We start from the raw sequence: 141321 nt of genomic DNA, 5'->3' as shown, positions 1-141321 counted from the left end.
ACCGCATTCTATGTGCATACATTATAGAAATGTGCATCTGTATGTAAACGTCGGGAGTTTCAAAATCAAACCATTTTCTTTCAAAAAAGTTGGCTGTCTGACATTTTCTATACTTGCGCATTTGGCAAATTTAAAACACCAATTTCAAGTCTTGCCTATAAAGTAATTATTTGAAAGAATACATTTTTTTCATTTTATATAAAATTACGCTCTTACTCCAGAGCTTATCTCATAACAGACTCTTACCAAAATTCACAAACGTCAACTAGCTGGAAACAAAAGAAATATTTACTGTTTTCTATTTACAACTTCCCTGCTCGCCAAGTTGGGGAATATATGAAAGCAACAACAATTTAGCGAAAAACGCGAAACCAGATCGATCATGTTGTGATAGATGGAAGACACGCTTCTAGTGTATTAGATGTACGCACGATCCGAGGACCCAACATCGACTAGGATCATTACCTTGTTGCAGCCAAGCTGCGCACCCGCCTCTGTGCAGCAAAAAACGTACATCTACCTACGCAAAGAATGTTCGACATCGAAAAGCTGCAATCACAACAGACAGCCAGAAGATTCGCCACTCGACTCTCACTCCTGCTCTCGGAGAGCACTGCCCAACAAACCGGCATGCGCGAGCAATGGAGCAACATTTCTCGTTCCCTACGTACCGCCGCCGAAGAAGAAATCGGATTCCGGCGAGCCCGAAAAAACAATTGGTACGACGAGGAATGTCATGCTGCCGCAGAAAGAAAGGATGTCGCCTATAGAGCCACGCTGCGATCGGGCGCAACGCGAGCCATGTGGGATCGCTACAGAGAGCTGAAAAAGGAAGAGAGACGTATTATCCGACAGAAGAAACGAGAGGCCGAAATACGTGAGTGCGAGGAGCTTGAGATGCTGGCCAATAGGAACAACGCCCGAAAATTTTACCAGAAAGTTCGGCGGCTTACGGAAGGTTTTAAGACCGGGGCGTTGTCCTGTAAGAACAAAGACGGCGATCTGGTGACTGACGTACAGAGCAATCTTAAATTATGGAGGGAACACTTCTCGAACCTGTTAAACGGTGACAGCTGCGCATGTCATAGAGAATGTGAAGATCCCGATACCCCAATCGTTGACGACGGAATTGTCGTTCCGTTACCCGACCATGACGAGGTGAGAATAGCAATATCACGGCTAAAGAACAACAAAGCCGCGGGCGCCGACGGACTGCCGGCTGAGCTATTCAAACATGGCGGCGAGGAGCTGGTAAGGTGCATGCATCAGCTCCTATGCAGAATATGGTCGGATGAAAGCATGCCTGCCGATTGGAATTTAAGCGTGCTCTGCCCAATCCATAAGAAGGGCGATCCTGCAATTTGTGCCAATTACCGCGGGATTAGTCTTCTAAATATCGCCTATAAGGTTCTAGCGAGCGTATTGTGTGAAAGGCTGAAGCCCACCGTCAACCAACTGATTGGACCTTATCAGTGTGGCTTCAGACCTGGAAAGTCTACCATCGACCAAATATTCACAATACGCCAAATCTTGGAAAAGACCCATGAAAGGAGAATCGACACACACCATCTTTTCGTCGACTTCAAAGCTGCATTCGACAGTACGGAAAGGAGTTACCTGTATGCCGCTATGTCTGAATTTGGTATCCCCGCAAAACTAATACGGCTATGTAAGATGACGTTGCTCAACACCAGCAGCGCCGTCAGAATTGGGAAGGACCTCTCCGAGCCGTTTGATACCAAACGAGGTTTCAGACAGGGTGACTCGCTGTCGTGTGACTTCTTTAACCTGATGTTGGAGAGCATCGTACGATCCGCAGAACTTAATCGCTCAGGCACAATTTTTTATAAGAGCGTACAATTGCTGGCGTATGCCGATGATATTGACATCATCGGCCTTAACAACCGCGCTGTTAGTTCTGCCTTCTCCAAACTGGATAAAGAGGCAAAGCGAATGGGTTTGGTGGTGAACGAGGACAAAACGAAGTACCTCCTGTCTTCAAACAAACAGTCGGCGCACTCGCGTATCGGCACCCACGTCACTGTTGACAGTTATAATTTTGAGGTTGTAAAAGACTTCGTGTATTTAGGAACCAGCATTAACACCGATAACAATGTCAGCCTTGAAATCCAACGTAGAATCTCTCTTGCTAACAAGTGCTACTTTGGACTAAGTAGGCAATTGAGCAGTAAAGTCCTCTCTCGTCGAACAAAACTAACACTCTACAAGACTCTCATCATGCCCGTCCTAACGTATGGCGCAGAAGCTTGGACGATGACAACATCCGATGAAGCGACGCTTGGAGTGTTCGAGAGAAAGATTCTGCGTAAGATTTTTGGACCTTTGCACGTTGGCAACGGCGAGTATCGTAGACGATGGAACGATGAGCTGTATGAGCTTTACGACGACATAGACATAGCGCAGCGAATAAAGATCCAGCGGCTTCGTTGGCTGGGTCATGTCGTCCGAATGGATACAAAGTATTCGATGCGGTACCAGCTGGTGGTAGCAGAGGAAGAGGAAGGCCTCCTCTGCGTTGGAAAGATCAGGTGGAGAAGGACTTGGCTTCACTTGGTGTGTCCAATTGGCGCCGGTTAGCACGACAAAGAAACGACTGGCGCGCTTTGTTAATCTCGGCCAAAATCGCGTAAGCGGTTATCGCGCCAATTAAGAAGAAGAAGAACAACAATTTAGCAATGATCAAGCGACCTTGTTTATAGCCGCTTAGCACACAAGCGACAAGTATAAGTAGAGATATTTTTTTATTATATAATATTTTGAATACTTCAGGCGCAATGGTTTGAAAAACAATGGAATTACAGTTTGAGCAATTTGTGATGAGAAGCAGGACGACCGTCGTACGGCGGCATCAAACCATTTTGCCCACTTGAAGACGAGACGCTCTGAAAACGTATGCTATTACACAACAGTTCGTCAAAATCATTTTGATTGCAGTGAAAGTTTACTGAGGTGCCGGTAGTGTTCCCCAATAATCCTTTCAACCGGTTTTAGCAATTTATATGTATTACATCGATCACACAAAATTCAAAGCGTGACTAGGATGGATATCGAAGTCAGTGTTACGGGTTGGCTGGATTTCACATATGATTTTCTACTTTCATAAGAAGTCCATTTTTCGCCAGTAACAATACAATACAAAAAAGTATTCCGTTTCAATGTCTTCCGTGAATGAGGTTCTGTAAATACAAATGTTGATATAGTTCGAGCTAAAAATTTTTTTTTACACTTCGAAAGAATACACAAGACGAGTACATACAAGGTGATAGCAGCAGTAGAAACCAAAGTTTTATAGTTTTCTTTTTGCAATATTGTGAGAGTAACTTTGACTGTTCCGTTATGGGGGTTTGGCCAGGCTTGGCCAAGGATAACAGATTTCCAGGTTTGCTATTTAGCTATGGTGAAAAAAAGGAACTTTCGCTACACGTCACTTGGGAGATTCTGCAGCCAAATTCTGCACTATCATTTCACTTGTATTCACACACTCGTCAAATCAGATGTGTTTTTGACGGCAACGAAGTGTCATTGGTTGATTTATTCCGTATATCATCCCAAGTGCCGCCAGTCCATCAGCTTATTCAGTCAAATTCGCTCAAAGCCGAAAAACGGTCTGTTGTGGAGCTCACCTTCTCAATTATTTTCACCGTGCTCACACGTATTCACACACTCGACCAATCAGTCGTTGTTCAGATAGCAATGAACCGACATAAGACCATTTCCGTCTCAGTTTTTCCGTAAGGAAACCTTTGTCCTGACCCCGGTTACACCAGTACATCAGTTGATTCTTTCAAATTCGCTGAGAGTCGGTTAACGCTTTGATCTTGGAAGCCTGCTCCTTTCTCTTCTTACGCTCATCCATTCTTACTCTCATCGGTGGAGAGAATGCGTGTATCATCATTTTGTCGTATATCACCAACACAATCTACGTAAACAAACAGCTGTGATGACCCCGGTTACCTCAGCCAATCAATTGATTATTTCAAGTTCGTTGAGAACAGGTCACACCTTTTGATTTTTTTTCATCATGCAATATTTATTAGTAAAAACACACCTTGTCACACAATAAATAATTATATATAATACATAAATTATTTTTATTTTCAGATCATAGTACATCATCGAATAATGTATCTGCGGCGAAAACACATCGAGTACATGGTAGCGCAGTTTCGGATTTGAGCAATGATTCTAGTCCAGAGCAGGGCTATCCTGACTTTCCACCAAGTCCTGACTCCTGGCTGGGCGACTCAGGGAACACTTCGAATCCGAATTCGCAAACACCGGGCGTTCATTACTGATACTCGTACACACGCATATTGCTTAAGTATTTGCAAATGCGCAATTACTCTTATTGGCGCGCCAAACAGAATGATCATCAATTCAAATTCACACACAAAATCCTATAACATTAAATAATACTTGCTATTACATTAATTAAAATATTGTATGTATTTGAATTATCAAATTTTGCGGCGCAAACTGAAAATTATTAATTTAAAGATTTTTAAAATTTATATTTATAAATATAGACGTTTTTGTATGTACATACATAAATAATGAATCAAAAATATATAAATTGCTCAAAACGCCGTACTTAATTTAAAAATATTTGATGTTAATTTGTTTTTGATAAAATATCAATAGAATACCATTTATTTATAAATTCCAAGGAAAATGTGTTACAATTTGTTCGAAACAATAAAAAAAACCCAATTGATATATGTAAATATTGTATATATAAGTAAACATTAGGTATTCATGTAAAATAGAAAGCATTTAAACATAATGAGAATAGACAAATTATTTATTAAACATATGCTTTATACAAACTAGTAAATATCATTTACGAGAAAGTGATGTCATGTTTATATCTACATGATTACCTAAAAACTATTTGACACACAAAAATAAAAAATAAAAACTGTTAAGAATAATAATTTCTTTTTTGTTTCTTGCCTTAAAGGGAGAATAATGGAGGAAGATTTGTTTATATGTTACATAAGTAGTCATAGGTTTTTCTATGGTTACTAGAAGTAAAACATTACTGAAAGTCATACAGCAAACTTGGTTGGGCAATATTTTTTATGAAATAATAGTACAAGGTTCTGACAATGCTAAATAAGGGTGGAGTTAAGATAGTAGCATACGCCGATGACGTGGTCCTAATGATATCGGGATCGTTTCTCTTAATCATGGCCGAGATTTTGTAAAGGTCACTGTTTGCATTCAGTCGCTGAAAATCGTGTAAAGAAGGCCAGTATAGCTTTCTACTCCTGCAAATCTATCTTGAGCAAAAAATGGGGACTCAAGTCACAAGTCGTGCTTTGGGTGTACATAGTAATAGTTCTGCTATACATTGAAAATCGGGTAAAGAGGCCAGTATAGCTTTCTACTCCTGCAAATCTATGTTCTGGCTTTGGGTGTACATAGTAGTGGTTCTGCCAATTTCAACGTATGTATTCCTGGTTTGGTGGGAAATTCTATAATATCACTAAGCTGGGGAGGGTGCAAAGGGCTGCATGTATGAGCATCACTTGCCCTAGTGCTGTCCTGAATGCTGTTTTGCACTTACTTCCATATGACTTTACCGTTACTTTCATCGCTGCTCAAAGTCTGATTGCATTAAAGGAGGTTGGTTTCTGCAGACAATCTCCCAAAAGACATGACATCGTTTTTGGGCAATTAACACCGTATTTCTCCGAACTTCAGACATATCTCTCTATCAACAAACTAGAGTTTGGAGGTCGCGCCGAGGGCAATGTTTCCATGTAGACAGGATTAGAACGAGGGAAAAATCTGCACCGAAGCTGGTACCTCTTCATTGATGCTCTCCATCGAGAGCAGGAGCAGAGGTTTTCTCTAAATCAGCCAATTTATCTATGTATCTCCTTTAAACTGCCAAATACTGCTAATATTTTTCCAGCAGAAGTCTTTGCGATCCTGCAGGCATGAAAAATGCTTAGGGAACGTGGGAGCGAGTAAGATATTAACATTTTCTCCGATAGTCAAGCCGCGATCAAGGCTCTGACGACGCCTTGGAGCAGATCCAAACTAGTCAACTCCTGTAAGAAGGGCATTTCTTTGATCTGAGTTCTAGTGTATAGAAATTGATGATGAGCTTGTCAGTAAGGGGACTTAATTTGCCTCAAAGATCATCTACCCGGCCATTGCTATACTCCTGACTGTTGTTAGAGGGGAATTGTATAACTTATTTATCAGGAAAGCGCAGAAAAGATGCGTGTGCTATTTCGAAAACCCATTGGCGCCAGTACGTATATGTATGTTTAGTTAGTAGCATCTCTTTGAAGAACACATACCAAGATTCAGCCAGATCCGTATATTCCTTTGTGTTTGGCATACGTTTGAATCGAGGAAGTCGAATGATTTCCCTTTTCCCTCACGGCAACACACCAGCTCCCGCCCCCGCAAAATTAATGGAAATAGGGTTCCAACTTGTTTCACATCCCTCCGTTTCACCAGATCTGGCTCCCTCAGATCCCACGGACTACTATTTGATCCCCAATTTGAACAAATGGCTGGCGGCAAAAATGCTTTATTTAAACGAGGAGAAGATTGCAGAAACGATTGGCTATTTTCCATGCTCGGACAAATCCTGAAATCCTATTATTTGAAGGAGATGAACAAACTAGAACAGCGTTGAAAGAAGAGTGTAAGCCTAAAAGGAGACTATGTCGAAAAATAAAAAAGATTTACGCCAAAGAATTTAGTAGTTTTTATTTTTGCACGCACTTTTCAAATGACCCTGATAAAAATATTTATAAATTTTTCATAAAGCCAACTTTCCTTTACCTCATCCATTTCGATTACTAGCACCCCTCAACATTTTTCCACTTCAGATGTCAGGAATGCCTATAAGACCCGTTTTATTTCCAATTATGAAATTAAAATTCACAACACAAAATCAAAGGTTTAGCATTGCAGTGTATCAAAAAAATTGATGTTGTTCCACAAATGGCGTTTTATAACACCTCCGAACGGCAGATACTTTTTCGTGAGGAGCTTGTTCATGACTGAAAGGAGGCTTGCCATAGACTGCCGAGGGGCAACCGCTATAAGAAAACACTGTTTCTATCACTTTGGTGTTTCATGTGCGGAGTTTCGAACCCGAATGTAGTCCATTCGACATCAGTAATCGAACTAATTGAGACCTCAACAAAGCCAATAATGGCATCCCTACCTATTATTCATAGAGTTTTATTTGTTGTCCCGCTTTTGCCAATATTTTCACAATTTCTTTTATGGCAAACGTGTTTATTTTCATTTTTTTCAAAAACCCATTTTTCGAACAACACGAAAGTTGAATAATAGATAACTTCTTTGTAACTGAATACGTTCTCGCTACTTTCAAAATAAAAAGACGACTTTCAAAATTTATATACACATACGAGGTGTGTTCAAGAAATAAGGTGAATTTTCAAATTTCACGAGCTACATACATATATTCGTCTTTCGATAATTTTTTTTTATGTTGGTACACTCGACTCGAATATATTATATGTTCACGGTGTTAGCAATATGGCATGTTTAGTTTGTGTGTGAGAGGCATAAATAACAGAAGAGTTTTGCGTATTCGGCGATGTTCTGCTATCGAAAAAATGGATCAAAAAAGTTGCATAAAATTTCGTGTAAAAAATGGAATTAAGTGCTCAAAAACACTTGAAATGTTGGCAGTGGCATGCGGTGAGAGTACTCTGAGTCAAAAAATGTTTACAACTGCTTATTCATCTCTGCTTCTGAGAGATTATTTGGCCAAAAACAACACCGTTTTCATGCCTCAGCCACTGTAATGACCAGATTTGGCCCACTGGGGCTTTTTCCTGTTCCCAAGATTGAGGAGACCCATGAAAGGACGGCGTTTTGCAACGATTGAGGAGATAAAAAAAAATGCTTTTTAATTCATTGTGATTGTAATTCATTACTTTTCCAATTTTCAAATAAAAAAAAAAAAAAAAAACCGCATCGCTGAGAGAGCTCAAGGATATACCAAAAATATGCATTTTCTGAACTGCTTCGAGGATTGGAAAAAACGCTGGCACAAGTGCATTATATCTGAGGGGGACTACTTTGAAGGAGATAAAATAGAAATTGATGCATAAAAAAATATTTTTGGAGAAAAATTAAAATTCACCTTATTTTTTGAACACATCTCGTATAAGTATTTCTACTGCATGTTTACAGTTCTGTAGTTGCTATACCCCAATATTTTTTCATCCGATCCTCTTGTTCATTAAAATCGTCATCTTCTTCGTTCAGGGCTGAGCGATCCTGTGTTACCGTGAAATCGTACTCCAAATTGTATGGCATCAAGCGTTGTAACGAACCAAAATAGGCTGCATTTGGGCCACCACTCCATTTCGAAGACAATCCAACATTTACCGCATTTTGGCTCTTCGACTCAAAAAGGTTATATCGAGATTGGGTTTGAAATGAACGGCAGCTACCAAAGTGCTTTGATAAGAAAGAAATTTGTTGTTGTTTTTGTTGTTGTTGTTGTCGCTGAAAGCTTTTTTCCTGATGTTTATGGGTAAATGTTGTGAGAGGTTTCTTAATTTCACTATATAACAGCTGTGGCGAGCTGTGCGATATGAAACGATTTCCAATATTTTTAATTAAATTGTTTTCTTTGTATTCACTTTTATCCAGTTCAATATTGAGCTCGACACCCACTTCATTTTTTGGATATTTCGTAATCGATTTCGATATTGTATTGAGTTCTTTATCGAACAGCAGTTGAGTGTTTTGCTCCAACATATATTCCCAACACTTAAATTGTTCTTCTGAAAGCACAGAATCGGTTTCATGCAGAATTTCCATATCATCATCTTCTTCTATAACATGCTCTGTCGCAAAAGCATATTCTTCATTATTAACACCTTTATTAAGATAGCTATGTACATGATCGCTTTGTCCACTCGGTGAGGAGCGATCACTTTTCATTATGCCTCCCATTAAGTTTTGGCGTGGCGAACAACGTCCAATGAGGCGATGGCTACCTAACGAAAGTTTGTCATCGGTATTCATGTTTTGTGTTATAGGATTCTTGCGTACTGTTTGTTTCAGCTCTTTCAATAAATCATCTACATCCGTGCCAATGTATCTGAACCGTATGACAATAATGCTGAGGTTATGATCTGCACCGAAGCTTTGAGCAAGATCTTGTAACCGCTTTGCGGCTAAAACTATATTTTCTTCCTTTCGTATCTCTTTAGTAACGAGTTCAATGTCCATAACTCCCCAGATATGAGCGTTGCATATTACTAAGAATTCATCATCGTTACTCAAAAACGTTTCATGTATCGAGGGATCAGTGATACGACAAATTTTGCCGTCAGTGCACGTATCGCTGTTAGAAATTTTCGTACTATGGGTAGCACCTGTCAAACATATTGTTGATGTTCTACGCACTAGATATGCCCCTATATTACCAATGCTTGCAACACGCAGTACGTACCGCCTGGTTCTCTTTGGGCGCATATAGTCTTTGAAGCCTGCGCTTTCTTTCGAAATATGACATAGGGCAATATGCATATCTTCGCATCCTCTCTCTCTAGCCAAACGCTGATATACTGACAGCAATGTATATTTCATATATTCCTTTGCTGTTTCTTTTACACTCCGCTCATGTATCAATATTTGTGGCACCAGATTCACTAACGCTGTGGTGACTGCACCCAAAGTCCCGGTTTCAAGAATACCGAAGAGTCCTTCATCTTCTGCGAAGTTGCATAAGCGTATTTGATTTACCAGCAGTTTTCGGCATTTTCCAGTTGTTTCAGCGAATCCTACAGTCCATGGCTGTCGTAAACTATTGCTATCTTTCAATTCTTCCAATTGCGTTGTCGGCAAGCTTGCCCGATTCTTACCAGATACATCAACTAAACTCATTTTCTTCAAACTTTGGCACATCTGTACTTGCTTCTCATCGAATTGTAATTGCAAGTTACACGACAAATCTAAATATTTTATATTCTTTGGCATAATATTCAAAAGATTTACATGATCCAAATGGTTGTGTGCTAAATCTAAGACTTTCAAATTCGATAATTTCGAAAGACTTGGCGTTTTATATAATAGATTTGAATGCAAACGCAAAACTTCTAATTTTGTAAGCACGCAAATATTGTCTGGTAGATTTTGTAATTTATTTCCCGATAAAACCAACACTTCTAAATCACCCCAGCTTCGTATAATATTTTCGGGCAATTCGCGTATCGAATTATACGCTGCGTAAATTATGCGTAATTTCCTTGCTTCCGCAAAAGTTGGAAATATACTCTCGTTGAGATTATTATTCGAAAGATATAACTCTTCCAAACACCAGACGCCATTCAGCGCATGGCATTGCTCAATCGCGCACAGATTGTTACTCGAGACATTCAATACCTTTAAGGTTTTATAAGTTATCGCAAAGAAGCTCTCTGGAAGTTTTTGCAACATATTGCATTGCAAATATAAATGCGACACAGTAGCGAAAATTAATGGTGAACTGTTCAAAGAAGCCAGTTGATTATAGGCAACGCTGAATGTGGACAACTCTTGAAAACTGTCTTTAGTGAATATATTGTCAATAGTCCACAGTCGGTTGTGATCGCCGTATAAGCTGTTTAATTTGTTGCAAGCACCTATCCAATCCGGTAGTTCTTCGAAATCATTGTATGATATGTCAATATTCACCAGCTTAGTTGGAGGTGATAATGCTGTTATTGTAGTGAGATCTGCGGAAGAAGAATACATATTAACGTATGGTAAGTTAAAAGCATTTGCAGTTGGGTATATGTGCGTCTTATGACCAAGGGTCGATTTTTTAATGCCAGTAGAGAACGTCTAAAATGGAGAAGGTACAACTCACGGTTGACAGATTACCAGGTTTGGCCTTCAGCTAAAAAAACCAAATTATGAGAGTAACTTCTGTGGCCACGTCACCGGGAACTCAGCAGCAGAGTTTTGCCCGCTCATTTCACACGTATTCACACACTCGTCAAATCAGTCGTTATTCAGACGACAACAGAGTGTTATTGGTTGATTTTTTTCGAATATCAATTTTGTAAACTCATCCCAAGTGACGCCAGCCAATCAGCTAATTGTATCAAATTCGCTCAGAGCCGAATAATGGCCTATAAAAATCTTTTCACCTGCCCGAATACCGTGACCGTACAAAAAATAAGCAAACAAAACCGATAGGAAAGCAAAAGTGAGTCGAAAGCCAAGAATCCCAACCAACATTTCTTATCAAGAAGTTGCGAAAACGTAACTTCAAGAGTCTTGTCGAGGCCCTATGCTCCCGAGAAGAGTGAACAAGGAAAAAAAAGTAGACATAAAGATACTATAATTTTTGATACACTTTCGTTTGTTCTATATACAAGTTTCAAATTGAATTTTGACTAAGGGTTGGTTTTCATTATGCCATTTTTTTATTACATATTTTGACACGAAGTGATGACACGTTGGAATTTTAACATTTTGCCATGGCTTCAAATCGAAATGATTTGATGATGAATGATTTTTTTTTTCATAAAAAATACATTAAGGGGGGAAGCTGGTCTAGAGCGCAAAAAATGGGCATATTTTATGAATTTATTTTGACTCAACAAAGGAATCAATCGAAAATCTGTGAAATAGGTTTAATAATATAGCTTTCATGGTACAAATACAAAATTTTTCGTCTGAATTAATTTCAAAATGGCCGCTGTCCAGCAGTTCTCCTAAGGCGCCTTTTTTTCTAGTGGGTCCATTGCCGAAGACGTAAACTCCTTAATTTTTGTCCTGGATCAAAAAATAAAATTTTTTTAGTTTCTATATAACAACAGAAAGAGACGTACGTAGGATTTTTTCGATATTTTGTTTTTTCGCGAAATGGTGCACGTTTGAACAAAAAGTTACAATTTTCACTATAAAGAACGACATAAAATTGTTGATTAAAAAAAAACTATGTAATATAAATAAAAAATCCTACGTACGTCTCCGGAGAAAGGTATTTCGAATGTATTGTCAAAATTTCGTAAGAATCGGTAAAGATTTGTTCGAGTTATGTCTTCGGCCAGTTTAAAAAAAGTGATTTCGAGAAAAACGCGTTTAAAGTTGTAAGTAGCGTTCGGGGCATACCTGCGAAGCACTGCCGTCGAATGAAAAATTTGGGCATTTAGACATTTTTGCTGGCATCCCTCATTTGGTATATTATTTCTAAGACCCTAAAGCACCTTTTAAGACAAAAAAAAATTTTTCGATTTTTTCAAAATTCTAGACCAGCTTCCCCCCTTAATGAAAACCAGGCATAAGAGCTCCACTGGCCCTTCTGCTCAATTGCACACATACTCACTATTGTGTTTCGCCGTTAGAGTTTTCAAATTTTTCCCGTTAATAATCAACTCCTTCAATTTATTGTGATTACATATCAAAATCTCAAGTTGCGCTAAAGAGCTCAAATCCAAGATATCCATGCCATTTTCGGTGATCTCCAATTCTTTCAAAAACTGAAAAGATATACAAGTTTATTTTTTAAAGATGTGACAGTGAATTTTTTTTACTAATCCCTGCTGCTTAACAATTATTTCAATATTTCTTGCAAATACTGCAAGAGGACTCAGGTATTGTTTTAAGTAAGAAACTGAATTAGAAAAACCAGATAAGTTACCCGGATCTGCACAGGAGTTGTTATACTTATATTCCTACACGGGTTGATTATATTGTATTTCTGAGCCTTTCTAGATTTCAAGATCCACTACGATTTGCATTAGCAGGGCGTTCAAAAATACACCACATAAAGATAGAGGATCAATTTTGCATATTCTACACATGTTGTAGAATAAAAGTCAGCAGCTCGTATTATCGTATACCCTTATTACCCTATACTATCAAGGCTCATATCTGTGCTATCTAATCCATAACTTGAAAAATGGGTGAACAATTACCACGCTACACGTAGAAGTGTCAATGGATGTCTCTCAGTTTGACACAAGATAAAGGGTGGTGACTTCTAATGAACCATTCCTTTCGCTCACCTGACTACTAAAGCGCCCGAACTAAAATATCAACCAAGGCGTTGAAGTGGTGATTCACCCATAATCCATTTTGTTGGCACATCCTCCCTGCCAACAATTTATGCGGTTATTTCTTCACGACTATATTCTGTCAGAGCGATAGAGAAACCTATTTATGTCTGTACCGGCCAGCTCTTCGAGGTTTTCAAAAAGCGATTTCCAAGGGTTAACATCCGCGCCTTCCATAGAGCAGGGTATTCTTACACACTTTCATTTTTCCTTCCTCGCTTATTAAAAACTATGGCCGAATATTTTGAAAAGGATACCCATTTTGGGTGTCTGCTCTCCTATGGACCAGAAGCCAGTTATCACTATCGTGAGTCTCCATGCATCGCTCCGTTTCATATTTGTCAATCTTGACGTTTATTTGTGGTTGTAGCTGGGCCAAAATGATCTGATAACTTTGCACGTGGTCTAATCTCTCCAACTACAATCCATGATTCGTAGATATTTTGAGGCGTTGCATTCTTGATTGCACCCGTGGTGTCAATACCGATTCCGCAAGAATAGTATTCATGACAGATCAATTCTATTTCTGCTTTTTTCCACCAGTTTAGATTTTGTTGTAGCCGAATCAGTACCTGGGTTGCAGCTTATCTATCCGAAAGAATAGCGATATTGCCCTTAAAAGAGAAGCCTATGATTAGATGTAGGCCACTAAGCTTTCCCTATTGCCAATACTTCCGCCTGAAAGACACTTCAAGTATCAGGAAGACGCACAGATTTTTCAATTCTAAGTCTGTGAGAATATATACTCGCTCCAACACAACAATCCATTTTTAAACCATCTGTGTAGACTGTATTGGTGAAGTGATTTGTAAAACTCCTTAACTCTATTCCTCCCGAGATGGAAAGAGAGTGGCAAAATTCCTAGCTGCAATAAGGGCCCTGGGCTCCTTTACCATCAATTCTAAACTTTCAGTGGAGGAAGAGGCTAATGAACTCTCAAGTTAAGATACGGCATATTATTTCTGAAAAAAAACTCATTGGTGCACCCCACGTCACCTCCAATCTAATATTGAGGGAACTAGGCTTTATGCAAATTAAGACAAGAAGAAACCAAACACAGGATTTCAAGATGAATAAAGCCGAAATAAGACTGGAAACGAACGTAAGATGTGTACTCCTAAAAACAGGAAAATACAATAATATCAAAAGAATTTTCACGGACAAATGCCGTAAGGAAGCATGCGAAAAAACTAGGAACATCCTTACAAGATTGTTGCAGAACGACGAGGGGCTAAAAAGAATTTCACATCACATAGCTTGGACGATGACAATATCCGATGCAGCGTCGCTTGGACTGTTTGAGAGAAAAATTCTGCGGAAGATTTTTGGACCTTTGCACGTTGTCGTCGGCGAGTATCGCAGGCGATGGAACGATGAGCTGTATGAGCTTTACGACGACATAGCCATATATACCTATATATAATTGGCGTACACCCTGTTTTGGGTGTTTTGCCGAGTTTCTCCTCCTATATGTGGCGTGCGTTTTGACGTTGTTCCACAAATGAAGGGACTACAGTTTCAAGCCGACTCCGAACGGCAGATATTTTTTTTTTTTTTATGAGGAGCTTTTTTATGGTTTGCATTGCCTGCCGAGGGGCGACCGCTTTTAGAAAACAAATTTTCTTAATTTTGGTGTTTCACCGAGATTCGAACCTACGTTCTCTCAGAATTCCGAATGGTAGTCACGCACCAACCTATTCGGCTACGGCGGCCATAGACATAGCGCAGCGAATAAAGATCCAGCGGCTACGTTGGCTGGGTCATGTCGTCCAAATGGATACAAACGCTCCGGCTCTGAAAGTATTCGATGCGGTACCAGCTGGTGGTAGCAGAGTAAGAGGAAGACCTCCTCTGCGTTCGAAAGATCAGGAGGAGAGGACTTAGCTTCACTTGGTGTGTCCAACTAGCGCCGGTTAGCACGGGAAGCAAACGACTGGGGTGCGTTTTATTAAACTCGGCCGAAATCACTTAAGTGGTTATCGGCCAATTACGAAGAAGAAGCTTAAGAGCAATTTTTCAAATTTTAGAACAGAATATTTAATTTAAAATTGAAAAGAAAATATCTACAATACTAAAAATTAATTGGTTTATTCCTATTACCTCGGTCATTTAGAAATCAAACAAAAAATCTATGAGTTGGGCAATAGTTCAGTAAAGCAACTTTGTTTTAAAACTAAAAAAAAAAATTACTAAGACAGCAGATGCAGTAAGCCGTGATTGATTGAGTACTCGTAATTTTGAAAATGTTTTGATACTTACATCATAATTTCCTATTAATATATTTCCTCCTAGTGTATTTTGATTTTCATCTGATCCTAGCTCTTTATCACTTGTCATCGCTCCTTTAATATCGGACTGTTCCAGTGTATTTGTTCTTATTTTCAGCGTGCATCCAGACATTTCAATACATGCTTTTTGCTTAGTAGATTTATTCATTTTCTACGAGGCACTTTACTGTTTTCGCAACAATTTGGTCATGCATCAGTGATTTACGAAATTACACACTTCACTTTTTCTTAGATTATTTTTGAAATGCATGCGATTTTAAACTAAAACAATACGAGTATTATTCACATTAAATGTTTTAGATCTATACACAATCTTAATACAATAAATATTTGTATTGTTTTTTGCTATTCTCGAATTTGTTTGCTTCCTTTTGAATTTTGTGTTTTCATCTAAGTCTTTCAGCTGTTCATGCTATAATGAAAATTTTAAGTGGTAAATAGTTACGCCTGAGAGAACACACTTTTCCACCTGTCTTGCTAAACTGAGTCCGATAAGCACTTTGTGGTGGAAATCAACAGGTGCAAGATATTTAAAGAAAAGAAGTAAGTACACTGAAAAAATTTAAATAAAATATATTTTATGTTTTCTTCTTTGATAGTATATAAATGATATAAGTTTTACTATTTATAAGTTTCGAAAATGGAGTTTATTCGAGATTAGATTTTTATAAAATGGTTTCAAACTTTCAATTTCGTTTACTAATTTAAAAATTGTATTTTTATTTGTTGAACGCCAGCACATTGTGACATAAAAAATGTATTTCTGGCCATTGTTTATTGGACTTAATCCATCCCTGCATGCCTATTTTCAAAAATTGGCCAGAGTTAAATTAAAAAGCACTTAGTTCTTTTATTTACTGGATGAAGAAGCGAAGCGAATGGATATGGTGATGAACGAGGTAGTTGGCGCACGCGCATATCGACATCCATATCACTGTTGACAGAAATGATTTCGAGGTTGTTAGAGAATTCGTTTATCTAGGGTCCAGTATTAGCACCGATAACAATGTCAGATAAAGTAGGAAATTGAGTAGTAAAATCCTCTCTCGACGAACAACGCCGTCCTAACGTATGGCGCAGAAGCTTGAACGATGGCAACATCCGATAAGGATGTCTCTTGGAGTGTTTGAGAGAAAGATTCTGCGGATAATTTTTGGACCTTTGCACGTTGGCGACGCCGAGTATCGCAGGCAATGGAGCAATGAGCTTTACGACGAAATAGACATATCGCAGCAAATAAAGACCCAGCAGCTTCGTTGGCTGGATTATGGTTATAAAAGCTCCGGCTCAGAAAGTATTCAATACAGTATCTGCTGGTGGTAGCAGAGGATGTGGAAGGTCTCCTCTGCGTTGGAAAGATCAGGTGGAGAAGAACTTGGTTTCTCTTGGTGTGTCCAACCGGCGCGGGTTAGCACGAGAAAAAACACAACTGGCAGGTTTCGTTAAACTTTTGTTAAGACGAAGAAAAGAGGAATTCCATATTTTATATTTTTTATTTATTTACTAGCCGACCTGGCGAAATGCATACCATCTGAGAATCAGAAAATATTGCCTTAACTAAGTAATTGAGTTAATTTTTTTTTTATTATGATAAATAAGTCATTCCGAATAAATTAAACTCAATAAATGAACAAAAATCAAAATGGCTGGATAGATTGCACTCGGGCTCGTTATTCTTCATTGGAGCACATTTCGTTTCGTGAATGTGAAAAGGAATATTTCACAATTAAGGCCTCACCATATTCTGTAAATTGAGTGATAATAATACGTATTATATGTATAAACATAATACTATATACGAATATAAGAAATCTCTTAGAATTTGCATGAATCTATGCTGTGCATCTTCAAGCGGTTGCAATGCCAATTCGATGGTATAGTTTTTACTCTCCCGAGCCAATCCACCTGGATGTATGGAGGACGTTTTTATATATAGGGCATTTGTATTTATAACATCGTGCGTTATACACCTTGGTAGTGTGTTTTACTTCTTATAGATGGCATATTTAACACTTTCTTGAAGATGTTTTCGATAGTCTAGTCTTTGATATGACCCAGAAGAACGTGGGGAAATAACTGAACCCTCTTCATGTTCCGTTATTACCTCACGTTCTTCTGGGTCATATCATTTTACCCCATAGATCTTATAGTGAGAAGATTATTATTATTATTATTATTTTGCAAAGCCTACAAAGGTTCACTATATTTTAAGACTTTTTAAAAAACTATTTGGCCAATTCGATTCTAATAAACTGTTTGAAGTCTTCTACACGTAAACGTCTTCGAGTCGTGTCTTTGGATACCTCTACACGACTTTTCTTTCAAACTAATTCAGCTTCACGCAACGGTAAGTTCGACTTTGTCACAAACAAATCACTGATCTTCTTATCATGTTTTGGAGATTTTTCTCCCTCGTTCGGGGAAGTCGGCAACTTCGGTATACCGCTCCACCCATTTACAGGGTTTGATTGAAAAGTAATGAGCCTTATTTTTTTAAGCAGTTTTATTATACCTTTTGGCTTATACAACTAATATTCTCCAAAATAGGACCCTTGAGCGTCAATACACCGCCGGAATCGCGTTCAATTCGGTTGTCACAGTTTTTTGGATCGCCTCGATGGAGTCGAAACGCCTCCCCTTCAGCTTTCTTTTCAGGCGCGGGAACAAGAAGAAGTCCGTAGGGGACAGGTCTGGGCTGTAGGGAGGGTGGGGAAGCACCGGAACCCCCATCTTGGCCAATGCAGAGGTGCAGAGGAAGGCGTGTGCGCCGCCGCATTGTCGTGATGAAGGGTCCAATTGTTGACGAGGTCGGGCCGAACCCGGGCGACGCCGTTTTTCAGCTGAAGAAGCACTTCTTTGTAAAATGCCGCGTTTATAGTGCTTCCTGGAGGTAAAAACTGTTTAGCCTTACGAAAAATTTCATCGAGTAACGTTGCTCCAACGATCGCTGCATTTTCGCCACTGCAAAATCCTAACACACTTTTAAAACAGCTTTCACGCGCACCGCTGTTTCCAGCGAACTGGGACCGGTTTCTAGTGGAAGAGGAAGGTCCAACGATCATTAATTTACCCCACTAGCCGATTCGGTTGATCGCTTGGCAGATGCTCCGCGCGGGAAGGCTCATTACTTTTCAATCAAACCCTGTATTTATGAACATCAACTTCTTCCAATATTTTTCTGCAGATGTACGTGACATTTTTGAACCTGTATGCCATTTGTATGCATAGAAACACTGCTTCAAGTCGGACTAAGACAAAGTGGTCGTGTTGCAGAATAAACATTTGAATACTTCACAGTATGTTTTGATGTCATATTCATTTTTCAAAAATTTCTTTCTTTGATTTACATACAATTTTTTTAGTCTAAAGTTACACGAAAATTTCAAAAAAGGCCTGTAGAAAAGCATCAAAGACACTTTTTTCACACGTTGTCTCGCGGCAGCTAATGCCAAACGTCCTAGTGTATTTCCGCCGTGAAAACAGCTTCTCATAAAAGCTTATCTGCTGTTCGGATGCATCATAAAACTGTAGGCCCCTCCATTATGAAGGCCAATTATATTATATTTATTTATTTAATATATGGAAAATAACAATAAATTATTATTTTACAATAAAATAAAAAGGAGCACTAGCTGCCAGGGCTTACGGCTCATTATATTATATATATGTATGTATATACATATGTTTCTTATATTTTAGCATCGAAAGCCTTTATCCCCTCATTGTTGGACTGTAACCCAAACTAAGCCTCCTACATATGTTTAAATACCGAACCCCTCCCGGTACTACAGTAAAGTAAATAGTCGGGAAGCTGTTTCAGCACTAGGCTTTACATCAGCTTAGCTGCCCCTCATGGTGGTTCATTCGCAGAGAGCTACTACCTTTTGGATTATCATACAGGACCTAGTTTTCATCTGCGGTGATCAAGCAATCTGAAAACGGTTCTGTAATGTATCGGCGAAGCAACTCTGTTTTCTTCAGACAGATTTTGCGGAACCCAAACACCTGTTCTGTTTGTTTCACCAATTTGTTGCAAATGTTCTTGGATGGTCGACCAAGGTTGGTTAAAAGTATTTGACAGCTCCTCGATTGTCCGACACGCAATCGCTTCCACTTGGAGCCTTAACACGTCATTGTCTAAAGTTGTTGGTCTTTCTGATCGATGGGCTAGAATTTAGTATAATGCCGATCGCTTTGGAAAAAACGGTAAAAAGGGGGTGATAGAGGGGTGTATCCCCATCTTAAAACTGAAAACAGAACCTGCCGGAGGCTTATAGTTTTTAAGTAATTTAATGTTAAAGTTCTATAATTTAGCGAAAAGTTGGTGTTGCCATACACCTGAAATGAAAACGAAGTTCGCACGCAGGGATGTTCAGTGGAAGGTTCATTGTAAAACTGCAGTATTTTTTGCTGTAATTTAAAGTTGAGAAATGAATTTGAAAATAAAAACATACAACTCATTTAAACTTAAAAACAATGATATTAAGCGTATCACAAAAAATAATAAAGTAATTAAAATTAAATTAAATTAATTAACACAGTATTTTTGCGTGGAACTCTTTATCGCGTAGGCGGCCTTCGGCCGCGCTTCATAAAAATAACCCTCATCAGTCCTACTCCGGCTACGCAATCCACAGTATTTTTGCGTAGAACTCCTTTTCGCGTGGGCGGCCTTCGGCCGCACTTCAAAAAAATAACCCTCATCAGTCCAACTCCGGCTACGCAATCCACAGTATTTTTGCGTAGAACTCCTTTTCAGGTGGGCGGCCTTCGGCCGCGCTTCAAAAAAATAACCCTCATCAGTCCAACTCCGGCTACGCAATCCACAGTATTTTTGCGTAGAACTCCTTTCGCGTGGGCGGCCTTCGGCCGCGCTTCAAAAAAATAACCCTCATCAGTCCAATTCCGGCTACGCAATCCACAGTATTTTTGCGTAGAACTCCTTTTCGCGTGGGCGGCCTTCGGCCGCACTTCAAAAAAATAACCCTCATCAGTCCAACTCCGGCTACGCAATCCACAGTATTTTTGCGTAGAACTCCTTTTCGCGTGGGCGGCCTTCGGCCGCACTTCAAAAAAATAACCCTCATCAGTCCAACTCCGGCTACGCAATGCACAGTATTTTTGCGTAAAACTCCTTTCCGTGTTAAAACCATTGAACCCAAAATTAAAACGTCATATGCGTGTATGTAGTAAGCAGGCACAATAACCCCCATTCCCATCATTAACACTAAACTCAAGTACTTAATTTTTGTTTTCATTTGCAGGCATCCGGCAACACCATACTGTTGTAACTCCAATCTTCTTCTTGTTCGCGCTTAAAATTGGAATGTGATTGCATAGGCAAATGAATTTGCATTTAATTTTAATAGATATAATTAGAATATTAGCATAAAAATCGGTACAAACACGCGTGTGAGTGTATATTTGGTGATTTATAGTGAAATGTTAAAAAATATAGAGTGTAATGTGGCAAATTATACTGATGTTCCCAAGGGCATTTTGAATGTAAATAATTAAAAAATTATTATTTCCCGATTAATTTAAAGTTATAAAGAGTGTTCCTTAACACCTCACTAACATCTCCACCAAGTGTCATTAAAAAAAACATTATAGTTTGCCAGAAATTCCAAGATCGGCATTGTTCTAAATTCCAGCCGATCGATGTAAGTCAGAAAGATCAAAATTACCGGATCTGAAGTTTGAAAATCACTTTTGGGATTTACGAACATCTAAGGCACTTGGGGACACATCGCACATGTTGTTGGTAGCAACTTTTGCATTACTTCCATTGTGAAACTCCAAAAGCATCCGTAGGCGGATATGAATCTCTTCTGGTATTTCTTGTGAATCTCAAATGGCAAAAGAAAATTTAAGGTTTAAGTTTTCACAACTAAACAAGTCAATTTTACTTTGAAACGTCTCCGGCATAAGTTTCAACTGCGCAGAAACGACGATACTTTTCGGTCCCCCTTATACATTCACACACATTTATATATTCGTTTTGCTCAAAAGAAATCCATTATTTTCACGGTAGGATGGCTGTAGTGATCAGTATCTCGTAAAATATCGATCAAACAATCTAAAGTTTGCCTGTTTGCCAAGGTCACATTTCACACTAAAAAATTCTTTTGCTGTTTGCTTGTTCCATTCAGTTATGAGTTACAGGGTGTTAAAAATGGAAGTGAACAAATATAAAACTCGGTACATTTCAGTTTTTCTTTAAAAAAGGCAAAAATGCAATCCAGGCTGAAGGCACTGAAATTGTGAATGATATTTATGGTACCGATACTGTATCAGCTAATTACGTGCAATTTTGGTTTCGTCGATGCCATTCAGGCATTTTTGATATTAAAGAAAATATCGATATGTCGATAAAATCACAGAAATAATCGAAGTTGACCGACATGTTAGTAGTCGTAGCATCGCCCAGGACCTAAAGATTGGCCATAAAACAGTTTTCAACCATTTGCGCAAAAATTTTACGCAAAAATAATGGATTTCTTTTCCCCCAAACTAATACTTTGTATGTCTGCACACACTTTTAAGAGAGTTTCTGAGGAATGTGATTTTACCGATCGCGTCCAGATATAGCGATATTCAGTGTCTCCCTAGTTCACATCGAAGATAATTACATCAAAATTAATAATCTTTTTTTTTTTGTTTTCAGATGAAAATTGCAAGTTGTATCTTGTACAAAAGTTGGATACAGGCGCTCTGGGAATCTATTGATAACTCGGCTTACAATATATTGTTGGAGATTGTACAAATTTTTTTTTTTAGTTCAAATATATATTAAACTATCCCCAAAACTTCATTTGGCTAATTGTTTTTTTTTTTCATCCTACAACGCTTCGCGAAAACTACTGAATTTAGGACATCTAATTGGCCCGCCGGCCTTAAACGTACTAAACCGGAAATTTTGCGTCAATATGTGACAATAGAATAAATATGGATCCATCACTTCACTCCGGAATCAAAACGATCGTCATCTGAGTGGACAGAAACTGGTGAAACTCGTCCAAAGCGTCCGAAAGCACAACAATCGGCTGGAAAAAGGTTATGCCCAGTAAATATTATATAGCGTTAATGGAACTTTTAAAGGCCGAAATTGCAAAGAAACGTCCGTATATGGCAAAGAAAGAAAATTTGTTTTATCAAGACAACGCACAAGCCAATCAAAACAATGGCAAAACTACATGAATTGAACTTCGAATTCCTTCCACATCCACCGTATTCGCCAGATTTGGCCAAATTGCTGTTCGCAGACCTAAAAAAAATGCTCACCGGTAAGAAATTTCGTTCGAATGGAGAGGTTCATGAATTTAAGCGATATTGAGGCCTACTATATTTTGAGGCAAAAGATAAATCCTTCTACAAAAGTGGTATTTAAATGTTAGAGCGGCGCTGGAATGATTGCGTTGTTCTTGATGGAAATTACGTTGATGAATAAAGTTAAATTTGACCAAAAAAACGTGTTTTCTTTGTTAGGTCCGGGACTTTTCAGCCCATGTGTTATGTATGTACTTATAAACAATTTTACTTTTTTCCGTTTTACAGGGGTTTAAGAAACAATTTATTTCAATAAAACATAATACATGTTTAGTTCATTGTCCATTATATTTAATCTTATATATGTATGTACATACAATTTAATAATTAAATTAATTAACCAAGTAATTTACGAATATAAAGTAGACGGCTTAAAATTTCGAAAGTAGGATATTAATAACATTTGTTAAAAGAAGTAATCAAGAATAATTAGCTTTGTTCAAGTTGAAGCAGCAGAGTGATTTACATTTACAGATTAAACATATTTGTATATAGTAATAATTTACCCGACTGCTAAATCTGTGCGAATGTAAGTATGAGTATATATACTTTTATGTAGATGCAAATGCAGTTGATCCTTGTTAATCTGATCCGTGTCGTGCTTGACTATTGACTTGACTTTCCTATAGAAATACTACAGCGTCATAGTGCCAATAATTATAACAACTTGATCACAATTTTGATCTTGCTACTTCAAAACGCACATACATATGCACTAAGAATCGTTTGCTGTCGTATTTGCTCAATTTCGGCTCCAGTATTTCCGTTTTACCATTTTCTACGATTATTCATATATGTATGTAAGTATGTATATAGATATCTCTATCTCTATCCAGCAATGTGTACATATTTAGAAATATCTATAATTAATAATGTATTTGATTATATATATACTCATATATGCATATTTAATATAAAGGGTTCTCATTACTCTCCTGCATCTACTTTTTTTATATCCTATTTTTATTTCTTTTTCATATCCTTCAGTTAACAATAATTATTTTTTACTTAAATATATATTTATATATACTACATAGAAGAATGTGACTACTGTAAACACAAATTATTAACTCCTAATTTGATTCATCTCCAAATTCATCCGAATCCCATCCGATCGAGATGTCATATTCATCGCCGAAAGTTGCCCGATGCATGGCACAGAGTGCATATACTAATTGCGACATAGCGCCATAGTATGTGTACTCTTCATTTTATACAGTTATAGTAATGCGAACGAAGTATTTGAATGCAGTCATTTTACGAACATTTGACTAATAAGTTTTGTCACATGCTGAGCTAACCGCAAGCATTTTACACAATAAGCAAATGAAAATTACAAATGAATTTTGAATATGGCAAGCTATATAAACTCAAGTTTACTACCTGCATAATTCGGATGCTTACTGGCGCAAAATAAATAAATATAGAACCAGCTCTATATTATTTTTAAAATTATACATTTGTTTCTGAACTTACTTGCGCTGCAAATATTCTAGGAATAAATATTAATTCGTAATCAAATATACTAAAAGCAATGCAATTCGGGAAGTACACAGACCGCGGCAAACAATAGCACATAAATATTTTCCGCAGATTTGACTACTACTTTTTCCTTTTATGCTCATTATTTTCTAACCAGATATCGACAATACGTAAAATCTTTGTAAGGACCCATGAAAGGAAAATCAACGCACACCATTTTTTCGTCTATTTTAAAGCCACATTTGACAGCACGAAAAACAGTATAGGCTATAAGCGGCGATGTCTTAAGCTGGTATCCCCGCAAAACAAATACGGTTGTGCAAAATGGCGTTGAGTAATACCAGCAACTCCTTCGTAATGGGGAAAGACCTCTCCGGTCCATTTGCTACCAAACGAGGTTTCAGACAAAGTGACTCTCTGTCGTGTGACTTCTTTAACCTGTTGCTAGAAAATATTATATTATATTCACGTCATTGGCCTTTAAAACCGTACTGTTAAGTCTGCGTTTTCTAAGATGGAAAAAGAAGTAAAGGGAATGGATCTGGTACTGAGCGAGGGCAAAACAAAGTAGCTCCTGTCATCAAACAAGCCTTCGACGCACTCGGCACCCACTTCACTGTTGGCACTTATAGTTTTGAAGTAGTAAAAGACTTCGCTTAATTAAAATTAAAGTAAATAATTGGCGCGTACACTTCTGTTAGGTATTTCTTCGAGCTCCTCCTCCTATTTGTGGTGTGCATCTTGATGTTGTTTCACAAATGGAGGGACTTACAGTTTTAGGCCGACTCCGAACGGCAAACGGTTTTCATCAGGAGCTTTTTCATGACAGAAATACACTCGGAGGCTTGACATTGCCTGTTGAGGGCCGACCGCTATTGGAAAGAGCGTTTTATATTATTTGATGTTAATCCACGGAGAGTCAAACATGCGCACTCCCGAATGGAAGTCACGCACCAACCCATTCGGCTACGACGGGCGTCTTCGTTTATTTATGAACCAGTATTAACGCCGTTAAAAATGTCAGGCCTGAAATCTAACGGGGAATCTCTCTCTTGACAACAAGTGCTTCTCTGGACTAAGTAGGCAATTTAAAGTCCTCTCTCGACGAACAGAACTAATGGTTGATAAATCCCTTGTATGGCGCAGAAACTTGGACAACGGTGTCCCTTGGAGTGTTTGAGAGAAAGATTTTGTCTAAAATGTTTGAACCTTTGCATGTTGGCGACGGTGAATTTTTCTACTTTGTGTATAAAATTTGATAATTGGATTAATATGATTTTTGTTTGTCAGCTACACTTTTATAAAAATCCATTCATGGCGATTATATTCAAAACAAGCAAAAAATAATCAAAACTGGTCAAAATGTTAATGTGCTATCGTTTTGTAGGGGGGTGCAGTTCCCCTGGTATATTGCAGGCTAGATTACTTTCACGTGGACATTTAGCCGAGTATTTTACTACATTTTGTTCGCATTTCTATATCCGTATATTTAGCTTGCTATAAAGTTACCACATTTAAATAGCAAACATTTTGAGTTGTATATCTCGGTTTCGGATGTTTTTTGTTACTTGATAATTAATTAAGTCTTATTTAACATTCAAATATGTATATATTAATCATTTGTTATTAAAAAGTTTCACTAATTTTAAACCTTATTCGCTAAAAAAAGCGTGAAATTTGATTTCCGCCAATCATAACTGTATAAATCTCTATACTGCAAGCTCAGCAAAGAGCTGGCAAGTCTCAACTACCATTACTCTATATATTTTCAGTTTGTCTTCCAGCCCGCCGTCATATCACTTTACTAACCGATTTCGAGTGAGAATAGTTAAGCTTGCGTAACACATACAGACATTTATACCGAGTATACGTTTTCAGTTTTTAAACACCGCACTCAAAAATTGCTGCTATCTTCACTTTGTATTTACTGCACTGACGGCGGGTGTGGACGAATGTAATGTAGTCGCACTGGACTGTGATCCGACTATACTGGAACCACTTACTTCCACTGCGTGTTGCTTTTGATGGTGCTGTTGTTGTTGCGGGTGATGTTGAATTTGCAGTGAGTCCGTTATAACAACACCACCGCCACCACCACCACCAACACTTCCTACGGCAACACTGTTTGCACCGGTTGAAACAGTTGGTGATGCACTCGATGAGCCGGAATAGTCCAATTTGTAAATTGCGCTGCGGGTTACATCCTCCATGGACGCTTCTTGACAATCAGGCCCGCTATGACTTTGCGAACCACAATTGTAACAAGATAAGTGTTTATTATTAGCAATCGGTGCTGCCTGCGTACTGTACGGCGTTCCAGTCAGTATCGTTGGACCTGGCACAACAGCTGCATTAGTCTGCAACGCCTGCGTAGCCGGCTGTTGCTGTTGCACTTGCAGTACTCCCGTAACACACGACGTAACATTTGTATTGGGCGGCACGGGGTTAGTGGGGCGCAATGTTACTGGTGGCGCCCCCGGTGGTGCGCCACCTGGGATGGGATAATATGAATATATATGCTCATTCGGCATTAGACGAAGAGGAGGTGGCGCAGGACCGCCGGTATGGCTCATCAATCGTTGATGTTGTGCAGTAGGCGCTGCATGATATGGGTAGGTAGTGTTGTATTGCTGATGCGGTGACGGCAGGATAACGGGGTTCGGTGTTATATTAGTAATGATGCCACCTCCACCACCACCAGCTATACCCGCCGAAGGCGAACTCATTAATACAGGATTATTTGCTATGTTATTGTTGCTGGAACCCATATTTGAAGTCGTATTCACAACTGCAATACTATTTCCAACACCACTGTTATTATTATTGGCCAATGAAGTTTGCATTAGTCCAATACCGGCACCAGCATTACCGCCAGGTGCCAAAATTATTTCAGTACCATACATCGGCTGTGACTGTGGCGTCAGCGCTGGATGCGTATTCAGCATAGGTGATGTATACATTCCACTAGTAGCCGTGCTAACCGTATTTATGACAACATTCGCCGAAATTAATTTGTCCGAGCGGCCATTAAGCCTTGTATTCCCCGCCTGTTTGTTATAACCATGCTGCTGATGCTTCTGAAGCTGAGTTTCACCACCTAATCGGAGGCCCGGCACATTTGATGCACTAGAAAGCGTTGGCGTTTCTGGTGGTGAAACATCACCACATGAACCATTAGAACTACCAGTATCACTGCCAGCACTTTTATTCGAATTCATTGATCCCGGAACCAATGTGGTATCCAACCCGCTACCAGATCCATCCGACATTGACATATTTTGCATTGAATAAGCCAGAGCGGAAAAATTTGTAACCGGCTGAAAGTGTGGATTAACTGATAGTTGTTGCTGCTGCTGATGAATCAAAGGCGTATAACTTCCCGCCTTATGCCTACGTGGATAGCCATTACGAATTAGCGTCTGTAGAGGATTTCCCGTGCCGTCGTTACTTATAATGCTCTGAAATAAAAACAAACTTTTTACTCTTCAGTTTTTAAACAATTATGATATTACAAATGATTAGATGGAAGCAATGGGTATAACTTAATGGGATTTCATCTTAAAAAAACTTAGCAATATAGTTAACACATAGCATAAGGTGATATAACTGTATTAAAGAGAAGTGTTTTTGTAACAGGCAAAACGTAGTCCGGGAGGCCGTTTGTTATCCGCATTTGTGTTCGACTTCCGGCACGTGGATAAGATCACACGCACGAAAATTTACATATTCAATAGCAAAAATAAAACACCGTTTACTCTAACCTAAGCTAGTTCGAACCGTCAGTCATCCAAACAAAAGAATTTATCTGATTTTACACTGATCAAGTCTTGAAATCAAATTTGTGTATCTAAAGTGGGAGGAGAAGAGAACAGGAAGGAATCGCTGTACCTTTAATGCGTTTCTATGCTCGCTCTTCTTTGCATTTGCTTTTTTGTCCATATTTGTTTTAAATACAATAAAATGTAAATGTAATGTAAAAGCTGAAATGATCTAAATAAAAATACAAAAGATAATGAAAAACTTTGCTTTCAAGTACCTGAGTGTGTGCTAGACTTACTAACATACATGTTAGATGTTATTGCGACGTTGAAACTACAATTTCCGCAAAACCTCTTTGGCCTACTAACTAAAAGGTAATTCAGTTTTAATATTTTTTATATTCTCGTTTACTCCTCACTATTTAGCAGAGTTACTACAGAGTTCTCCGAATAAAGGTTTAGCTTTCATGCTCTTATTTCGTCACGTTTTAGGAAATCATTCCATATAATATAATTTAATTAGGCTTCCCAAAAAAATTAATTAACCAAAGAAAACTAAAACGAATACCTACAAAGCATATAATTGACAATATCTGCTCTTCTTAAAACTTAATATTTTCTGATTGTAAAATTTAAGTTAAATTAAGGGGTTATACGCAGTTATGACTTTCAAAAAAATCGATTTTTTTTATTGCATTTTTGTAATGTACATATATTCAAAAGTATACGCACGAAATTTGAAGTAGATCTAAGCAATACTTTCGGAGTTATACCTAAATATGTAGAGATGCCTCGGCACGTTTTAAGGTAGGTATTGAAACTTTAAACGTGTTTTTTTCAAAACGGCATTTTTCAAGTCGGTGTACACGATATCTCGAAAACGGCTTGTTTGATCGGTCAACCGTTTTAACTCAATCTTTAAAGATACATTTTCTAGTAATTAATCGTTCCTTTGGTAAATCTGATACTTATTTTCCATTTTATAATCAATTTACGGCCAAATTTTAACGTAAAAATCGAAATCATTTCTTTTAAAAGCTGCCATTTTGTGAAAATTCACTATTTTGATTAGCCGAACGATTAATTACTAGATAATCTAATATATTAACAAAATTTGTTTGGTTTTTTGATTTCAGATAATCCAATCCTGAGTTACGATGTACACCGTAAATCGTCTTTTTTTAAAGGAGGTTCCAGAAATCGCCTGCAGCGCGCTCTATAATCAACATTTTCATAAATAAAAAATTTTGTTACGATCTTGAAGGATGCCTTTATAACCGCCAAAAATTTTCAAATTAAAATATTCTGAAGTTTCTTCAGGATAAATCCTTGACAACCCGTCTTTTATTTGCTTAACTGCGTATAACCCCTTAAGAAGCTACCAGAGCTGTCTGTAATTTTATGTAGAGTGTAATTTGCAGGTTCAATGTTTTTGGTTTGCTAGTTTAGCATTTGTTAATTTTAAAAACCGATTGCACTTCGGCTCCGGCCATGTTTCAGCAAAAGTTCAGTTCGGTTTCAGTTCAGCTTTAGCAAAAAACATTTCTTCATTTTTACTATGCCGAGAAGTTGTATATTTTTTCTGTTGAAAAATTTGCTTCAAAATATCTACCACCATCAAGAGTGGCTAGCAATTTTTCAGTGTTGCAGATCAGCTCTATTCCAATAGACGATGCCGCTTGCTAGGTAGAAATACCGAGAAGCTATTGTTCTTACATTATTGTCCGAGCTGTATTTTATAGGCACGTTAGCCAAGATCCTTACGTAAAGTTTTCCACATAATCGAAGAACAAAGGCCAACAAGTTGAGAATGACGACGAATAGACATTTCAGCGCCTTACATTCTCAAATACTGTCGGTGAGAGATGTGCATAAAAAGTTGCACAAACAAGTTGTATAAAAATATCAAGTTTTTACTGCGTAAAAACATGTTTTACTTACATAAATATATCTTTTTCTATTTCAAAATAATTTTATTACATAAGATAGTATATTTTCATATTTAGAAAACATTGTGCAGCTACCTTGCAAACCATACGATTTCGGAACGACATAAAAACAGTCACGTTTTCGCCATAGTTATCGAGAATATCGCACATGATCTTATTAAAAGCTTAGGATTTTTCCAAGGTGAATCTATTAAAGTTGGTATCGGTAAATCAGCTGATTTGCGCTTTTTCTTTTGCAGTCTCCATGTGGCTGTCAGTACAGAATGAAACAAGGCGAATTCATTCTTTGTTTTCTATTTTTACAAAACTTTGTTTTGACAATCAAACGTACAAAACATTGTTTTTGGTCTTGTGCCACCACCTTTAATAAATGCGATTAATTTTGTTCTCGTTTGAGAACATCATCAATTATTCCTTTTTTTCACTTATTTCTTACTGAAATGTTTTGTTTACACTTACAATTGACAAATGACAAGAGTTTGAGTGTTGCTACTCAAAAATTTTTATAAATTTACTATACTTATACATACATACAGGTAGCCGCTGTAGCCGCATAGATTTGTACGTAACTACAATTCAAAAGTGTGCAGGATCGAATCTCCGTGCACGAAACACTAAAACGAAAAAGGTTTTTCTAATAGCGATCGCCCCTCGCCAGGCAATGGTAAACCTCCGAGTATATTACTGAAATGAAAAAGCTCCTCCTCCTCTGTTGTTGTTGTATCAGAATTTCCCATAAATATATGGGACACACCAAAAATACGAGAAGAAGCTCGGCCAAGCAAGCGAAAAGGGTGTAAGCGCCAGATATTATATAATATAATATATGAAAAATATATAAAAATTCTGATTAAAAAGTTTGAAATTTTGTTAAATATTTGTTGAATTTTTTGAAATTGGCAAAAAGCTTGAAACTTAGATTTATATGGTTTTTGCTGAGATAGAAGTTTATTTTCCAAAAATTATTTAAATTTAATAAAAAAAATTGTCAAAACTGATCGAGCTCCTCCTACAGTTTTGATAATGTCTGTTGTCCCAGAAATGGAGGGCCTTCAATTTTATGCCGCCTCCGGACGGCAAATGGTGTTTTATAAGACGCCATTTCATTGCAAAAATACACTCAAAGATCTACCATAGCCTACTGAGGGGCAATTGCTATTAGAAATAACTTTTTTCTATGATTTGAAGTATAATACCTACTGTGGGTTTTGTACCCAAGGGAACCGAATAGCAGTCACGCACAAACCCATTCGTCTGCGTTAAAGAAGAAAAAAACACAATAGTCCCACCAATCATAAGTAAAGACGTAAGCCCTAATCAATTTTTAACCTTTTGTAACAGATATCACTTGCGGGAAACCCCATTTTTACTTAATTCAACATCATCTACATTGAGAACTCGCCCATATTAATAGCGGCCACATGAGAAAGTAAGAGGCATTCCAGATAATTCTTCTCTAGCTTCTCCGTTATAATGTTCGCCCTTCAAGTTTATTTAAAAGATCGTGCGAGTATTGAAATTAGTGTTCCGGACCAAGTCTTTCTGTTATACCCCAACCACTAAGTCTGCATTGATAAGCTATTCTCGAAATTATAAATCAGAATTGAGCCGTATTCAAAACACTGGAACCTCTATTGACAACTTTTAAAACTGAATATATTTCAATTCAAACTTTCATGGTTTCAAAGTAAGTTTAATAAATGGACAATTCCGAAAGTCGCATGAGAGTTTTTGTATGCACATGTTTAGGTACATAAGGAAATGGTGAGTGTTTATATTTAGCACTTACATCGTCCATATTCTTTACATTCGATGTCATATTAATGTCATGAATCATTTGCTGATGCTGTTGTTGGCCCATCGGTGGCGGTGTAGTTTCAGCCGAAGGACGTCTGACATTCTTCAACGATGCACTCATCCTTTGTGGGATATTTCTTGATGGCAACTGCATGCCAGGCTGCATCATGTTGTTACTTGAATTTCTACTGGGGCTTGTTGTTCGGCTACTTGAAGGAGAAGATTGTTGGCTAAGCATTGGCGACGCTGACTGAGGAGGATGCTTCAATTTTAAAACAATATTTAGTTATATAAAGTTTAAACTCATAGTTGTAGAAATATACTAAACTAAAAATATAAAAAAACTAACAAGCTTACAATATATATACAAAATACGAAATTTACCTCAACAGTTTGGGGGTACATCCGTTGCCATGTTGGTTGAAAAATAGGATTCGACTCAGTTGGAATGACATTTAAGGAAATCATATGAGGATCAACAGGAACGGGATGTTGCATTGTTCCATCTGCCTGAATTATCTAAAATATTGTCATAATATTTATTAGCTTAAAAAATATTCATGAACAAATATTTTACACTGATCTACTAATATTATATATGATTTATCATATGTACATATCGAGCCCTAATCGCAAAAAGGGCGTAAGCGAAAACTTAAAAGCTGTTAGATGAAAGTTATACCGTCTATACAGTACTGGTAAGGGCTATAAAAATATTTCCATAATTCAGTAATATATTTATATTTTCAAACTTTTGTTAACACCATTTCTTGAGAAATTAATTTTATAAAACTTATAGACTTTCTTCAATTTATTTTAACCTATGTACATACAGCTGTGAACGTGAAAATAGCAGTACCTTTAAAAAATTATTTTGAAATCATTTTTTTTTTCTATAAATCATGCAAAATAATGTCAAACATCTACAAAGGTCTAAGGGATTTCAGATGAATAAATCTGACAACGAAGTAAATAATGGTTCTTTATTGGCATCCTTACGTTTTTAAGTGCAACATTGAAATAGCAGTACCTTCATTTTTTAAGGTTATAACAAAGAATATAAATAAAACTTTGCACAGGTTTAGACGAAAGTTATTTTTTTATTATTTATCTAGCGAAACACTGCATCACAGAAAAACGAAAGCAGATTCTGAAATTGAGAGCAGATGGAAAATCTTACACAGAAATACAAAATATTCTGGCACGTTCAACAAAAATATTTCAAACCCAATCAAATTTGAGGAAAGATGAAAAAAAGAGGAGGAAAACCAAAAACTTGCCTGCATGACGATCGCAGAAATGTAAGGCGCTCCAAAGCTCATCCCATGAAGCGAGCCATACAAATTAAAAAAGAGGTGAACCTAAATGTTTTTAACATGACTGCGCTTAAAAGACTACGGGAAGCTGGATTAGCAGCCCGCAGCTCACGAAAAAACCACTCTTGACACCAACACATAAGGCAAAACGTTTGGAATTCTGAAAGAAAACATGCTAGCTGGACAGCTGACTTTTATAAACTGACGAATCTAAAATAGTTGTGTATGGCTACGCAGGTTCACGACAATATGTTAGACGCCCACCTGGCATCGAAAATCAGCCAAAATACACTCTAAACACCATTCAACATGGGGGGATCAAAAATAATGGACTGGGGATGTTTATCATATTATGGCGCAGGCCGCATACACAAAATTGATGGCGTAATGGACACCAATATTTATGTGGAAATAATGCAGAATGTTATTTGCCGTATTGTAAAGAGAGCATGCCAATAAATGGGTCTACCAGCAGAATAATGATCCAAAACACAGGATAATGATCGGAAAGCTAGGAATTGGTTTCGCGCAAAATAAATTGAGGTTATCTTATGGCCAGCTCTGTCCTCTGAACTCAATTCTATAGAAAATCTGTAGGAGGAACTTAAAAAGAGTTGTACACAATGCCAAACAGAGTAACAATCAACAATTTTGGGAAATTCTCAAAGTTGCGTGGTTGAAGATTCCGATGCAGCGATGTGAGCAATTGAGGGACTCAAAGCCCCGCCGTGGTACTGCAGTAATAAAAATTTGGGAAATTTAACTAAATATTAGTTAAAATATTGTATCTGTATCCTTTGTGTATCCTTTAATTTTTTTATAAACTCGGACAGAATGCGGTACTTATATCAAAACTGCTATTTTAACGTTAACCCTAAATTTCTACCTTTTGTTATAAAAAGTTTGTATTGAGTTATAGAATTGATTTAAATATGTGTTCACTTAAAGAATATAATAATATTTCAAAATAATAATAAAAACTTTCTAATCACATCATAGATTAAAATGTTTTTGAAAATTTTCATATTTTTTTGGTGCTGCAACTGTATTCGTGTTCGCAACTGCATATTATATAAATATTATATATTATATTACGAATTTTATAAATACTCGACTTTTTTCTATTTTCCTATAAAAACACTTAAGGTAATTTTGGCGGCAGCGCAAGCAATGGCAATGTTAGACGAACTACTGCACCTAGCAATTATTTTGGAGGGGGTATCGTTATTCGATCATACAGAATGTCGAGTTGTTCATCTGCTTAGACAATATGTATCCCATACGATGGGTTTTCTAATAACAGGTGTTATTGGTGAATGGATTGCGCTATCGAGAGATTACTAACGATTTTTTATGGCCGGAATTGGATGATGTTGATCTGAAGAACGTTTATTTTCAACAAGACGGCGCTACGTGCCATACAAGCAACGAAACCATTGATCCTTTACGGTAAAAGTGTCCGGACCGTGTTATCTCTCGAAGAGGTAATCACAATTGGCCACCGAGATCTTGTGATTTAGCACCTTGCGACTTTTTTCTTTGGGGCTACGTGAAAGAGAAGGTCTACGCCAACAGCCCAGGATCGATTCAAGACCACAAAGATGGAAATCGTGAGGCTATCGAGGACATACCGCAGCCACCTTGCAATTCGGTTATGGAAAATTTCACGAAAAAGATATTGTCCTGTAGGCCTGGTCGTGGTGGTCATTTCCCTGAGGTTTCCACTATTCACGGTATACCTTCCTCTTTATAATGAAATAAACATCCGACTATTTATATTAAAAAATAGCATCTTTGAATATCAAAATAACACCTCTGTTTGGAAAACCCTATATTTGACATGTTCCTACACACACTAATCTGACACAGAGCATACTGTGTGTAGGACCAAAAGCTGCTGATTAGCCGTCACACAAACCATGTAATCTACTCCCTAATTGACCTAAGGTCTTGAGATGGCTCCAGAGTTCAGATGAAGGCTTCTCCGGCAAACATTTCAATTATATGCCTCGAATTCTGGATTGGATGCGAGCTATCCCGCATCAGAAGTGTGCAAAGCAACCTCAGAGCTAAAACTTGCTCCAGTGACGAAATATAGGAAATGGGATCCTCCGATCTAAGCACGCTCTCCCCGAAACTCGTCCCACATTACCGGCCAGACCCTGAATTAAATCCGGCTAAGATTAATAGTCCTTCAGCAGCTTTCTCCAAAAATGTATAGGGAATGTTTTATGTTGTTACAACAACAATTGAGCTAAATAGGGTTGTTGAGGGGATAGTCATTGGCTGGAAAAATAGATGTGTAGAATCAGCTACGATAGAGATGATAAACATGAATTAAACATAGACGAGGTACTAGAAACAATAACATGAAATCAACAAAAGCCAATAAATATAATATATTTTTTTTATGTGAATTCAAATTGAAGCCAGCAATTCATAATTAATAAACAGAAAGACCGTCTTGTTCCATCGTAACAACGTCATACCACATATTTACATCTTTTTAGAATCGACCGAAACTGAGAGCTTGGCCTGTACTTACTTTTGCACGCAAAATGCGAAATTTCGAAATTAATTCGTCATAATGTTCAAGAAGAACCTCATATTTAATTTAATCTGTTTCTATGAATGAGAATATAATCAAAAGTCAATATTTTACATTTCTAACATACTTTATATCTGTCTTATGATTTCAATGAAGCGCATTTTACACTGAGTGTTTCTATGAATGGGAACTTAATTAAAAGTCAATATTTTAAATTTCTAACATACTTTATATCTGTCTTATGGTTTCAATGCGGCGCAATGCCTTATTATAAATTCTATTTAATTTTTAACACCTGGATTAAAATAAATGTATTGGTTAAAAAATTATATCCATACCTTATGAAGACCCTGTGGAAATGTCATCGGTATGTGTGGCATAATGTTGACGGGCGTTAATATCTGTGGATGTGGTTGCCCAGGGATATGCATTGCATGTAGAACATGTTGTGGAATTTCCTGGTGGGACGGAGGCAAATGCTGACGCTGCTCCTGCTGATGTTGAGTATGAACTAGCGTTTGGTCAAGATTTTGCGGTTGCGGTTGCTGCGACTGGAAATCGATAACCAACTTATTCTCTTTAATCTTTTCGAATATTTGAGTGCATTTGCATTGTTGATCAAATGAAAAAACAGGATGATTCGCAGCCATAGTATAAACTAATAGAAGCTCCTGTAAAGTATCTGAGTCATTCATACATAGAAAGTCTCGGTCACCCCAACCATCCAATGTTCGAAATATCTCCGTCACGCAGGTACGATTACAAGCTCTGATTAATGCTAAATAGAGCGCCATTTTTCTTCGTATTTTCTTATCAGTTGGTTCTCCTTTTTGACACGCAACCATATCAGTCGCCAAATCTTGAGGATTATTCACCCTCAACTCCATGCCGCGCAATTCCTGCGAATCTCGCCGGCCCAACTCTTCTAGACATGTCCCTAAGAACCGTAACTCAAATGGCAGACACATGTTGAGCAATGTACACATAGTGTCAATCCTTTTATAGCTCTCGAGTTCTTTAAACCATTGGATAACGTCCTTTTTACAAATCATTTCCGCTGATACATTTACTGTCCCGCATCAACGAAGTGAAAATCTGTTACAACGTTCTCTTTTCTCCTTTTTCTTATAAAATTCGTCTTTTTGATATATATTTGTATAGTTGCACGACAGTGCAAATCTGCATTAAATACAGAGGCGCGAAATTGTGGTGCTGCCTGCGACAGCGTCCTGATCGCGCAACTATTTCTTATTATCCTTTCTGTTATTGTTATATTGCTATATTTTATATTTTATGCACAATTATTAAAATTCAATATTTGGCTTAAGATAGCCTGAGGCCAGAAGGTCGCACCACACATTGGCACTTGATTCTACGGTGGCAACTCGTTACTCGTTCAAATGTACTGGGCCTTACTTGCAGCTCGTTATTTCGCACTCTATTCTTTTTGGTCTGCTTGCGCTGTTGATAGTCGTCGTTCCTGTCACTCTACTTTATAGTTTATCTTTCTATTCCTTTACACTTTTTCTTACTTTGGCTCAGCCTGTAATTTCTTCTTACTAAGTCACAGTAAAATTTAAACCACACATTTAAACTCTGCAAACCGCGGTGATAATCATGTTAAATGATTTTACTATAAAAATCTTTTTTCAAATAATTCCTTTATACGAAATTACTTTGGAACAAAATAGCCCAATGTGTGTAGTCAATTTATTCACGACAAGTAAAAACAGTGTTACCACTTACGGACAACAAAACTCACCGCCAATACTGCCAAATTCGGATACCAATGGCAGCTGTGAACATAATACTCCAACAGTGCTCCCCAAACTTTATAGGAGATATTCTATTTTGCTAATTTATTCTTTCGGATTTCTTTAAAAACCAAACTTCAAATTAGACGATTAAACTTCATTTCAAAATTCACTTCATTCATAGCTTTCTCGCTATTTTCAATTCATAATTGTATTAGGGGGTCCCGATGGTCTGGAGCTCGAAAGTTTAGGGTATTTTCAGGATTTTTTTTTTTTGATATTTACATTTTTTAGGCCGCTATTCAACTTCTTTTACATACAAAAATGAAAAAGAAAAATTTTAAATTTTAATAATTTAAAAAATGGAGCTGAAGTTGTCCCTTTCGAAAAATTAGACCCGGACGGTGTCATCCATTTTGGCTCTTCTATTTATCTGAAACACAAAAACCAAAAAAAAATTAATTAATCAATATGACTGTAGCTATACCCGCTATGAAATAAAAAAAAAATGACAAAATGGCGCGGTTTTGAATTTGACACTCTAAAAATCGTTTTTTTTTCGGTTTTATAAGAAAAATAAAAACACAATATTGAAATAATAATATGATTCTGTTACGGACGATAGCCATTGATGTTGTGAACAACATATTACATCGGTTGAATAGTTTTTTTTTTTTGACAACACCAGGCCGTTTCGAGATAAATGAGTTTAAAGTTTGAGATACAGGAGCGCGCGGACCGATCTCTACCTAGTTAATGGGTTGTAGAAGCTATAATATTGGGAATTTCCGCATGAAGATTTCACAGTATATTCTTAAGATGTTATACTTTCGCTATACTTTTTAAATAAACAAAAAATCGATTTTTTTAATTTTCTAGACCACCGGGTCCCCTTAAAATTTTGTAATTTTTTGTGTGGTTTGCTTAATGCTACGTTTATTTTATACAAAATTTTCTTTCGATCAATAATCTTCTAAAGGGTTTTCCAATAACAGGTGTTAGGTGTTAAACAGGAGAGATGATTAACGATTTCTTATGGCCGGAATTGGATGGTATTGATCTGGATAACGTTTATTTTCAACAAGACGGCGCTACGTGCCACACAAGCAACGAAACCACTGATCTCTCGAAGAGGTGTTCACAATTGACCACCGAGATCTTGTGATTTAACCCCTTGTGACTTTTTTCTTTGGGCCACGTGAAAGAGAAGGTCTACGCCAACAGCCCAGGGTCGATTCAAGACCTCAAAGATGGAATTTATGAGGCTATCGAAGACATAGGGCAGCCACTTTGCGATTCGGTTATGGAAAATTTCATGAAAAGGATATTGTCCTGTAAGCCTGGTCGTGGTGGTCATTTGCCTGATGTTATTTTCCACTATTGACGGCATACCTTCCTCTTTATAATGAAATAAACATCCGATCATATATATTAAAAAATAGCATTTTTCCTTGAATATCAAAATAACACCTCTTATTGGAAAACCCTCAATATATAATAATATTTCTTTCGCTTTTAATGGTGTTCGGCAATTAAACAAATAATTTTATTTTTTTTATATAATAGAGCATTTTGTGACCTACTAGTTCTGTACATGTTAATTCTCAAATACTCGTAATTCCTTAAATTATACGGTTGCACTTCCTCCACATGTACTAGTTGCCCTGATAAATATTTGAGTAACGCGTTATGTTTCATTTAAATATAAATAAGGAAATATTCATTACAATTCATTTGTAATTTGTTGTAATTTTTGCAGCCTGTTTATCATTTCTGTTGAACGCAGGAACAATACTTAAAATGCGGCTTAAAATTAATCATCATATTATTTAATATTAAAGCGCTATCAATGGATAATATTTTTCTTATTCTATGAAAAAACCAATCTTCTTGGCAATTTTGCTACACACATATGTAGTTCAAATGGCTTTCAAAATTCAAATTTCTATTTTCTATAGCTATCTATAACTATCCTGAGGTACTTAATTTCACTTACTTTTTCTATTGCTTCGTTGGCTATGATACATCCTCATTTAAATTTTCATTTATTATAATAGCCTTAGTTTGCTAACATTAAGTTTTAACTTGTTAATTTGTATATTCCTATCTATGTACATATGTATGTTTTTTAAGTTAATGTTCATTCTTTCAATACATTCGTACGTTGAAATACCAGTTGTCTACAGTGGTGTCATCAGCTAACTGGCAGATCTTGACTACATGTAACACTTTTTCCATATCATTGATTGTACATGAGGAATAGAAATGTTCCCAGCACCGCTGCTTGAGATACTCCCAACGCTATGGATTTCTAGTCAGACATCCAATCCGATATCCTTCTGCACAGCCTTCTGACCTTAAGTAGCTTTCGAACAATTTTCGTTCAACTCTTTGTATTCGTATTTTGTAATTTTTTTATTAGAAATCTTCTGTAGATTGTTTCGAATGCTCTCTTTAAGTCTACGAAGACAGCCACTACACATTTGCGTTCAGCTATTACTGATTTCCACCTCGTGATCACTAGATTTATCGCTGACTCACAGCTATGGCGTTGTCTAAATCCAAATTGATATTCATATAGCAATCGGTTATTCTCCATATGCATTTCTAATTGTTTATGTACAACCTTCTTGCGAAATTCCTCTGGCTTATATGTGTTTCTAGATTTGTTTACGGGTATGACTGTTGAGACTTTCCACTTATTGGGGAAATCCCCAATTTTCAGCGAATGGTTTCTGATATTTGAGAAGCTTGTGCCATTAGGTGAAATGCACACAATATCATTTTCGTAGATGTCAAATTAAAGTCTTTTTTTTTGCTTATACTTTTAATCACCCTTTCTAAATCGTGGATGTTTAATGATGTAAACTGGAACTGAACATCGCTTTGCTGTATAACATCTTTATAATCGACTATTGGAATGTTATTGTTAATTTCTTCTACACTTTTTATAAAAAATACATTCATTATGTTTTTTTATTTCGTGCTTTTTGTTAGCATCTCGCCATTTATCGACACCTTGGATAATTCGTTATTTTCCTTTAGAACCAGATATTTAATACTTCTCCACATGGCCCTTTAGTCTCGTGCTACCTGAATTTGTTTTTGTATGAAATTGTTTCGTACAAGTTGCAGCTCGTAGACATAGCGATTTCTGTATTGCTTATATTTTTGCCAATCACTATGTTTTCTGCTCCATTTCGCAGTTTCTTACAATTGAATATTTGTATCTTTCATAGTATTCAGATAGTTTTTAAACCACTCGTCAAAGTTTCTATAACCCGAAATTACCTTAGATTTGGTCATCGTTCGAATGGATTGCGGAAACTTCTTTCAAGCTTTAACTAGTATTATACGACAGTAATTTTTTTTTTTTTTTTTGCCATTCAATTCGAAATATTTCGGATATTTCTTTAAATCCAAATTATAACATGATGTTTGACATGATCTATTACTTCGTAGTTTAAGAACCCACTTTACGAATTCAACGGGATATTTTGATTAGAGCCTTTTTCTAGACAAAGAGCTGATTAAAAATTTGAGATTTTTAAAAGTGCAATCATTGGTGCGTGACTACCATTCGGAATTCAGAGAGAACATAGGATCGAATCTCGGTTAAACACTAAAATAAAGAAAAATATTTTTCTAATAGCGGTCGCCTGCCGAGGGGTGTATTTCTCCGAGTGTATTTCTGCCATGAAAAAACTCCTCATAAAAATATCTGCCGTTCGAAGTAGGCTTGAAACTGTAGGTCCCTCCATTTGTTGAACAACATCAAGACGCACACCACAAATAGGAGGAGGAGCTCGGCGAAACACCCTCGTTAGGAAAACCTTATGGGAAACCTCGAATAGGATTATCTTAACGTTCGCACGATAGTCGATTCTATGTTACCGGAACGACCCGGATTTATATCCGACCAAGGACTGTCTCTCCAGCAGCAATCCCCGTGCATGTATGGGAATGTTTGTGCTGACACAACAACAACATAATTATCTTTGGATTGAAGCTAATGCATTATTACTGACTTTTTGTGAGCAGAATGGCGCATCTTATTACGTAGCCTATCAAATAACCGATATTTTGTGCATACTTTTCGGTAATTATGCATCACACGTTTTTCGACGAGTGCTGCATTAAGACTCGGAGGATCTGCAATGATCTACCTATTTTATGGGCCTGTCACAACAGGTTCGTTGCAGTCATTGTGGCAACGCATTTAACTGACGTGATAGGTAAAACGTACCGTGCTGCCACAATGAAAATATTGCCGCATATAAACAAACAAACTAGATTATACTGTCGTGAAAGCAAATATTTGTGTATGAAGATATTTTTATTGTTGTGAAATATATTATAAAATTAGGGGTTTAATATAATTTATGTTAGTTATTGTTGTTGTAGCAGCATAAACATTCCCCATACTTACATACGGGGAATGCTGCTGGAGTGACAGTCCTTGGCCGGATATAAAGCCGGGTCGTTTCGGTAACGTAGAACCGACTGTCGTGGAAACGTTTATGTTAGTCGTAGGAAGTGGGTGCTTCTCAACTTTCTTTTCACACAATTTTTCCAATCTAATTTCGTTCAGATTGGTAAAGTTACAGATTATTATCACTTTTTAGATCAGTTTATAAATCAGTGTTTAACTCTGAATTTTGGACACCTAAGTATTTCAGAAGATGATGTCGAACTTGGAATATTAAGCTTAAAACCCTACGCACAGGCCGATATCGATGGGCTTTCTGCAATTCTATGATACTAAGGAAATGTCCGACAGTTATTTCACCTTTAAAAATACTAATAATAAGTCATTAACCTCTGAAATTCTCATCGATGAGTGGAAACTAATAAGTATATCCCCAATTTTTAAAAGCGCAATAAGAATGAAAAAAGGGGGCGTCCATAAATTACGTGAGATGTTTAAGGGGGGGAGGGGGTCGAGTCAAATCTCATCTAATCTTACGTTGGAGAGAGGGGGGGTCTCGGCAAATATCACGCAATTTCTTTTCTGATTGAAACAAAAAAATTGTACATGCTTAAGATTTAATCTCAAGCGTAATCGTAGTATGATTAAGATCATTCACTAATTCGTTCGAAAGAAAATAATTTCATTCATACTTCGACGTTATACATTACTACTGTCAAACCACCATATTTGTTTTATACCAAATAGCTCAATTTAATCTGAATTTGCGGTACAGTGTAGCCCGTCGGTTGTTTTCGCGCCACTATGAGCCGAACGCCCTCTCACTCAGGTTGACGTTTGACAATTCCGGACTTTAAAGAACATGACGGAAAATCATTTGCTCCATTTCTAATACACGTACCGATTTAACCGCTGAATGCCTTTATCAGCACGCCTATTGATCTCTATTGCCCAAGTATACGTGATGATTTCGAGAAAATATGCTGCAGTACATGTGGTATTTACTTCGCATCTATCACAAGAGCTGCAGAGCACAGGAGAGCAGCTCACATTGCACCAGCTAAGCAAGCGCGTATGTTCCGCAAAGTGCGACCCTCACGGATTGTCACAAGACGAGCTAATGAGTTACTGTGCACAAGCGTCAACGGCTTAGAGTGGCTAGATTAGAACGAAGTTGTAGGAGCACATTTCCAAGCTCTCGACATTTTTGAAACCATTGTCAAAGAAAATATGTTCTTTGCCACTAAAAGCTTAATTTCGTGCAATCGGCATGGATTCGTCACTGAACGGTTGACAATGTCTAATCTCACCGATTTTAGTGAATATTGTATTAGAGCCTTCTCAGCAGGGCAGCAAATCGACTGCATTTACACGGATTTTTGCAAAGCTTTCGACAGTCTCTCACAACATTTTGCTACATAATTTATCTTCACTTGGGTTTCATTTTGTTTTCTTGCAATGGTTGAAATCCTATTTTTGCGGAAGGCGTTGTTCGGTCCTCTGAAACTCTCATTGACTGCTCTGGAGTGCCTCATTAGATGTAAGTTTGTAATTGAATATGTATGTATATATTTTCATTATTCCTTAGTTTTAGTAGTCAGCCGGAAATTATGTGCGGTTTTTGTGCACTACGGCATAAAAAACACAAAACTAAAAGGTGACGCAATATTAATCATCTTATTTTGATTTTGAATAACTTGTTTACTAAATAAAATAAAAAGTAATTTGGAGTATTTAAACCTTTACGCGCACCATTGCTTTTCGGTGTCAAGTGCCAAATATGATTGACGTACGACCCCCTTTTGCCAAAATTATAAATCTTCCGATAGGGAAACAAATTTTGCGCCACCTTGTATTTAGCTGTCAGTCAAATTCGTTACCGCAATGGACCCATTGTGACGGATAATACCATAAGCAAGAGCAAGGTAAACTTAACAATCCGTTTTCGTTTTGGACGCACAAGAGTTCTGCTCAAAATTGCATTGTTCGATTCACAATAAAAGCAGCGCGACACATTAGGAAGTTTTCACTTTTTATTAATATTTGCTTTTATAAAAATACAGTTTGTACCACAACAAAAACCATACGACTCAAACTTTGTACAAAATTGTAAAGAATTGAACATACAGTAGACTCGGGGTTGAGGGAACTAATTCGTGCAAGGGCTATTCCCTTCAACCCAGACTTTCCCTTCAATTGAGACTGAAATTATACATGTACAGAAGTGGGCGGATTATAAATATTTTATTAATACTGTTGTATGTAAGGTAGAGGTACATAGTTTGTGGAGTGAGTGTATTTATTTCCTATAATAAAAACATATTATTTAAAGAAGTCCAATATAGCACTTTGTTTTTTCTTAGCTTCCAGTGATTTTTTCACTGCAATATCCCTGATATTGTTAAGAAAAATGATGTGTTCGAGCGAGTTGGTATTGTGTTCGGTCCAATGGATTGCTTTGTCAAAAATTTTAATGGCTTCAGCTGCCTCTCATCCTCATCCTCATCAGATGCCTCAACAGGTTGATTAACATCATCAATAACGCCCTCAGTACCATTAGCGCAAGTGTCATCTATTCCTGTCCATATTCTTAGTTCGTTGACACTTAGGTTTGACTAAAATAAAAAAAATATGGAATGTTAAGTGCACGTGTAACTGTATTGATTGAGTTTTTTACCTGTGAAAATGCAGTTTCAGTTACATAAATTGAGTAATTCTTCAAATTCGGAATGTTGTGCAACTATCTGCTGTCTTAAAACACTGAGAGGCACATCATCCTCGATACACTCATCATTGTCTATCGGATGTTTATAGTCAAGTAATGGACACCAGCATTTTTTAATAACGGCGGCATCGACTTTTTGCCATGCTTGGGTCAAAAGGCTAATGGCATCTTTCAAAGGAATTTTTTTTTAAAAGTCGGCTATTTCGTCTTTACCAATAGCTGATTTTAATAAATTTGTTCTATAGTGCAACTTGGTTAACCTTATTACATTCTGGTCCATGGGCTGGAGAAGGGGTGTTACATTTGGTGGCATATATAAAACGAAAATTGAACCACATTCTGTTTTTAATAACTCTTGTTTTGGATGGCACGGTGCATTATCTAAGATCAAAACAGCTTTGACTGGTAGACCCTCGTGTCTTAGGAATGTGGTAACCTAAAAAACAAAAAAAATGTATTTAGTTCAATTTATTATTTACCTATGTTATGATTTAATAATTTAATTTACCTCTGGTACAAAGGCATTGTGGAACCGTTCTTCGAAAATGTCCGCAGTCATCCATGCTCTTTTTGAGCACCTGTAGTTCAACGGAAGCTGAAAATTTCTGAATGGTCGTGGTTTTTGGCTTGACCTTTTACTAATGGCTTTAATTTGTGTTTGCCAGTTGCATTAGTGCACACTAAAACTGTGACTCGCGCCTTTTCACTTTTTCTTCCGCACGCATTTTTTTCATTTGAGCTAACGTATGTTTTGTCTGGCAGTAATTTCAAAAATAATCCAGTTTCGTCAGCATTGTAAACCTGGTTTTCATCCAACTGTAAATCATTTTTTGGTCGCCAAAATTTTGCCTTGAATGCTGGCACTGCTTCTTGATCAGAAGACAATTTTTCACCGCAAATTTTCAACAATCTAATTCCAAATCTAGCCTTGAATCCATTTAGCCAGCCCGAACTTGCGTTAAAGCCTCTTCCACTTCCATACATTTTTTGCGTGCAGTTCTTTAGCTTTTTCTTTAATAAGGTTTCCAGATATTGGAATATATCGACTTCTTTGAGTGATGAACCATTTATATAGCTTAGTTTCCATATTAGCAAACTCACCCTTCTGCAGAGACTTCCGTTTAATGCTGCACTCTGTCGATGCTTTTAAAATCTTTCTTTTGCCATTTTTTATACGTGATATGGTCGATTTGGTAACACCATATTGATAAGCCAATGATTTTAATGTAAAGCCTTTATCGAGCTTTTGTATAATTTCAGATTTTGTTTTGAGGGGTAAAAACTTGTTCGCTTTCATAGTTAACTAGCAAAAGTAAATGTATCTTTTTATCACTATCTTATTTCGCACAATTGCTTCAACGCACTGAACCGAACTAAATAGCTTTACACTGGACAATGTACACAATATACATATATGTATATGTATGTATATACCAATCATATACGCATTCTAACATAACTGTAAAATAACTGAAATTGCATAATAATTTTAAGGGTTCCTTCTACTGGGTACTTATTAGATTGAAGGTTTCCTCTACAGAGCACTCAATGAAAGAATTTTTGTGGTCCCCTCAACCGAGTAGTTCCCTCAATCCAGGGTTCCCTCAACCGCGAGTCTACTGTATTTTCAAACTCTTTATTTAATCAGATTTTTTAGAAATTGCAATTCCACAGTCCATGGAATTTAGAATAACAAAGTGCAAATTTGGTGTGCATTTCCTTTTCTCATATATAAAAAAATTTCATGCATTCGCCATATGCAAGAAATGTATAAGACCGTTAACAAAAATTTATAAAAATCAAAGTGAATTTTAAGCACTTCAAACTGGCGCAATATTATACCAAAATTGAATGAGCTACAAAACTGCACACTAAGAATTTTTCTAAAAATTGTTACTAGATAGTTTTAAATTTTGATGAATTTTTCAAATTTTTTATAAAGTTTCAAGCATATATGGTTTCTTTTATAATAAGAGCTACACATATTTTTGCAAAAAAAGAATAAATCAAATAAAAACTTGTAATAGTCTGGCTGATATTATTTTGAATTTTTGTGATCGACATGCTTCACTTAGTACCTACTAGCCATACCTCATGTAAATATATAGAAAGTAGTAAACAAAATTTTTTAATAGACTTCTTACATAAAAACTTTTATTGAAATACGATTTTTATTAAAGTTATATGTATTTATGTTTGTATTAAATAACTCTGATGGTTAACTTTTTAATATCGTTCAAAAAACATTTAAAACCCATCTTCGTCATCCTCGGCCATTTCTTTAGCCAATTCTAAATCTTGCTGTTCACGCTCCCGACGCTCTTCAGCACTTTCAAGATCCTTACCATAGGATTTTGGAGGATAACGCATCGCTTTTACACTTTGATTGTGCAAATCAAGACAAAATGTAATACGTTCATGAAATGCCAATTGAGGTTCGCGTGTGCTGTATATATCAGTACTTTCTTTGCTCCGCATATAATTATGTTCGGGATCAAGCGTAGCTTCAATAACTCCATCCCGTATGGCTTTAGATACAATAAATTCTGCGTCTTCAGCTGAATCTAACATTAGACGTTTCGCAATATCATTTGGAGATATACGGGAATAGGAAAGTCCGATAGAACGTATCGCTGTTTTTATAACATTATGTCTAAGACGAATTATAAGAGTGTACGTGTGATCTTGCTGAAATTTCGGTCCATAGTTCTCTACTACTTCTCCAAATCTCTTTAGATTACCCAAACGCACAGCTTGAGTAAGTTGGAAATATGGAGCAAGTGACTTTCGGAGCGCCGCTTGTCTAAAAATTTGTCGCTCAGGTATATTTCCTAATAGCAACTCAACAACTATAATTAATTTTTGTACGGTTTGTCTAAATCCAACGGCTGCATTTTGCGGAGCTTTTCGTAACGCCTGTACCAAATGTTTATGTGCATCGCTGTATTCCAACTTTGCTGCTTTTATGCGTCCCAAATAATACAAAAATCTTGCCCACTCGTTGTTACTTGCAGAAACCGGGAATACCGATTTCTTTACCAGCTTATCAGCTTGATCGTAAAGTGAATAGTGTAAGTAATTTCGAAGCAAGCAATTGATAAGAACGGCTTGTCCTTCGAAGTCATTTCTCAGAGTAGCTGTACGTAGGCGAGCATGTAGAAATCCTCTTATAGTTTCAAGGCAATTATTAAGTTCATTTACACGAGAATAGTAAAAATATGATTTTGCTCCGATCAAATCTAATGTGCGACGATTTTGCGCTGCAATTTTTTTCATAAGGGACTCAGAACAGATAACTGCACGCTTAATATCTCCCTCATCGATTAATTTCACTAGCAACAGCAAATAAAAATATGCATCTACCTCAGCAATTGGAAGCTTTGAAGCGGACCGGCTTCGTGGGACCTCAGTTTCTATAACCCCTACTGGGGTATTTGGTATCAGACTAAGAGTAGCTTCACGTTCAGCACCGGCTGGATATATAGATTGAATAAGGTTACGGAAAATAACAGCACTAAGTTTTCGACGTGTGTTTGGGAGAGACCGAAGGACTCTCAAAATGAACCTAAATAAATCCAATAATATTATTTGTTTACTTTACTCAAATAAAAAGAGTTTTTTACCGAGATTCTTTTGAAGCTACGGCTCTTTCGATTTGGCGTATTTGCTCACGCACTTCTATGATAGTTGAGACGCCTTGATCTTTCTTCATATCTCCAGAATTTTCCCCAGAGGGCTCAACCTCCATTTCAACATCCTGTCCTGCAGTTTCCGCGCTATTAGTCATTTTCCTTTTTCTTCCTTAATTTATAACAAAATTCACGTCTAAAAAATGCTGAAAATTCACTGCTACCCAAAAATTGTCGAGTAATGCAAATTGTGGAACGCATTAATATCGAAACATTCTTATGTCAATCGAATGCGGTGCTCCCACTTTTATTTATTTTTATTATTGTATGTCTACACATAGTACGCAACAGTGCATAGAAGTTAATGGGGGCCCCTTCCGAAAGCAGCAACTTTATTTTTTTCGATTTTGACAACCGGTTGATGCTTTTACTAGACAGGAAACAAAACAAATAAAACGAAGAGAAATTACTTGTTTGTGAATAATTTTTGATGTTAAGAATTGTGATTTTTAAAATAAATCTGCAAGGGAGCGAAAATCGTGAAATCAAATTCACTTCTCATTTTCCAGAGAAGTTACAAATTCTTGCTGGACAAAATTATATCCAGTCAAATTGTTTAAGAAAAACAGCTTATTTGGCATATAGTTGCATTTTTGCCAAAAAAAACCACTGTGTCTGAAAAAATTTATAATTTGCAAATATTTATGTAAGAATGGACGGATTGCCAAAAGTATATTTTTATTCGCGTTGCCTAGTTTATTGTAATCATTTAAATAACATGCCCACCAAAATACGCGTATTCATGAGAGAAGAATTTACGAGTCGTTACTTAAGCTGAGATAAAAGAAATCTGATATGCAACCGTGGCAATCAACTGTCATTGAAACTGGCAAATTTTTGCAAATTTTTAAAATTTTCTGTATTAATTTTCAATATTCTTCGTGGCGAGAACAATACAATTAAATTAAGCAATCGAGAAGAAGTAGTCGTTCCCACGACAGTCGGTTCTACGTTACCGGAACGACTCGAATTTATATCCGGCCAAGGACAGTCGCTTCAGCAGCATTCCCCATATATGTACAACAACAAAGGGCAAAATAAGCGAAAGTGAGTGGAAAGGAGTGGGTATTCACAAGATTGTTTATTTTCTGTATTGCTATCACTCATTTTTCAAATTGGCACTCAAAATAGAAAATCTCACCAAAAACTCATGTAAGGAAATGACAACGCAAAAAACCATTGGAATCTAAACCGATTCCAATTAGTGCCAAAGAAATTTCTTAGCGCGCCGGGCAGGGAAATTCAATTAGTGGGAACCATAGTGTAAAAGTACGTTGACATATTCATTAATCTACCCACTCACATATAACAGGTTGCCTGCAAAATTGAGAGTCAGGTGTCAAGATGTTTTGAAAGGTCGTGAGAACGTCGTTTCGAATCTCGGTGAAAACACCAAAATTAAGAAAAACATTTTTCTAATAGTGGTCGCCCCTCGGCAGGCAATGGCAAACCTCCGAGTGTATTACTGCCATGAAAAAGCTCCTCATAAAAATATCTGTCGTTCGGAGTCGGCTTGAAACTGTAGGTCCCTCCATTTGTGGAACAACATCAAGACGCAGACCACAAAATAGGAGGAGGAGCTCGGCCAAACACCCAAAAATTACGTGGCGGTGTACCCGCCAATTATATACATATAAATAAAATGCATATGTGAACTTATTATAAGGTAATATTTAATACACCATGGTGGAAATCTACTACTACAGTTTTTTTGAACAAGCTAACATTTTACAACACTATTACCTCACAGGTATTACAACAGCTGTTTTCAATGTAGCCCAGCTGTGATATATGCTTATGACATCCTCCTTGAAGAAATCGTGTGTAAATAGTTAATAGCTAATTCCTTTTTAACAACTTCATTAAACTCAATTATTTATTTTGCTATAACAAGTACAGAAGGTATAATGAAGAGTCTATCATTCAGCCGCTTTTTAAATTCAAGAAACTGCTATCGGCCGACGCTTATAAGGTCTTTTAGCGATAATAACGATAATAGAACAGAACATCCTCATCCAATTCAGCGCACATTTAAACTTCTCCGGAACGATATGCGTAAAATCAAAAAATTTTTGACTCCCTCAATTAAACAACATGAGGAGGTTGAGGAGGAAAAAACGCATGTGGGAATTCCTGATGAAAATGAGTTCCAGACACATTGTGATGTTCTAGTAATTGGGGGAGGAGGTGTTGGAGCTTCTATAGCGTACTGGTTAAAAAAAAAAGCCCGCGATGGACTAAATGTTGTTGTTATTGAACGTGACTATCCTGTAAGCATTTAATTTAAGGACATTATTAATTCATCATATTATTTTTGAAAATTAATGTTTTGGATTTGACAATTTACTTTGATAAGTTAAAATTTTAATTATTTTTTTCACCAGCTTTTAAATAACAAGGCTTGTTTAACGCTACCTGTGGGTGGCTTGCATCAGCAGTTTCTTTTGCCTGAAAATATTGAAATGGCTCTTTACGCAGCAGAGTTTATGAGGAATTCAAAAGAGAAGTTGGGCGTTGATGTAAACTTTGACCCACAAGGATTTCTTACCTTGGCTTCTGAGGAAAACGCGGAAACTCTAAAAAGAATGTCGCAGATACAAAATGAATTTGGGGCTCGGACTGATGTTCTAACCCCAGAGCGTCTCAAAGTAAAATATCCCTGGCTAAACGTGGAAGATGTAGCCCTTGGTAAGTAAATACAGGTTTATTTAGAAAAAAAAGGTACTCATTTAATTGTTTATTATTATTTGAAGGGTGTCAAGGACTCGAAAAACATGGTTGGTTTGATGCAAACAATTTGTTATTTGGCTTAAGAAGTAGAGCCAGCGAATATGGTGCACATTTTATAAAAGCGGAATTAATAGATTTTGAATTTCAAAGTGACACAGATGTTGTTGTGGAAAGTGGAACCACAGTAAATACGTACCGAGCTTTGGATAAAGCAATAGTAAAAACTCCCAATGGCGATACGCGCACTATAAAATTTGCGATTTGCGTACTTGCTGCTGGATCTAATTCCGAGCAAATTGCTCGATTGGCTAAAATTGGCACAGGTCCTGGCATTTTAAAAGTTCCACTACCAATTCAACGCCGCAACTGTTGTAGTCATATTTTAAGTACTGATGCCATTAACACACCAGGTCTGGGAACCCCATGTATAGTTGATTTGAATGGTTTATATTTTCGAAGAGAAGGATTAACTGGTAACTATATTGCCGGACTTACCAATTGCACAGATTCAAATAATGAAAATGTACCTGAACAAAACCATTTTGAAAACAATGTTCTGCAACATTTAATGCATAGAATGAAAACATTTAAGAAGCCACAGGTCATCGAAACTTGGGAAAGTTTTTATGAATACAACGTTTTTGATGAAAATGGTATTCTCGGGCCACATTCTTATTACAATAATCTTTACATTGCGACTGGATTTTCTGCTCTAGGCCTACAGCAATCGCCTGCAGTAGGAAGAGCTATTTCTGAACTAATAATAGACGGACAGTTTCGAACAATAGATTTAACGAGGTTTGGTTTTGATAGAATCATTCTAGATCAACCGATATTCGAATATGCCTTTATGTAACTTATTCATATTTTGTATCTATGTATATATCATACATACATATGTATGTATATCATAACCTTGTTTATAGTCGAAAAACGATCCAGTGTTCAATGCTACTTTATGTATAATGCGTATAAAAAATTAATTCATTTCTTTAAATATAATATATTAATTGGATACTTTGTATTATGGGAAATATGAATAGATACATACGTAGATAAGGAAAAACCTCCCATGAAAGCCAACAAAATTGTTTAAAACCATTTTAAAAGGCAATAAAACTAATATGTCAGTAAGCTGATATTCGAAAATACATTACTGTTATTAAAACGCAGAAGAAGAAAAGTGACATTGTAATCGAATTTTATAACACGTAAAAATGAAGTCGCCATAGCAGTGCAGTCTGCCAAGTAAAATATCCCACTAAAACCCATCTGTTCAGAGGTGGCATACAACTCTAGACGCTTTGATTTGTGTGAAGATGTACACACTACGATATTATAATATTATCATTGTTGTAACAGTTTCCAAATTATAATAAGAGCAAATGTAAACAAGATTCTATATTAAGGTTAAAAAACAAGTGTAGGGCGCAAATGAACGCATTTTTAATTTTCAAACTTCAATTTTCTTATAAAAATCAAGAAAATTAAATGAAATCCGATTATGTCTAGACTTATGAGGATCCGATGTTAGGATTATTAATGTTATAGCCACTTACCAAGCCCTGTCTTGTTCATTTTGCCCATTAATTCTCATCGCCTATTTCAAAAGCGTAAAACAAAAGCACAAAATACGATCATTGGTATTGGAGTTAAGTTGTTTAAAGCGGTAGTAATTTCTTGTTCATTTTGTCCATTAATTCTCATCTTCGTTGTTGTCCAATGGTAAACCTAAGCAGTTTACTATTCCAAAAAACGTAAGACCAAAGAACAGAATACGGTCATTGGTATTTTGGATGGTATAATATCGCCCATTAGACTAGTTATTTTTAAGTCAATTACATTTAATATATTCAATAAAAATACACAATGTGATTGCATTCAAATAAACACAGAGAATTAATTCAAAGCTCCACACATACATATGTATTTTCATTTGAACTGTCCCGGAGTCGGACCAAACAATCCGCCACCCTGTTTGCTTGCTGCTCTTGAAGGTGCGAATCCCAACAACTTTTGAATATTCTGCCTTATGGACATAGTACAAAGAATGTAAAGGAAGATGAAGGAACAATCGGTATAATCATCGCCTGATAGGTTCCTATGGCTCAAACCTTGTATCCAAGAAATGGGTGTGAACGGTAATTGTGCTACCACGCGGCCATCGAATCTGTCAAAAGATGGTTTATTTACGAGCCAGTTACTCCCATTAGTTATCATACTTACATGCTATTAAACATGCTGAGAAGTGCAGTGAACGCAAAACCTGTTGCAAACATAGACTTCATTTTAACCAACGATAGGTCTCTGTTGTTGTTTTTTAATTTCTCTTCATCGCGCTCAATCTTCTTTTTCTGGGATTTATCAAGAGATTCTCCATGGATTTCCTTTCGTCTTTCTACTAATAAATACATATTTGTTTTATTTACTAATGAATGTGTTCATATATAACTTTATTTCTATTAGAAACATTTCTGAGTCTTAAGTTACATCTATCATGAATAAATATAAATACCATAGCTAATTGACAAAATCACATTTGTATATTTATTTTATATTTTGTCAATTAGAAATTTTATTTAAAATCATATGTCCTTTGGAGGTATCTTATATTGTAGGCACACTACTAATAGAAACAAATTTAGGCTTTTCAATTGTGCATACAGCAGCCTCTTATTCGTGTGCGCAATCAAAAATTTAATTTAACCTTTTTTAAATCTGTTATTCTACAAAAAGAAAATGCGAAACAGAATGTATATTTTTATGCGTGTGCTTTCCGCCAAAGATGAATAGGGAGAACATAGCATTTTAAAAGTGAAAATTGCAGTTGAAGGAAAGAAAGTCTAACACAGAGGCACAACTCTTTACTAAAATTCCTAAAATCCTTGAAGACTATTTTTCTTTTTGTTTTCGAGATTGTCTTACATACATATGAAAATGTTGAAAAACTTTTACGAGTGTAAACTACTGCTGTTATTGCTATTGTTTTTGGAAACAGCATAGACTATTTCCCATAAATTTTTGCCGGTGAAGTGACCGTCCTTAGTCGAATTTATTCTTATATCGAAGTAACCTAGCGCCAATTTAAAAAGTAACCTGTTGAGAGAAGATTCAGTGGCTCAACTACGCTCACAAAAAAATAAATAAAAACCAATTAAAGCATCAACATTTGTTAGTACTAGGGAGACATTGATACAATATAATTCATTTTACTTACATTTTTTGCTCTGTTTCTCCACTTCTCCTTTTAGCTTTTGGTACTTTTCAGTCCTATATACCAACACCCAGGTGAGACCTAAAAATCAACATGTGATAAATATAAGCCAAATTGCAAATAATCATTTTAGCTGCTAACCTTCTCCCAAAAGTGCTGTACAGATGGATATAAATACAATCAAGACCGTGTCACTCCACATATTTAGCGAAATTAATAGGTTGGAATTGTTGATATAAAATAGTTAAGTAGCATGATTACTAGGTATACGAGCGATACATCGATGTATCGATGATAAAAAATCTCCAATATCGAAAAAATGTAATGCATCGATATCACATCAAAGATAACAGACAATTTTTGGTCCACTTTTATTAGTTCCCCACGGCTTTAGCAAGCAAGGCTTCGAGCGAGGCAATTGTTTCCTTAAGGGTGGTATCCTCAAAGATATATTGCCTATCGAATTGTTTGCAGCCTACATCATACCCACTGTATACAGAATAAAGGAGGGAGCGCCTTCCGAAAACGGCTCCCTTATTTTCGTGATTTTGACAACCGATGGCGACCAACGAAAGAAAGAAAAGTTATTCGTTTATGAATATGTGAACTTTAAATTAAACTAAATAATGAAAATGAAGTGCCGTGTGCTAAATTGTGAAGCACGAATCATAACAAAACCCCATATGCAATATTTGCGTTTTTTTTTTTTGCCTCGGACGTCGTGTCAAAAAAGTATGTTTGTGTGTATATATGTTATAACTTCGTGTGTTTGCCAGTTTACACATGTTATCGCTTACTCTTCCCTTTCACAAACAGGTATCTTCGTTTCTTTTGTTTGATTACTCGCGGCATTGACATCACGGCGAATTCGGAAGGGCCAATCTTGTATTCTATCAAAAGAGAACGTTTAGTATATATAAGTGTCAATGGGAGGAACGCATAGAATTTTGTGGCTTTCTAATTCTACACACATAGTTCACCATATACATCTTTTCTATAATAAATTTACAACAAGAGACTGAATTGCTCATTTCAAATTTCGTTACATCAAAAAAACAAGCATTCTAAATGCAATAGTAGCTATTAGCAAATCATTCAAAGTCGAGGCGTGCCTACACAGTGTTATTAAAACAGCTGATTTCTTGTTCTCCCATTCCCCTTGAATATAGAATTTCATTAAAAGGGCATAACGAGAACTGGGAGCAAATAAAATTGGTCAAAAATTGCCGCCTTAACCAAATTCGGTGCTTTCATTGCAATAAGTTTTGGCCGCTAAGATATCGATCATCATTCAGTTGTTGAAAGATGAACGAAAAATTCTGGTTGGGTGCTTTTACCACACAACCAGTAGGTGTCTGACATTAAATAAATGAGCAACTGTAAACACAAATATGCTCAACTTATTAGATAAGACATAGCACTGGAGACTCTATCGTTAAACCTTAGCCAGTATTCAGATATAGAACTCGATTTACAGCAACATCAACAAGGCATTGTCGATCAATCACTGAATTATAGAAGATCACAATACCCTAAAATTGCAGGAATTAGTACCAATTTTGAGATTGAGTTATAATCCAAGTGAATTTTAATATTGAACCAATGATATATACTTGAAATAACGACTGACTTTTGTCTTTGCAACAATTTATAATAAGTTGGAATATGGTTCTTTTACTATTTCACAACTGAATTGTTAACTATTTGAAATCACATAAATACATTATATTGAAAGCATAATAAAGATAATAATTACAACATGATATTTGTTTATTTATGTTTTACTACTTTTTCAAAATTCTCATCTGAAAATGTACTTTCCTTTTTCGTATATTATAGTCCTAAAAAATGAAAATACATTAATGAACTTACTTTTCTTAAATAAATTTATTGATTTCAGTATCTTTTACTGAAGTAGTGATTTGGAAGTATGATGGTTTGAAATGAACCACATGAAGGTATTGAAATCCATTATTTTTGCGTAAATTGTTTTATGGTCGATCTTTAGCTACTGGACGATGTTACGACTACTAAAATACCTGTCAACTTCTATTATTTCTGTAATTTTATCGACATTTCTTTTAACATCCAAAAATGCCTGAACGGAATCGACTAAAGCGAAATTGCATGTAATTAGCGGGTACAGTATCAGCACCATAAACACCATTCACAATTTGAGCGACCTGGCTTGCATTATCGCCTTTATTAAAAACACTGTAAAATGTACCGAATTTTCGCTTGTTGACTTTCAACACCCTGTAACTCACAACTGAATGGAACAAACAAAAAACGGCAAACGATTTCTTCAGTGCGAAATACCACCTTGACAACGTCCTCTGACGAGCATAAACTTTAAATTGTTTGATCGATACTTTACGAGATATCGGTCACTACAGGCATCTACCGCGAAAATAATGGATTTCTTTTTCCCCAAACTAAATGTAAAGTAAAATAATGTAAAAAATGTAGCCGTTTTCTTTGTGAAAACTCAAAACGAACAAACGGATTGCAAAAAACTCGAACAGTATGTTCTTTAGGTCTATGGCACGGACATGGGGTATATTTTAATCCTAAAGGTGGCGCTGGAGTTGCGTTATTCGGAAAATCTGTCTATGATCCAATTTAGATGAAGTTCAGAACGTATGCTGCAGACGAGATTAGAAATACTTCTACAAAAACCGGAACCGTTAGATGGCGGTAGAGTCAAAATATTCATTAAATCGGTATTTAATATTTCTACGAAAAATTAATCCGCTGAATGGAGTTGGAGCCGAGTTCTCTATGTATATAAATTGCATTACTGCTACAAATTATAACAAAAATATTCATACATCGTTTTTTTAGTATGTATATCCGTACGTGATATGCAATATCATGATTACCGATCTTACTTTTACCAAAAGATTATGCCTGGAAATCCAGGCAAATCGATGGAATTTAAAAACTCTGCTGAGTAATTGACAATCTCCTATTGATTCATTACTGCATCCACAGATTTATAAAAAATCACCTGACCTGAAATTGGACCTTGAATGGATGTGTTAAGATCATTGATGTCTTTGTTTTTGTTTAGCACCTTCACCCAGACATCGTGGTTTATGTAGTTTATCTCTATGTTTGGAAAAACCTTCTACAAACATCTTCGGACAACGTGATAAGTCCAGTTTTCGCATTTACATCTATTTTCCGATTCCAAACACATTTACCATTTGCATTAATTTCATCATCAGATGTTGGTTTTGGAATGACGGGAAGTATTTGACGAAAATTATTGGCCAGTAAAAGTTGGTAATCTCTACGTAGATATTGTAAAATGCGGTTCAAAGTTTCTAAAGATTTTTTATGCCCTATCGTATTATTTCGCCATTCCACAGGTTTTTAAAATGTTGCATGTTCGGTTTTCATGTATCTGCATATTCAGTGGAAGCTTCAGAGCTGAGAGTGACGTGTAGCAGCGATTGTAGAAGATACAAGTTCCAAAGCAATCCGAACTTGCAATCTTATTGTTGCCAAGAGAAGTAATATTATGTCAGGTGCATCGAAAAAATGCATTCCTCCACTTCCATCGCCTTGAACAGACTTGACAGTGTTGTTGATGGTGGGCGTTCAGAACTTTGGATCGCATTACTTGATGTGAAATATATTCGTTTACCATTTTCGAGGTTACATTATTTCGTTCTTCGTATTTGTAACGGCTACACCAAAAAAGCCATGTCGCTCCCCTTAACATATTTGCATACATACGTGTATTTTAAGGATTTGACACCGATATGAGCGTTAAGTGTATCGGACAGTAACAGCGAATAGTTCATGATTTAACGATTGCCAATTTTAACATCCTGGTCAGTAATTTTCAACATAGATTTTCTCGTTATGTTCAGCGGATCGACGACGATACAACGGATGTCCATCATTACCGGTTATAGTTTCTACGACCAACGCTTTTGAATATCACTTCGAACATTTCGACTGAAATCACATCAACAATATCATTTGGTCCTAGTTTATCTACTAACCAATTAAGAATGTGGGTGTAGAAATGAACGTTTCATAAGTGATTTTATTTTTTTTTAATGCGCGTGTCGTAATATCGTGTCGATCTAATGAAATATGGCCCGGAAATAAAAGGTATTTTAGCTGGTTCAGTTGGTCAACATTGTTAAATATTCATTGCATCACATTCGCATCGCAGCATTTTCTTATACAATCTGATATAGTTCAAGCGCTCGCTTTCAATCTTAACATGCATGTCGACATATTGGTGAAACAGCGCTTACAACATTTCGGCAGGTGGTTATGAAAATTCATTGCGCTTATTTTTTTTTTGTTGATTTCGATGCCTAAAAGTTAAGACATGAATGTAATAAAGGGTTTTCCAATAACAGGTGTTATAGCTGAATGGATTGCGCTATCGAGAGATAATTAACGATTTTTTATGGCTGGAATTGGATGGTATTGATCTGGACGTTTATTTTCAACAAGACGGCGCGACGTGCCACACAAGCAACGAAACCATTGATCTTTAACGGGAAAAGTTTCCGGACCGTGTTATCTCTCGAAGAGGTGATCACAATTGGCCACTGAGATCTTGTGATTTAACACTTTGACTTTTTTTTTTTTTGCCACGTGAAAGAGAAGGTCTACGCCAATAGTCCAGGTTCAATTCAAGACCTCAAAGATGGAATTCGTGAGGCTCTCGAGGACATAGGGCAGTCACTTTGCAATTCGGTTATGGAAAATTGCATGTCCTGTAAGCGTGGTTGTGGTGGTCATTTGCCTGATGTTATTTTACACTATTCACGGCATACCTTCCTCTTTATAATGAAATAAACATCCGACCATTTATATTAAAAAATAGCATTTTTCTTTGAATATCAAAATAAACACCTCTTATTAAAAAACCTTTTAGAAGATCTATTCAATGCTCTATGATAGTACTCACAAGTTGAAGAGCTCACCATTTTTATTGCAAAATAATATTCCATCTTCGCCTAACCAAAATAACATCGGCTATTGTAAGTGCATTAAATCGACGAGTGCTCTCTGGATGAAGATTTGTCTGCTCAGACGACAACCTTATAATTATCGGACGGGATTATATATAGAGCCGTCTTAAATAATCTAATCATATGTGAAACGATTTTTTTCTTGCAAGGTTTTCTCAGTTTTAAATTATCTTAAACACAGAATGAAATATGCACTATCAAAAAAGTAACATCTATTAAATTTTTGTAGTTTCAGATAAATACTTAGGTAAACTCTAGGACGGCCGCCATAGCCGAATGGATTGGTGCGTGACTACCATTCAGAATTCAGAGAGAACGTAGGTTCGAGTCTCGGTGAAACACCAAAATTAAGAAAAACATTTTTCTAATAGCGGTCGCCAGGCAATGGCCGACCTCAGAGTGTATTTCTGTCATGAAAAATATCATAAAAAATCTGCCGTTCGGATTCGCTTGAAACTGTAGGTCCCTCCATTTGTGGAACAACATCAAGACGCATACCTCAAATAAGAGGAGGAGCTCGGCCAAACACCCAAAAAGGGTTATAGGTATATATATAGTGTTTAGATAGAGATTACTTAAAGCTGCTTTTATTTGAGTGGATTTTGTCGATTGTTACAAAGACATTTAAAAATCAAAACAAACTTGATTTTAAACAAGCTACGATTGCTTAGTTCGATTTCTTTGCATCTTTTAATTTTCTGAGAGAAAATAATTAAACAAACTTATGATGTGAGTATATAACAATGTAAAAATAATTTACCAAATGTATATACACAAGACTAAAACCGAATACTATTACCAAATAAGACCAAAAGTATTTTGAGAGAACTTATTGTGTTTTATTTTAAATATTGTATCATTGTATATTGATATTAAGAACTTTATGTGGTCAAGTGCCACTTTACTGCTGAATTTGTATCCAAGGTGGCGTCGAGAACACTTGTATTGTAGATTTCAATTGGCCTGCTGCGCCTCTCCACTTAAAAGAATTTTCCAGAAAGTTTCATAACAGATTTTGATGTTTTGGATGCTCAAAATCTGACCGTTTCCTAAGGATATTTTAGTAGCATTTGCAACTAAATTGAGTACCCAATCTAAACTTTTGCGGGTATAAGAAGTAATAAAGACTTTTTTCGCAACACATTGGAAACAATATATGGTAAGTTACTTATTTCCAAAACTTGAAAATAACAAAATTACCGACTGTTTCGAGTAAAATTATTTGGAAAAATTAACGATTTGTTTATCTAAGAAAAGGATAGACTTTTGAAAATGACTTTGGCGACAATTTGTTTTTGTGATTTGAAATTCTTTGAATTATTTTTAGTAAAAAAAAAACAAAAAATGTATGTATATCTTCGCCAAAGGCTAGGATAGCCGGAAACTATTTCTTTAGGTTTGTTGAAATACTTGCCATTTTTTAACTTCAGAACGATGCTAAATGAAATTTATTTCAGCTTTCGTTCAGCATGCATCCGCTGTTGCATGTGTTGAAAAGTAATAAATTTCAAATGCAACGACGACGTAATGATAATTTGGTTATACAATACCAATAATTGTTTAGTAACGGCGTCGATCACGACTACGAGAACGGCGATCACTGGATCGATTACGCCTTTGATCCCTTTCTCTTTCTCTATCTCTTCGTTCATTGGTCCGATTCCTTTCTTTCTCTCTTTCTTTCCCTTTTTCCACCTCTCTTTGCTTAATGCGCTGTTTATGTTCTTCAAGTCGCTTCTGTCGGAATGCCTCTTTTTCAGCAATCTTAAAACAAAAATAATTTAGCACTATTAACTTAATTTATAACAAAATCATTATGATTTTTTATATGCAGATCTATTCGTTTTGTGTTTAGAGTTAGTGAGAGATTAGCATAAGATTTATGGGATCACTATTTATAATCTGTGATACTTATCTATTATCAAAACTTGGAGAAATAACACGTTCAAACAAAACATCGAATTTCAATTCAGGTCGTTTCGATAGCGTGGTCAGAACTGTAATTGAAAAGTCACAGTATCCCAAGCTCTTTCATTGGCTTTTAGTTCTTTAGTAACAGAACTTTATATAACGGTGTTACGGCCGTGCCAGAAGATTCGGCGTCTTACAGAAGTAATGGAGCGACCATTTCTCGAACTTACTGAATAGTGACAAATGTGGGAGTCATAGAGAATGTGAAAATCCCGTTCACACCATCGTAGACGACGGGACGGTAATTTCGCTACTACCCGACGGGTGCGAATAGTGATAAAGCCGCTAAAGAACAACAAAGCTATAGAAGACATTGGACAGCTGGCTGAGCTATTCAAACATGGCGTCGAAGTACCTTCATCAACTCCTGTGCAAAATATGGTCGGATGAATGCATGTCTCTTGATTGCAATTTAAGAAGGGTGACCCTACAATCTGTGCAAACTAGCCTGGAAATAGTTTTCTAAATATCGCGTACGCTCTATCGAGGGTATTATGAGAAAGATCGGAGACCACCGTCAATTAACTGATTGGACCTTATCAGTGTGTCTTTATTTACAATACCCTTGAAAGGAGAATCGATACACATCAACTTTTCATCGACTTTAAAGCCGCATTCGACAGCACGAAAAGGAGTTGTCTATATGCCGCGATTTCTGGCATAACCGCAAAACAAATACGGCTGTGCAAAATGACTTTGAGCAATACCAGCAGTTCCGCCAGTAAATTACTATCCATTTAATACCAAAAGAGGTTTCAATCAGGTGACTCTGTGGTATAATGATGATGACCCTGAACCTGAGCAAAATGATATAGACATCAACGGCATTAACAACCGTACTGTTAGTTCTGCCTTTTCTAAGCTGGAAAAAGAAGCAAAGCGAAGGAGTCTGAAGATGAGCGCGGACTCGACGAATTACCTCCTGTCCTCACACAAAAAATCAGCGCATTCCCGAGTTAGCAACCCTCACTTGCTGTTGGCAGTTATAAATTTGGAAAAGTAGAGAACTTACTTTACTTGGGAACCAGTATTAATAACTATAATAGTGTCAGCCTTGAAATCCAACGGAGAATCTGTCTTGTCCGCCAGTACTATTTTTGACTAAGTAGCCAATTAAGTAGTAAAGTCAAGATTAAACAATGGCAACAAGAGGCATACCTTAAAATATTTCAGGAAAAGTCCTACGGAGATTTTTGGACCTTTGTGCCTTGGCGACGGCGAGTATCCCAGACGATCAAACAATATGCTGTATGACCTTTACGGCGACATAGACATTGTCTAACAGAGGAGGGCCTCTATTGGAGGAAAGATCAGGTGGAGGACTTGGCTGCATTTGGTGTGAAAAAAGAAACGACTGGCTTGCTTTGTTAAACTCGGTCAAAACCCCTTAATTAGTTATTGCGCTAATCAAGAAGAAGAAGTTATGGCCATTTACTATGCAGGATATTTTCTTCTTCTTTGCAAATCGTAGAAGATAATAATGATATTCTCGGATAGAACACTGAGTCATATTTCAACAATTAGCATATGGCTCGCCAAAAACCCTCCTACCCTTAACCACAACCGCTCTATGCATGTGCCTATCTGCTATGTTATCTAGTCAATAAGAATCCACATCATAGATTGAATAAATTAAAATAGAATATATGTATAGAAGTCACACTATTTTTTACCATACTTACTTGTTCTGGTGTTAATGGTAGCCAGTAAATACATGGTGTACTCTTAGTTTTGCGAAACAAGTCATCCAGAAGTCTTAACGGTGGGTCATTTTCCTTTTTCTTTACCTTCCGTGCTATAAATATATATAAATAAAGTGAAATTGTTTTATTGGGAAATATGTGTGCACATGCAAATATATTGGTCAGCATCCATACCTGGCGATCGGCTACTACTTCTCGCATCTCCTCTTCCCTTAGACCGGGGTCTCCTGTCTTTCCCATTGCGATCAGTTTCCCGATTGCCAAAAAAAATTTCCCTTTCTCTGCTACGCCGCTTTATGACTTCTCTGTTCTTATCTCGATCTAAACTCTCCTTCTTTCCAACATCCCATTCTCGAACCGGCCTTATTGTCTGAAATATATTACATTGAGCCAATAACCCAAAATTCTTTTTTGTCTAGCAACGAATTTAAGGTTAAAAAAAAGAATTTAAGTTAAAATACAAGAAAACGTACAAATGATCTTAAATGAATACGTTAACTATATTTTACTAAAGTGATAAGATAGTTACATTCGTGCTCAAAATAATAGCAACGTGACGAATTATCAAGTTTTAACTAGTTTTTTTATGTTTTTATAAAAGTTTAGCGCATTCTACAAAAATTTAAAAAATGTCAAAAAAATACATCAAACTTTTCCACTTTTGATTCAGAATTTTTCAAGGCGCATTTATTAAAGGTGGTAGCACTAGACCAACAATAAAGTTTTGTACGTTTGATTGTCAAAGCAAAGTATTGGCAAAGAATGAATTCGCCTTGTTTCATTCTGGGCTGACAGCCACATGGACACGGCGAAACATTTTGATTTAAGATACAAAAATTTAGATGACGATTATTTTAATTTGTAAAATTTTTGTGAATTTCGCCCAAAGTTTGAAGATTTGAGTTATATGGTTTTTTTTTTTTTGTAGAATGCCCTAATTTTTTTAAAACATAAAAAAAGTTAAAACTTGGTAATTCGTCGCGCTCCTATTATTTTCAACAAATATATTGTAATAATAACAAACTCGTAGTAAATACAGGCTTATTCTATAAATCAAAAATTTGTATTACGAAATATCCTTTCGATGTATGGTAATCGGTATTTAGGCACACTGTAATTGTTTCAGCGTTAAATTAGCGGGAAACACTTTCGAAACGTGATGGAAATGTTCCGATTTACTGATTTTCGATTGCATTATTTCTAATTTAGTAATTAACGGCGAATGGGTTGGTGCGTGATTACCATTCGGAATTCACAGAGAGGTCATTGGTTCGAATCTCGGTGAAAGCAAAATTAATAAAAACATTTTTCTAATAGCGGTCGCCCCTCGGCAGGCAATGGCAAACCTTCGAGTGTATTTCTGCCATGAAAAAGCTCCTCATAAAAATATCTGCCGTTCGGAGTCGGCTTGAAACTGTAGGTCCCTCCATTTGTGGAACAACATCAAGACGCACACCACAAATATGAGGAGAAGCTCGGCCAAACCCCCAAAAAGGGTGTACGCGCCAATTATATATATATATAATTAACATACAGTGAACAAAAAAACAACTGGGTCACTTTTTGGTTCCGACTTCAATCCTTTATAAGTATTTAATTCAGTACTTTGTTATGAAAAACGAAAAAAATATAATATTTAAATTGTGTGGAAGTTTTCCAGTAAGCAAAACAATAATTTAATTTTACAACTCACACATAAAGTGGGGCAGTAATGAAAATATGGAAATAAAGAAAAATTGATTAACAAATATTTTGTGAAGTATCCCTTTGCACTAATTACTGCTTGTAGACGTCGTTGCTCGGAGTGTACTAGAGTTTTGGTGGCATCTCTTGAAATATTTGCCCATATCTCTTCAATGTCTGATTTTAGGTAATATTTACCACTAATCTGCCGTTTGCGCAATTCTCTTTCAATGTGGGCCCACAAGTGCTCAATGGAATTCGAGATCTGAGTTCTGAGGCAGATGGGGCAATACTTATTTTACATTCTAACGCAACCATTCCCTTGGAATCAGTGCAGTATGCTTTGGGTCGTTGCCGTGCACGAAGGCGAACGTTGGTGGTAACTGTAATTTTTCGACAATTTTAGGAATATTCTCCTTCAATATTTCTAGATAATATATCTTAGTCATAGTGCCTTAAATAAAACAAAACGAGCACTCTCTATTTGCCGTCATTGCTTCCCAAATCCTAACACGACCGCCAACATGTTACACAGGACCATCCACATTAAACGGATTGAGGGCTGCAGCTTCCCTTCTCCAGACAAAACTACGGTCATTCGACACAAATAAGTTGAAAAGGGATTTTTTTCTAGGAGTTTACGCTCTGTATTCGTTGCTGCGCAGAAAATTTCTGATAATTTGTCCACAATTGACACATTTTTAAGTGATTTGGCAATACCAACTACAGACTTTTTCGGGTACTCGTTTATTTAATGTATAATCCTTCTCTAAACTAAATATTTGAGTTAATTTTTGTCATTAAACATTTGAGTTAATCTTGGAAACTCTTCCAGTACCACTTTTTCTAAGAAAATAATGGTTTTCATTATATTTTTCAATATGAGGGATGGTATTTCACCATCAGTTCTTTTATATCACTCGATGTTTGCTTATTCATCTTCACTGTTAAAAACTCTCAACGTCAATGGCAAAATGTGAGAAATAAAACTAACTTTTGGAGTTCAGTTATGGAAAAATACACATAGTTTACGAAAATATGCTAAAAATTAGGGTGTCCCACTTTTTGTTTGACTTTGAAAAATTATGTTACTGCCGTTATTACTTAAATAAACGGAATTACCGTTAATATTAAAACAATAATTATGCATAATTAATAGTTAAAAATGAAAAATATTCAACGTAAATGATTCTTAAATATCTGTGAATAACTTCTTTATACATATAAATTTAAATATTTTTGAATATTGGTGCCCCAGTTTCCTTTTGGTTCACCGTAGTTAGCTTTAATTTGTATATTTAAAGCTAGCTATGTATGTATGTTTAATTTTTAAAATATGTTTATACTTTTATTTCTAAATTGTACAAAAAAATTTTAAAAATCATCTGTTATAATCAATCTTTACTCGAAGCACACCGATATATTTTCTTAATGTATCTCTTATAGGTATTTGCATTTTAATTTTTAATACTGATTTAGTTTTTAATATATGTAGTTAACTTAAAAATGATAGCCACAAAACTTGAAATTTATATTCTTCATTATATATTCTTCAAACATTAATTGGCGTCAATTATATTCCTAAAGCTTGAGCTTAATAAGCAATGACAAATGGCCAATAACACATTTAGCAGAGGTCATCGAGAGGTTTTAAGAGGTAGTCTAATAGATAAGATGTGTGTCAATTCTGCTCAAATAAAGGCGCACTCAATGAATTCCGACTAAGTCTGATGAAAGGGCTTCAGACACGCCCCTAAATTTTTTTGATCTGTTAAAATGTTACAATATCATTCAAGGTCTCAATTTTTATCATGATGTTCAAGAAGGAACAAAAATTTGATTAGTAGAACCGAAATTTTGAGTGTTTTGAATTGTTGCCATGGCAGCCAATTTTACATACATACATGACTTGGGTTTTTCCCCGACGCTACCGGTCCAGTAATCTAGCCCTGCAAATTACATTTGCAAGGAGTGCATAGTCCCATACGGCTTATTTGGGTCCCACAACATAAGCAGCCGATGCGTCGGCTAAAGAGGCTGTGGCATCGTAGGACCCGAGCCATGATGTATCAGGAAAGAAGGAAAAGAAGTGGGAGTATGCCAGGTGAAGTTCTTATTGAGAGGGTATAACCATCCATCTACACAGGTTCGGAATATGGTCCACCGACTCTTGCTGTTTCTGTTGCAAATCCTCAATAAGTCCAACAAACCTTCTTCTCGAATGTGATTCCATATCGGGAAGGAGTAAACATCTCGATCGGTTACGACCAGAAAAAATCAACATTCATTTAGTCCAACTCAGCCCTATCTTAGATTTTCTGAGAGAGCTGGGTTTGGGTGAGGTACTGTTATGAGGAGAGAACACGAAAGTACTTAATGTCGGAGCACGAACGTCTCCCCTTTTCCATTTTATTTCATTTATATATCTTACAGTTCAGCTTTGACAAATGAACCGTTTGTACAGTTTTATTTTTAAAATTAAACCTTTAAAAATATATTATTATTATTATTTGTTGTGTACTATTTCAGAAGTGGACGTACTATACTATTTACTATATGCTTTTATATACTATGATACATAAAAAGGTAGTTCCTCTTAATGACATTAGAAGCCATTTGACTTTATGTCTAGGACTGAAATATAGCAGATTATATAATAGATTGAAAGATGTCATTTTTTTCAACTGCCTTCAATTCAATTCATATTAACTTTAATAAAATAATAAAAGGAAAAAAATATTTGGACATTTACAATCTGCAAAAATCCAAGATACTAATGCAAGGAAACAGATAGGCAGTTTTTTAAATTTCGAAATACCATAATTTGTCTAAATTAATAATTCGATGCCATATGAGCAAATATGAAACTTTAAAATCGCTGTATCCGTCAACAAATTAGAAGAGAAACTACCTTTTTTTGTATCATATTCTTTACTATTGCACCTTTTAACACTTACCCTCTTTTCATCTACGCCATTCCTATCTCTATTCCAACCCATGCCGATAAGAACATTATCTCTATGACTTTCTTGACCAAAACTGGATTGCTCCTCTTTGGTAGATTGAATAGCACGATCCATGTCACTCTGTTTTGCAAAGCCTACAATTAAGCATTTGGGGTTTGAAACCGGCCAACGTACTCCATGTAAGGCATGCCGCGTTTCAATGGCTTCACTAAAAATTATTTTTCAAATCAATTATAGCAAAAACATATAGAAAATTCAAATGCATACTCTTCTGTCTCATATTGTACATAGCATTTCGATTTGATGCGATCGATCCAAAATCCATCCTCCACCATTTTTCCAGTGCGAGCTAATAACCCTTTTAATTGAAGTACAGTAAATGGTCGTACAAGGTTTGTTATAAAAAGTATATTAGTGGCTTTCTTATTTTGTGGACTCTGTGAACGTTGTTCAACTTTTATATTAACTTTGTTAACGGTTCTTTGTACGGAAGATGATTCACTTTGGTTCCGATTTGTTTTTTCAACACTATTAGTAGTACTAGGTCTGTGAATCTCCCTTTCTGGGGAAGGAGTCTCTTCGCCTTCCTCACGTTCCGAGTTAACCTCTTGTACTTCAGGTGAAGATGCCAAGTTAACTTGTGGAGCAGGATGTACGTTTTCAGGAATTGATGTTTTCAATGTTTCAGTGGTAATCACAAGGAGCGGGCTCCTGTTTTGTACCGTCCTCTTTGTTGTTATCCACGTCCGTTTATTTACCTTTACATCAGTTTTTTCCTCGGAATTAATAGCTTCGCTTTTGGGCGATTGAGGGTTTGACATATCATTTTTAGAATTATTTGTATTATCAGTAACTGGGGCTTCACCTTCTTTGCTTACCACTTCAGTTTGAGGCTTTTCTTCGCCTTTTTTCTCAGACACAGTAACATTGTCAACTAAGCTTTCATTTTTGCTCAGTGCATCTTGTGATTGCAACTTTTCTTCATCATTATCTTCCGCTTGAATTTCTAACACATCCAAAGGTTTCATAATATCAACATTAGTTTTCGGACTTGATGAGCATGAAGCCGCTGTTATATCTGATTCCGATTTTTGAAGTGCTTCTTTCTTTAAATTTAATTCTTGGTCCATTTTTTCCTCATTTGAACACTCCTCTTTTACAGATTGGATTTCTTCCGGAATAGCTTCTATTTTTAAGTCAGTGATAGTGTTCTGAGCTTTACGTTTGGCGGGACTGCTCCGATCCTTTACCGGTGTGCGATTACGTGAACGGCTCTTACCAGGTTCAGTTGACGGTTCTTCATTAATGGTATCAACGGGACAATCTGCATTTTGAGTACCCTTTTCCGTCTCATCCCCTTGCGGGGACATTTCGGGATATGCGCCTTTTTCACTCGCAGTTTCAGATGTTTTACGCGATCGACGACTTGTTCGACGAGACACCGGGGCAGGAGACGAAACTTCAGTGGACTTCTTTCTTTCACTTCGTCGCCGCATCATGAAATTAATGCTAAATATTTAACGATATATGTACGTTTAATTTTTTCAGAGTTCAGTCCCTACTTAAGAAAAATAACTTTGTTTCCGTAAAATATCCACGACTTTTGAAAACTCGATACAACAAGCACCACTCTGTGAAGTGTGAAAGGGAACCATCTTGTTTTAAGAAGTACGTTCAGTGTGTTCAATTTTTAATTGCTACCGATTATCTTTTCATATTGTGCGTTCATGAAAGACTATTTACACATAGGTAATTTGATGTAACGGAACGAAGTGAACTATCACTTAATTATCTATTGCTTCCAAAATGTATGCGTAATGTTATAACGAACAGCAAAAGACGGGAAACGTAAGATTAGTTGATTATAAATTCGTTCCGTTTATTACTACTACTTACTTTGGTAATTTATATATATATATATATGGATCATATAGCGTTTGCTTTTTGAACTAACTATTTTTTTGAAAATGGTAACACAAATTACATGTCAAATGTGTTCATAATTTACTTAAAGGTTTGACATTTACGAAATGGGACGCTATACGTTTGAACAAAATTGGGAAATATTGAAAACCTATTTCCAAAGTGGTGAGTCTTCTTCTTCTTCCGCGGTTACAGTAAATGGCGAGCGTTATCGTGACATGCTCAACGAGTTGTTTCCAAAAATTAAAGATGACATGGACGACATTTGGTTTCAACAGGACGAGGAAAATTGTCACACTGCCAAAGTTACACTCGAACTTTTGGCTACCGTTTTTGAAAACCGAATAATCAGCCGAAATTCCGATATCAATTGGACGTCTCGGAGCTGTGATTTAAGCCTGTTGGACTATTTTTTGTGAGGAGCCGTTAAGGACAAATGCTATGCGAACCATCCAGAGACGATTGATGCTTTAAAACACGAAATCGAAGTTGCCATTCATGAAATTGGAGCCCAAATAATCGAAAATGTGCTTAAAAATTGGCCTCGAATGGCTACTGTAAAGCCAGTCGTGGCAGTCATTTGAACGATATTATTTTTTATTCATAAATGGCAATGTTCAATCTTCAAAATAAAAAAAAGTTTGAAAAAATATTGTTTAGTTTCGGCCCACCTTATATATAATAAAATCAATATTATAAAGTTTTTGTAATGCCACAACCTATTTACTAAACACCTAATTCCTGTTCAACTCAAAATCGCGTCGAGTAAACATTCATCTTCTTACTCAACTTTGGTTTGGTAATTAAAAACAACTGTGGATGTCACAAAGAATATGAAGATTCCGATCCACAAATCTTTGACGACGCGACTGTGATTCTGCTAACAAACCGGATTGGACTTCATCAGAAAATACAAATGAAAGGAGAATGAATACACAGCATCTTTTCGTCAACTTCAAAGCTGCATTCGACTGCACAAAAAGGAGTTACCTATATGCCGGGATGTCTGAATTTGGTGTCCTCGCAAAACTAATACGGCTATGAATAACGACGTTGCTCAATACCAGCAGCGCCGTCAGAATTGGGAAGGACCTTCCGAGCCATTTGATACCAAACGAGGTATCAGACAGGTGGCTCTCTATAGTGGTTTGGAAAAGTAGAATACTTAGTTTAGTTGGGAACCACAAGAATCATCAACATCGAAACAGATATATTGTTGTAATAATTTTTTTTTATTATAATTTCCTGCATTTATTTTTGAATATCCTGGATGTACCCCGCGCCTACGAGCATTGTACAGACCCATAAGAAAAATACTCTCAGCTGGTTCCAAAACGCTGTCTATTGTCAGTTTTCCAGTCAGAGGAACATTTCGTATTTTTTTGTTGTGGAGATTCTATTGTTTTTAATGTTACCATAAATATTCCAATTAGGCATAGCCAATACGCTTAAGCAAAAAGACAAGCACTCACACCATTACACACTTGACGGTTTGTCAAACTCAGACCAAGGGTGTCTGTCAAAAAATAGGAAGAGTGATTTTACTTATATTTTTGTAAAATGGCTACGAGTGGCATAATTCATTCTTACAGTCAAGCCTTACGGAATACAATGTGCCATTTTTATCACCCAAATCAGGTTTATAGATATCGAAGTTCTCATGCAGTTAAAAAAACACCGGATAAATTGTGCAATAGTCGACCCCTTCTTATTCTCTACATTCGTGTAATCGATAACTCATATCGGCATCAGAGAACGTAAATTCATCAATCATCAATTTACGTTCTCTGCCGGCATTATCTCCGACTCTGTTAGTAAGATAGAATATTTTGAACATTTTTTTGGCCAAAGCGCCACTTACTTTTAAGTTAATAGCAAGAAATAAGGAATATGTCGACTTTATTAAGTAGAAAATTTACTTTTATGATTAAGATTTGTTCAGTTAGACGTTTTGCCTTGCTTCCAACTGTTGACAACAGTGTGGACCCAAAGGTTATGTTTGAATTAAAAAAACACTTGAGGACCCAGCGGTTGCTCCTTAAAGATGGGCCAACGTGCCTTCAGGTGGAATGTCGTCTGTGTGATAATTTATCTGGCGGTGACGCTTATGTAAATAAACGGACCGGTGAGTACTCGAATATGTTATGAAAATGTATTAACGCAATCTAATTTTCAGGACTTTTCCTATGTCCCACCTGTGATATGAAGAAAAATGTGGCAGACGTGCTTCCTTTATATGAAAAAAAGTCCAGAGGCAATGCAAAGTTCAAAACTGTAGATTATAAAACTAAATTCACCGACTTGCAACCCATTTCGCAAAGTGTTTGTGACCATCTTGGAATAAAGGGACTTAAATCGACAGACTTAGAGTACTTAGGAACTGAATATGAACCCAGTCTCAATGCTCTTCGTTTTCCTCTCCGAAATGTGACAAATAAAGATGTCGGTGAGAAAATTCTTTATTTGTCCGATAAAACAGAGGAAACAATCGAAAATTATAATCAATCTGGGTTACTTTTATGTAATGCTGACCACAAAACCACGCGTGTTGTTTTAGTGTCAAATATTATGGATTTCGTCGTTTTAACAATGCAGCGTTTGAGTAACAGTAGGTAATTTTAAATATAATTAAGTGATCAAAACGAGAACTGTCAATAATGTATTTTAAGTTATTTGCTTAGAGCTAAAGAGTTAAATTGGAACTCCTAATCGTGCGTAATTCGTATGTATGAGTTTGACAGCTGAGCACAATACACATGTTATCCATAACTATGCGCGTAAACACAGAGAACGGACATGAATTCGTATACGCACAGAATTGGATTTTCTCAACTTGCATGCGTTTGCTTGCGTACGCAACTAATTTTAAGTTCTTTAAATTTGACTTTGAGAATACAAAAGTGCATATTTTTTGAAAGAATATTTGTGCCTTGGTAGGTACTTTGCTTAGACTTGCCCTACCAGTATTAGCCTGCGATTTCTTCTGATATATAACTCGTGGCAAAATAATAAACACAGCACTATTTTTTAATGTAGTTCATACTACAATAAAAGCCATAAAACAAAAATGTTTTCTTAGCTATTAACAAAATTCTCTAACTTTCCTATTGTCAAATTAACCTCATCTCTCTGATAAGAACATCTCTTTGCCATATAATTTTTTTCTATATTTGTTACATTACGCATTATGAAATAACGTAGTTGCAGATAAAATCAACTTTTCCATTGTGTAAAAAACACGGCTATTATTGCTAACTCTCAAATTAAATCTACTATTAACAGCAGGCGTACGAAAGAATGAAAGAAAATAATACATGTATTTCGTGGGGAATTGTTAACAATTAATAGTTTCTGAATTGAAAATTTTAATCTAATTTCTTTTAATATTTTTCTTTGTTTTCTTTTTTCAGCCGCAATTGCTTGTTTACCGTACGGATTGAAATCACTGCCTCAGGAATGCTTACCCTGCCTTGAAAAATTTAAATCAGTTGTATTTTGGTTTGATTTCGATACAGCGAATTGGGATGCTGCAAAGAATTTTTCGAAAAAATTGGATGATAAGCGCTGTTTTTTTATTCGACCGACGGACACTGAACCATCTGCTTTCGAGGCTCATAAGAAACGATACAATTTGCAACATATTTTGGACAAAGCAACACCTATATGTCATAAGTCTATAACTACGTTCAGCGCACTCAAAAATGATATCCTTAGTGAGTTGCAAAATATTGAAAAAGTCAATGGAGTAAAATGGAAGCGGTATCCTATATTGAATAAAATCCTTAAAGGTCATCGCAAGGGAGAATTAACAATACTTACAGGCCCTACTGGCAGTGGCAAGACAACTTTTATGAGCGAATACTCTTTGGATTTGGCTTTACAAGGAGTTTCGACATTGTGGGGCTCTTTTGAAATCCGTAATTGTCGCTTGGCAGCAACACTTCTGCGACAGTTTGTAGGTTATTCCCTAGAGGATAAACTCAATGAGTTTGAGTATTGGACCAATGCATTCGAAAAATACCCTTTGTATTTTATGACTTTCCATGGTCAGCAGCCTCTTAAGCTAGTCATGGAAGCCGTTGAACATGCTCAATATATACATGACATAAGTCATGTGATAATTGATAATCTTCAATTTATGATGGGTACATCCTTTACACAGAAAAGTGACAAATTTTGGGAACAAGATTCAATTATATCTGCTTTTCGGTCTTTTGCTACCAAAAGTAATGTGCATGTAACATTGGTAATGCATCCACGCAAAGAGCGGGCGGAAGAGGACCTCACTACCAGTTCTGTATTTGGGACAGCAAAAGCTACCCAAGAAGCTGACAATGTACTTATTATACAAGACAAACGCTTAACTTCGCTTCGAGGGAAAAAATATTTGCAAATTGTGAAAAACCGTTACAGCGGAGACTTGGGTATAATGCCGCTAGAATTCGACAAAGAATCGCTAAGTTACTCTATATCAAACAGAAAGAAGAAGTCGAGTAGCTCATGAAAATGTTCGAAGAAATAATCAGTTATATTAAATACACTTTCTGTTATATATTTAGATGTATACTAATAAAAATACCATATTTATGTTGAACTTTGTTTGTAGTTTTTTGTATCAAGCAGTTTCTTTCCACACATCGCACATATTGCTTTTTTGTATGCGCATGCTTGACAATAATGGGAACCGATTTGATGTACCTTTTGCCGGCAAATCCTAAACATAGTTAGTGTTACTTTTTGACGATACACATTAATGGATTTACTAACCTACATGGTGCTAAACTTTTAGCAATTGGATTATGTCTATCTCTTGCCGTCGACAAAGCTTTGTTTTCATTTATTTTCCTTTTTCCAGACCCTGTTTTCCAAGGATCTGGTGTAGCAATTTTAGATAACTTCTCTTCACAACGATCACAAACCATATCAAGCAGCTTATTTGTTTACTTTGTTATAGAATTAGGGATGAGCACGTGAAACAAATATGTAGCTGGTGTATGATATGAGCTAGTTCCAATACTCGATACTTGCTCACACAACGTTTCAACTGCAGCTTAATTAAACACAAACACCAGCCGAATACTTGTCAAATTCCATGCAAATATCCAAATATCATAGTCCAAACCAATCGTTCACAGCGTGTTTGTGTTGAGTTTGCATACATTTTAATATTAAATGGTGGCAATAGTGTTCACTTCAATTATTTTTTCTGTTTTTTATTGCATCCCTAATAATAAGTTCACATATCAGTAGATTATTTACTATTTCGAGCTTAACTCCCAATCCGTAATTAAAAAGCGAGATTATATATACATATATATAATTGGCGCGTACACCCTTTTTGGGTGTTTGGCCGAGCTCCTCCTAGTATTTACGGCGTGCGTCTTGATGTTGTTCCGCAAATGAAGGTGCCTACAGTGTCAAGCCGACTCCGATCGGCATATATTTTTATGAGAAGATTTTTCATGGCAGAAATACACTCGGAGGTTTGCCATGGCCTGCCGAGGGGCGACCGCTATTAGAAAAATGTTTTTCTTAATTTTGGTGTTTCATCGAAATTCGAATCTACGTTCTCTCTGTGAATTCCGAATAGTAGTCACGCACCAACTCATTCGGCTACGGCGGCGATACAAAATACCTATACAAAATTTCTCTTACGAAATTCGAGATTATAAAATAATTGTAGATTATAACCATACTATTTTAAATACAACCCTGTGTTATCGATAAATATCTTTACGAACGTAAAGAGAAACGTCAAAGTAAAAAATAAATAAATGGACGCAGGGAAAGAAAGTACATAATTCTAATAAAATTTTTATTAGATATTAATTCTGCATTCATATTATAGAAAAAAGCATGTCCCCATAGTCGTTTTGTTATTGCTTATTATAAAATGTAACATCGAGTTTCGCAAGCTGCCATAATTTTTTTCAACGACAGTAGACGTCGTTTACGAATTTTCTCCAACTCTCTATTACTAGCAGAAAATGCACAATTAAATTAACTATTGCTTCTCTTTTCTTCATGTCGTTAATAATAATTAAACCAACCAAAAACTTTAAAATATTTCACCAAACCAATTTTCATAAAGAAAAATCTTAAAAAAAAAGTCCTGACAGCTGATTGTCAATTTTGCAGCTAATCTCCCATATGTGAATGGGTAAATTAATTTTATGATTTACTGCTAATCACTACATATGTGAACGTAGTTTGAGTTTACTATTCCCGATTTTGACAAGTCTGACGTCAAGCTCCTTTCTAATACAAAACAAACAAAAGGAGAAATTACATGTTTGTGAAAATTCAGTGAATGGCTCGGCATTATTTTGACTTGTGAGATTTAAACTAAAGAAGCTAAGGAAAGTGAAGTGTCGCGTGTTAAATTGTGAAAGAACAAATGAATATAAAGCCTCCAGTCGTATTTTTTTGTGTTTTTATAGCAAAGTGTGTATGTGTGTATAATTTCTTGTTTGGTTGTTATTGTTGTTGTTGTAACAGCATAAACATTCCCCATACAAATACGGGAAATACTGCTGAAGTGACAGTCCTTGGCCGGATTAAATCCGGGTCGCTCCAGTTACGTAGAACCGACTGCCGTGGGAACATTTTTTTTCTGGTTTGGTAGTTTTTATTGCTTTCGCCAACTTTTTCTCCTCACAAACAAGTAATTCCCTTTGTATGTTTATTCTTGGAGCCTGACGACACAGCGTATTCGGAAGGCGCAACCTCGAATTCACATATTTTCAGTGTGGTGGCATTCGAACAACATTTTTAAAACTGTAAAGAGAAAGGGAAGAACTTCAAAGGAAAAAGAATAGAACGGAATAAATGACAAACAGATAAAATTAGTTTGTTGCGCATTCATAACAACTTTCCGTCATTCCGTTTTACTGACATTTGTAAATTAAAGGCGAGTTGAGCAATCAACAATTCTAATCACATCACCTTCTATAGATACACCTTGTATTCTATCATCCTTTAAATATTCTCAGAGCGATGCTTATAGACGGAGAGCTGGCTACATAGATAGTGCCCGCATCAGGTACATGGCTAATTTATATTGAAAATAATAGTATTAGTGTAAAAATGAATGTCTGCCATTGCAAAACTGGGGCGCAAAGGGGGGATACGCAGTGAAAGGGGTGAATTTTGGGTGGGAAAAAATTCATAAGGTACAGGGATTCTATGTACGGGAAAAGTTTGGTTATATATTTGAGAAAGTGTAAAAAAATTGGCAGACATTTTGCGAGGAGCTAACTCGCCGGCAGACTGCGCTGAAGATTGCAAAAATTAATTAAAAAAAAATCATAAGGTACATGAATTCCAATTATTTTATTTTAAAGTTTAAACATTCCAAAAGTCATTTACAAAATGGCAGACAAAAAAGTGAGGGCTAAGGCCGCGGCAGACGACGTTAAAAAGTGCGCTACACATCAACATTTTTAGTCACATTCTTGATATTTAAGTGCAGAAGAATTATTATCGATATTTATGAAATATATCAATGAAATTCATTATTTTATAACTTTCATTTTTAGGGAATTTTATAAACAATTTGTTTTTTTTTCAACGTTAATATTATGGTTGTTTATAAGTATATCAATTTATTTTAAACGATTAATTAATATTAGTCAGTGTTTGGTTTCTTCACTTGTGAAAAGTGAAGGTAAATGCTCACAAAATTTTGAAAGCGAAAGTAGCCAAATAACTTGTCGCAGGTATAAGGTCCCAGATTTGTATATAGGTATATTTGGGAGCGGAATATAATGTAAATGTTGATGGGGGGAAGCAGATGTTTTCGTGTATAATAGAGCAAGTGACGCAGTACAAAGTGATGCCGCACAAGGCCACTGAGAGTTTAGTATATTCCAAAACGTAGAAGAGAGTAGACGTTATATTTCAATATTTTTGATTTTGTTTGCATCATGGCTACGAGTGGGAAGAAGTGCGTTTTTAACTGTAGCATGATCAGTGAAAAAATTATAATTTTCGAAAAAGACAAATTAAAAAAGTGCCAACATATTTCTAAAGTTCGTATCGCTTTTGATTTGAAATAGTGATATTGTGTTACCAGAAATAGTGGACGGTGTCAGTGGTTATCATCGACTTTGCTATAAAGCATTTACATCCATCCAAAATAAATATTTGGATAAATATAACGGTAAGTTTGCAATATTCGTTGAAAGTTGTTATTATAAGAAATTTAATTACGCCTCGGTATAAATAATTGAACTATTATCAATTTGTACAGAGAACAATCAATTGGAAGTAGCAAAATCACCACAAGGCCACACGTCCATTGAGGCATCTGCGTCTCCGCAGGCCGAACATTCGGCAGGTAATAATATATTTTACATACATTATGTTGTGTACGTATATATTTAAACGCGAAATAAATTATCGAACGATTTATTAATTTTTACAGTGAGTAATCAATCCATAGGGGATGATTTTCCGCAAGGTTCCATATCTATTATTTCACAATGTGACAATTCAGCTGGTAATATTTTTTTTGTTTATGTAGTATATAGTATGCACATACTTTTAAAAGAAAATAATTTTCAAAATGTGCATCGGTATTTAAAAATATTTTTAAAGAATTAATTGATCAATTAAATATATATAAATATTTCAGAAAAAAAATGACGATAACGTTCGGCCGTCTGATGTATTCAGTGACAGTCAACTTTCACATGAACAATTAGATGTGGAACGACAACCTGGAAATTCAAAATTAAAGATTGCAGGTATCTGTTTGTTTTGTAATCAAGCAAGGAAGAAGCAAGGGCAAACAGCGCTTCTTTTGATACGATCTGAAAGTGAAATTTTAATTGAAAAAATTGTCACAAATGCAACTGCCTTAAATGACTATGAAATATTATCGAAAATCGAGAGATTAGGGGATAATCGTGTTGTTTATTACCATAATACATGTAAATTAATGTATTTTAAAAAATACATAGCGGCTCCGGAGCCAAAACAGTCAGATTGGCATATTGCAAAAACGTTCATGAGTTAGTTGACAATGAACTGTATTCTTTTATCGCTGAAAATACGATAGGAAGGAAGCAATGCTGATCTTTGAAATTTTTAGTACAGTACGCCAAAAGTGCGTTGTATAAATTGTTTTCGGAGAAATATGATAGTTTCGAAACTTAATAACAAGGACCAAATATATTGCCACAATATGGAAAAATGCTCATAAGAAAATTCCATCATATTTACGACCAGAAACTTGCGGATGGATATTAGTAGAGGGAAAGTATACATTTAAATGGTTCGACGGACCACAGCTGCCTAGTACAATACAAGATATTATTGATCCTGGAACAAACGAAGGTAATATATTTATCCACAGAACATATAACTATTCCATTCTATTAAATGTCTAAAAATCATTTTGCTTTGTGCTTTGTTACAGGCGATGAAGACGTTAATGCAGAAAGCGAATCAAATGAAGATGAATATAGCGATAGCGAAGGAGATATCACGTCCGAATCAGATTCCGATTGCGAATGTGACTAATAATGTTGATGTGTAGCGCACTTTTTAACGTCGTCTGCCGCGGCCTTAGCCCTCACTTTTTTGTCTGCCATTTTGTAAATGACTTTTGGAATGTTTAAACTTTAAAATACAATAATTGGAATTCATGTACCTTATGCTTTTTTTTTAATTAATTTTTGCAATCTTCAGCGCAGTTTGCCGGCGAGTTAGCTCCTCGCAAAATGTCTGCCAATTTTTTTACACTTTCTCAAATATATAACCAAATTTTTCCCGTACATAGAATCCCTGTACCTTATGAATTTTTTCCCACCCAAAATTCACCCCTTTCACTGCGTATCCCCCCTTTGCGCCCCAGTTTTGCAATGGCAGACATTCATTTTTATATTCGTCTACACTAATACTATTATTTTCAATATAAATTAGCCATGTACCTGATGCGGGCACTTTCATGTAGCCAGCTCTTAGACTATTATTAAGGTATTTGTTTATTTATTACGCCCAGCCATTGTTTTGTATTAAAACAAAAATTATTTTCATAGAACTTTCTCAACGAATTACTTACATTTTGTACCATACAAAAAAAAAAGTTTGCATATTTCACACTAAAAAATATTTACTGTATTATTTCGACATGAAAGTAGATACTTTTATTTGCGCGTCCAGGTTAGTCGCCTTTTTCATCCAATAATTTAAATTCGGGGATTATTTCGCACTGCCTCAACCAAAGGGGACTTACTAATATTTGTGATTTTATGAACTCGGACGCTTTAAAACAAGTAGAGCTGCAAAACTTTTTACGATCCGTTATATCGTATACCTTATTTTTAGTTGTTGATATTTGATATTTTTTTGTTGGCACACTAAAATAAAAATAAAGCAATTACTAATAAGGCATTAGGTTTCTGAAATATTTTTACTTTTCCAACTCTTTTCTACATAAGGGATAGCCACATAGCATAAGAATATTCCGCTCATCAACTACGTCGTCGTAGTGACATTGATTTATATTATTCAACTGCAAAATAATAAAAAAAATATTTAATGTATTTTCTAAGAGATTTTCCGAAGCCTTATTTTATTTTGGGAACAATTATTTACTTGCTATTACATGTGCATGGCGCGCGCTTAGGCACAATAGGTCATAGTGCACTATTGCCCATTAATAATAATAAAGTATTGCATTGCTTCGTTGTCAGTTAAAATCTTTCTTTTTGAACATATTTACATTTCCACGTGAATATATTTAATTTTGACTTGTTACTCTAGAGGTTTCCTGCTAATATGGGTAATACTAACCTGGCTTAGGAAATAGTCTTTTTCAATATTTTTTTCCAAAAAGGATTCTACTACCGCCTGGGCCTTCGCATTGCATTCCTTTTTCTTCTGCACAGCCTTTAAAAGCTGTTCATCGCTACAAAAAAAACAGTTTTTTGGTATATTCTTATATTACTTAAAATTGTTGAAATTTTAAAATTGTTTACCTGAGACGATGTCGATCAGATTTCTTCATGCTATTTTATTGTGATGTGTATTAGGTATTTTCGAAATACATCAGTAGCAAAAAATCGATGTTTTCGCCTAAAGTGAAGACTGCACTATACCAAGACATGCACAAAGTAGCAGTAGTACAAAAAGAAAATTTATGTGTATTTTGTTTATGCAATTTGGAGGTTTGAATGTCAAAATTTCAATCAGAATGTTAACAAACAAACGAAACAATAATAAAAAAAGAGGTTGTCTGTAAAGTCGGTTTACTGACGATAGTTTAACGTGACAACGTCTGTGAAAAAAAAAGAGGGAATTGCGAATTTAACTTTCCGTGCGTTGTAGCGTTTATTTCGCAGTGTGTCCTCCCTCCGCTGGCTAACTACTGATTCCTGAAATCGAACCAGTCATTAACGCAGCGGCAAATTCGGCGAAGGACACATACAAATTAGCGCTAATTCTATATATGCGCGTTTGTACATATGTACGCGAACAAGAAACAACGAAATAGGAACTCTGCATTGACCGTTACCTATTGTGCGGACATACTAGTTATGTACAAACACGCATACACAGAATTAGCGGGAATCAAATACATAAAGTATATAGTACACCAAATATTTTTACAACTAATCAAGGGTTCCCAACGTTTTACAAGTAGTCAGGGGTTCCCAATATTTTTACAACTAATCAGGGGTCCACAACATTCCCGCCTCCGTGAATCAACCCGATTCACCATCATCAACGTCCAGAACTGCCAATCGAAGACTTCACTGAAGCACTTTGCTTCCATGTCAGCACCGACGAAGTTCTTCCCATTATCGGACCTCACACGTACGGGAACGCCGCGACGATTTATAAAGTTGCGCAATACGATTATGCATGAGTCAGTGCTGAGGTCATGAGCCAACTCCAGATGCACAGCCCTGACTGTCAGGCACGTAAATAACGCCACCCATCTTTTTTCGTTGGCGCGGCGAACAGTTACTGTTATCGGTCCAAAGTAATCAAGACCCGTATAGCTGAATGGCCTGACATAAGGAGTGAGTCTATCAATCGGAAGAGGGCCCATCAATGGCGATACGGCATGGATTTTTCTTAAGCGACAAATGGCGCAATTGGCGACTATACTGCGCAGCAAACTCCTGAGGCGTGGTATCCAATAAAGGCGACGTATCTCACAAATAGTGGCTTCTAGATTTTGATGATGCATTTTGACGTGGTAGTGCATGGCGACCAGATTTGAGAAACAATGCTTTGGCGGTAGTATGATAGGGCGTCTCGCGCTTATTGGGAGCCAGCTGGCAGCTTCTATGCGTCCTCGTACACGAAGAACACCATCTTCGTCTATATACGGCGAAAGTTGAATGAGCGAACTGGTGCGTGGCAGGTTGAGACCGCTTTCGATGTGCTGAAACTCTTCGGCGTATTCACCGCGTTGAACGAGGCGGCACAAACAAAGCTTAGCAGTCTCAACTTCTTTGGCAGTCAACCCATAGCCTTGGTCTGGCGGTTTACGGCGGCGGCAAACGTCAATGAATCGCAGGACCCATGCTGTCGTTCTCACCAGTTTACTGAATGTAGAGAATCGGTTATAGTCTAGAAACGTACAGCTTACGATTGCAAGGGCGAATTTAGGACGTAGTTCCTTGTCAGCTTCCTCATGATGATTGCATGTAGAGCTCTCTGTCGGCCAATACTGCTCTTCTCGTAACAAAAATGGTGGACCGCAGGACCAACGGGCGGACGAGCTGAAGTCGACAAAGTTATTAGCTCGAGTAGCCTCATCAGCGACATTGTGCTCGATAGGTAGCCATCTCCAGTTTGCAGTAGTAGTTGTGGCTAATATCTCGGCGATCCGATGCTGCACAAATGGCTTATAGCGTCGATGTTCACTTCGAAGCCACTGGATCACTGTTTTGGAGTCACTCCAAATGACGCAGTCATCGATGTGCAAGGAGTGCTCCTCTCGTAGGCAATTCAGCAAACGCGTACCCAATACAGCTGCCTGAAGCTCCAATCGAGGGACCGTCAATGACTTCATCGGCGCGCATTTAGTTTTTGCAGATATAAATGCGACTTCAACCTCACCGGCGGCATTAGTTGACCTCCAGTAGGCTACCGCGGCAAAGGCATCCTCGCTGGCGTCGACGAAAACATGGAGCTGCAAAACTTCAGGTTTCCCATTTCGATAATAGTATCGAGGGACGGTATATTCGGCGACCATTGGCAGTTGTTTACGCCATCCTTCCCATGCGGTGTTTACGTTGTTTGGCAGTGGCTCGTCCCACCGGATGTCATTCTTCCACACTTCCCGCATGAGGATCTTAGCGCTCACTACAAAGTTGCTAAGAAAGCCCAGCGGGTCGAAGATCGACATGACCACACTGAGAAGTTCTCGCTTCGTCGGACGGCGCCCTCCGTCCAAAACGTTGGAATCTACGTTGTTGAATCTCAGTTTAAACCCAAAAGTGTCGGTTGATGCCTGCCAAAACAAACCGAGGACTCTGCCCACCAGTACTCCTTCTTTATTTGCTATTTGACGGATATTCCCGTCACCACTAAGTGCTTCTGTCACTCTTAATGAGTTTGACGCGAAATTACAAAGATCGAAACCGGCCATCTTATGTATTGCGCGAACTTGTTTCGTTATGTCAGCTGCTTCTTCCTCTGTGTCAAAGCTATCGACATAGTCATCGACATAATGGTAGTCCAGTATCGATTTCACGGCTCGGGTAGCACCCTTGACTTTGTTGCCATACTCCAACGCATTGATCGTCTTCACATAATTGGCGGCGCAAGGCGAACATGCTGCTCCAAAGGTCATTACGCGCATCTCATATACCTCGGGCTGTCTGGTAGTATCACCTTGGCGCCAAAGAAATCGTTGCGCACATCTGTCGTCACGTTGAACCAGCACCTGGTGAAACATCTCTTTGATGTCCCCACACACGCCCGTTGCTCCTTCCCGAAAGTGGAATAGTATAGCAGGCAAAGACCGATACTCTTGCGGACCCTTCATAAGCTGTGAATTAAGGGACACACCGTCCACCTCAGCAGCTGCGTCGAACACCATGCGTAACTTGCCTGGCTTATTTGGATTCTTCACGGCAAAATGAGGCAGGCACCATGTTCTATTGCAAGTTAAAGCGGCTTCTTCTGGCGACAGCTTTCGTGCGTAGTCCTTCATGACGTAAGAACTTATGATGCGGTTATATTCAGCGGCAAAGTCTGTATCGCGCCTCATTTTTGCTTCAACACCCGCTAATCTTTTCAAAGCCATAGAATAGCTGGCAGGTAGCTGTATGTCGGAACGTTTCCAGAGCAGACCAGTCTGGTACCTTCCTTCAACACGGCATGTAGTAGACTTCAAGATTTCCCGAGCACGGACGTCAGCTTCACTCTCCATGATAGGTGCAGCTCGAACCCCAAAGCTTTCCGTCTCGAAGTATTCAGCAACCATATTATGTAGAGATTGATCAGTGTGGCAGTTAACGAATAAGCATGATGGCAATGATGGATCGGAGTTCATTGTTGGCCCAAATACAGCCCATCCTAGCTCAGTATTCGCAGCGAATGGCCCACACTTGTTTAGCTGCATTGTAGTTGACGGCAAACCGAGATGGCAGTGGTCGAGTCCGATTAGCAGCTTTGGCTTGACTTGTGCGTATGGTTCAACTGCCAGCTTATTCAATTGGCTTTCATGGCAACGCAAATCGGATTTATTCAGACTCTGAGAAGGCAGCTGCAAGTTTGAAACACCATAAACCCTTCGTAACTTATGTCTCTTTTGCATACCGGCACCACTCACGAGTAGATCTACCACCATGGCCGACTCCTGAGCGGCACGTCCTCCGAACCACTGTAGGTTCAAGCGTTCAGTCTGGCCACGTAAGCCGAGCTCTTCAATTAGTGTGCTATCAATCATTGTTATTGACGAACCTTCATCTAAAAGTGCGTACGTCTCAACGGGCTTTTGGTTCCCATACAGCACGACCGGCAGAATCCGAAATAATAACTTACTATTGTTATCTGTACTGCAACTAAGGACCGTTGCACCCGCATCACCTTGCTGTTCAATACGAGACGCTGGCTGCGTCCTCGTACTAATACCTGTATGTGTATCGGCAATGGAAGTACGTCGTTGGCGATCTCGAGGCCGCGGTGACTGGTTTGATGACCCATCGATTATTTTCCCAATATCGTGCAACAATTTATGATGCCACCGTTTGCACCCGTCAGTTGAACATAGTTTGCGCCGTTGGCAATTGCGCGACCCATGTCCAACGTTGAGACAAGAAAAACAAAGGTGACGTCGCTTCACTTCCTCCCACCTTTCCGGCACTGTAAGTTGACTAAACTGCGTACAATCGGCTGGCTTATGTTGGCCCTGGCAAATAGGGCAGGCTGAATGACGTTGAGATTCGGCAGCGTGCAACACAACCCGACGCTTCGAATCTTTCGCTGCTTCTCCATCGTAAACCGTGCAGATGACGTTGGCAAGTTGAGTGAGCCAATCGCTAAAATGCTGAACAGTTGCGTAAGGCTGTAAAGATGACGCAAAGACTGCCCATTCGATACGCTTGCTCATGGGTAACTTTCCGACGAGCTCATCGAGGAGTGTTGGATTCACTAAATACTGCTCTCCGCCACATGCAGAACGTAAAAATGCACAGACGTTGCTAATCTTCGTCGCAAATGGTATCAACTTTACCACTGAGCTTTCCGATATCGGGGCAATTTCTCGAACATGGGCTAGCTGGCTTCGAATTAATTGCTCTGGGCGACCGAATCGGAACTTAAGTTGCTCTATGATATTGGCCACGTTGTTTGGATGGATTAGTAGCGATTTAACAGCTTCTCGGGCTTCACCCTTTAAGCACTTCTGCAGGCGTAAGTTGTTCTCAAAGCGACTGTACCCATAGACAGTGGTTGACTCGGTGTAGGCAGTAAAAAATATCGGCCAGTCCTCTGGTTTCCCGCTAAACTCCGGCAAATCTTGCAATTTCCTTGGCTGGGTTGAAAACTGCAAGGGTAAGGAGCCCACATTAGCGGAAATTGGCACCGTTGACGGAAGACTGCTAACAAATGTGTCGCCCGGAGGCAAAGTCGAGCTGCTGTACGTCCCATTTGTTGAGGATGTGTAAATAAGCGGTGAGGAACGAGTAGCGGTGTACATCTGATAACGTGTAGCGTTCTGAGGCGGCGGCGGCTGCACCGTATGCACACAGGTAGCAGCACATGTTATTAACGGCGATTGCGGCTGAAGCAACTGGATCTGTGTCATCGGCAGGCTTGATGACGGCAAGGCAGATTCGTTGGCGGAACTGTCGCTGGGTGCACTGGCTATGCTTTGCGCATCAGCGCGCTGGGCTTCGTTGGTTAACTCGTGTTCCCTTATTTTGTCTTGGGCAACTTTCAGGCTACGTTCAAGCGCGGCGATGCGTTTTTGCATAGCCTGGAACATCACTTCTTGGCGGGCGGCAGATGAAGCACGAGTGGTGACTCCCTCGGCAACGGGAGCACTTGGCAAATCCACTACACCGACGGCAGTGCCAGTATCCGACACCCTTTGCTGGTCGGCTACTGATGCAGGTGTAGTGGCCTTTGAAACTGGTGTCGCCATGCTTACCTAGGTCCTGGCTGGAACAAGTGGCGAACAAATGACTTCGAACGGACGTGCGAAATAAAGTTTTTGTGAAAAAAAAGAGGGAATTGCGAATTTAACTTTCCGTGCGTTGTAGCGTTTATTTCGCAGTGTGTCCTCCCTCCGCTGGCTAACTACTGATTTCTGAAATCGAACCAGTCATTAACGCAGCGGCAAATTCGGCGAAGGACACATACAAATTAGCGCTAATTCTATATATGCGCGTTTGTACATATGTACGCGAACAAGAAACAACGAAATAGGAACTCTGCATTGACCGTTACCTATTGTGCGGACATACTAGTTATGTACAAACACGCATACACAGAATTAGAGGGAATCAAATACATAAAGTATATAGTACACCAAATATTTTTACAACTAATCAAGGGTTCCCAACGTTTTACAAGTAATCAGGGGTTCCCAATATTTTTACAACTAATCAGGGGTTCACAACAACGTCATAAGAAAATACTGATGGAATGGTTGCATTTTTCAAAAGAAAATTTTAATTTTATTTGTTTGATAGATATTTTGTATGACTATAGAGAAGGAGGTAAATGGAATCGCAATGGAATTGATCAAATTACATTAACACAAACGTAAACAATTACGAAACATGGCTAAAATTTAGTATAATGTATATCGCTTTGGAAAAAACGGTAAAAAGGGGGTGATAGAGGGGTGTATCCCCATCTTAAAACTGAAAACAGAACCTGCCGGAGGCTTATAGTTTTTAAGTAATTTAATTTTAAAGTTCTATAATTTAGCGAAAAGTTGGTGTTGCCATACACCTGAAATGAGAACGAAGTTCGCACGCAGGAATGTTCAGTGGAAGGTTCATTGTAAAACTGCAGTATTTTTTGCTGTAATTTAAAGTTGAGAAATAATTTTGAAAATAAAAACATACAACTCATTTAAACTTAAAAACAATGATATTAAGCGTATCACAAAAAATAATGAAGTAATTAAAATTAAATTAAATTAATTAACACAGTATTTTTGCGTGGAACTCCTTATCGCGTAGGCGGCCTTCGGCCGCGCTTCAAAAAAATAACCCTCATCAGTCCAACTCCGGCTACGCAATCCACAGTATTTTTGCGTAGAACTCCTTTTCGCGTGGGCGGCCTTCGGCCGCGCTTCAAAAAAATAACCCTCTTCAGTCCAACTCCGGCTACGCAATCCACAGTATTTTTGCGTAGAACTCCTTTTCGCGTGGGCGGCCTTCGGCCGCGCTTCAAAAAAATAACCCTCATCAGTCCAACTCCGGCTACGCAATCCACGGTATGTTTACGTAGAACTTCTTTTCGCGTGGGCGGCCTTCGGCCGCGCTTCAAAAAAATAACCCTCATCAGTCCAACTCCGGCTACGCAATCCACAGTATTTTTGCGTAGAACTCCTTTTCGCGTGGGCGGCCTTCGGCCGCGCTTCAAAAAAATAACCCTCTTCAGTCCAACTCCGGCTACGCAATCCACAGTATTTATGCGTAGAACTCCTTTTCGCGTGGGCGGCCTTCGGCCGCGCTTCAAAAAAATAACCCTCATCAGTCCAACTCCGGCTACGCAATCCACAGTATTTTTGCGTAGAACTCCTTTTCGCGTGGGCGGCCTTCGGCCGCGCTTCAAAAAAATAACCCTCATCAGTCCACCTCCGGCTACGCAATGCACAGTATTTTTGCGTAAAACTCCTTTCCGTGTTAAAACCATTGAACCCAAAATTAAAACGTCATATGCGTGTATGTAGTAAGCAGGCACAATAACCCCCATTCCCATCATTAACACTAAACTCAAGTACTTAATTTTTGTTTTCATTTGCAGGCATCCGGCAACACCATACTGTTGTAATTCCAATCTTCTTCTTGTTCGCGCTTAAAATTGGAATGTGATTGCATAGGCAAATGAATTTGGATTTAATTTTAATAGATATAATGAGAATATTAGCATAAAAATCGGTAAAAACACGCGTGGGAGTGTATATTTGGTGAATTTTAGTGAAATGTTAAAAAATATAGAGTGTAATGTGGCAAATTATAGTGAAGTTCCCGAGGGCATTTTGAATGTAAATAATTAAAAAATTATTATTTCCCGAATAATTTAAAGTTATAAAGAGTGTTCCTTAACACCTCACTAACATCTCCACCAAGTTTCAATAAAAAAAACATTATAGTTTGCCAGAAATTCCAAAATATACATTGTTCTAAATTCCAGCCCGAAACATTTATCAAATTCATGAAAGATATGTTCAATTTCGATTGTGCATCAGTCGTTAATAAGTCAACAACACTAAGAGGAACATTCATCGATATGACTTTTTCAAGACACGTTACACTCGAAACACTCCCTTTCATTTCCTACTTCTCCTATCATCGTCCTATTCTCAACAGAGAAATGGTTCATTACCATGCACACAGGAAGAAGGCATATGCAAATACAAATATGTGAATTTATATACATATGCTCATATACATACATATATATGCTTACTCAAGTAGGAGAGAGCCAGATGTCGAACGTTGCCGAACGCGGGGGCCGATTGTGCCTATTTGTCGTCCGTTCCGCGCTCTCGCTTGCAGTTCAAGCAACGTAAAACGACGCATGAGCAAGATAACGATGCATTTTTTGGTGCGTGCAGCCGGCTACATCGAATTATAAGACGTTATCACGTCAAAAATAGATCACTGTGACATTAAAAATATCAAATCGTGTTATGGCTATTAGTGTTCATGCACGCATCTTGGGGATGTCGTTTGGGTCCAAATAGGTCCAGAGCAAGGCGAACTGAACTAAACAAACTAATGAAAACGAAGATTTTCTGCGTTTTTACGCGGATGACGTCGTATATAATTTTTTCTGTTTGGTAGTTTCTATTGCTCGTTGTTGTTGTTGTTGTAGCAGTATCTTCGCCCTGTCAGTGTAGTGTAATTACCGGTCGTCTTCGTCTAGCTCATCTAACGGTAGGCCCAGGAAACTAGCTGTTTCGACGGGTTGGGTCCAGAGGGAGAGAGGTGTTAGATGAGTGGGTTTGATGGGGCATGTGAAAAGGTGGTTAGTGTCGTGCGGGGTGCCTTCACATGCTCGACATATGTTTAGTATGTCGGGGTCCATTCTGGATAAGTAGGAGTTTAACCTGCTACAGTACTGCTATTATCGTGCAGTCGTCGTCGTATGAGACCAGTGAGATTCCCTCTGGTGGCTGGGGGAGTTTCGAAATATAGAAATTAAAAAGCAAGGGCGAAAGGGCACCACCCTGCGGTACTCCTTGCTTTATTTTTCTCTGTTTAGAAGTTTGGTCTCGAAATATCACCGACGAGTGACGACCACTCAGGTAGTTCGCGGTCCACCTCTTCAGCCCTGGCGGGAGTGTCTTCTGTAAAATGTCATCTAGTAGCGTGGCGGGGCTGACTGTATTGAAAGCCTTTTGTAGGTCCAACGCTACTAGGACAGTCCTCTCGCAGGGGCGGTTTTGGTTTAGTCCGCGGTTTACCTGGGTGTTTATGACGGTGAGTGCCGTGGCGGTACTGTGCACTCTACGGAAACCATGCTGGTGTGGGGCTGGAGTCACCAGTTCTGTGAGGAGTGGGAGTAGAAAGGCTTCAAGCGTCTTCACTACTGGGGAAAGGAGAGTTATCGGACGATACGTCTCCCCTTGGTTGGCGGGTAGTGGGACCACTCTCCCTAATTTCCACTTATCAGGAATGATGAGAGTGGCCATGGACAGGTTGAAGACCTTAGTGAGGTATTCTACTCCCAATGGACCCAGCTTTTTCAACATCAGCATGTTTAGTCCGTCGGGGCCAATAGCTTTTGATGGTTTCATGTGTTTGATGGACCCCTGAACCTCGTCGCTGGTGAAAGTAAGCGGTGCACTGTTGTAGGGCAGTTTGTGCAACCGTCCGGTGGCACAACGTTTGGATCTGTCGACCGGAGGATGCAGTATAAATTGCCGGCTCAAATAGCTCGCGCATCTCTTCGGTTCCGACGAAGTACGACCGTTGAAGGTGATATCCACCTTGTCGTTGTGCTTCGTCGGGTTCGACAGGGACCTTACGGTGGACCAGAGCTTGCTCACAGGTGAAGTTACAGGACTTCAGATGCTCTACCCATTTGGTCCGCTTATGTTGGGTGACCAGTTGCCGGATCTCCGAATTGAGATCCTTTATTCGAGGATCCCCGGGATCGGCCTGGCGTAGGTGGTCACGCTCGTTTGCCATAACGGCTGCTTCGGCTGGGAAATTGGGACGTAATTCTCGGATCCGTCCAGCAGGTATGAAGCGAGCCGCGGCGGCTGTGATCGCCTTGGGGAATGCGCGTTCGCCTGCGCGCACATCGGTGGGAGTAGGTAGGGCTGCGAAGATGTCCTCAGTAAATTCCGCGAATCTGGTCCAATCAGCTTTGTTAAAGTTGATGTATGACCGGTGATCCGCGGAAACAAAGTCGGCAGGTCTCTCGATCGAGATGATAATGGGCAAGTGGTCTGATGCAAGCGATAGCATAGGTCGCCAGGTTATGCTATTTATCTGCTAGCAATTGTTATGTCAGGCGAGCTGCTGTAATTGCCCACTACCCTAGTGGGGGCGTCGTCGTTTACAGTGCTGAACGTCGAATCGTCTATCTGCTCTGCCAATAGCTGTTCCCTAGGATCATTTGGCAGGCTTGAATGCCAAAGATCGTGATGCGCGTTAAAGTCACCTACTACCAATCGGTTTTATCCCCTGATGAGCGCACCAGTATCAGGGAGATATCCTGCCGGGCAGCAGGTGACAGGGGGTATGTAAATATTATATATTTCGAGCTCGGCATCGCCTGACCGGACAGCTATACCTTGACGTTCTAAGGTGCTGTCCCTGCGGTCGATGCCTTCATCAATAAGACGATACTGCACTGAATGGTGTACTATGAACGCTAGGCCACCACCGTTGTCTCGCTCGCGGTCCTTTCGGTGCACATTGTAGCCGTCCCTGGTAATCAGGGGGGAGCTAGCGTGCAGTTTTGTCTCCTGGATCGCAGCTATCTTGATTCCAAACCGACTCATGAAGTCGACTATCTCGTCAATCTTGCTCGTGAGTCCGTTGCAGTTTAGTTGCAAAAGCTTGAAACTTCGCGGGAGTGTCGTCGTAATTCGGGGGGGTGAGGGATGCGTGATGTTGTCTGCGTTGGTCCTGCTGTGCGTTCCGTAAAATGGGTAGTGGCCTGATGTTGACTGATGGCCGCGCCACTGGGGGCGGTTGCGGGTGCAGAGCACTGCAGCAGGGGGCAACGTAGTCGCGTGTCCACTCACGGGTGGTGTGCAGGCCGGAGCACCTCCGAAAATGGCACCAGCCACTGCAGGAATTGCATTGGACAGTTGTCAAGTTCCGAGGAACTACGGTCTGACACACGGAGCAGACTGTGCGGGGGACAAGAGCTGCTGGTTTGTCCCCGCACTGGGGTAGGAGCAGGAGGGTTGTGGGTTAGTGAAAGAGTTGTGTTGCTCTTGGGAGCTCCTTACCGTTGAGGTGTTATTTGTGGCGGCAGTGTGATGTGCCGGCACTGAGGGCAGTGTAACCGTAGAGGCGGGGGCCGCCTGTGAGCGGAAGCAACACGTGGCCACATACCTTGTGGACCACTCCCTGTGTGTCTTAAGGCCTGAGCGGGTCTTAAGATGGCACCACCTGTTGCACTGGTTACACCTAACCGAGGTGGAGTTCGGGTGGAGCCGTTTGTGGCAAATGCAGCAGTAGAATACTTCTGGTCCGGGGTTGGGTTCGACGCCAGCCCGGAAGAGAAGTATTTGGAGCAAACTAGCTGCAATGAGTTGCTCCTGTGACGAAAGATTGGGGGTAAAATACGGTACACTAGACAGGGCTAGTATACTGGGGCGGCATCCCTTGGTCGGGAAAACCCCGAGTCATTCCGGTAACGTAGAACCGGCTGCCATGGGAATGTATTGCTTTCGTCTACTCTTCCTCTTCCCAAACAAGTAATTCCCCTTCCTCTTGTTTGCATATTCTCGGTGCCTGACGTCACAGCGAATTAGGAAGCGCAGTCTCTTATTCTAATATTATTGGGTTATACCTCATGCACATGGTATAACTCAGTTGTTTAATGCTGTCAACACCCTATTCTGGTATTAGGCAAGTCTCATTAGACTGTGTTTTGGTAGAGAGATCGACGAGTAAGGAAGAGGTGAACGCAGTCGTACTCATACCCATATTCTTTCAAAAAAATATAATTTTTGGCAGCTCTCTTCCAGTGCTGTCAACGTATGTTTATTTATTCCAGTTGCTTCATCTATTCACACATGGCGATTATAAACTTGTGTGCACCGCGCTATTATCACCAAATCAAGAAGGAAAATTTTTAATTGGCTATCCACTTCAATTATTTGATTATAAAGAAGTCGCAAGAACGCGATTTTTTTTTAAGCGACGACATCATTGAAGTCTGCTGTCACCTACGATTTAGTTGAAGAAAATAAACACGGTTAAAACATTTTATTTTTATTAAGACAAATGTTGTTATTGCATTAAGTATTATTTTATTAAGCTATAATAGTTTAAAATTTATATCATAACAATATTATTATCCCGCTCGAATGCCAAATCCACTTCTCGCTTTGCATCTTCATCTGTCCATTCACCGCATTTGGTTAAAACATCTGGCTCGGTATTTGGTGTTGGCTATGCGATTATATTTATTTAAAAATCACTTAAAATAATTAGTTACTTAGAGTATTGTATGTGTTTAAATTTAAATATTTATTTTTTATAATATTTTTGAAGGCTTTGTTATACCCAAGGACCGGATATTTTAATTTTCGAAATAATTATTTTATGTAATAATCAATGCATGGAATAGGGGAGAACTCTTCGTTATTTGTTCGTGACTACTTAACTACATACAGGACGGATTTTTATATATTTATTTTAATTTTTTACCAATATCACGAAACCCCTTTGCTGACCAGTAATAATGCTCGAACACATTTATTTTCATTTCGAATTTAGATTTTTTCAAAAAAGAAAGCTAAAATCTGGATTATCGGTCATCCCAAATTTAGAAGTGCAAGTCAAACTAACTGGCATTTGCAAATTATAATTGCAAACGTATTTCGTTGCTGTGTAGCCAGCTTTCATGCACTAAATTGTAAAAATTCAATTATAGAGGATGTATTTTACGATTGTATATCGGAATAAGTAAAATGTACATTTCTAAACAAACATATTTATGCAATTTTATGCTGAATATACTTATATTCGGCCCCTGTTTACAACAATAAATAAATACGGCAAATACGAGTGCTACTATACCTGTTTATCAGCGGCAGATAATTTTTTGAACATATTTGCATAAATTTTCCTCTCCTTATCGTTAGCTTCTTTTATTCGTTGTCTGCAAATCTGTATTTGATTAATGGCCGCTTTATTGGTAGGTTCCAACTCGATCACCTTCAAATAGCAAAGAATTAGTCTATGCTTTATAAATAACTTAACTCAAAAACCTTTTCGAAATCATCTAAAGCTTCTTTAAATTCATTTATAGCTAGATTACATTGGCCTCGTCGGAAGAGCGCTTTGATATTAACAGGATTCAATTTGAGGGCTTCATTGCACTATGGAAAAATACAGTATTTCAAAATATGCACTTTTTTAACTAAAGCCGGATTCTTTTGTACACGAGTTGCGAAAGAACATTCCAACTCGATTAATACAGCTATGGCAGTAAACTGTCACAAAATTAAACAAACAGAGAGCAAAACTAAATGACATTTGAATGGAAATTTTCCAAGTTCTTTAATGACCAATCACAATAGTGCCATAATTGCGTTTACCGGCACCCCACCTAGTAATATACCTTAAAAAGTTTGATTACAATGAGTTAACATATAAAAGCGGTGTTGTTGCTTTGTATCTAATTCGGCATCTATCCGAGTGTTATTTTTCAACTCGTGTGCAAAAGAATACGGCTTAAGAAAAACTACTTACTGCTTGCTTTCCTTCGAAGTAATCATTCGATTTCTGGTAACATAAAGCTATATTGCTGTTTGATGCTATCTTAAGTTTCTTAGATTCATCATTATCTGAAAGTGAGTTTTGTAATTTGAAACGACAAGACAAGCGGCGAAAATTATATATAGCGAATTTTGTTTTAAATGTGTGTTAAGACCCGAATATCTTTGACAGTGCAAGAGATAAATGTTAGCTTACCAATTTCTGAAATAATTTCTGTGCACCTTTTATACATTTTTATGGCCAAAGCATAATTCTGTTTTGAAAAGTATTTTGTTCCCTTAGCTTTATACAATTCAGCCTGCTGCAATCTTTCCTCATCAGTTAATTTCCATTCTTCTAAGCCCTGAAACCGAAACGGATATATTTATGAGTACTAAAAGTAAACGAATATTCACAGAGCATGCGTACCTTTTCACAATCAATCAGCTTGACAATATACTCCACCGTGGAATTAGGAGGAATGTTGAAATTATCGTTCCCTTTGCTTCCGAAAGCATATTTCCCTTGGATTTTCAATCTAAAGAAATAATTACATTCAGTTTTCTATTTTTTATGTTTATTATTGCATATAAATACGCCTATGTGTACATTTCTTTGGTTAGTATTAAATTTGCCATTTTAACATCTGATTTAATGGCTCATGTGTAAATTTTTAAACGTGTTATTAATTGGAATGCTAATTTGATAAACTCTGATTATGCAAGTATAAAGGGTTATTTGAAAGGAATATTTGAAAAAGTATTAAATACTTACTTTGAGGTTTCTCCAACCGTCATTTTTTCCAGTGCGATTTCAACTCCTTCTATAACTCCACAGTCACAGCCTTCGCCATAATCAAACTCAACATCGCGATCCTCAAAAATATTTCCATTGTATTTGCCGGTTATATGGGCTATAAAATAAAATAACTTAATTTATCAAGTAATTTAAACTACATATATATACTCTATAAAATGGAAATGCAACAATAAAAGGCCCTAATGCCATTACTTTGCCAATGAAACGCAACTTTCAGTTACTCCGCTAAATATTCTCCTAATCTTTGCATAATCGGTAAAACGAAGGTGGAATTTACGATACTGGAATGACTATGTATTTATATCCGGCCGAAAATAAGTCTGCATTATTCGGGATATTAGAAGTCGCATTTCGAGTATTGAGCGAATTATATTCGAGGTTACTAATGTAAATTTAAACTTGTTTACTAAGTCCATCGAATTACGACCATTAGAACGAATATAATGGAGGAGTTGGCCACAGTTTGGTCTATGTTATTGAAAGAACGAAAGAGATGAAAGAAAAAAATGTTTCCGGATAGAACAGTCAGAAAAGAAAATATGTCTATATTATTTTATAGCAGGCCTTTTAAACTGCCACTCCAACAGTCCTTAATATGAATTTTAAAAGAGATTTCTTCGTTTTAAATTTACAATTTCACGAATACAAATTGAAATCGACACAAAGTTGCAAATCTTTCAATACATTTCCGTTATAAAAAATGTTAAACAAACTGTTTAAATGATTGGAGGTTAGGTTACATCGCATATTTAGAACTGCTCAGTAATCTCGAAATTTTGCAATTATTAACAATAATCTTTATTATTGCCACATTTAACTAACTTAGCACAATGGAAGTAATATGCTTTTTTTTGCTGCACGACCAATTGAAGACTTATAGCTTATACCTACCTTTAACCAGAGCACCCTCACCAGGTGATCGTTTCTTATCACTGACCTCGACAATGTATCTCTCAATGCTACCGTCCTTATTTGGGCTAACATCTTCCCCTTTCCAGCCGAGCATTTCCAACTGTATTGATATTAATATAACGGGTAAATTTAATATAACATTGAGTGCTCAAATAAAAACTGTATGCGTACCTCAAATATTAGTGTCGAATTTGGCGGAATGCTGGGTGGGCTTCCAGCTGCACCATAAGCATAGTCAGGAGCGCATGTTAGTTTGCATTTTTCATTCAATTTCATTGTCGCTACGCCCATATCAAAAGCCTTAATGACATGCCCTGTGAAATAAATAGAAATTATTTTGGTGGCTATCTATCATAGTTTACGGCCCGCCCAAAATTGATCAGAATACCAAACATTATTAGCCAAAATGTATTTTCATCGCGCGTTTTCTGTTCATTTTTTACTATTGAAATAATAAGTACGATTCGATGCTTCACTGAAAGAGTAATTAGTGACACAAAACACCACTTTTAGGGATTTTCTTGTTATTAATAAGTTTTAAACGGTTTAAACAAATTACACTCCATTTTTGGAGTATTAATATTGGAACCAAAACCTGCAGATTGGTAACCACATCAACTATATGTAACCAATTTCGGCACCCGGGCGGTAAACCAGATTATCATATTTAAAAAAAAGGAAACTTCCAGAACTTTACCTTTCCCCAAGTCAAACTCAAACGGTTCACGTTCCACACTCGAATCAAATACAGTCCCATCAACTAATTTTCCGGTATAGTGCAATGAAACCTTGCACCCATTTAATGGGTGCTCTTCCCCGTGCCCTTCTTGTATTATCTCCTTCAATACTCCACTATCCCCAGATAAATCAATTTTCTTATTTTCAGACATTTTAAATGGTTTAGTGAATATCTATAAACTCAAACGTTTCAAGCTGCTCAACCAATGTGATTAAATCATTCTTCTTCTTCTTAAAATGCCATTTACATACAAGGGTGCGAAAAAAATTAACCCATGCGGCAGTTTTTCAAAACAAGTTTCATTCACAATAAATATTATATTATTTATTGCATTTTAACATTTCCCTAATATCGAATATACTAATACCAGATTACCGAGGTGAAAAGCATGATGAAGTAGCAAAGCATCTCGATCTGGTTTGGAGTTATATTCATTCATTGTTTTTCATGAGTATTTATTAAGTAGTACTTAAATATCACGGAGTTTCAGGTTATTTATCACGTTAATGAAAAAGAGGGAAAATATAGTGCAGTCTAACTGTAATATTATCGAGCTCGCTGCTATTGCTGTAAAGTAGATAAGGTTAGGGCAAAGAATAAAATTCGACCCTTGGGATACCGTACAGAGGAAAACAGAGTGAAAAGAACAGTGCAGAGTGGAAAAAGGAAGGGAGCAGACCACAGGTTCTCACGAGAACCCTAATCCTATTATCACACGATGAAACCATCTCAAGGGTCCCCTGTCTAGCTAACTCGCCGCACCCGACTAATATTGAACGTACCAACAACGAATCCAGGGTTGTTGTTGTAGCAGCATAAACATTCCCCATACTTACATACGGTGAATGCTGCTGGAGTGACAGTCCTTGGCCGGATGTAAATCTGGGTCGTTTCGGTAACGTAGAACCGACTGTCGTGGAAACGGTCCTTTTTACCGCTTGTCTGTCTGAGTAAATGTTTACCTCCCTTACAGTAGTTATAGAACTAAACAACTAATCCACTACTTCTTTGATTGCGGTTTGCTCCGCTTGGAAACCACTTCAGTGGTCCGGTAACATGAGCTTCTCGTATAATACTCCTCCACCAATCCTTCCGCCGAACTTTGTACCGTTCGGACCAAGAGAGGGGTGCATTGATCCCATGGACTGGGGATGAATTCAAAGTTTCTAAGAATACCAGAGTGTCCGTAGCTTAAGTCTTACTTGTAGCCCAAAGCCTCAATCTGATTGCGGCACATGCAGCAGCAGTTTGTAGGAGGTTTTTACCGTAACGCGCAAAAGTTTTTATTCAGATATTTAATTTTTTTCCTGCCATCAATCTCACCTATTATTAAACAGACCTTGCAGCCGATAGACAAAAGTTGGGGGCGAAAAACAAATCCCAACAAGTTCTAGAACACAATATCCTGAAATAAAACAAAAGCATGTTAAGAACTATAATCAACTGCGGTTGCATATCATTCCATTCAAATCATGATTTTAACACTGGCGTCACAAATTTGAGCTAGGGTGTTAAATTTAGCAGGCTTAAACTTATTTTAAAAATTCACCACAATGTCCAATTGGCATATAGTAGGATGACAAAACACAATTTTTTTATACTTATAGGTTATACTACCAGCGTTGTCCGTCTGTGTTCTTGCATCTGACAAATGCTTAATTTTCACATTAAATCAATAATAGATTCGAAAGTCTTGTGTTGAAATTTTTATTGTATTTACTTAATTTCATTGTTTCTTTAATAATTTTGGTCCATACAGAAGTACATATGCGCAATGCCAATCTCCACCTCCTGAGAGACGCAGTATATCCTCTGTGGTTACGGACGTAACCACATCGTCATCAAATTTAAACCAGATATCACCAGAATGTTTTACCCATGCAACATAATGGCCCGAAGAACTTGATCGTCCTTTATGCGTTAGTACAGCTTGAAGAGTATAGTATCCTGAATTATTGCTCCCTGGATCATCTTCAAACCAATAGTTCTCAGTTTCTACATTTTTATCACTTTCCATTGCAGTACTTTTACTTTCTTCAGAAATTGGTTTGTTATCCCCTTCTAAATGTTTATCTTCAGCTTCTTTAAATTTGGCTCTCATTGGACACAGCTTATTTTGCAGTTCAGCGGTACATAACTCAAATGCATCGAACTCGATTGGAAATTTTATGTCTTTCAAAACTTTGGCATTGATACCTTCCTTACCCTTGTATTGAAAACGTACAAATTGTATTGTTAAATATGCTGGGAGGCGACTTATCAGCGACTGAAAAAATTATAATTTGATAAAATTATCTTAAAAAAGATTTCATATAAAGAGTACAGTAACAGAAATTAATATTGATATTAAAATTTTAAAGTTCACTGGTCCTGACCCTAAATATGAAACACTGTGAAAAAATACCTAATGATTAATTCAGCGTTTGAGACTTGACATTAACTGAATAAAATTCAAAATGTATTTATTTGAACGAAATTTGTTAAATGCAGCAATAAATACATTATTATTTGATAGTACTAGGCAATATAGAAATGAAATCTTACATGTCGATTTTTTTTAGAACCTGTCCGACACAAAAAACTCCTTTTATACCTGATTTTTTCAATTCCTAGACGACTAAATCAGACAAATTTTCTAATAAATCGACCAAACTCTTTTCATGGTCAATGTTCAGAAATCTGTGGCGCTATGTTTACTACAAACTAACTGTAATTGAAAGCATCCTTGTAAAGTAAGTTGTACGAACCGAGCCTATTAATTATTCTTAACTTTGAAATGGCCCGGCAAGTTGCAAGAAAAGCGTTTTAATTGGGTATTATTTTCCTAAAATTCAGATAAAATATTGAGATGTGAGAACTAACAAATAAACGATAATAAATTTAAAATAATAATAAAATAAATATAATACACTAAATATAAAACAACATAACAACAATATAAATCAAATATATTGATTGATTTTGACTAATTATTTATTTATTTTGTAATTTCATTTTTGTTTTACAAATATAGTTCATACTACATCATACACCATATAAGGCAAAGTTTCGAACTTTGTATAAAATGGAGAAAATGCACAAGACCCCGTCCAAAAACAAATCTCAAAAATCAGTGTCATTTTTGACTTACTTGAAATTTGTACTTTACATGACATTTTTTCGGAAATTCTGAGTAAAATGTTTGAAATTTAGATGAAAATTTGCAGAATTCCTTCAAATATTTCACAAAGTTTGAAACTTTGCTTTAACATATATGGTTTTTATTGTGGTATGCTTTTATAAAAGATTGATTGAAATTAAAAAGTAAATAAATAAAATGTAAAAACTTGTTGACTGTACGAGTATATAATAAAATAATTATATGAATAATCTATCCACTTACAGTTCGTATATAGTTGGCATCGCGGCCCAAGGTTTCTGATCGTTTTATCAATTGTTCCTTCATTTTCTAAAGATCAAAACTTTACGTTAATAAAAATGTGAGATCGAATATGTTTATAAATTATACCGATTTTAAACCACTATGCATATATTTCACTTCCGTAGAAATAAAGCAGCTAAGTTGAAGGAATTGCTCTTTTGCTATGGTCGGCTCCTCATCTTCAGCTTCAGTACAACTCATTTTTACTTCAAAGGAGCCTCCAAAGTATTGCTCTATAAAGGAACTGAAAAAATATGTAGCTTAAAATATGTGTTCTTGATTATTTTCAATGCGAACATGTATGTATATAAACAAGTTGGTTAGAAAATACTGCAAGCGACACCTATTAACCAGAAGAAGAATCAAAATTGATACGCCATTTTAGTATTTCATCTTTCATTTGAAAATTCAACAGTTTTATTTATTTTATTTCATTCTTTGTTCACAAACCATTGAAAGTTGAAGTTTACCACGTTGTTATTATATGTTTTTGCAATGGAAAGAACCAAATAACGTTCAGTAATAAAATGGTGAAACCTTCAAAGGAATCAGCTGAATTCGATTCATCGATTGATTTATCCATATGAGGCTATTTTAAGAGTTATTAACCGAATCGCTGTTGTTCGCGCTTTGATCACATCTCACTGGCGCGTTGAACTGACACTCGATATTGTATGTGTTAAGTATTATATATATATATATATATATATATATAATTGGCACGTACACCCTTTCTGGGTGTTTGGCCAAGCTCCTCCTTCTATTTGTGGTGTGCGTCTTGATATTGTTCTACAAATGGAGGGACCTACAGTTTCAAGCCGACTCCGAAGGCAGATATTTTTATGAGGAGCTTTTTCATAGCAGAAATACACTCGGAGGTTTGCCATTGCCTGCCGAGGGGCGACAGCTATTAGAAAAATGTTTTTCTTAATTTTGTGTATTACCGAGATTCGAAGCTACGTTCTCTCTGTGAAGTCCGAATGGTAGTCACGCACCAACCCATTCAGGTACGGCGGCCGCCTGTGTTAAGTATTACAGTTTGAAAATATTGACTGCCAAACGCTGAACTCTCACCTTAGTAAAGACATGTTCAACTCGATATTTGCAAAAATTTCCTATCGAAAGTTTGAGGTCTCTTTCCGAGTTGCTCCATATATTTCCGTGTATTTTCTCTCATTTGCCCTAAACTAACTAGACCGCAATGCGATACCAGTCAAATGCAATTCTTGTCTTGACTAGTGCTACTTCCGTCCATGCGATGGGGTTGCCGCCCCAGTAAATTAACACTGCTTAGTGCGCTGAACTTCACCTCTCGCCTATTGTCACAGGAGGAACTCTATGCAGGTTACTTCAAACACTTCTCTTCAGGGCTAGCATTGAGCGTAACTTTGGAAATGAAGGTCTCCACACGACTTGGTCTATTTCAAGACTTGTTCAGGTCTTAGAAACACTTGAAAACGTGGACCACACTGTGGTTTCATGCTGCCCTCGGCTTCAGCCTTTTAAAGTTAACGGCAAATGTGTATGCTGTTACAACAACAACCATTCCCTGCTTCGCGAGATCGGCGTAAGACAGTCAAAACTATGTCCTATCGTCTACGCAAACTAATTCATCTAACACCCCTTTCCTGTGCCTACCATTACTTATATAACTTCGATGGCAACATTTAGCGGGACATTAGGTATCAGTAAGGCTGTTTACATCAAATGGTTAATATAGGTCTGAATTGTGTAGGGTCGTGTATTCAATGTTTTAATGTGACGATCCTGAATAGAATGCTGTTCTCAAACGCAAACTCAGCTGCAAATGGTGAAAAAATATTATTCGAGCAATTTCTCTTGAGTACTTTAGAAATCAATCTTCACTTTAAGGTTTTTTGAAAGAGGAACAATAAATTTAGTTGTTTATTCATCAAAAAAATGTTGCAATTTCACAGAAATTTGTATGATGCAATTCTGTGTTTAACTGATTTAAAAATCCTTAAATATGCTAAGATACTGTGATTGAAAATATACAAAATTTTCAGATAGTTTGAGAATACTATTATCTTAAGGTTGATATATGCTTTAAAAAGTTTTATTTCTTACTTGTATTTCTTGATGTTGCTACCTTCAATGGCTTTATCATTCGAAGCTGGTATTTTTTGCTGCAACATTTTAAGTAATTCAGACCAACATTCATTTGCATCTTGTTGGCGGTAAGTTCCATTCTCACCGACTTGCGAAAACTGTGGTGATGCGCGATGTAGCGTTTGTAGCAAAATTATTGGCGTCACTGTACTACCTCGTTCCATTTGTTTGAACAAAAATTTCATTGCCGACGCCATTGCAGTAGACATTGAGCCAGCATCTTCGCTGTCCACCCGGTATTTATCAAGAGCCTCTCGCAGCTCAGGCACTACATGCAAACATTGCACAGTTGCATTCATATAGCAAGTATTTCCTAAATTCGTCAGGCCTGCAGGCAATTCCATCTATTTTAATCGAAATTTAGACAAAAGCAAACAAATAATCCAAGGAAATTGTTAAAAATACATAAGTAATTTTGCTAAACTTAAAAATTATTGTTATTTTTCAGATATGCTTAATAATGCGTAAACAAGATTAGAATTCATGGCTCACAAAAGTATTTTCTTTTGACTAGTAGGTAAGTGAAATGGTTGAAATACTAGTCTGGTACTCCACAAGTTGCACTAAAGCGCAGTTTTGATACCAGCTTTTGACTAGTAGTTGTGTATGACGACGGCAAGCATTTTTTCTAATTATTCTAGCAAAACAACCTTAAGGTTACCTTTCGATAAAATCTACTGATTTCGCACTTTACCCTCTATAAGCCCATAGATTCTCTATAGGCGTTATGCACACGGTTTTTCAAAACACAAAGCTTTTTGTTTTATAAGCATTGACATTGAAAATCGCTTTTTCTGAAGTAGTTTAATATAACCGGCTTATTCCACGCTACGCGACTGAGGATGTTGTTACCCCCGAATACTCTGCACATAGCCTCATCGGATACTTAGGTTGTGTAACTTTGACCGACTACCACGCGTTATATTTTCTAAAAAACTGATATCTTTGAGCCATTTCATTAGGTTTTTTTTTGTCGTTTGGCGATATCGACTAAATATATGGATTTCGTAAATTATCCTTCGTTGTGAAGATATAAAACACTTTTTTTCAGCTGTAGTTGATTCTTTTCCATTTCACGTTTTCGATGTGAAAAAAAGCACAATCAAAAATGAAATGAATTCATATGTGATATTAATGATAATACCCACTGTTCAGCTCAAAATAAATAAATCAACTAAGCTTTTTCAAAAACAATAAGAAAGATACTTCTGTGAGCACAGGATCTCATTGCCACGTATGTTTTTTGTTATAATCTTTCAACAGTATAATATTCGTGTTTGTGTTTTCTGGCTCTTTGTTACAACTTGGAACTTATATATACATATATATATATAATTTTGTTTTTACTAACACGGTTCTTCTTAAGGAAATGCGGAACAATTAGGAAAATTATTTAAAAAATAAATACCTCTCCTCAATACAAAAGAAATTTTAAATTTTTACACACAAAGGACTATGCAATATACTTCTGTGAGCCACTGTAAATACTCACCGCGGTGGCCATTTCTGCATCATTCATGTCCTCAATAAATTTTACGGGAGTTACTGGTACTTCGGGAACCTGTTCTTTTGAGCCTAAGAGCAACACAGTTGCACCCTGTAAATGGAAAAGATACTTATGATCATTATGAAATTTTATAGTGAACCTACTCACATCTTTTAATTGCAGGTTCCACTCATTATCTTTTAAAATGCCGCCTTTACACATTACTTTTTGGCGTTCAGGTTGCACCCCCGTGAGGGCGAACAATTGGGCTTTAAACAACAGAGGTTCCTCATCAGTATTCACTTCAATGTCGGGAAAAAGCTCACGTCCCCATTTGACTTTAACTACAAATTGCGAAACAAATAAATGTTACCATTGATGTTTTTCGCTAACGAATCTGGGTTACCTTTATAAGCGGGCATTTTAAATTATTTCTTTCAATAATAAACTGCTCAGCAATTTACGAACTTCTATACTATCTGAATAGCAAAACCTAAAAGTCATTTGGCCTACATATGCGTTTAATCAAAAACGTTTTTAGAACGAAAAGAACAGGGTAGTAGCAACAGAAAAAGCAGGGTGATAACATTTATACTGAGTAAACTTTTCACTTTTGTATCTATTACAACATAACTATAAAGCGTCATTAAATAAATTCTGTTTAAAAATACTTCCTTCATTTATGTATTTTTTAAAATTATAAAAGCAAAAATAGGGGCATATCAATAATAATATATGGGAAATATAAGTGGATGATCTACTTTTTCGCGCTTAACTTAAAATCCGTAAATAAAAAACGCGATTTCGGAAATGTTGGTCCCAAAATCTGGGATTATAAAATAATCCCAAATAATAACGATACTTATTGACATACAACCCTGTGTTTTCTGTGTTTTCGATTATTATTATTACGAATGTAAGGAGAAACATCAAAATAAAAACTAAATGAAATGAATGCCGGCAAAGCAAACAGGTCTGTAAACATAATTCTAATAAAATGTTTGTTAAATATTATTAATTAGGGATTCATGTTAGAGAAAAAAGCGTGTGCCCATAAACGTTTTGTCCTCTTATTACTTCCTATAAAATGTAATATCGAATTTCGAATGCGTATTACTACCATAATTTTTTGCAACCTCGGTAAACGTCGCATTCGGATTTCCTCCAACTCTTTATTAGTAGCAGGCAATTGCGCAATTAAACAGTTTTGTACATTAGCAATACATTCACATTTCTTTACTAATGTACTCACAATTCTACTTATCTCCACCACTGTCTATGATTTTTCGTAAGCAGTATATTCGGAAAATGGTTGAATGCAACTGGCCAATTTGGCGACGTTTCATTGTAATTCGAGAAAGAATCGAAATCAGAGCAAGTAATTTGTACGAAACGGCACTAATGGCGGTTGATTAAAAGTGAATTGTTTCAATAAATGTTTGGACGCTTTAGCTACGCCAACAGTTTTTGTCCTTTTTGGTAGCTAATACGTGTTTTTTTAATTAATATCAGCGCATTTTCTTGTGTATCTTGGGTTTACGCAATACCGCACCAATTAAAAATATTGTTACGTTCTTTTCCAAAATAAAACGCTTCTCCATAACTCCGCTGAGTTCGATCACTGGATTGCTAAATAAAAGCTACAAACTAAAAGCAACACAACTTGCTTGCTTTATTTAGTTTCAATTCTTAATCAATTTGCTTTACGTTTACACGTTTGCACGCTCAACTTAAGATTCATGGTTTTATGCGCATGCACATTTGGTTATATACATATCTCAATATCTAATATCTCGTCTTTTCTCGCGGCTTCTATTTCTTTGCGGATTATAAAGAAGTACCAAATGACCTTCACTAAATCTTTCAGAGTTCATAGCATCATCAAATCGATCCTTCACCTTCACCAAAACAATATTAAAAGTTGGATAACTCTCATCTCTCCGCATGCATTAACAATCATCATATATAAATAAACGAAATTTTTCCAAAAAATTTGACCTAGAGATAAATTTAAATTTAAGAACTACAGTTATTATTGTGCATAATAAATTTTACTAATTTTATTATGCACAACTTAGCAAGTTTGCATCAAAAGAAAGCGAAAACAATGCTTGTAGACAGGACTCAACTGAGAGAATGGGCTTAACTAGTCAATACGTTTCGATAACACAAGTACTCGGTATCACACAAAAAGTATCGAGTAAAGTCTTGTATTTTCTTTTATTGGCTCATCCCTGAATGAAAATCTAACTTATTTATTACTTAAGTTTTAAAGAGATTTGGCAGAAGATATGGAGTTTCAAGAGTCACCTGAAGTAAATGAATTGAACGAAAAAGTCAAACTTAGACGAGAGGCACGAATAAGAAAAATTCTTGACAATGCCAAGACCCGATTGGAGAAACTAAATATGCGGCAAAGCGGTGACGGTGATACTGATTTACCTAATGAACGTTCCGGTAAACATAGTTCTTGATTCATTCATTGATCGATTCAACTATTCAAAGTTCTCTTACATTTTAAGGTGCTCACACTCAAGAAGCTTGCGAATTTTCGGACCCAGAGGTTGAACCGGATATTCCAGAACATTTACAAATGCCATTTCAATTTCAACAATTTGAAGACACATTTAAAGGATTCGAAACTACGATTAACCATGAAGATACTTGTGAGAAAGAAAACTCGTTTTTAAAATATAAGCTGCATGTTGTGTTAGCAGTTACCGTCGCTTATATTGTATCCTTAATTCTAAATGGAAGTGAAGGAAAAACATTTTTTGTGATTATACCAGTGGCACTGGTGATTATATCGGATCTCACAATTTTCAATCAACAAAAACAACAAAGTCCCATGATCAATATGTTGGTTATTTTTGGTATTAGATCTCAAGAAATTTCACATGCTTTCAATGTTGTGTCAAAAATGCAAAATATTTTGACGGACTTATCAATTTTCATTTTTTATTTTTGCCTAGCTACATGTTGTGGCAATCAATTTGTCCACCTAGCCGATGTTATATAAATTTAAAACATAATGTTAAAATTTGAAAATGATTTCGTCCATTATTTTGAAGTTTGCGGGACTAATTATTCGTATGGAGAAATGCAGCTTGTTTATTTCGGAAATTATAGGCTAAAAAAATTCGTACGGTTTAAACCAAGGCATTGAATCAATCGCCTTACGTACAATTTGACTCATCCAAATGTTGCGTTCGACATCTTACACACGGCGGTCGGACGTGACCGGAGCAATCTGGGCACGGACAGTTACTTCAGCAACATTCCCCAAATATGTATGGATATAATACTTTTATAAAAACGATATGCAAGGAATCCATTACCCATCGATATGATAGAAGAAACAGTTTTTCTAATAAGAGCCGATTCTTTGTAGGTCGCAGCAAGGAGAAATACACTGCCACACATTACAATTTTTTATAATATAAATTTAGAAATTCTTTGTATAAAGATTTTTATTAGATCTGTAACACATAAAAACATATAGCAACGAACTCCAGAATGAGTGAACACAGAAGGTTTCGGTTCAGAGAGGAAATTAGTACTATTCAGAATACCAACCTGACAGGTGAGAAACCAGTGCGATAGTACTGTAAACATGTAGAAATGCGGCATACAACGCTGCATAGTTATCATTGGGTTTCTTCCCGGAGCTGGATGGCTCCTCTAGTGAAGACACTCTCGACTAGATCCAAGCCAAGAACTAGAGAGTTCTCAATAGAGGCCGCAGGAGGTAAGTATTGGAAATAGCCATCGCCGTCGGCCCACTGCACACTGACATAATTCGGCAGCGAGGCTACTGCCCCCTACGATGGGTTTAGTAAAGAGAGTCTCAGACCAAAAGCCAATCCTTCCAGATCGGGAAAGCCACTAGTAGTGATAAGAGGATGACGAAAAAAAAATCCTTGGTGATCCAAGGCGGTGAAGGTAGCGCGTAGGCAACTACCTGAAGACACCATACCGCCTCTCCGAGAAGAAGAGCCCGGGCGGAAGAAAAAGCCGTCTTGCTGATATGCAGTAAAGGAAGGAAGGTGGCTGCTCGTGGCCACACAACCGCAAGTAATGCCTTCTCACGTAGTAACCACTAACAATGCGAGACATCTCAAATGTTTCTCGGGGAACCTTAACCATGCCAACTTAACCTGATGTTCTGTGCAGAAAGTTCACGAGAGAAGACTTGGAACTATCCTTCATCAGAGAGTCATGGAACACAACTAATGGTAAGTTAATTTATGCAAATAGTCCTCGCCCAAGAATGGCGATGCGTTTAAGCATAAAGTTAATTAAATAATTAACAGTTTATCACTTCAGGAAAGAGCAATTTGCTCTTCTGCGCTGCGACACCAACGTTCTTCATGTTGTAAGGGGTGGCCGAAACAACAACAGTAGGGGTGTTTATTTATAGTTGTGATTTCCCTGTCCCTAACCTAACTTTAAAAAATCCCAGGAAAACCAACTGGAAGCTGAGATGCCACACTGTTCAATAAAGCAAAAGCTATTCGTGATTGGAGCTCATAAAAACTGAAATACATTTCCAGGGCTGCTCAGCAGATTACAATCGACTCACAAGCCTTGCAACTAAGCTTACCATGACAGCACGGCTAAATATATATTAGCTCCAGTTCTGTCTAAGCTCTATAGAGCATATCTGCTGTTGGGTTATATATCCAGCAGGTAGACAGAGGTTAAGGTAGTATTTTTACCAAAGGCAGGGAAATCAGATGAAATGCCGTCATCCTCCCGACCAATTAGCCTCAGCTCTCTCTTCCTTAAGGGTATATAAAAAATCCTGAATCAACACAGAGATTTAAATCTGAAGGACCGACCTCTGTGCATGAAACAATAAATCGGGAAAACCCATGGGCACTGCAACACATAGCCGAAAAGACTATAGAGTCTTAAAAATAAGCCTTATGTGCTTTCATCGATATCTCCTCGACTTTTGATACTTCGTCTTACCAAGCAGTGCAACAAGCCCTGCTAAGCAGAGAATTAAATCCAATGATTAGTCGCGTGGACAATACCCATCGTGTTCAAGATAAGAAAAATTTGTATGGAATAGTGATCATCAGAGGATGTCCTCAAGGGAGTGTACTCACTCCACTTCTGTGAACCATGCTAAATTACCAAGAGTTTGATACGCAAGGTTATGGGGATGATTTGGTGTTGTGCATCTCGGGGAAGCATGAAGGCACTGTATCGAACCCCATGCAACGAGCCCTGCGCATCGCCCAAAAGTGGTGACAAAGGACTTTCAATAAATTTATAGTATAAGGAACAGTTTTCCTAAGGAAATACCATATCTTGGTGTGGTGGTTGATAGAACCTCACGACAGAAATGTTCACTTAGATGCTGTTACCAAGAAGGTGACAAGGGCCTTTTTCGCCTGCACACGTCTTTTTGGTAAAATATATGGTATATCCCCCAGAATGACTTAGTAGTCACTTACTACTGTGCAAAACTAATAATCACCTACACATGCCCCACAAAGGCTGCGTTCACCCTACAATAACTTTTTTGGTGAATGAAACACACAACCTGATTTTATAATTTTTATAAATTTGTACATATTTATATGTTTATTATATGTTTAAGTTTCAAAAACAAAAATAAATTTCAAGATTCCTCACATAAGTTTTTAGATAAAGGTGAATAATGGCTGTAACAAGTAAATAAAGCGACCATAAAGTCTGAGTTCAGTCTTAAAGTCTAATACAAAAACATGATATGCTATATGCAAAAATTAAATCTAATATTTAGTTGGATATCCACGTTGCTTCAGGACTTCACTCAGCCTATTTGGCATTGAACTTACTAGTTTTTCTGTTTCTTCTGTTGTTATCTTCCTCGATTCTGCCTGCATGACACTCCGCAAAACCTCTTTACTAGTAATCACTTGCTGATGAATTCTTTTTTCCAATAGATCCCACAGATGCTCTGTGGGGTTAAGATCTGGGGACTGTGGCGGTGTTTTAAGCTGTTTTGGGGCGTTGTACAAGAGCCAAAGCTTAAGGATCTCTTTGTGTGCTTCGGGTTGTTATCTTGTTGAAACCAAAATGTTCTTGATAAGCCGAGATTTTCTGCGCTTTGCTTTAAATTCCGCTTTAGTATGTTCAAGTATCCCCATTTATCCATCGTCGAATCAATAAATTCTAACTGACCCACCCCATTTGCTACCATGCAGCCCCAAACCATAACCCCGCCACCTCCGTGCTTAACCGTTCCAACAGGATTTTGCTTTTCAAGAGCAGTTCCAGGTTTTCGCCAAACAATTTGACGGCCTTTTATTCCGAATATACAAAATTTACTTTCGTCTGAAAATATTACTTTTTTCCAGAACTCGGGAGGCTTATTTATGTACTCATTAGCAAACTGAATGCATTTACGTCTGTTCACAGGAGAAATGAAAGGCTTTCTTCGGGCGACTCTACCATGGTATCCAGCTTGACGTAAAACTTTTCTGGCAGTTTCAGCCGAAAATTTGTTACAACTCGCTGAATAGAGGAATACGTTCTCCCAATAGATTTTCCAATATTTCGGAAACTTTTCCCGTCTTTCCACATTTTTATAATTATTTGCCTCTCAGAAACCCTTATTTCTTTTCCCTTTCCTTCCATGCTCTTTAATTATCTCCAGTTATAAATAAAATGTTCAACTAAGCTTTGTTAACATTCAGTCGAAGTAATGCGCAATCAAAAATTAATATAAACAAGGAAAAATATCTTAAAATTAACGGTATCATTAAAATAAACAGGCTGAACGCAGACTTTTTGGTGCCACATTTACATGCTGCTGAAATTATTTTCCCCTTATCTGAAAAGTGTAGTGAGGAATCTTGTTTTTTTCCCCTCTTAAAAGCTGGGAATGCAGTGAATAAACAAATTATAAAGATTTCAATTTAATCATAATATTATATTTTGTTTTTAATAAATTTAAGAAGGCTATTCCTGTGAACGCAGACTTTGTGGGGCATGTGTATGTACGCTACCTTAGCATGATAGCTTAAAACTAAGCAAAGAACTGCAAGAATTAAAATAAGTAAATTGAAGTAAGAAGGAAGCCACCTTAGAATTACTAAGATTTAACAATATTTCTGCCCATGACGATGATAGATTACTTGTGGCCAACCGAAGCAAAATTGTGAGAGTAACTGTCATCAAGGACTTGGCAACATAATTCTTCCCGTTCATTTCATATATATCCACACACTCGTCCAAACAGCAACGAAATAACTTGGATGGTGGTTTGTTGATTTTTTGTCGTATAAAACCAACACAATCTCAGTTTTTTCGTAAAGATACCCCCGTCATGTAAGCAAATCAGCTGGTTTTTTTTAAATCGCTTAGAGCCGGTTGTTGTTCGCTGAGAGCCGGTTGAATTTTGTACATCGTGACCATGATTCAATAAAAAATAATAAATAAATAATTAATAATTGAATCATGATCGTGACATCATCCTTGCCCTGAAGTGTAAGTTGAAAGGCCGCCTGCAGTGTTGCCTACTTTTAAGCTTCAAAAATCAACAAAACTCATTAACCCACTTAATTTTTTTAAATCAAATAATATTTTCTTCATAACAGTTTGGAATTTAGCGATAACGCAAATTTCATTCGTACATAACGATTCTGTAACATTTAAAATGTGGAAATTATATCGCAAATTATTTCAAAGTTTATTTTCCCATTATTTTCAACCTGTCGACATAAAATTTACTTGAAGTCATATTTTAAATTGTGATTAGATTAATATCGATATGACAGTATACATACTTTGCTTCCTGTAATATAGTATTTTTAGTTTAAAAAGTATTTGTACATGTATTTTCAGAAGTACATATATAAATGTAAAATTAAAACTTATAAATTATACAGTTATATATATATTATAGTTAATTTGGTTATCTTTTAATTTATGTTTTCTTTCTGACTATGTTTGCTGTACAACTTTTCTACTAGCTCTGCAATCCAGAAAACTTTTCTCTTAGTTTCAGGTCCTTTGTAAGAAAATAGAGATTTTAGACTTGACTTTTTAGCTGGGAACTGGAATGCGATAGAAAATTTGTATTCACGTATTCTTTTCATACCAATAACAAGAATTAGTAATCGAATTGTGTGACCTCAGATAAAATCAAAGTTGAAAATTTGTTGATTAGGGCAAAATTATTTACTCCCCTTATTGTTCCCTTTCAATCTTTTATTTTAATTTTGTTTGCGAAACAGCTATTTGACAGTAAAACGTTTTCAACAGTATATTTGAATGCACCACATTTACCTACTTATTTAGATAAGATAAGACAAGATGATCATTAATGTATCCCATTTTAATTTACAAATAAAAATACATATATAGCTTGAATTTTTGAAGTTTTCCACAAAGTACGCCCCATAATGTTTTCCTCACATCTCAGTTGTTGTTTACACGTTATTTTACTGTAAGAATTAACCAGTAACTAAATATCTGAGAGGCATTCGTTTCCACAGGCAAAACTATTCCAAAAGTACAAAGAACAATCTTTGCAAGTTTTCAGAGTGTGCAACACAAAAGGATATGAGTTGATAATGATATGAGATATGATTATGATTTTCTTACTGGCAAATTGTTACTAATAAAAATTTATCTAGTAAAAACTTGCAACTTCCCATCAAATGAAATTCTACTTTGGCTCTCAATTTACCCTGCCTTTCAAGTTTTTTGTGTACGAAAACACTAAAACGTGATAGTTTGTAACAATTGTTACAAATTATAGCATACGCGAACACAACTAGTGGAACAAGGCTACAAAGGCTAGTTTAAGGCGTATCTATCTATAGAAGGTGGTTGTGATTAGAGTAATTGATTGCTTGTTCTTCAACTTGTCTTTAAATTTAAAATGGCAGTAAAACGGAATGACGAAAAGTTTAATTTTATTTTATCAATTTGTCATTCATTCCATTCTTCCATTCCTTTCTCTTGACAGTTTTAATTTAAAAAATGTTGTTGTTGCTTAAATGCTATCACATTGAATATATCGTCTTTGTCCATTTCTTCGGTGGTAGTTGTGGTGGATTTTTAAACTGAGTGTAAGTCACAAAGTTGGACATTTAAACTTAGTTTAATTGAAAGGAAGAGTTAAACTTGCGCTGAATAGCTGACCCCAAATCTATTTAAGGGGCTTGGGGTAGTCAGAGGCTAGAAAAAAATAATGATTTTCCATATTTTTTTTTTGCTAGTCAATTGCTTTATTTTACAAAATAAAAACATAGCATTAATACATCACGTTTCGAATTGACTTTAGTAAAATTTCAAAAAAAAAATTAGTAATTGTAAAAGTTACAGCTGTTTGTGTGGAGCACGTTTCTCCAGAAGTTGATGATTCACAAGTGGTGATCATCACAAGTCCTTGGAGATTCATCTAAAATCAATCGGACAAGAGAAATTAGTTTTATTGATAGATAATCTTGTGCCTAATCGAAGCTTTTGTTTTCAAATTAACAATTTGGCGGCCTCAGGAAATAGTTTCAGATTTTTGGGAAAAAACCGACAATTAATTGTTAAAAAAAAAATCAAAATCTTTGAAAAAAAATTCTTTCGATCAAGCACGAGTTGTTTGTGTTTTTCAAAAGCAGTATAAATTTTATTGAAATCTACCAATCGGTTTTTAAGTTACAGTGATCACCAGTTCAAAAAACATAATTTTGAGAAAAACGCATTTAAAGTTTTGCCCGTTTCCGAGCCCGGGCCCGAGCGCCCTTTGCTAATTGTTGAACAACTTGAAAAGTATTTGTCGGATTGACTTCAAATTTTCACACAATATTTTTTAGATATTATACTTTAAGATTTTTTCATTTTTTTTTAATTCTGACTACCCTTAACCCCTTAAAGTTTAAAAGGTTTCACGGTTGAGGTATCATAATAAATTTTTGATGTATGCATTATTTGAAAAAATATATTTTCTAAAGAAACAAAAAAAACGATTTTATATAAATATGTCTAATTTTTTAGACATATAATATTTTTACATTAATAATTAAAGATAACATTTCAACATTTAAATTAAAACAAGATAAAAAAGATCCCATGGTTTTATAAAACTTAATTTTTTTGTACATGTTTACGTAGATATACTTCAAACTTTATTGATTCGACTTTTTTTTATTCTATTATTTAATTGGACAATTTCAAATACGAACGTTTTCGAGTAATAATTTTTGGCGTGGAATGCCCCGTACTTCAGAATATGCACTCTCGTCGTATCAACCCTCTAAAATAAGACGATTGAAATAACATCACTGAACCAACGAGTAAAACATTTGGAATATTCGTTCGCCCACATGCATACTTATTTGAAATTATGTATGCATGTGTGTGCTTTGTATCAACTCAAATCCACCAATCAATTCCATTCGTAGCCATAAGAACGCGGTGATTGGCCAAATTGGGTAGGGTATGTAGAACAAGCGCAGTGATTATATTTTGGAGTTGAAAATTCGGACTACGTATTGTACAAGTTTTAATATTCCTCTCAATTGCTTTTGAATTCTTTTAAGAATACTTGCGCGCGAACGTCGGAAAATAAAAGCGGATATGCAATTTTGAAATAAACACGAGAAGTTTGTTTTGTTAAATTTCCAAATATATAAACAAAGTCTTGTTAAGTAATAATAATCAATGGCCAGATACGATTCCCAAATATGTCGGGACTCGCCTAACTGTTACAACAGTGAAAATATATATTTCAACGATTTGCGGCTTAATGATGTTTCGATTATGGAGCGTACGTGATTCTAAAATTGCTAAAGCCATTTATAGTGAAAAAATGTATATGTAAATACATATGTATACTAAGTATTTACATATATTTGTATGTCTATATATTTGTATATATGTATGTATTAAATATTTTATAGAAATATTTGTGTGTATATCAGGTACCAAAAAAAAATTATAATAAAATTTTAAGTGAAGTGAATACATACAAACCAACATTTACTGGAATTACAAATATACTTGCGTCTACAAAATGATGGCTTAGTGAAATTTAAATAAAGCCCAAATTGCAAAACATAGGGAAAATGTGATTAGTTTTATATCTGTATGTATGTATGTATATAAATATTCAGTAAAAGTCTACATACATATATCTAAGGAGAAATTTAATATGCTCTAAAATCTGAAGTGAAGTTAACAAATGAAAAAAAATATATTTTTTTATACAACTTATTTATTTGAATTGAATCCGCTTTTTAAAAAGTTTTTTCAGCAACCTATGAATTGTCGATTCATTGGGACGATTATTTTTACCAAAGAAATCACGAATTTTGCGAAATGTTGTTCTTAAAGATCGACCATTTTCATAAAAAGTTTCAATAATTTTAGCGCGTTGTAGGTGGGTAGGTAGGTGAAATGGTTGAAGTGCCACTCTGGCAATCCCCAAGTAGCACTAAAGGGCCGTTTTGACTACATTATGAAACCTTCAACAGGCAGATATCTACAGCCTGCCAGAGCTCTTGGTGTACTGGAGAAGATTGATGGGATTTAGGTTGGCACACTGCCCCAGGCTGTGACCTTCATCGTCTAGCTGCCGAACCCGGAAATTTACAGAAAAAGTTCTCAACAGTCTCCTTCTCTGAAAGGTCCCCACAACAGATTCTGCAATGGCGGTTGAATGGTAATAATGCGTTGTTCTATCGTGTAAAATTGAAGATCTGTTTACCTGACTAATGTTAAAGATGACATAAAACATGTACCGCCTAGGAATTATTCACTACTGACATCTAGGTGCCACTTTTGAAAGCCCCTTTAGTAACGGGTGCATTTTGCTCGAGTCCAAGCGAAACTCGCAACTTACTCCCCCATTTATTACCGATAGATCTACACATCTGTAACTACCTGTCAGGCTGAAAGAAATCCTGAGGAGCTGGACCACTAGCAAGATCCTTCTTCGAGGACCATCATTTGCTAATATTACTAATAACTACCTATTATTGTGCTTCCACTTCACAAAATATTTCTATGCGGTATTACTATCTTGGAGAAGGAGGCGAATCTTTAGATGCAGAAATTTACACCGACGGGTCCAAGATGGACTACTGCAGCAGGGCAGAATTCTATTCCGAATACCTACAATTACCTAGGCAATACACCTTCCAGACTAAGCTAGGATATTCCAGGCATAATTGCTAGCAATCAGGGTAGTCTGCAAGATTATCTCGGACATCAGGCAAGCTGTAGCCGGACCGCCAAGTTGATATAAAAGCGGTAAATAGAGACTTTGTAACTTCCAATCTTGTAATGCAGTGCATAGAGGAACTCAGCTCGTTCAGTGAGTTAATGACTAGATTAAGGTGGAACTAGAGTCAGCATTTCAAGTAGACGATGGAAGATCCTACCAACCCCTGCGATGCCCAGGAAGACATGACATGACTATAACGCACTAAAGACCAAATAACTGCTGTGTATGGGCGGCCCGATATATCAAGACTAACGGCGGTTCTTACAGGACACTAGAAGCTAGGGGAGCACGCGAGGAGGTTAACTAGATGTGGCAACTCGTATTTTTGGCAACATCTTGTATGTCCTCTGACATATGTATATAGTTTGTGTATAGTGTTTTACCCATTCCTTCGGTATTGTTGTCAGAGGTTTCACGAAAGTTCATGATTCGTCACAATACTATTGCTTGTGCAGGACACCCCATTCTCATGTGGGAAGCTATAGCGCGATGATGGCTGAGATATCTCGCCCGGAAGAAAAGCACATACGCTCAGCTCAACCCAGCTCTATCTTAGATTTATTAAGGGTTCGGATGTGATGAGTAGAGGTCACAAAAAACCATGAGGTTCGAAAGTGGATAATTTTTATTTACTTATTTATTGTATAAAAAAAATTAAAAATGTTAAAATGAGTATACAAAGCACAAGAGCGTTGAAATTGAGCAAAAAATGTAAAATTTATGACGAATACTTAAAGAAGTGTAAATTGCGTGGGAAAGTTTGAAAAATGTGGTTTTGAGAAAAACCGCTTAAAGTGTTACAAGCAGCTCTAAAGCGCGAGAGTTACCAATTCTTTTCTTAAGGACCTACTGATTTGTATTTTTAGGAAAAAAAAATCAAAAATTTATTACTCCAAAATCCTAGAGCGTTGTTGTTTCATGTTTGTATGTAGATATACATATAGTATCAGGTCAGTCCATAAGTTCGTGCGTATTTTACCCATAATTTCACTTTTGTACGATTTTTGAATACAAAAAATTATTCGCGGAATATAACGGACTTATTTATATTTTCTTTGATATATTGTGCATTGAAAAAGTGATTTTAATCGCGGATAGAAGCACGTGTTGTTAAAAAATAAAATGGAATCTTCGAACGCGAGGTAAAAATGCAACAACTGCTGCTGCAGAAATAAACACTGTTCACGGAGAGGATACCGTGAGTGTAAGGACTGCGCAAAAGTGGTAACTGCGCAAAAGTGGATGCCCCGCGCACTGGTCGTCCTGAAGTTATTAACTCCGACGCCTTGCTCGAACTCGTGGAAGCTGAGCCAAATTTGACAGTCGATTTGATAGCTCAGAGGTTAAACTCATCGCATGGAACAGTTCACAGGCACCTGGTTCAGTTGGGAAAGGTTTCAAAGCCGGGAAAATGGGTTCCGCATAGACTTTCCATCGCCAACATTCAGCAGAGAGTGAATGTGTGTTCTCAGCTGCTGCAACGGCTTGAAAATGAAAGCTTTTTGAACCGTATCGTTACTGGAGATGAAAAATGGGTCCTTTACAATAATCCTGTTTGCAAAAACGCCAATGGTTAGATAAAGATGAGACACCAGAACCGACCCTTAGAGTGGCCTTCACCCCAAGAAGATTCGTCTACATGGCCGGTATTGTTTATTATGAACTTCTGGAACTAAACCAGACGATAACTGCTGATTATTATTTCCATCAGCTATCAAACCTGAATGAGGCACTTAACAAAAATCGACCGTCTTTAGTGAATAGACGCAAAGTTTTGTTTCACCACGGCAACGCAAGATCTCATACCGCAAGGCAAACATTAGGCAAGCTGAACGAGCTCGGATGGGAGCTAATGCCGCATCCACCATACTCTCCGGATATTGCACCTTGTGATTATCACCTTTTTCGTGGACTTCAAACCCATATGAGTAACAAGAACTACTCCTCAAAAGAAGCTATATAAAGGGATATCGAAGCGTATTTTGGCTCCAAGGAGAAACAATTTTTTTGAGCAGGGAATTAAAAATTTGCTTAAACGTTGAGAAGACATTGTAAATAATGAACGAAAATATATTATTGATTAATAAATACTTTAAACATCTTTTTTTCTAATTTTAAAACCACCTTTTAAAAACGCACGAACTATGGACTGACCTGATATATTATTTCAAAATTACTGTGATTAACAAATTTTCTGAGTTTTCGAAATAGGCGCAAATTCGTTATATTGGACTACTACTGTAATACAAATAACGAATTACAGTAGAAACTCTATTCTGGCTTATACTCGATACTTGCCACACAATTTTTTTCATTGCTGCGTACTCAGTACTTGCGACATTAGAAAATGTTTACCTCGATACTTGCAGCATTTTTTGTTTTGCCTTTCTGTTTTGCTGTTTTTGCGTTGTATTTTTGAGTACGAGTATAAAGCTCGGGGAAGTCGACATTTCTGCTAATGACATGTTTGCATTAAATCAACTGAATGAATTTAGGGGAAGTACCGTCTAATTCATTTGCTGACGAAATGATAGTTTTGCGTTAACTTTTGCCGGCCGTGGTCTCATAATAGCAAGGAGAAAATTTGCGCTGCCTACAATAAAAGAAAAAGCTGATATTCTGAACAAATTAAATGCAGGAATTTCTATTAATGCATTAGCTAAAAACTTTCACATGTATATAGCAACAATAACTCGTATTAAGGAGTTAGAGGTAGTCAGAGGCCCGAATAATGATGAAATTTAATAATTTTTGTTTGCTAGTCAATTGCTTTATTTTTCAAAAAATAAAAACAGAAAAAAATAATAATTGTAAGAGTTATCACTGTTGTTATGGAGCCCGTTTCTCCAGAAGTCCCTTGCAGTGATCATCACAAGTCCTCGGAGATTTATCTAAAATCATTCGAACAAAAGAAGTTAGTTTTATTAATAGATAACCTTGTGCCGGATCGAAGCTTTTTTTTAAATTAACAATATGGCGGCTTCAGGAAACAATTTTCAGATTTTCGAGAAAAAAACCTACAATTAATTGTTTAAAAAAATCGATTTTTTTTTTTTTAAAAATCCTTCGATCAGGCACGAGGTTTTTATGTTTTTCAAAAGCAGTATACATTTTATTGAAATCTACCAAGCGGTTTTTAAGTTACAGTGATCACCAGTTCAAAAAACATAGTTTTGCTATCGATCTATCGATTTATGTAGCGCCCGAGCGCCCTTATTTAATTGTTGAATATCTCGAAAAGTATTTGTCCGATTCAGTTCAAATTTTCACACAATATTTTTAATATTTAAGAAAATGCAAAAAAAATCAAGTTTTTTGAAAATTCTGACTACCCCTAAACCCTTAAAAAATGAACAGTCCATGAAGAAGTTTGTTACGCGTTCTGAATTTTGTCCAGATAAAAGGAAAACTCTTAAGATTTCTGAGTTTCCAAAAATGGAAAAGGCGTTGTTCAATTGATTTGCGAGTCAAAAGGCCAAAAATTTACCAATTACAAGTGATATGCCAAAAAAGAGAAAACCAAGTTGGAGGCTTCCACGCTAGCAACGGTTGGGTTGCAAACTTTTAAAAGAGGCATGGCACCATCGATGGGAACAAATTTGAAAAACTATCAAATAAGAGTGACTCAATGCACCTATTTTTGGGCAAATTTAACAAAACAATTGTGAATTTAAGTTTGACAAAAGAGCAGATACGAGTATACTCGTACAATGCCGATGACGCCTTAATTTTGGAAGCTCTTGCCCGATAAAAGTCTTTTGCGCTTAAAAGAAACCTTGGCTCCGGGGCATACATAAGATCAGTAAGAGAATAACAACGATCCTTGCTTGCTCAAATCCTGCTGGAAATCATGATGCACAGTACTGCTGGCGTAAGTTATAATGGGTTATCTAATAAGAGGTGTTATTTTGATAATCAAAGAAAAATGATATTTTTTATTATAATATAAATGATCGGATGTTTATTTCATTATAAAGAGGAAGGTATGCCGTCAATAGTGGAAAATAACATCAGGCAAATGAAATTTCGTGAAATTTTCCATAACTGGATTGCAAATTGGCTGCCCTATGTCCTCGATAGCCTCAGAAATTCCATCTCTAAGGCCTTGAATCGACACTGGGCTGTTGCGTAGATCTTCTCTTCCACGTGGCCCCAAACAAAAAAATCACAAGGTGTTAAATCAGACGATCTCGGTGGCTAATTGTGATCACCTCTTCTAGAGATAACACGGTCCGGAAACTTTTCCTGTAAAAGGTAAATGGTTTCGTTGGTTGTGTGGCACGTCGCGCCGTCTTGTTGAAAATAAACGTTGTCTAGATCAATACCATCTAATTCCGGCCATAAAAAATCGTTAATCATCTCTCGATAGCGCAATCCATTCACCAATAACACCTGTTATTCGAAAACTCTTTATTTAAATTTTGAACCTCCTCCTATTGAAAATAATAATGTTACTGCCAAATAAGAATTCTTTGTTTTACATTATTTTTAAAAACTTGATTTGTAATTTTGTAATTTAATTCATGTTAATCTATAAGTACTATAAAAGACTGAGTCTTACAGATACAACCATCTATCTATCTATATGCGAGCCAATGGTGCAATATTTGGGCCGTCATCCATCGAAGCAAGCCAATAAACTTTGGATATACAAATTGGACATTTTACATTTACTGTGGGAAAGTCCAAGATAGCGGTAAACTTTGTGAGTCGTTGGGGACTAGAGTAGTAAACTTTCTACTAGATAAAACCGTTACTGGACCAAGAGATCATATTATCCATTTTGGTTTATTAATGAGCTTCGGTATTGATCTGGTATTGATGTTATCGGCCTTAACACTCCCGTTGTTAGTTCTGCCTTTTCCAAACTGGAAAAGAAGCAAAGCGAATGGATCTGGTGGTGATCGAGGACAAAACGAAGTACTTCCTGTCATCAAACAAACAGTCGGCACACTCGCGTATCGGCACCCATGCCGCTGTTGACAGTTATTATTTCGAGGTTGTAAAAGACTTCGATTATTTAGGAACCCGTATTAACACCGATAATAATGACAGCCTTGAAATCCAACATAGGATCTCATTTGCCAACAGGTGCTACTTTGAACTAAGTAGGTAGTTCAGTAGAAAAGTCCTCTCCCTATGAACAAAACTAACACTCTATAAGACGCTCTTCGTGCCCGTCCTAACGTATGGCGCAAAAACTTGGACGATGACAATATCTGATGAGACATCCTTTGAAGTGTTTGAGAGAAGGACTTTGTTGAAGATTTTTGGACCTTTGCACGTTGGCGTGGGCGCCACTTGCTAACGCTTGGCGAAAAGAAGAGGCTTTATATTAAAATTGTGGTTTATAATAAGTTAAAATCTCTATATATTAGCATATACTATCAGAACGAATTACTTCTTCAGAATATTAGGCTACGTATAAGCGTATTTCTCCATACGAATGTCGTTTGAAAAGTCCGTGCAAAGACAGAGAGATGTCACTACTGGCGCATATTGAGGTAATGTTTAATTAGTAGCATCTCTTGGAAGAACACACTCCAGATTTCAGCGAGATCGATATGCTTATTTATTTGCGTTTGGCATTTGTTTGAATCGAGAAAGTCGAGTGATTTTCCTTTTCCATCACGACAACGCACCAGTTCACGCCTCAGTAGGTGTGGTCGTAAAATATAGTGGAAATTGAGTTCCAACTCATTTCACTTCGCTCTATTCTCCAGATTTGGCTCTCTCGGATCCCTCAGACTACTATTTGTTCCCAAATTCGAAGAGGTGATTGCAAAAACGAGGGGCTATATTTGGGCAAATTCTATTATTCAGAAGGGATCAACAAACTAGAACAGCGTTGGACGAAGTGTATAACCACAAAAGAAGACTATGTCGAAAAATGAAAAAGGTTTCCCCAAACAATTAAGTAGTTTTTATTTTTGCACGGACTTTTCATACATATGTATGAATGTATGGTCGTTTGGAGTAGGTTGAAAACTGTGAGCCTCTCCATTTGTGGAGCAACATCAAGAGGCACGCCACAAATAGGAGAAGGAGCACACCAAACACCGAGTAAAGGGCGTAAGCGCCAATTATACAAAGTGAAGTCCAAAATAAACAAGACTGAGCTCAAATAAAAACGACAGGAGCTGTGTTCTGATAGATAGGTAGGTATAGTGGTTGTCTGTTGACAAAATAGTCCCCTATGGCATCGATACACTGTTGCGCGATCTAAAAGCTTTTCGAAAGAGTGTTTCAGGTTATTGTCCGGAATGTCCTTCAGGATGTCGGTACAAGCCTTTTGGATGGCCTCTACGGACGCAAAACGTTTTCCTTTCGGCACTTTGACGCTTAGTTTCAGGTTCATGTTGGAAACACAACGTTTCATCAGCAGTTGCAATGTTGTAAAGGAAGTTCTCGCCTTTTCTCGCCTCTTTAGTGAGGTCTTCCGAATGTTGAATGCTGAGCAATTTTGGTCCTCATTTAAGGGGTTAGTCTACTTTGTCACTTTAAAATTTTTCATTTTTTTTTTTTGCATAATTTGAAAGTATATATATCCAGAAATATTGTGTAAAAATTTTAAGAAAATCCGAGCACTCTAACTATTTTTTTTTTACCTGAACATCAGTACCTTATTTCGTCTACCTGCGCGTATAGCGTGCATCGATGAACTTTAAACGCGTTTTTCTGAAAACAACGTTTTCAAAATCTAGCTCCACTGTATCTCAAAAACTAATCAACCGATTTTCATAAAATTTGGATCACCTATTCTAGACATAATTTGCACCAAATTGACGCTCGGGGGTTTTGAAATTTTAAATTTTTACTATATATTTTTTTTAAATATGCGAAAAAAAAACCGTTCTATCAAAAATTTTCCATTTTTATCAGCCATTTTTTTTGTCTTCATTAAAACCTAATATCCGAGGGTCATTTTGTAGCCAGTATCTTACTGAATCTGAAACATTTTGATTTTTTTGTTTCAGACAAGCCGTTCTTGAGTTCTGATGGAGCTGCCTCACCAACCCATGTTTGAGACGTTACGCTTCACTGCTATTTTTTTACTAAAAATACTATAAAATTGAATAAAAAAAAATTTATTTCTGAATTTTAAGACTTTATTTAATAAATCAAACAAATTTTATATTACTATCATTTATAGTTTTTTAAAAAAAAAAATCACGAATATAGCCTTTTTTTCGAGTCTCCAAAGTAGACTGACCCCTTAACTTGTGCGGAATGAAACGTGCACACACCATTCATATGCCCAAATTATCATTTCAAATGCGATAAATCCATGTTTTGGAGATATTCAACTCCGATTCCAATTCAACTCAATTCAACGCAATTCCAATAATGATTTCAGTTCATTTTTGATAAATTTATAAACAATTTCGATGGAATTTTCGGTGATTACTGATTTTGGGCGATGGGTGATGTTCATTGTTTATGTTTATGTCCTCACAACCATCTCTGAAACGTGTAAACTACTCATGAACTCTGACACGAGATATACAATCATCGCCACAAACTTTTTTCATCAACTCAAATGTTTCGGTAAACGTTTTACCGATTTTAAATCAAAATTTGGTATTAGCTCTTTGTTCGAAACTCATTTTTGTACCGATGACACAAACGTACCGACCCTTTCGACGCAATAACTTCGCTTCCACTGAGCGGAATGTCACCAAGCTTTCACTGAAAGTCAGCTAGGGATGTAACTTCCAACGCACTAACTCATTAAAAAGATAGCGCCATGAAAAACATTTTTATGACGCCAGTCTTGTTTATTTTGGACTCCACCTTGTATATGTACATATATGCAATTATATACATATATGAATGATTAATAAAGCAAATACATACATATGTATTATATAAATACTGGAACTTATGTTTTTTAATTATTCTAGAACAATGGAATGCGTCATACTGTTCTGACTCGAGTAACAATCCAAGCTGTTATATAATGAATGCATGTACGGCAGCTAATTTGTCTTCAAACTCATTTTACCGATCACCACAATATTGTTCTGGCTCATCGCCTAAATTCGATGGTAAGAAATAAATATTTAATAATACTACAAGAAGATGCATTTGAGTTTAATTTAAATATTTCATTTACAAATAAAACAAATTAATATTTAAATAATTTATTGAAGTTAATTTATCTAATTATATCTTCCGATCGATACAAACATACATATTCATATACATATGAGCATGTAATAATTAGTGTTGCATAGAGCCAGCAACTCTAAAGTTATGAAAATCACTTTGTTAATGTCATTGGATATATATGTACATATGTATATGTATGTATCTTCCATCCTTCTTAAAACTTTCTGCATACACATTTTTAATTCCTTTAATTTTTCGATATTTTTTTCAAGATGCGGGAAAAGACTTCCATGAGATTTTGCTCACACCCACTTCAGCGAAAGCAATTGCTGTGCCTGCGGTACGTATAATTAAGAAAAGAAATACGGCCAACAAAAAAGAACGAAGAAGAACGCAAAGTATCAACAACGCGTTTACTTGTTTACGGGAGAAAATACCTAATGTACCATCAGATACGAAATTATCCAAGGTAAATATAGTGCACACTAGTCATTTAAAGTAAACAACTGTAAGTATCGTATTGGAAAAACCTGAAGTAGAGATCCAAACATGTACATACTCGAATCAGTTATGGCAAGATATTTTAACTAGTCTAGAAGTATACAGAAATATAGGGTCCTTCAAAAGTATTCAAAATTTATTAAATTATATGTAGCTGTCATGTTGCTAAGTTTTTGGTTAATTGTTTAGTGATGTATGGCATGTCACTATGAAAGTTATAGTGTTAAGCAATGTATGCAAATCATGTAATTTTTATTTCTAAATCAAAGTTCCATTCGTGCAACATTCCGAACATTACTAGATTTTTATTTCGATGAGCGGATGTGAGAAAAACCCTGGATTTATTTCGAGAAAGTCTCAGTTTGGCGTGCATTTTCGTCGGTGGGTTCGGCAGCAAGTGGGTTCAATAGAACAGCCCACACCGTCCCATTTATGTTACCGAAACGACGTAGATTTATATCCAGCCCAGCATAGGGAATATGTTATGCTGGTACAATAACAACAACATGGCCATTCTTCACAAGCGACTTGAGGGCACAGCTATCCCGCATGACGGGATGATTTTACGCCTTAGCACTTTTTGTACGCAAATTGGTGACCTCGTGAAGCAACCACACAAGATCAAGTAATAAGAAAACCGTGTATTTGTAATTGCGTACGCGACGTGATGTTAATAAAGTACGTGGCGTCACACATTTGACGCTTTGCTTACATTCCATTGTTTGTTTGCAAGTTGAAAGTGATTTTGACAAATATAAGAATTAAAATAAAATGGGTGGTAACTAGATGTAAAAATAATGTGCGTTTGTTTGGTCTCCCGATAAACGAAAATGTCGGTAAATCTTCTTTGAATTTTTTCTAAACTTCGTTTCTCTGGACATTGAGAATTGGAGCTTGGGTTTAAAAACTTCTTCGCAGGCTGATAAGGGTGGGTTGCCGTAACTTTTTTCAAAAACTGCCGGCTTTTGCTATTCATCTCAAGCTAATTTTTAAGAAATCTCTATCTTCTAGAATCAACGCTTGGAAAATCACAACTATTACTCTTACACACCCTACTATTTTCAAAAGTGGCTAAAAGAATTATGTGTGCAATTACAAGCTGATCTCGAAGCTTTCTATCGTATCCAAACTTTTCGTAGGAGTTGTAAACGAAAAGAGGTACTTTGCGACTAAGAGCTTAATTTCGCCCAATCAACAGGGATTTATCATGGGAAGGTCTACAGTTTCCAACCTAGCTGCTTTTGGTGAATATTGTTGGTCAAGTTTTGCTGAAGGGTTTCAAGTCGAGTGAACCTACCAAGGGTTTCTCATACAAATCTATTACGTAATGTAGCCTTGTTGGTTTTCTTTCAATGGTTGAAATCTAATTTATCCGACAGACCATGTGTGGTAACCATTGAGTGTCAATGATCGGAATCTTTGATTGCATCTTCAGGGGTGCCACGAGGCAGTATTTTAGGGCCTTTTCTCTTCGTTCTATTTATTAATGATATTAAATAATTTGAAAATATTTTCTGCGATTAGAAAAACTGAGGATGTTGCAATCGGAAATTAATGCGGTAATTAAACAGCACCTGAAGTAACTCTGGCATCTCTCTAAATATCAAGAAATACTTTCATGTTTCTCTGACCCTTTTTATTTCCTTGTTGTGTAATCTGAAGGCCTTGTCTTTTATTTTTAGTATAATTAAAGGATAAATTATTGTTCATCGCTATTACGGAGCATTCACTTTCATATCTCTTCTAGATCTCTATGCAACACTTACCCATTTAATCTTAAATTTCTTAACATGAATTATGCGCATAATTCCCCTACTACCCACGATCTAAGAGAATTCAATGAGATCTCGGGTTCTATTTTGGAGTCAAAGAATGAATTATAAATTTCTCAACTGATCTGTAAAAACTATAATTACGTTTTAGGCTCGAAATAAACGAAGTGAAAACTTTAGAAAAACTGTTGTGATCACAGCATTGTTTTTTTTTTGTTTTTTTTTCTACTTCTACTATATTTTATTTAGTTTGATTTCCATTCACAAGGCATAAAGTACATAATATCTCGGTGGAAACTTGAAGGCCGCTTGGTTTCATACTTAAGTCATAAAATAGTTCTCTGAAAAAAAAAAATTAATGGATATATGTATGTATCATACACTACTTATTTTACTTTTTAAAGACTCTACATACAGAGTATTTCCAAAGGTGACGCCTAGAATATTTTTATATTTCATATTTGAAAAGATGTACAATTTTACACGATAGAGCAACGCATTAAAATTATTTATGAAAATGGTTGATCTTTAAGATAAACGTATCGCAAAATTCGAGAATTTTTTGGTGAAAATAATTGTCCAAATGAGTCGACAATTCAAAGGTTTGAGAAATATTTTTAAGAAACTAGTTCTGCCTAGGATAGAAAAAGAACTGGTAGAACATAAACTGAACGTTCTGTTGAGAATATTGCTGCTGTAGCGCAAAATGTTGCTGAACAACCTTGAACATCGATATCTCGACAACTAGGTATTCATGAACCGACTGTTTAGCGGATTGTCATGGGGGACATGTAAATTATTTAAATTTAATTTTTAAGAGCCGTGTTCTGAATAAATATAGTGAAACCTGAAAGAATCTAAATTTGTACACCTTTTATTTTAAAATAACATCTAAGCACGTCTCTTGAAAGACCCATTAAAAGTTGAGAAGGATACAACACAGCGTTAGCCGAAATTTAATATAAAAGGCGCAATTTTTAGTCGTCCAATTTTCCTGTAGGGTATGTACACAGATACACTCGTAATCACTCAATGACCAAAATAAGCATACATATACATACTTCTACATATACATATACATAGGGAGGTTGTTGTCCCCCCTTCACATTTTTGAATTTCCAATCAATACCCAAATATTAATTACCAGTTTCGTCATTTATTTTCAATTGAAAACACTGGAAGACCAATGTAATTAGTTGCTTTCAGGCTCTTTTCTAGTAGAAATTAGCCAGTAACTGAATTTCTGAGAATTTGTTAGCATTTGCTCTCAAAGAGAAAACTCTTCAAAAAGGTACACAAATACAAAATTTGAAAATCTTTCAAGTTTTCATGACGCACGATACAAAAAAGTGAAAAGGTGGCAATTGTACCATGATCTAAGTATGTTTGTATAGTTGTTCACTATTCTTATGTTAACTTGTAAACAGCATTCGGCAGCTAGCATACGTACTCGTATATGGCGTTAAGTGGTAATGTTGTTACGTGCAGGATTTGTCATATTCGCCAAGGGATAATCGCTGTTGGAAAATTATTGTATTTTTCCACCATTTGGTATTTATTACTTAAGCTGCATTCCGGCAACCGACCAGCAAAAGAACAGTAGGTAGTTTAGCGAATTACATGGGAAGCAACAACATAAAATTTGCTAATTGAGTGGATTAATAGCGATGCATATTAAAAATCAAAACAAGGCTATTTTGAATGAAAGCCTGGAAAGTATTTGGAAAACTGTTGTACACGCAGATAAAACAAAACAGAGTGAAGCAACAAAGTAACATTCGTAAAATAAAAAACAACATCAAGACGCGCACCACAAATGGGAAAAGGTGCTCGGCCAAACACCCAAAAAATGTGTAAGCACCAAATATGTACATTCTATAAATATATATATATGTGTATATATATATAGTATATATATAAATTATATTATATATCTATATATATTATATACCATATATGTAGTATATATTATATATATATATATGTATATTCAACAAGTAGGCCAGACAGAGATCGCCAGTATTGTACTATAGCTGCTGTCGATTCACCAACCACCTAACGAGTAGTGAACAAATCAAAAGAATTCACCTAAAATTAGTAAAAAACATTTATTGTGATCAAAGAAAAGAAATAAAATGCATCCCCAAATAAATGAATGGACAATAAACGCTTAAATTTGGTAAGATACTAGAGTATAAAATCTCGCTACTTGTAATTGGAAGCACTGGCCCGAATTGCTTGAATATCGCTAAACTATTGTTACTTTCACATACAAATTTAACGCTTGTTGGGCAGCGGAATCCTTTAGCGTGCAGAGAAGGGGTGAATCGAAAGCTTATGTATGTACGTAGCTATGTATACCTAGTCTTGCCATTTATTCTATGGCAAATTTTAGAACGCATGCAGCGAGAATAAATTCGCAAAAAAAAGTTCCGTTATTTTTGCTTTTGTTCATATGCATTGTCTACTTAAAAATTATACTCGTGGCAAATTTCGCTTGTTAAAAATGGAGAGTGGAGCTAATAAAAAATCGTATTGCAGTGATGGCATTACAAAGTGTGGTAAAAGTGCAAGTGAGATTTACGAATTGCTGCAAAAACTTAATATTTCGAGAATGTTTGTTTACCGCACGATCGTTACCGCACGTTTGTCCTCGCGCGGTTCGAACCAGTGCAGCCATGAAAGATGTTCGAAAAGAAATTCTCAGAAACGCCCTTAGAAAGCTGAAAATCATGTCCAGAGAAATGAATGTAATCTATGTCAAGACTAATTAGAATAATATTCACATGAAAGCCTTCCGTCGCTCAACTGGTCCTCTTTTGACAACGCACTTGAAGGAAATTAGACTCTACAGATGCAAGCAACTTCTTCGGTGGCATCAGGTCAACGACCATGAAAATATTCTTTTCACAGACGAGAAAATATGTTCACTGAAGAAGTTTTTAATAAGCAAAACGAAAAAATCTATGCTAAAACTTCTAAAGACACAAAAAATGTTGTTCCAAGGTTCAGCGTGGACACCATCAAACCTCCGTAATGGTTTGGTGGGGAGTGTTTTGTAAAGATGTAACCATCTCTTCATTTCTGCAAAAAAGGGGTTAAGACCGGGGCGAAAGTGCAAAAGGAGGATGTCTTAGAAGTCGTGGTGAAGCAGTTGAGCTGTGCTCTCTTCAATGGGGAGCGTTGGATCTTTCAGCAAGATTCTACTCCAGCCCATAAGGTAAAAACCATCCAGCAGTGGCTAAAAAACAACATTCCTGGGTTGATAGCCGCAGAGGATTGGCCGTCTGGAAGTCCAGCTCAAAATCCATTGGACTAGTCGAAGACCTCACTAAAATTTAGAGAGTCTCAAACAATATTTCGTTCGAGCAGCAACGTCAGTATCCTATTATCAATATCAATGGCTTGTGTGAAGACTTGTGTAAAAGAAAATGGTAACCATTTCGACTGAAATTTTTTTTTTTTTTTAATATTTACATGATTAAATAAAACTAACTTCAAAAGTGGTCTAATTTCATATCAACAACGAACTTAACTTGTAACAGATCTTATGGCAGGTCTAAGAACAGTCCGGTTCACTCGATTAGAGGCAATAATTATATTTATTAGACGCAATTTGTATTTTAAAGCAACCGTATTTTATCTAGTTACACAAGGGCTCTAATGATTCACTTTGCTCGAAAATAAACATGCATTGAAATATTATTCCACCTAACGGTATTTCTGCAGTACTTGGCTAGAAACCTCTTGACAGGAAATGCGAAATAAGACGGCGAAAATCCATGAATTGCCCTTATAAAATTTGGTTCACTTTTTGTTATTCTCTCACGAGGTTCAGAAGTAGCAGTAATGTTCAGGACCCTAGAGAAGGTGCGCAATCATTAGTTTCAACACCAGTTTTTTAGGCTTCATGTTATTGTAAATTTCCCAAGAGTACGCGGCTCTGTTGTTACACTTAACATTTTTGCGAAAAAACGAAAAACTGCTATTGCGAACGAGTGTTTGGCTATACATATTGCTTTGTTTACAGAAGTGACAGGTACTGTATTCGAAAGAGAAGGCGGCTTCATGTTATATATTATATGATAGTACACCTGCGTTCGCTACACCTGCCACTTGCGCAATTCTATAACAGCATCTATTTTACTTCTTAATAGGCACATTTGAATTATAACTATAGATAAGTATGTATGTATGTATGATTATTGAATTTCTATTTTCTTCTTTGTACCATTTCATTTCAGATAAAAACCTTAAAGTTGGCTATATTGTACATTAAGTATCTCGTTGAAGTGTTGGATGGAGATCAGGATCCAAAAACGGGGTTTACCGCAGATTTAAGACCACTTCACAGAAAAAGTTCAAGTGATAAGAGATCGTATTTAAAACATGATTTGAAGGTGAGAAATATTTGTGCTATGAATTAAAAAGGGAAAATTATTATCTTTATTGCAAGGACATATCCATGATTTCGATTAGTGGGATATTCAGTATTGCGGTTGAATTTTTCTGCATATTTCTGACTTTTTATTGGAGGTGATTTATGACCTTTTATTTTGACGCTTACAGCTTCATAGTACTCGAAATCTATCAGCCAGTGTCATACTTTCGCGAAGTGTTTGTGAAATTAAAACAATTAAGATAAGCGCTTGCCTACGAAATGGGGTTACAGGTTAACAATCAATTAAAAAAATTTAACTACAAATAACTTGAAAAAATGGGCATTCTTGGACAGGAGGTGTCGTAAGACTGTAAGTCTCTATTTGAGGAACAGTACCAATACGCACACCACAAACTATAATATATGCACATGCAGTGAATTCCCGATAATATTAAAATCCTAGCATTTGAAAATCCAAAAATATAAACACTTTTCCCTACCTTTACCTACTCTAATATTTCAAGCGCTGGGTAATTTGGGGAATGCCCTAGTTATTTGCATTTAAAGTGCCTATACATATTTCCTCCAGAATATACAAAAATTGAAACGTCGCTATATCGATGGTTTTTACACATGAGGGACAAAACGCTCCTGGTTAGCGGACAGATGTTGAAAGAAAAGGTCAAAATTGAAAAAAAAAATGCTTTGGATTTAAGGCCAGGATCGGATGGCTTCAAAATTTGGAAAAGAGATATAGAGCTCGGTTGCTTAAAATTTCTGGCGAAAACCTAATATCGCCGCTTCAGTTGGTTGACCCATTCAAAATAGCGGTAAACACGAAAATGGAAGAGCTTGGTTTAAACAGTGAACAACTTTGCAACGCCGGTGAATGAGGTTTATTTTGGAAAATTTTGCCTCAAAAGACGTACCTATACATATGTATGTATTTACCTGAATGAATTATCATTTTACACAAAATTATTTCAAGAAAAAATACCAACAGCCTTTTCACAGAAGAAATAAACCAATGTTGAATACCGTAACGACAGTACCATTATTGACAGCCCATTCAACATTAGGCAGGGATTTATAATTCATAATAGGTAAAAAAAGTATAATTTGAAAATTTTGAAAAAAGTACAGTATATCAACTCCTCATTTTTGAAAATATTACAAAGTTGGCGTGGCTCGCCCGCGTTGGGACGTCGACGTCCCTCGGCCTCCGGCCCACGAGCACGCTTAGAATCATATAAACCTCAATCAATAGAATTATCCTTTCTCTTACCACAGAATTATGGACTGGTATTCCCAGTTGATTGTAGTCTACTCCCAATTCCGGAATCTTTAATTTTATCTGCTTATTGTAATAGAAAGTCGGCAAATAATGAAATTGATTGAACTCATCGTCGCGTGCAGTAGATCGTGTGACGGTGTCAATAAGCAAATATATTATATGGGAATAAATTTCCGTCCTTTCTTAGCCAGAGTCTCGAAGTATTTAAACAATTAAATAATACATGATATTATGTGAAATATGTGCCATTGGAAGCCACAACTTCACTCCAACTTTCAGGCAGCATACGGATTCCTCTGACGAACAATTCAACTTTTTTTGACTTCAGCCACTCATTGAGCGAGTTTGCGTTGCTCTCGTAGTAAGTGAACCGCTCTTTAATAAGGACTCACTGCATTGATCAGAACAGATGGTACTCCGAAGTTGCAACATGTGGGGAATACGGCGGGTGTGGCAAGATTTCCCAATTCAGTCCCTCTTAATATTGCTGGACAGATTTAGCAAAGTGTGGCCTGGCGTTGTCATGCAGAAAATTAGTTTGTCATGTCTACCGTCTCATTCCGGCCGCTTTTCTTTGAGAGCTCAATTCAAAGGCATTAGCTGCAGTCGGTAACGATCGCCTGTGATGGTTTCGGATGGTTTAAGGCCAGTGACCACACGATGCAGAAAACCTTTTCATTTCTGCCGTTCAAGAAGCATCTCACACGTCACCAAAAGTCTCTCGATGTCCCTTTCCTTTAATTGATGTGGCACCCAGTTACCTGCTTTCTGGGCCAAGCCTATCACGATCTATACGAGAGGTGCAAAATCCCTCCGGTAGCTAACATGATAAAACTGCAAAAGTGGAGTTAATATGTATGCCCATACGCTTCGCAAGGACGCAAATGAAATCTGTCGTCAAGCACTGGGTTGGAATCGCAAGGTTGGCCGTACAAAAATATCTTGGAGGAGAACTGTCCACAAGGAAGTTGAAACGTCAGGAAAAACTTAGAACGAAATCAAGCTCGTTGCAAAAAATCGAATCAGATGGAGGTGTTTTACTGAGGCACTATGATTCAGTGGGAGAAACAGGAACCGATGATGATGATGATGACCTTCCGCAAATGCTGTTCTTTCGGGACGAACGTAGACATTTTTGTCGTTAGATAAAACAGGGTCTTTACGCTTGAAACGAATGTGAGCTACTGCGATCGAGACCTCACATATGTATATAGTATCAGCAACGACACCTTTTTTACAAGGGCGGAAACTTATTCCCATACGCATACACATTTACGCATATTACCGATAATTACGCCCCTCTTACACGTTTTGTTACTTTTATTAAATGATTCTGCTATAAAATTACTCAAAAAGGGTAGTTTCTAATTTCGGATGTGTTGCAAAGCTAATGTATTTACATGTTTTATCAATAAATTCGGCGAATGGTTGGAACATTAATTTAGCAATTGAATGTTGAATTGCTGCTTCATTAATGTAAAAGCAAACAGAGATAAGTCGCACACTTGACACTATGGCCGAACGAACAACCGTACACAGCCAGCAAAAGCAGATGCTGTTCCGCATGGATGTTCTATGTATATATGGGAGTAAGCAAGAGAAATGGGTACAGAACAAGTGCATCTGCGCTTCGTTTTCCACCAAATATGTGTTTGTGTGTGTGTACAAAAAAATGTACATACATATTTATATACATAGATCCGAAACTCTTGGTGGCTTTCGAGAATAAGTGCTTATATCTTGCGGTTAACATAATTGTGCACTCCCACAAAATTAAAACAAAATACAATAAAATGTTTATTGCTCTCATCTTCATCTTCATGTACATATGTATTTATGTATGCACGTACAGTTCTATTCATATTAATAGCAGTGCTTACTGGTAATTGAACAGGGCGCAACTTTATCCAAAATAAATGTAATTAAATTTCAAAACTTTTTGCCTTTTTTAACCGTGTGATAAAAAACCATATAAATTGAAGGAAAAATATTTTACTACCACTAGTGAAGTAGAAAAGAAACTCCAAGAAATCCTGTTCATAAATATATCAGTGTGACTTAGAATCTCTTATCTTATAAAATTAAGTCCGACTAACGCTCCGATTTGCAAAGTATTTTTTTGTATTTTGAAACTGCGCTTTGATTTCTAAAGGGTTTTCCAATAAGAGGTGTTATTTTGATATTCAAAGAAAAATGTGTGGCACGTCGCGCCGTCTTGTTGAAAATAAACGTTGCCCAGATCAATACCATCTAATTCCGGCCATAAAAAATTGTTAATCATCTCTCGATAGCACAATCCATGCACAGTAACTGTCGCTCCAGCTTCATTTTCGAAAAAGTAAGTCCAATGACTCCACCGGACCATAAATCGCACCAAACAGTCACACGTTGAGGATAGAGAGGATTTTCAACAATAAAACTTGGATTTTCTGAGCCCCAGATCCGGCAATTTTGCTTGTTGACGAAGCCACCGAGATGGAAATGGGCCTCATCACTCAAGATGATTTTTCGATGGAATTCTGGATCATTTTCATGCATTTCAACGATCCAATCAGCAAAGACACGACGTTGTTGATGATCGGCCGGCTTGAGTTCTTGTGTTAACTGGACTTTATAAGCCTTAAGACCCAAATCTTTATGCAAAATATGGTGTAATGACGTTTGTGGAATGCCTAATTCCAAAGAACGGCGAGGAATGGACAAACCTGGGTTTTCTTCAACACTTTCGGCTACAACAGCAATATTTTCGGCTGTTCTTGAGCGACGTGTGCGGGTTTTATTCTTCACATCACTAACTTGTCCCAACAGCTCGAATTTTTTCAACAATTTCAATGTACGAGTTTTACGAACCGTCTCTGCCAAATTTTCAACATTTTTACAGTGAATTTTAATAATTTCAATGCGTTGTTTAAGGGTGTATCGTTCTATTTTTATCAATGGCGTAGTTTCTACTTGTCAAACATCAAAAAATTACAGCTACAAAAGTGACATCTACCGAAATAGCGGGCTATTCAAAATAACACCTGTTATTGGAAACCCCTTTATATCTGCTGATTTGTTCTGGTGTTGCTCACGGGTACTTTGTAAAGGGTTTTCCAATAAGAGGTGTTATTTTGATATTCAAAGAAAAATGCTATTTTTTAACATAAATGATCGAATGTTTATTTCATTATAAAGAGGAAGGTATGCCGTTAATAGTGGAAAATAACATCAGGCAAATAATCACCACGACCACGCTTACAGGACAATATCATTTTCATGAAATTTTCCATAAGCGAATTGCAAAGTGGTTGTCATATGTCCTCGATAGCCTCACGAATTCCATTTTTGAGGTCTTGAATCGACCCTAGGCTGTTGGCGTAGACCTTCTCTTTCACGTGGCCCCAAAGGTGTTAAATCACAAGATCTCTTTGGTCAATTGTGATCACCTCTTCGAGAAATAACACGGTCCGGAAACTTTTCCCGTAAAAAATCAATGGTTTCGTCTTGTTGAAAATAAATGTTGCCCAGATCAATACCATCCAATTCCGGCCATAAAGAATCGTTAATCACCTCTCGATAACGCAAGCCATTCACCAATAACACCTGTTATTGGAAAATCCTATATATACTATACTTTGCTTTAACGACAGAGCAGCGCAGACCGGGTGTTTGTTAGTTTAATATAGAAAAATAATTAATTCGATTAAATAAAACGAAGAATTAAAGAAAATAATATATTGTTTTATAATCCTTTTTCCGAATAAAGTAGACACTTATTCTTCTCCTTCTTGATTAGCGCGATAACTGCTTAAGATATTTTAGCCGAGTCTAACAGAGCATGCCAGTCGTTTCTTTCTATTGCTAACGGCGCCAGTTGGAAGTTAAGCCAAGACCTTCTCCAGCTTATTTTTACAAGGAGACCTTCCTCTTCCTCTGCTACCACCAGCTGGTATCGCATAAAATCGCTGCCCTGATACTAAGAAATAATAATTAATTTAATTTAATTAATTATTGCAATTTCTCAGACTGCTTCGAAATATCAAAACAATCAATGTGATTTCGAACGTGTCAATGCAAACTAGCATTGCATTTAGTCTTTCTTGTTTTTCTCTTTAAAAGTTTCATTACTTTTTATTCCCAATAGATATGAAATGTAATTTTTCGGCAATGTTGCCATCGAAAATTCCCATAATCCGCTTAAATTATAATAATTAAGTCTAGTTGCCAATCCGCATTAGTTGCAACCAATTCCTGAGATAATTTCGAATTAATGAGTCCCGGTGGTCTGGAGCTCGAAAAATTAGGGTATTTTCAGGAATTTTCGTTTACAATAAAAAAATGAAAAACGATATTTAAATTTTTTAGGCTTTTTATTTAACTTCTTTTACATACCAAAATGTTTTTTTTTTTAATTATAATAATTTAAAAAATAGCGCTGAAGTTGACCATCCCGAAAAATTGGACCTGGACGGTGCTGTCTGTTTTTGGTTCTTCTATTTAGAGCAGTACCTTGTATTGACTGTGGTCTTTGAAACTACTGTTTTATAAACTACAGCAACTCTTTAAGCACTTGGAAGCTAACATTGACCTGCAGTTTTACTCACATAATGACTATGAGAGTCCGTTTTTTCTTCTATTAAACGTTTCGTATCATGTGTTTCAAGACGATTTCTCCATTTCAAAGCCTCTGATTTATATAGAACAACCAACTATTTTTATCATTTACTTGCAAGTTCTGCATTTCTTGAGTATATTTCCGGTTTCACTAGAATATTATTTCGTTCCCGTTATTTTTTTATTTTTGGCGAAATTTTAATATACAAATGTTCGCGTATACATATGTAAGTAGTTATCTCACGGCGGCCGCCGTAGCCCTAACCCATTCGGCTGTGACTAACATTCGGGAGTGCGTAGGTTCAAATCTCCCAGCATGAAACGCCAAAATTATTGACAAATTTTTTTCTAATAACGGTCGCCCCTCGGCAGGCAAGGGAAAACCTCCGAGTGTATTTCTGCCATGAAAAAACTTCTCACAAAAACCATTTGCCATTTGAAGTCGTCTTAAACCTGCAGATCCCTGCATTTGAGGAACAACATCAAGATGAACGCCACAAATAGAAGAAGGAGATCAGCCAAACAAATAACAGAAGTGTACGCGCCAATTATTTATTTATTATTATTTTTTATATAGAATTTCGCTCAAACAAGAATTAATAACGTCATTAACAGGCGATTCAAACAAAGTTCCTATAAACCACGAGTAAATCTCACAATAACCAAAGAACGCATAAAAATAAAAAATAGTTTAAAAAAACTAAAAAACACGCTTTTATTGCTAATCGAACTAAAAAGTAGAAAATAAATTTTAATGACAAAGGGACCTATAATGAAGTAATAGCAAATCGAACGATCAGTCATAGTCAACTACCTCAGAACAGAATTATAACAAAAATTAAGATACAAATAGAGTAATTCAAATTCGAATTAAAAGCGTGGGATGCTTGATATAGTAAATATTACAATCATTTTATGGGCAACTACCTATGTACAGAGGGTTATGAAAGTGAAGCAAAATGCATCCCACGCTTTTAACTCTAATTTGAATTACTCTATTTATATCTTAATTTTTGTTATAATTTTGTTCTGAGGTAGTTGACTATGACTGATCGTTCGATTTGCTATTACTTCATTATAGGTCTCTTTATCATTAAAATTTATTTTCTACTTTTTAGTTCGATTAGCAAAAAAGCGTGTTTTTTAGTTTTTTTAAACTATTTTTTATTTTCTACTTTTTAGTTCGATTAGCAAAAAAGCGTGTTTTTTAGTTTCTTTAAACTATTTTTTTTTATTATGAATGAAAATTATTGTTATCATTGCAGTCAGTGAATAAATGATTCGATATATTCGTGTTATATTTAATTCCTTTCTTATCGACTGTGAGTCTAAAGCTATGCAGTTATCGGCCGCGTTAAAGAAGTAATCGGGATGAAGAACTTATTTCGTGGAGGGAGCCTGAGAAACTGATTTACAAGAATAAATAAAGATTTTTCATTTTATAACCAAATTCACCTTACTTTTTGCCCACAGTAAAAAAAAGAAAATATTAATCCCGGCAAACCTAGTAAGGATAATGGAAAACTTTTATCAAATTATTGCATTGTCATCGGTCCTTGATAGGTGTGCAAAATTTCAAGTCGATCAGATTTTTAGAAGCCAGTGAAAATTAAGCTCAAAGATTCCGTTACATACATACATACAACCCGTCCTAATAAAAGTGTGTTAATAAAGAGCCGAGGGACAAATCTCGTATAGAAAATTCCAGTACAGAAATAAGTATTTAGAATCAATTTAGACACCAACAATTTTACAATTTCTTCAGTACTTTGCATTAAAGCATATCGCATTATTATTATGGGCACAGCTGTACATACATCCACGTATGTAAATGTGTATATACAAATTCATATACATATATGTATGTGTATAAGAAAATTCATTATTTTCTTTAACAAAAACTCGCGTCAGTATTTTTTCCGATTGTAAATGTCTTATTACTTTCAAGGGGTTAATGGATTTCACAATAAAAGTCCTAAGTTGAAGCAGATCAATGTATTATAAAGCAAAATACACTTGTTTGTCGAAAATTTAATATGTAAATCAATTATTAATTTCAGCATAAATTTGTTTGTTATTGCGGCTGAATTTGACTATGAATAATTGAGTTATAAAGGCAGAGATTTAAACACAACGAAAAACTATACGAGGCCCTCCCTCGATCAACAAACCACTGAAATTTTAAATAAGAAACATTCTAATTAATAAAAAAACTATAAATTATGTTAAGAAATACATAGCGTAAGCAGTTAGGTTAGGGTGAAGTGTTAACTAAATGTAGTTTTCATAATTATGGTTTGGCACGCTAAAAAAATTGTAAGATATAAAAGACAACAGGTACATGTGTTTTGCTTTGGAATGATCATTATGATTAAATAATTCATACTGCGGATCAGCTGATGCTGCAAACAGCGTTATAACACAATGTAAAACCCAGTTTTAGTTTTATATTAGGTGGGTGAAGAAGAAATTCATTTTTTTTCGGTAGATGGCTGTAGTGATCGATATTTCGTAGAGTATCGATCAAACAATCTAAAGTTTATGCTCGTTTCACACTAAAAAAATTCTTTTGCTGTTTGCTTGTTCCATCCAGTTGTGAGTTACAGGGTGTTAAAAATGGAAGTCAGCAAAGAGAAAATTCGGTACATTTTACAGTTTTTCTTGATAAAGGCGAAAATGCAAACCAGACCGCTGAAATTGTGAATGGTGTTTATGGTGCCGATACTATAACAGCTAATTAAGTACAATCTTGGTTTCGTCGATTCCCTCGCACAGGCAGGCCCATCGTCAAAAATGTCTATAAAATCACAGAAATAATGGAAGTTGACCGAGATGTTAGTAGTCCTAACATCGCCCAGGCTCTAAAGGTCGACCATAAAAATGGTTTTAAACCATTTGCGCAAAGCTGGACCCAAAAAACATGATAGATCGAATTTCCATCTGCGAAGCTTTGGCTAAACGGAATGAAATCGATCCATATCTTAACCGGACAATGGTCAAAGCCTGATAAAGTAACTCAAACAGTGGGCAAACTAGGACTAACGGTGGGACTTGAAGAAAATCATTTATCATGAGTTGCTTCCGTATGGCCAAACACTACTTTCAGATCTCTACTGTCAACAACTGGACGTTTGAAGCTAGCGACTGACCAGAAACGGTCAGAATTGACCCACAGAAGAGATGTTGTGTGTTGTGTTCCATCAGAACAACGCAAGGCCACAAACACTGTAGTCACTCGCCAAAAACTCCGGGAGCTTGGTGGGGAAGTTTAAATGCATCCACCTTATAGTCCGGACTTGGCACCAAGCGATTACCACCTTTTTCTCTCGTTGCAAAACTTCCTGAATGATAAGAAATTGGTAACAAGAGTATGGAGTTTTTCGCCAATAACGATCAAGACTTCTATGAGAGAGGCATTATAAATCTCCCTTTAAAATGACAACAAAGTATCCTCTTTAAACTCTATTTTATTTTAGTGCATTTGAAATGTATCTTTTTACACGGTCTTTTTTACACTTTTTACACAATTTTGAGATAACACGATTCAAACATAATTTTTTTCGCACGAAATTTTCGTTCTTGCACTAATTCAAAACAAATCTTTATTTGACCTTTACGCGTTACAATTCGAGAAAGCAAAAAACAGTCGCTAATAACAGACTGTGTTAATATACAACAAAAAAACCAACAGAGACCATTAATAATTTGAATAAAGCCCGACAGATGCGCTGGACATATCTGACATATCTACTGATTATACCATTTTTGGTCCAGTTTCAAAATTGATTTTTATTCCTAATTTCAATTTGAATTTTTATGTTTTTATACTTATGGATTGAATTTTCACTGTATACTAATTCCAATTTTTTTTTTTTTGGAAAATGAATTCTTTGTATTTTATAAATATTTACTTATGAAATATGGATTCCGTTATTACTTCTTTAGCACGGTATTTTGGGAACATCTTTCGTGTTTTTCCCCCCTTACAAATTTACCATACATACATATGTCGCATGTACTTTTTTTTACACGATTTTTTTCACGTTTCTCATAGGAACGTATCTACCGTATAAAACAGAGTTGAGTGGACACAATTTAAGACGACTTTGTCTGTCACGTTCAGGAATTTATCACAAATTAGAATGTTTCACTTGAACGCTTTTAAAATTGGGTATTTGGCATTTAAGGGTTATTACGTTATACCTCTGTTTTGTCATAAATATGTTTAGATATAAATTGAAATAACGGATTAAAATTTCACGACTAAACTCTATTTCCTTTACAGAATATTCAACGATCAAACAAAGGACGCACCGGTTGGCCCCAAGATGTCTGGGCTTCTGAATTGATTCCTGATCAAGAGTGATAAACATTGTTGTGATTTCTACCCGACCGATGTCTTTTCACTTTTTGTGCATAAAATGTCACTCGGGACTTTGTTTTTGGTTAGAATTAGATATAAGCAAATAAAATAGTTTAATGGAACTTTGATTTTTTGGATTACATAATAAATTTATGCGAAAAATTTCAAGTTTCTAATGCAGGAGAGATTACAGCAAATTCACAGAAACCGCAAAAACTAAGTTGACTTCGCAAAAACTAAAAAATACACACATAAAGACTCGGAGATAGATCCGACAACAAACGCGCTCTAAATCTTTGCAAGGAGGAGATTAGGAAAGCGAAGCGTAATAGTTTCAAGAGTTTCTGGACTCTAGAAAGTGTTAGTTAAGGGTAGTAGAGTAGTATATCCTTGACAAACTCTAAAACTTAGAGGGCACCTTCACCGAAGAGAAGATGAAAAATTTAGACTACTTCTTTAGGCACACTTTTCAGGATCCTGTACGACGGTAGAAACAGGAAACGAATTCTCTGAAACCCTGGGAAGAGTTAAGAGGAATAAATCGATTATTTATTGCCAATGAAATATGTACATATATACGACACCAAGTTTGAAATGGGCGATAAGCAGTTTTGAGCTA

The 141321-nt window shown here is 36.7% G+C and overlaps 15 protein-coding genes and 2 long non-coding RNA genes across 20 annotated transcripts in view; 6 read left to right on the top strand and 11 right to left on the bottom strand.

The window, feature by feature from the left end:
- LOC128864510 (LIM/homeobox protein Lhx3) overlaps window positions 1-4485 on the top strand; it is a 32838-nt gene extending 28353 nt beyond the window's left edge. Inside the window, exon 7 of the mRNA XM_054104209.1 lies at window positions 4123-4485. Coding sequence (XP_053960184.1) covers window positions 4123-4316 — 194 coding nt within the window. The 3' untranslated portion in view covers window positions 4317-4485. The remainder of the gene's footprint in view (window positions 1-4122) is intronic.
- A 3515-nt stretch (window positions 4486-8000) lies between these two features.
- Window positions 8001-15755, bottom strand: LOC128864922 (protein phosphatase PHLPP-like protein). The gene is made up of 3 exons (XM_054104687.1): window positions 15345-15755; window positions 12356-12509; window positions 8001-10754 (listed from the first exon to the last, which is right to left on the bottom strand). The coding sequence occupies exons 1-3, from the start codon at window positions 15519-15521 to the stop codon at window positions 8212-8214; spliced, it is 2874 nt and encodes a 957-aa protein (XP_053960662.1). The 5' UTR covers window positions 15522-15755; the 3' UTR covers window positions 8001-8211.
- Window positions 15756-22971: 7216 nt separating this feature from the next.
- On the bottom strand, window positions 22972-37305 carry LOC128863004 (uncharacterized). Its single transcript, XM_054101883.1, has 4 exons — window positions 35891-37305; window positions 32073-32207; window positions 31681-31950; window positions 22972-27642 (listed from the first exon to the last, which is right to left on the bottom strand). Exons 1-4 carry the CDS (start codon window positions 36602-36604, stop codon window positions 26098-26100), a joined length of 2664 nt encoding a protein of 887 aa, XP_053957858.1. The 5' UTR covers window positions 36605-37305; the 3' UTR covers window positions 22972-26097.
- Window positions 37306-39328: 2023 nt separating this feature from the next.
- LOC128863523 (uncharacterized) lies at window positions 39329-40365 on the bottom strand. Its single transcript, XR_008454609.1, has 2 exons — window positions 39933-40365; window positions 39329-39861 (listed from the first exon to the last, which is right to left on the bottom strand). It is a non-coding gene; the product is annotated as an uncharacterized LOC128863523 (long non-coding RNA).
- Window positions 40366-46561: 6196 nt separating this feature from the next.
- Window positions 46562-48358, bottom strand: LOC128862690 (probable 26S proteasome non-ATPase regulatory subunit 3). The gene is made up of 2 exons (XM_054101347.1): window positions 48084-48358; window positions 46562-48025 (listed from the first exon to the last, which is right to left on the bottom strand). Exons 1-2 carry the CDS (start codon window positions 48245-48247, stop codon window positions 46708-46710), a joined length of 1482 nt encoding a protein of 493 aa, XP_053957322.1. The 5' UTR covers window positions 48248-48358; the 3' UTR covers window positions 46562-46707.
- A 1568-nt stretch (window positions 48359-49926) lies between these two features.
- LOC128865226 (FAD-dependent oxidoreductase domain-containing protein 1) lies at window positions 49927-53001 on the top strand. The gene is made up of 3 exons (XM_054105352.1): window positions 49927-50419; window positions 50534-50837; window positions 50903-53001. Exons 1-3 carry the CDS (start codon window positions 50057-50059, stop codon window positions 51733-51735), a joined length of 1500 nt encoding a protein of 499 aa, XP_053961327.1. The 5' UTR covers window positions 49927-50056; the 3' UTR covers window positions 51736-53001.
- Window positions 52703-54383, bottom strand: LOC128865227 (calcium load-activated calcium channel). Its single transcript, XM_054105353.1, has 4 exons — window positions 54235-54383; window positions 54097-54174; window positions 53106-53280; window positions 52703-53049 (listed from the first exon to the last, which is right to left on the bottom strand). The coding sequence occupies exons 1-4, from the start codon at window positions 54293-54295 to the stop codon at window positions 52812-52814; spliced, it is 552 nt and encodes a 183-aa protein (XP_053961328.1). The 5' UTR covers window positions 54296-54383; the 3' UTR covers window positions 52703-52811.
- A 5524-nt stretch (window positions 54384-59907) lies between these two features.
- Window positions 59908-69101, bottom strand: LOC128865224 (apoptotic chromatin condensation inducer in the nucleus). Of its 2 annotated transcripts, none has more exons than XM_054105350.1 (5): window positions 67690-69101; window positions 67414-67630; window positions 62948-63188; window positions 62753-62865; window positions 59908-60863 (listed from the first exon to the last, which is right to left on the bottom strand). In XM_054105350.1, exons 1-5 carry the CDS (start codon window positions 68919-68921, stop codon window positions 60660-60662), a joined length of 2007 nt encoding a protein of 668 aa, XP_053961325.1. In that variant the 5' UTR covers window positions 68922-69101; the 3' UTR covers window positions 59908-60659. The 2 variants fall into 2 exon arrangements, with proteins under 2 accessions (XP_053961325.1, XP_053961326.1); XM_054105351.1 differs by having other exon boundaries at window positions 62948-63143.
- A 2016-nt stretch (window positions 69102-71117) lies between these two features.
- On the top strand, window positions 71118-73940 carry LOC128864068 (mitochondrial DNA helicase). The gene is made up of 3 exons (XM_054103557.1): window positions 71118-71470; window positions 71522-71953; window positions 72756-73940. Exons 1-3 carry the CDS (start codon window positions 71236-71238, stop codon window positions 73847-73849), a joined length of 1761 nt encoding a protein of 586 aa, XP_053959532.1. The 5' UTR covers window positions 71118-71235; the 3' UTR covers window positions 73850-73940.
- On the bottom strand, window positions 73844-74451 carry LOC128864070 (cysteine-rich PDZ-binding protein). Its single transcript, XM_054103558.1, has 2 exons — window positions 74113-74451; window positions 73844-74059 (listed from the first exon to the last, which is right to left on the bottom strand). The coding sequence occupies exons 1-2, from the start codon at window positions 74265-74267 to the stop codon at window positions 73930-73932; spliced, it is 285 nt and encodes a 94-aa protein (XP_053959533.1). The 5' UTR covers window positions 74268-74451; the 3' UTR covers window positions 73844-73929.
- Window positions 74452-76934: 2483 nt separating this feature from the next.
- LOC128864393 (uncharacterized) lies at window positions 76935-79444 on the top strand. 2 transcript variants are annotated; one of them, XR_008454679.1, is made up of 6 exons: window positions 76935-77506; window positions 77597-77683; window positions 77771-77845; window positions 77981-78092; window positions 78440-78684; window positions 78767-79444. It is a non-coding gene; the product is annotated as an uncharacterized LOC128864393 (long non-coding RNA). The 2 variants fall into 2 exon arrangements; XR_008454678.1 differs by having other exon boundaries at window positions 77981-78684.
- Window positions 79443-80436, bottom strand: LOC128864391 (putative RNA polymerase II subunit B1 CTD phosphatase RPAP2 homolog). Its single transcript, XM_054104026.1, has 4 exons — window positions 80331-80436; window positions 80146-80260; window positions 79767-79864; window positions 79443-79709 (listed from the first exon to the last, which is right to left on the bottom strand). The coding sequence occupies exons 1-4, from the start codon at window positions 80357-80359 to the stop codon at window positions 79514-79516; spliced, it is 438 nt and encodes a 145-aa protein (XP_053960001.1). The 5' UTR covers window positions 80360-80436; the 3' UTR covers window positions 79443-79513.
- A 559-nt stretch (window positions 80437-80995) lies between these two features.
- Window positions 80996-85960, bottom strand: LOC128864687 (uncharacterized). Its single transcript, XM_054104440.1, has one exon. It carries the CDS (start codon window positions 85958-85960, stop codon window positions 80996-80998), a length of 4965 nt encoding a protein of 1654 aa, XP_053960415.1.
- Window positions 85961-92443: 6483 nt separating this feature from the next.
- On the bottom strand, window positions 92444-96657 carry LOC128864286 (FK506-binding protein 59). Of its 2 annotated transcripts, none has more exons than XM_054103882.1 (10): window positions 96379-96656; window positions 95853-95995; window positions 95661-95781; window positions 94725-94863; window positions 94380-94488; window positions 94167-94314; window positions 93945-94039; window positions 93461-93571; window positions 93270-93407; window positions 92444-92639 (listed from the first exon to the last, which is right to left on the bottom strand). In XM_054103882.1, exons 1-10 carry the CDS (start codon window positions 96569-96571, stop codon window positions 92523-92525), a joined length of 1314 nt encoding a protein of 437 aa, XP_053959857.1. In that variant the 5' UTR covers window positions 96572-96656; the 3' UTR covers window positions 92444-92522. The 2 variants fall into 2 exon arrangements, with proteins under 2 accessions (XP_053959857.1, XP_053959858.1); XM_054103883.1 differs by having other exon boundaries at window positions 92578-92667; window positions 96379-96657.
- A 1454-nt stretch (window positions 96658-98111) lies between these two features.
- LOC128864975 (ubiquitin carboxyl-terminal hydrolase 14) lies at window positions 98112-103974 on the bottom strand. The gene is made up of 7 exons (XM_054104808.1): window positions 103864-103974; window positions 103626-103801; window positions 103464-103568; window positions 101930-102315; window positions 99929-100085; window positions 99803-99868; window positions 98112-98686 (listed from the first exon to the last, which is right to left on the bottom strand). The coding sequence occupies exons 1-7, from the start codon at window positions 103877-103879 to the stop codon at window positions 98147-98149; spliced, it is 1446 nt and encodes a 481-aa protein (XP_053960783.1). The 5' UTR covers window positions 103880-103974; the 3' UTR covers window positions 98112-98146.
- A 1692-nt stretch (window positions 103975-105666) lies between these two features.
- LOC128864978 (uncharacterized) lies at window positions 105667-106505 on the top strand. Its single transcript, XM_054104811.1, has 2 exons — window positions 105667-105914; window positions 105980-106505. The coding sequence occupies exons 1-2, from the start codon at window positions 105749-105751 to the stop codon at window positions 106474-106476; spliced, it is 663 nt and encodes a 220-aa protein (XP_053960786.1). The 5' UTR covers window positions 105667-105748; the 3' UTR covers window positions 106477-106505.
- Window positions 106506-113642: 7137 nt separating this feature from the next.
- LOC128864977 (heart- and neural crest derivatives-expressed protein 2) lies at window positions 113643-140830 on the top strand. The gene is made up of 5 exons (XM_054104810.1): window positions 113643-114225; window positions 123588-123731; window positions 124068-124264; window positions 130313-130468; window positions 140625-140830. Exons 1-5 carry the CDS (start codon window positions 114120-114122, stop codon window positions 140703-140705), a joined length of 684 nt encoding a protein of 227 aa, XP_053960785.1. The 5' UTR covers window positions 113643-114119; the 3' UTR covers window positions 140706-140830.
- The last annotated feature ends 491 nt before the right edge of the window (window positions 140831-141321 follow it).

This window comes from Anastrepha ludens, chromosome 5 (assembly GCF_028408465.1).
Source record: "Anastrepha ludens isolate Willacy chromosome 5, idAnaLude1.1, whole genome shotgun sequence".
Lineage (NCBI taxonomy): Eukaryota > Metazoa > Arthropoda > Insecta > Diptera > Tephritidae > Anastrepha > Anastrepha ludens.
Note: the sequence above shows the minus strand (reverse complement) of the source record. Positions and strands in the feature narration are given on the sequence as shown.

What these genes read in the sequence shown, in the direction of transcription:
- LOC128864391 (XM_054104026.1), bottom strand. Translation starts at nt 80,359, where the DNA reads ATGAAGAAATCTGATCGACATCGTCTCAG. An exon ending in AAGACTATTTCCTAAGCCAG is followed by an intron (nt 79,865 to 80,145) that starts GTTAGTATTACC and finishes ATTATTTTGCAG; the next exon opens with TTGAATAATATAAATCAATG. An exon ending in TGTAGAAAAGAGTTGGAAAA is followed by an intron (nt 79,710 to 79,766) that starts GTAAAAATATTT and finishes TTTTTATTTTAG; the next exon opens with TGTGCCAACAAAAAAATATC.
- LOC128864922 (XM_054104687.1), bottom strand. Translation starts at nt 15,521, where the DNA reads ATGAATAAATCTACTAAGCAAAAAGCATGTATTGAAATGTCTGGATGC. An exon ending in TATTAATAGGAAATTATGAT is followed by an intron (nt 12,510 to 15,344) that starts GTAAGTATCAAA and finishes ATATCTTTTCAG; the next exon opens with TTTTTGAAAGAATTGGAGAT. An exon ending in TCTAACGGCGAAACACAATA is followed by an intron (nt 10,755 to 12,355) that starts GTGAGTATGTGT and finishes CTTCTTCCGCAG; the next exon opens with ATCTCACTACAATAACAGCA.
- LOC128862690 (XM_054101347.1), bottom strand. Translation starts at nt 48,247, where the DNA reads ATGACTAATAGCGCGGAAACTGCAGGACAGGATGTTGAAATGGAGGTT. An exon ending in GTAGCTTCAAAAGAATCTCG is followed by an intron (nt 48,026 to 48,083) that starts GTAAAAAACTCT and finishes GGATTTATTTAG; the next exon opens with GTTCATTTTGAGAGTCCTTC.
- LOC128863004 (XM_054101883.1), bottom strand. Translation starts at nt 36,604, where the DNA reads ATGATTTGTAAAAAGGACGTTATCCAATGGTTTAAAGAACTCGAGAGC. An exon ending in TGTACCCCCAAACTGTTGAG is followed by an intron (nt 31,951 to 32,072) that starts GTAAATTTCGTA and finishes TTAAAATTGAAG; the next exon opens with CATCCTCCTCAGTCAGCGTC. An exon ending in ATGTAAAGAATATGGACGAT is followed by an intron (nt 27,643 to 31,680) that starts GTAAGTGCTAAA and finishes TTTTTATTTCAG; the next exon opens with AGCATTATAAGTAACGACGG.
- LOC128864068 (XM_054103557.1), top strand. Translation starts at nt 71,236, where the DNA reads ATGTCGACTTTATTAAGTAGAAAATTTACTTTTATGATTAAGATTTGT. An exon ending in TTATGTAAATAAACGGACCG is followed by an intron (nt 71,471 to 71,521) that starts GTGAGTACTCGA and finishes TCTAATTTTCAG; the next exon opens with GACTTTTCCTATGTCCCACC. An exon ending in AATGCAGCGTTTGAGTAACA is followed by an intron (nt 71,954 to 72,755) that starts GTAGGTAATTTT and finishes TTCTTTTTTCAG; the next exon opens with CCGCAATTGCTTGTTTACCG.
- LOC128865226 (XM_054105352.1), top strand. Translation starts at nt 50,057, where the DNA reads ATGAAGAGTCTATCATTCAGCCGCTTTTTAAATTCAAGAAACTGCTAT. An exon ending in TTATTGAACGTGACTATCCT is followed by an intron (nt 50,420 to 50,533) that starts GTAAGCATTTAA and finishes TTTTTTCACCAG; the next exon opens with CTTTTAAATAACAAGGCTTG. An exon ending in CGTGGAAGATGTAGCCCTTG is followed by an intron (nt 50,838 to 50,902) that starts GTAAGTAAATAC and finishes TATTATTTGAAG; the next exon opens with GGTGTCAAGGACTCGAAAAA.
- LOC128865224 (XM_054105350.1), bottom strand. Translation starts at nt 68,921, where the DNA reads ATGATGCGGCGACGAAGTGAAAGAAAGAAGTCCACTGAAGTTTCGTCT. An exon ending in GTACAATATGAGACAGAAGA is followed by an intron (nt 67,631 to 67,689) that starts GTATGCATTTGA and finishes AATAATTTTTAG; the next exon opens with TGAAGCCATTGAAACGCGGC. An exon ending in TACCATTAACACCAGAACAA is followed by an intron (nt 60,864 to 62,752) that starts GTAAGTATGGTA and finishes TTTTGTTTTAAG; the next exon opens with ATTGCTGAAAAAGAGGCATT.
- LOC128865227 (XM_054105353.1), bottom strand. Translation starts at nt 54,295, where the DNA reads ATGTGGAGTGACACGGTCTTGATTGTATTTATATCCATCTGTACAGCA. An exon ending in TACAGCACTTTTGGGAGAAG is followed by an intron (nt 54,175 to 54,234) that starts GTTAGCAGCTAA and finishes GTTGATTTTTAG; the next exon opens with GTCTCACCTGGGTGTTGGTA. An exon ending in GGAGAAACAGAGCAAAAAAT is followed by an intron (nt 53,281 to 54,096) that starts GTAAGTAAAATG and finishes TGTATTTATTAG; the next exon opens with TAGAAAGACGAAAGGAAATC.
- LOC128864975 (XM_054104808.1), bottom strand. An exon ending in ATGCAGAAATGGCCACCGCG is followed by an intron (nt 102,316 to 103,463) that starts GTGAGTATTTAC and finishes CGATTAAAATAG; the next exon opens with ATGGAATTGCCTGCAGGCCT. An exon ending in AGCAACATCAAGAAATACAA is followed by an intron (nt 100,086 to 101,929) that starts GTAAGAAATAAA and finishes ATATTTTTTCAG; the next exon opens with TTCCTTTATAGAGCAATACT.
- LOC128864978 (XM_054104811.1), top strand. Translation starts at nt 105,749, where the DNA reads ATGGAGTTTCAAGAGTCACCTGAAGTAAATGAATTGAACGAAAAAGTC. An exon ending in TTTACCTAATGAACGTTCCG is followed by an intron (nt 105,915 to 105,979) that starts GTAAACATAGTT and finishes TTACATTTTAAG; the next exon opens with GTGCTCACACTCAAGAAGCT.
- LOC128864070 (XM_054103558.1), bottom strand. Translation starts at nt 74,267, where the DNA reads ATGGTTTGTGATCGTTGTGAAGAGAAGTTATCTAAAATTGCTACACCA. An exon ending in AAAAGTTTAGCACCATGTAG is followed by an intron (nt 74,060 to 74,112) that starts GTTAGTAAATCC and finishes AACTATGTTTAG; the next exon opens with GATTTGCCGGCAAAAGGTAC.
- LOC128864977 (XM_054104810.1), top strand. Translation starts at nt 114,120, where the DNA reads ATGGCCAGATACGATTCCCAAATATGTCGGGACTCGCCTAACTGTTAC. An exon ending in TGATGTTTCGATTATGGAGC is followed by an intron (nt 114,226 to 123,587) that starts GTACGTGATTCT and finishes TAATTATTCTAG; the next exon opens with AACAATGGAATGCGTCATAC. An exon ending in ATTTAAAACATGATTTGAAG is followed by an intron (nt 130,469 to 140,624) that starts GTGAGAAATATT and finishes TTTCCTTTACAG; the next exon opens with AATATTCAACGATCAAACAA.
- LOC128864286 (XM_054103882.1), bottom strand. Translation starts at nt 96,571, where the DNA reads ATGTCTGAAAATAAGAAAATTGATTTATCTGGGGATAGTGGAGTATTG. An exon ending in AGCTGATTGATTGTGAAAAG is followed by an intron (nt 94,315 to 94,379) that starts GTACGCATGCTC and finishes TTTCGGTTTCAG; the next exon opens with GGCTTAGAAGAATGGAAATT. An exon ending in ACTTCGAAGGAAAGCAAGCA is followed by an intron (nt 93,572 to 93,944) that starts GTAAGTAGTTTT and finishes ATTTTTCCATAG; the next exon opens with TGCAATGAAGCCCTCAAATT.
- LOC128864687 (XM_054104440.1), bottom strand. Translation starts at nt 85,960, where the DNA reads ATGGCGACACCAGTTTCAAAGGCCACTACACCTGCATCAGTAGCCGAC.